The sequence below is a fragment of the Bidens hawaiensis genome, unplaced genomic scaffold (assembly GCF_021521415.1).
Source record: "Bidens hawaiensis isolate Kalapana, Puna unplaced genomic scaffold, B.hawaiensis_p1.1 tig00002123_1, whole genome shotgun sequence".
Classification (NCBI taxonomy): Eukaryota; Viridiplantae; Streptophyta; class Magnoliopsida; order Asterales; family Asteraceae; genus Bidens; species Bidens hawaiensis.
The window spans coordinates 932544-1067645 of NW_027491112.1; the positions used below are offsets into that span (position 1 = coordinate 932544).

A 135102-nucleotide genomic window follows, 5' to 3' on the forward strand; every position below is an offset into this window, starting at 1 on the left:
AATATTGGTTTCGATTCTATATTGAGATCTATTTATGTTTTTGTAACTAAGATTTATATGGAACTATCATGGCTACCATCTCTTCGAAAGACCATTTACTCTTACCTTGACTTGACCACCTCCATTGCTTGCTTCAATAACCGTACTAGGTTGTTATTATTAGTAACTAGAATTTTGACCCGCCGCAGCAATGGTTACTGAAGCTCAAATCTTGGTGACCAAGAACCAATCGATCAACATAGTTTCGAAAAATGACATGTTTACCTAAAAGCTCTGCATACACTTTATGATAAAACGTATTCATGAACATGAATACGGTCCTGACCAAAAGCCAATTTTGTTTGCATTCCCGTATAAAAGTTAACGATTCTTGTCATGTTACACGACCTAACCTTTATATTTTTTATGTCAATGATAAACATCCTACAGCAAGCCTTTAAGTACACCTATATGTAATTCACTTCCTAAAATTTCTTGAGCTATGATGAACCGATTTCTTCTCTTCTAGTTGTGGTCAAAGGATTTTGACTCCCAAGACCTAAAATAACCAATATTACATGACATAAATTGCAGAAAGTGTTAAAAGAGACTTATTCACTCACTGGTGACCATAGAGGGTTTATAATCTTTCAACTTTGGAACAGATTTTTAATGCTTAATGCTAGTCAATATTTTCCTCATTCTTCCAAAGCAGGTGACTACATAGAAGAATTTTGATCAACATCAATCAATCAATCAATCATGCCCAGTAAAATCCCACCGACAGCAAAGCTATAAGTAGGGTCTGGGGAGGGTGGGATGTAGGCACACCGTACCTCTATTCAAAGGAATAAAGAGGTGGCTTCCAGAGAGACCCTCGACTCTAAGTACACGTGTATGAAGCAAAATAAAGGAAATCAAAGTTTAACAGTTATATAAAAACTACTATTAACTATAATAATATTAATAATAAGATCACAGTTTAACAGCTATATAAAAGCTAATAATAATTATAATAATAATAATAATATATGTAAGGGAAATACCATTATGGTATGTGACCTAAATAAGTTAAGTCTAAGCCCTAAGGTATTCAATTCTCTCTAAAAATCCTTAACTTTAATTCTACTTCTCCACGAATTCCTATCCTCAACCATGTCCTCAGAGAGGTTTAGGTCTATCAAATCATGCATAATCCTCTCATCCCAAGTCAATTTCGGTCGTCCTCTACCCCTCCTCCCCTCTATAGTAATGTTTTCTACGGATCTAACAGGATTCGGTACCTGATGTCTTTACACCTCTGCCCTTTTTGACATGGTTTTTGCATTATTTTAGAATACAATTTTTACACCACTTTATTTTGGCCCTCTGTGCCATACTCGTTTTCATGCTCCAAATCTCCAGTTGCCATTCATTCTACAGAGTTCTAAGTCAAACAATTAAACAATAGAAATATATTTGCCTTTTAAATTAGTCACCTAAAATCATTTGAATCCACAAAATATACAAACAAAAAACTGTAACGAACAAAAGCAACAAAAAAGGAGAAATGTCACGATTAACCTCAAGGAGGAACAAATTCCCGCTTGGATTAAGAGTTGCTATATGCATCAGCATTCAATTGTTTCATCCCTTCGAGCACATTCATACAATAAAGCACGACTTCAACAACGATTGAGACCAAGAACATGTAGTATATTAATCCATATCAATGTAATTCTTATTAATTGCAGCCATTATTAGCTTATCACATTGAGGCCCCATCCACGTCTTCACGAAGAACGCCAGTATCACCTTCGGATTCCTGTCTAACATCAACTCGCCGTTGATTATCTGATACGCACCCTCCTTCGAGATCGAATTTCCGGAATCTTAAACCTGCAATCACTGTAAACTGTTTTACAACATCTAAATTTTTTATGCGCTTCAGGGCACTTCAAGCCAATAACTGAAAGTAATAAATTTTGCATTTTTACAATATCACATCCCTACATTGTTTCTCACTGACCCGTTATAACATCAACATAAAGTGCAGGTTCCTCTTAGGTTCATTCCATGTTGCTGCATATGAAAATGCAAATGCAAATAATCGAGTGCCTCTTTGTGTTTAGCCTACGCTTTGACTTTGAAGCTTATGTAAGTTTATCGCAAAAATTATTGTACACAAACTAACAGTAATGAACAATGGTGAACTCAGAATTTCTATTATGAAGTAAGAAACACATAAAATCGTATAACCTAATTCAATAATAACGATTTAAACAGTTAAGATTTATACCTGCTCGATCGATTGACGCGAATCATCGTAAGGCACCGGCGATGAAGATGGAAGATGACAGTGGCAGCACATCACCGTCGAACCTCCATCACCACCGTCACCTAGGGTTCCCAAATAGAATAAGATATCAGTCAATCGGAGCCACGAACGTAACCACCGTCCTAGGGCTCCGGCAACAGTTAATCGGAGCCAGACGACATCAAACAGTCATCAGTGGGAGAGCAACATAGCAGTGGTGGCGAGACGTGGTGCTGGGAGGTGGTGGTGGTGGTGGCGGCCAAATTTTAAATAATCCCAACTATGCGTCATTGGCAAATAACAGTCCAAACTTCACACTTGGCTGGTGGCAGTTTCACCTAAAGGTGTATTTGTTTATAACGGTCCGCAACTAACAAACTACTAACTCCGTTAGTTTGATGATGATGTGGCGTGCATACATGTCAAAAACATGATTATATGGCAAATACGTTGTAAGATCAAGCTTATGTGGCATTTTACACACCCACACCGCTCTCAAAAGTCTAAACACACTTTCTCTTCTCCTCCCTCTCTCTCTCTCTCCACCACCACCGGTCTTCCACCACGATCCGCCGCTTCCAGTACCACTACTATGTCAGCACCTACCGTCACATTCATTAAACCCTAATCCTATTCCCCTTCATCATCCACTTCTTTTTCTTGGGTTATGGTTTATATAGCTCGAGAATTAGGGATCAGGCTTGATTATTTCGCGACATAGATAACGGTAAAGGATAAGGGGGACAAAGATATACGTTGTGGCGGTGAGGGGATATGCGAGTGTTATGGATTGACGAAATAGTGTATGATGACACGAAATAGTGTACTGCTGCATACATTGCGACGGTGAGGGGAAATATCCACTGCCGGGGGATATGTGGACTATGTGTAGACTGTAGATGCGGTGAAGGATGGGGTGGAGGAATCTTGTTCAAGGTCGTCGGAGAAAGGTCGTCTCCGGCGATTGTGTTGTTAAAATTCTAGGCTTTGTGATGAAATTGCTGATGGATCGTGGAACTTTTTTGAGGAGTAGAAGATGTGGGGGTCTTGATAGAGCCTATGTGAGGGCTTATGTTCAATATTTGGGGAAGAAAAAGAAATGGCAAAATGAATATGAAGATGATGAAAATGTGTACCAATTAGGATGAAGAAGAAGACGTTGGTGGTGGTGGTGAGAGGTGGGTGGTGGGATTAAAAGAGGTGGAGATGAAACTTTTCTTTGAATAATGCATCAAATATCTTGATTAAGAGTCCAGCGCCACGTAATCGTGCCACGTAAGACTTTTTTTGACAGCTGGGATGGCCACATCATCATCAGACTAACGAAGTTAGTAATCCGTTAGTTACGAATCGTTATCAACAAATACACCTTTAGGTGAGACTGCCACCAGCCAAGTGTGAAGTTGGGACTGCTATTTGCCAATAGCGCATAGTTGGGATTATTTAAAACCAATTTTCCTATTATAAATAACCTAAATCTTTATCAACTATCATTTACTTTTCTTGCTTCTTTTTCTTCACCCAATAAGTAAGTTTGTTTCCGCTTTTCTTATTTAATTTCTAAATTTTATTAGTAACTTATATTTTTTATTTAACTTGTATAATACACGGTTTTTAGCCTAGTTTAGTGATACATAAATTGTACTTTATATTTTTCTACTTTACAAGCACAGGTAACTAGAGATGCACAAAAAACTGAACTCGGAACCGGACTTGTAAAAAAATACTCGGAACCGGTTTTTATTATACCCGGGGTTTTTAATACCTGACCCTACCCGCAGGGTACGGATAGGGTATGCATTTCAGTACCAAAACTCATACCCGGAACCAGGCCCGATTTATACCCGATAATACCCGAAAACCGAAAACGGGTTTTTTAAATACCTGAATTATACCCGAAATTACGCGAAAAATACCCGAAAATACCCCAAAAAGTGCAACCCCTTAAAATAAATCCAATATATACCCAAAAACCCGAAAATGGGTTTTTCAATACCTAGAAATAGGGTATTCATATACCCGGTTCTATACACGACCCCAACCTGATGCAGGGTATGGTTTTTAGAGGCATTACCCGGCTCGACCCAGGTTTTTCCGATACCCTATTTTCTAATACTAATACCCGATCATACTCGAACCCGGTTCTATATCCAGAACCGGGTATTTGAAAAACCTGATTTGTGCCTCTCTACATGTAACATTCATATGATTTTTATACTTTGATCATGAATGATAAAAAACTTGGGTCCTCATCACTGGGCTCAGCCCATCAGTTCCCAAGTGGAAAGGAGGCCACAATTTCTACCCTTGTTGGACCCCCACAGTCCCACACAGCCACATGAAACGGAAAATTGTGCATCATCTTTTTCTTGATTGAGAACTTCAATATTTAAGACTTTATAGAGATAAATTTTGTTTGTTTCATACCGATAACGTGTTATGAAACTAACCTTAAAACAAAGTAGGATAAGAATGTATAAAAAGAGAGATTGTCTATGTAACTGATTAAGTGTGAAAGACATCAAAGTATCAAAACAATATATATTATAAGAAGAATAAAGTGTATCTATACACTTGTTACAATCAAATATATATTTAACATATATGAATTAGTTGTTGGACATGTGGTAGGCTAGTTGATAGGAAACCGGTTATTCAGCAAAAATAAGAGTAGTGGAGCAGTTTAATAACTGTTAGTTAGGATTAGTATTTATAACATATTCTGCATTTATTTTGGGATGTCGATGTTTATGTTAATTAAAATTAGGGTTTGTTAACCTTGTAAACTGGAGATCACCCATCACGAATCGGCCACTATCCATTTTAATTTCAGTATTCAAGTTCTTAATTTTGAGGTTCTATCACTAGTCCACTTCCTACCAATGGTCTAGATGTTGCTGATGGGTCGTTATTAGCAGTCTCTTGCACCTGATGGTTGCAACTAACAGACAGTCGTGATGGTTCGTAACTTGGCATATGGTTCATGCAGAGTTAAATAATTGTAATGGTTCGAGTGACAGTTAACTTTATTGGTGCATATTCGAAGGGGTTCCATGCGAAAAGCACACCTATTTGAAAGGGTGCTTAGTACAAGACTTTGTTGGCTGATATAAAAGCAAAGAATTTATATCCATAATTATGTACAAGACTTGTTAACTTTTTATACTTTTGGCCGTTTGGGTATTTTCAAATGGTCAAAAATCTTAGAATAAGGGTAACGATCAATAACTATGGCGCGATGTGAAAGCTCGAGTCACAGTGTCGCCCTCCCGCTTGGGATATAAGTGGCGGGGCCACTGGCAATGGCATAGTGTTCCCGCTTAGGGTCGCATGTCATGAGCATCCCGCTCGTTCTACTACATGTATAATTTATTTATGTAGCTAAACATTTTCAATATGTAATAATTACGAAAACCCGTCTACATGCATGGCTTATGTCATAATTTTTTTTCGAGTAAACTGCGGTTTTCGTCCATTGGGTTTGTCTAAATCTGCGGTTTAGTCTAATAGTTTCAAATATATGTTTTTTGTCTCCGTGGTTTCATTTCACTTACAATTAAACCCGACTACACTACCATGTTAAGCCTTGTCGTTAAACCTTTCAGCGTGCCTATCACTTGAGGGGCAGTTTTGCCTTTTTTCTTAAATAATCCCCAGTCCTAATTCGCAAGCCCACTCACGTGAGGGGTTGGGATGTATTTGAGGGGAAAAAGTGACAAAATTGTCTCTAATACGAGAGACACGATAATGGGTTTAAAGAAGACTTACAAAAATATACTCCACGACCAAAATAAAAGTGTGTTAAATTAAATCAATATTTGTGATAATATATTAGTTTATATCAAAATGTCAAAGAAGTTGAATAAAATATTATATTTAAATTCCTTAAGAGAAAAATAAATAAACATATACATTTTTTCTTGTAATTAACACCCTTACAAAGATTCGGCTAACGGTGAAAGATTGTCGTCAAGCTATTTAACGGTGAAACGCCAATCACGTGTGACGGTGTGAGATAAACGTTATCAATGTTTGGTTTTCTACATAAATACCCCCTATACTATATAGATAAGACTATGTTCTCACTATATAAGACAAACGAATCTGAACCCGACACGCAAACTCAAACTCGAAACATTAGGAATGTGTATTCGAGTATGAGATAGATTTATAAAAGTTTGAGTGTATGGGCATTGTATTAGGCGATGCCCGGCCATGTTACTCGAAACATGCCCGTATACATTTTTTCTTATTATATAAAATTTAGAGTAGTAAGCAATATATTTAGAATTCCTTCGGTATTTTTAACAAACTAATATGTATATTTAATAATCAGATACGCGCTCGATGGGAATTAGACTGAAGATGATACACAGTTTACAATCAGATAAAGAAATGAGAGTAACAACTTGTCCCGTTCTCATCGTTGTTCACTTGTACTACATATCTAAAATAGAGATTTATCACTCTTTTCAGTACTATAATCAAATAAACTGATTAATAAGTAATGAAAAGGTTATACAGAAAATACATAATAGAACCTGATATCATCAAGCATGAAGCATCTACTAAAATATGTGTAATTTATTTCGAACCAGTTCACTATTCAAGTAACTTGTAAGTTTAAAGTTTAAACTTAAAAAGTCGCTAGAATTTCTGCTACTTATTTTTGTATTAAGTTCATGTGCGGAGGCCATGGTTGAGGAATAGCCGGTGCTACCCCTTAACTTTATTGACAAAGTATAATTTTAGTGTGAATTCTTTTCTTCTTTGTTTTACGAACCAGTAACCTGTGAATAAAATTTGTTTAGCACACACTACCCTCATATTTGATTATATAATAGAGATCCGCCATTGATTAAGTTATTGGTTGTTTATCCGTTTAAGTTTGTTTGGTTTAATGTTCTAATACAGTTTATCAAAGTATGTAAAGAATGGTGGTTTATTCAGTGAAGTATAAGTATTAAAGTATTTTTGTTGAAATAAATAAAAATAGGTTTGATTAATTAAAAAACACGATGGATTGAAACAGATGAATATAAGCAATTATATTACAAACTACGTCGTAAAGAACATATATTTTTTTGGGTCAATAATACTCACTCCATACATCTTTTAAGTGTCATGGTTTAAAAAACACAAAAACTTCACACATTAAATGATTGTTTTTTTTTGCTTATCAAATGACAACAATGCCATTGAAATTGGGTTCATGAATATTGTTTATTAGACCATGAGTAGTGGTAGAGGGAGAATGAAGGGAAAATGTGTCACAGGACGCCCAATTAACAAGAAGATAAATTATATTTTAGGGTGTAGTGGTGTGAGAGAGATTGAAAGGTGAGGTATCATAGTTTTAGTGGGTATACAAATAAAAACAATAATAAAATTGAGTGGGCCCACATGTTTTAGACGAGAAATATTTCTCGGGGGGGGGGGGTGTTCCCTCCCAATCTCACTCTCTTCTCGGCCCCCATTCGCCACCACTACGGGTGGTGGCCATAATGCTAGTTGTGTGTGTTTAAGGGTAAATTTGGATATTGGCTAATAAATTTTGAAAATGGACATTTGTAATGAGACAAATAAAAAAAATATGAACACTTTTAATGAGACTGATGAAGTATAATTTTTTTTTTCAAAGGTTAATAAAATTAAGAAACTATACTAACTTCATATTATTTCTTGAAGAAATAAACATGTTCTCAAAGTTAGTATGAAGATGAAGATAATGTTGTCTCAAAGTTAGCCCAAAATAACACCAACAATTGCACCAAGGCCAATGAGTTGAAATAGATAAGTTCTCAAAGCAAACCAAAAACCAAATAGGGTTAAACATTTGCACAAATATTATACTTACTAAATATATAGTTGAATAGTTAAGAGTGACTTTACATAAGAAAACAATTAATGACTTTAGTTAAACATTTAAAAACTTTTGGTTATGACTTTAGTTAAGAGTGACTTTACATAAGAAAACAATTAATGACTTTAGTTAAACATTTAAAAACTTTTGGTTATGACTTTAGTTAAGAGTGACTTTACATAAGAAAACAATTAATGACTTTAGTTAAACATTTAAAAACTTTTAGTTTATCTAAATCCCTAAAGTGACTATAAATGTAACTGATTGCTAAATTATGGCTTTCGACACAAGACATCGTGGACTTCTTGTGTCTGAAAAGCCTTCGAGCAAATGAGAACATACCCGCATGGTGTTCTAGAGAACACGTCAAGGTGTTCTAAGTTCTAACGATAGTAAAAGATACGAGAATTTGACATGATAAAGGATATTACTTCAAAGTTCAAACTGATTTTAATATGGCATGTTCTTTAAAATTCATAAACTAGTGTATAATGAGTAGTATACGGATAAATGCTAACCCATTTTAGCATGCATTGAAGATACTTAAGATTTATATTTAATATAATCTATTCAAGGTGATAATTGTGTAAATCAAATAAAAGTTATTCCTTATAAAATGGGATGAAACACATACATCCGGTCACATCTAAGTTTCATAATATTTATATATAAAAGGGAAGCCTCTCAGTTCCAACCCGAATGCCACTCCCAGGAGGAAATCCATTATATGTGAGAAAACTCATTGGCACAACTTGAAACACCTATTTTGTCATATGTGGGACTTAAACATAAGACATTCTCCTTTTAAAATGAATATTTGGGTGTCATATCTTAACCACTATAACGAGAATTATTGCGATAAATATGCTATATTGATAATGTAATTAACAAACTATTGGCATAACTAGTTGAGTAATTAAATGTATGAGTGTAAGATCCTGATCCAAAAGAGAGACTAGTTTGGTACATAAATAATTAAATATATCTAAAATGTGGCAATTTAGTAATCATTCATTTTCTTATAGACACTAGTTTTTGATAAATTATTGCAAAACCATCTCATGAGAATAAAAAATAAACATAAAGTCCTCTATTAGTTGAAATTATCAAACTTTTCAGAATATAATTACCATGTCAATTTATTTTAAATAAAGTTAGCAAAAGAAAAATAAACAAATATGTACGTCATTATTTATAGCATTATCCCTGATATATAATAAAAAAAATTATTTTATAAAAAGACTTAACATGTTTATTCACACATGTGACTCGAATCATCTAGTCAGATCATGTCACGTACATCTCAAATCATTTGTTCGTTTCTTATTTTAAGATTATAAATGCAAAATCATGGTGTCACAAATATCGCATTTCATGAAATATATATTCTCTGCATTTTAAAAAATGGACTTTATTAATCTTCTCCTTATGAGGAGGTTGGCCGATATAATTTCATCTTAAAAAATGTTGCTAGCGGTTCATTGAACCCCGTTAATAAGTTTTTTTTTATGAATTTCAAATCGATATTTCAGGACTTTGAATTGGAAAATAAGATGTGAGTTGATTGATGTAAAACTTATCGTAAAATAATGCTTCAAACGACTTGATTTTCACTAATTAAAAGTTTAAATATATGAATGAAAGCATGTTTCGAGGTAAGTTAAAAACACTAATTTGATAATTTAACACCAAACCACCTTATATGAGAAAAAAATATATACATAAATCCGCTATAAGTTAGTAGTCATCAAACTTGTTATAATATAACAAAAATTTAAAAATCAATAACTACACAAAAATATATCAACAATCTTAATGTTTAAAATAGGAAAATTAGATTTAAAATAATCATAACTGTTTATTATTGGAAATAACAATCCAAACTAATGAATGTCTACTGATAGTCCCACCTTTAACATATTTTTCACCAACGGACACTGACTAACAGAATCTTAACACCGTTAGTCGCCGTAAAACTCCTTTTTGGTGGGAAAACTCACATTTTCGTCCAAAACCTCTTTGTAACCTAAGATCAGACCTTTATGAACCCTTTTTTTATTATTAAAAGTCTAGTTATTAAGGTCGTCAAAATACTACAAGTCTACAACCACTATCGGAGTTAGTTGGTAATGCTCAAGTGGCGGAGGTTAGTCAATTGGTGGTGGGGGTCAGCGGTGGGTGTCAACAACAATGGTGGGGGTCAGAGGTGGGGTGTACAAATGGTGATGGTTGGTTAGTGGTGGCCATCAATGGTGCTCAAGTGGTGGTGGTGGTGGTTGGCTGATGGTGAAGTTCAGGTAATTGTTAGCAACAACAGTGGTTTTCAGGTGGTGGTTGTCAACGCCTGTGTTCAAGTGGTGATTGTAGTGTTCAGGTTGAGTTTTCCTACGAATGTTGAGTTTTTTAAAATAAAACTTCCAGCGACTAACGGTGTTAGGATTCTGTTAGTGATGGTCGTTGGTGGAAAATATGTTAAAAGGTAGAAGTGTTAGCAAACATTTCATTAGTTGGAAATGTTATTTGTCAATATTTAATAGTTGAGATTATTAAATCCAATTTTCCTCTAAAATATTTGTTGTTACCTCTTTATTACCTTTTTATAAAATATATATCAAACTTGTATTTTTTAACGGGTTTGGAACTACCTCCAATTAGGGGTAAACATAAACCGGGTAAGACATGTGAGATCCGACTCGAAACATGTCTGGTTATTTTCAATATGGTAGGTTTTTAGGTCCTAAGAATGCCATTAAATGGGTTAGGGTTGGGTCTCGCGGGTCTGAACATTTTCTCTTGACAGAATCAGGTAAGACCCGAACCGACCTGACTCGGTTATTTACAATGCGGTCGGACCCCGAGTATTAAGAATACCACTAAACCGGTCTGGGTCGGTTCTTGATCTCACAAGTCTAACTTGTTTGCACACTCCTACCCCCAATACACTAGTTAGATTCAATGAGACTGGATGTTAACCGTCCATGCTGATTTTGACACTGTAAACAAGACTTATTCATGAACAGCATCAATGAAGAAACCCACTACGATAGAAAAATCTCATTTCGTCAGGTTTAAATTTAAGACCTTAAGATTTCAAATATTAACCATCGTTATATCATTAGGCTAAAGACTATTAAATCAAATAATTGGTTTGCATCTAGAAGGGAAAGGAAGAGATGTGAATGACAATATAATAAAAAATATTAAGTCTAACCTTTAATGTCAATATCTTTAAAATAATTGTCAAACGTGAAATGGATGGTGTGAATTGTGAAATAGCAAGTTGTTGGCTTCCAGTTATTATAGTGCATACTACTAAGTCAATTTATTTTAAAATAAAGTTAACAAAATAAACCGTCACACATTTTACTCACATATTTTACTCGAATCATCAGTCGCATCACCTCAAGTACATCTCATATCATGTGTTCATTCCGTAATTTAAAACTGTAAAAAAAATTATCTTATCACAAATATATATGATATTTCATAAAATTGTAATAATATATGTTTTAACAAAGTTTTAATAACATTTATGAAAACAATAATCAAAAACTCTAAGCCACTACTTTTGACTTAAAAATTAAAACCGAATGTTCTGTTCTAAAAGGGTAGAATGAGCTCAATAACACGCAACACACGTCTAACTAGGTTCCGATAAAACTTAGGTGAAAGATGAGGATGCGAGAATGAAGTAAACACAAAGAAGAAAATAAAGAAGTTTATCAAGAGGGAACATCCACACCGTCCAGCCTAGGTCATGTTTAAATTTCAAATTTTGTTTTATAACATTTACTTGTGTTACCAACCTTCAAACACTCGACGAATACCAAAATCATATTCAATTTGACTACTTCAGCAGCTTTTGTTTTTTAGTCACACGTTAACAGGATATTAACAAGTCCCATAAATATAAATTCACACATGATCTTCATCATTAGTCCACTTCATTAACAAGTTCTCACGGTTATAAACAATATTAATATAAATATATATATATATATATATATATATATATATATATATATATATATTACATAACTCAAAACCTGCACTTGGACAGATAATCAACCACACGAGCATGTACCTATCTCCTTGGACCATAATATCATAAATCCTACCCAATAATTCAATTTCTCTACGCCAATTTAATCACCAAAAATCACCATTCATTCATCAACTTCATATAACCAACTCTCTCCAACTCTTCTATTGTCACCAAAAAAAAAAAAAAAAAAACAGCATTATAGAAAGCAAACAGTCAACAAGTTACGCCGCTAATATTTTAAATGATGATATTATCATCATCTATTTTCAAACCCAAAATTTCACTCCCTCTATTCCTAATCATAATCTCCACCGCAACCGCTGACACCGCGACATGTAGCGACATCCATAGCCAGACATCGCGGTGCGCTTACGTCAAGTCGAACCCGGGTTGTGACCCAAAAGGATACATAAATTACCTCCAACTATATTATTGTAACTTTTCATCATTTCCTCAATTGGGGTTTATTCTTTTGCTAGCATGGCTCGTTATACTTTTTTACGTGTTAAGTAACACGGCATCCGAATACTTTTGTCCGGCTGTCGAACACTTGTCGAAATCGCTTAACTTGTCGCCCGCGATAGCCGGGACAACTTTGCTTCCATTAGGGAACGGTTCGACCGATGTTTTCTCGAGCGTGATCGCGTTCACTAGCACCGACGACGGCGGTGATATCGGATTGAATAGCGTGTTAGGCGGTTCGATTTTTATTTCCACCGTCGTCGTCGGTGTTTTAAGCTTGTTAATCGCTTACCGACGACAAATTGTCGTTATCGATAAACCGAATTTTATTCGGGACGTCGTGTTTCTTCTCGTAACGCTCACGAATGTGCTCGTGATCGTGGTAATTGGAGAGATTGGGTTGTTAGCGTCGATTGCTTTTGTTTCGACGTACGTGGTTTATATTATGTTAGCCTGTTACATGCATTTCGTCACTATGAAGAAACACAAGGCAATGCTTGGTTTATATGGAGATGAGCATGTCATAACAGTACCATTGCTGTATTCATTTAATGATGAACACAACATTGATAGTGGTACTGTTGTACATCCTTCAGAAAAGGACGTACAAGTACAAGTTGTACCGTATGACAAGAAAAGGCGTGTCATCAACTTTGTTTGTTATGTTATGAATTTACCGGTCTACTTACCTAGAAGGGTGACAATACCGGTAGTAATAAAGGAAAGATGGTCAAAACCCTATTTGGTAATTTCAATGGTGTTGGCACCAATCATGGTGGCTATAGTTTGGAACACACAAGGGGGTAATCTTGGGTTGGAGGCTACCTTGGTGACATACTTTGTGATGGGTTCAATTGGGTTTGCTTTAGGGACTTGTACATATGCTTTCACAAGTAGTACCATGCCACCACAAAAGTGTTTGGTTTTTTGGTATGCATGTGGGTTTCTAATGAGTGTTGTTTGGACATATGTTGCTTGTAATGAGTTGGTTTCTTTGTTAGAGTCACTAGGAAACATTATAGGAATGAACCCTGCAATCATAGGGCTCACTATTCTAGCTTGGGGTAACTCAATTGGAGACCTTGTAGCCAATGTGGCTTTGGCAATTTACGGTGGGGCCGACGGGGCTCAGATCGCGATGTCAGGGTGTTACGCTGGACCTTTGTTTAATGTTCTTATCGGTTTAGGGTTTTCGTTCGTGTTCGTGTCGTGGTCGAAATATCCTGCTACGTATGTCATTCCAGAAGACCCTGATTTGTGTGAAACTATAGGGTTTCTGATGGTCGGATTGCTCTGGGCACTTGTGATTTTGACGAAAAGAGAGATGCGACTCGATCACACACTCGGAGGTGGACTTTTGGTGATTTATTTGTGCTTCTTGTTCATAAAACTCGCGAGAGCTATTGGATTGATAGGTTAAATCATTTGTATTTGTAAGTAATTAGTAGCTAGCGTTAATGTTTTTAAGAAATTTAATTGTAATATAGTCGCTCTCTGTAACGCATCATTCAACAATTGAAACGTCATTAAAGTTTAGTAGCAACTGTTTTCGGAAGTATATGACATGACATGACATTTTCTAACTTGATAATAACCGTAAAACATCCAGAACTTTCAAATTATTAAACCCGTGTAGAAGATTAATTAATTAGGTATTTTAATTATTTTCTTTTTATATTTTTTGTATTAAAAATGAGTGAATGAATCTAGTAAACTGATTCTACACGTTAACTAAGATGGCAGAATCAGAATGTTTGGTATCAAATTGTCCATCTTCTGTCAATTAGTTAGGCAATGAAGTTGTCTTTGATTTATACATGTTGAACATTGAGCCAAATCAATTATGGGTAATGTCAAAAGATGTGTCCATATCAATAATACCAAATTTAATTGTCCATTGGCTTTGATACATGATAAGTAGTGGAGTGTTCTAACAAATTATTATTAGGTCATGGGGTTGTTCATACCACACACTTGTTCATTTTTTTTATTTGTTTTATGATAATAATATACAAAAGAGGCAATGCTTTGTTGTTTTTCTTTTCAATTGTGTATGTATTTTTTTTACCACCTAAAGAGTAAATATATATTAATAAAACACGGATTAAAAAGATATTAAATGGGGCAAAAGAAAATTAAGTAATAAGAAGCTGGTTTTCCAATTACTCGGTCCAACTAATTTAAAATTTAACGTTTCTACTCGAATCCCATAGAAGCACAAAAGCCTTAATATAATGACCAATAGGCTCGTTTTTATTAAAAATACACCTCATTTCTTTTCTTTTAAATGAACCCCCATGCCGCGAATATATTCGTTTCTTCTAAGTATTTCTTCTCTTTATTTAATAATAAAGAATCCACATAAGAAGAAATCTCCTTATGTGCTTTAGAAATCGGTAGAATATCTCCAACCTCCGCCCGGTCGAACTCCAAATCTAACTGTTTGAGCTTTATTATTATTATTATTATTATTATTATTATTATTATACGTACGTTAGATAATTATCATTCTTGTTACTATGTAATAAAAAATACTTAATAGTTTTTATTTCTCATTGTCCTTCAAATATGACAAAACATACCTCTTTCACTTCTACTAAACTCCAACCAATGTTACCCACGTGATAGTGTGTTTCAAAAGACACGTCTTACATTATAATTTTGACGAGACAACAACGGAAGTAGTTATATTTTTGGTGTCGTGCCTCAAATTATAGAAAAATCATCCACAGTAATTTGATGTAGGACTTCACAACCGTGTGTTTAATCTTGATTGCATGTCACAATTATTGTTCTCATCTATAATATATCTGGGGAGAACATCCACAAAACATATCCATTTATGCTTATATACATTAGCTAATGAAGTTACTTTAAGCAGTTACAACTTACAACTTTGCATTTTGATAAAATTATTTTTGATGCATCATCATCATCCATGTGACTTTTGGCAATTTAAATGGTTTTACGGTTTTTACACTATTGTTCGTTCATCTTTACCTACACATATTATTAATTCCGTTCTTGAACCAACAATAGACGAACATGTTACACCCTTCAAACGTGTTGTTGCAATATGCTTATTCTTGTCGACATTTTGATAAAAGTTTTAATCAAGATCTAGGTGTGATTGTAATGTATCAGTTATTCATGCATCAATTCCTTAAAATAGCGTTTTTTGATTTAGTTCAAATATATTTTATTTTTAACAGAAAAACAGTGAGAACCAGTTTGTTGTTATTACTAGGTTTATTTTTATAGGTGTTTGCTGCTATTTTTTGTTCGTATTTGCCAATTTTCGATTATGAGACGTTATAAGTATTTGCTGATTTATATTTTGTTGTTATTGTTAGATTTTTTTCTTTGCTGTTATAAGTATTTGTTGGTATTTGCTGTTATTATTTTGTTCTTTATTTTGATTCTTTTGTTGTAATTTTTAGGTTTTTTTCTTGGTTATTACAAATCATTGTTTATGTATATTGGTATTGTTTTTCATGTTCTCATTTTTTTTATAAATTGGTATTATTTTCTACGTTCTCATGTTAAAATTAAAATATACATAAACTTTGTTGGAAACTAAATTTTGTCAAACCAAACCACAATAAACCAATTACCAATCAAACCAGATTATTTTTTAATAACCAGTTTCTAATTCAAAACGGTTTAAGACGGTCTGGTTTTTACTTTCTTTGGCTTGATTTAAACCACTTTAAAACCGTTCCGATTTAACCTAAAAACCAATTCTCTAAACTTCTAGATCTATATATGTAGATAAAAAAACACATTTTGTAGACACGTATGTTTCCATTAGATAATTATTTATACCGTCACAAATATAATTTGGAAACAAAAAATGAACGATCATTATATATTTATATTATTAAATTATTTAAAAATGTTAGTCAAGTAGACTATTCTTACGATTTTGATTGCCAAATGATAATGGGTCATGTTCGGTCTATTCTATTTTGGCAATATCTGTTATATGTCTATCTTCACTCAACAAAGTTCCGACACAAGGAAAGAAATATGTTGATTGTACTAACTAAGGGGTTTGGATTTACATATTTTTCTTATTTTTTAAATACTATTTATAAATGATAACTTTAATTTTATATATATACACATGTTTTAAATCGATCCCAATAGTAACAATTAAATGGTTGTATAATATATGAATACTTTGTTTTTAAATTTATTAGAGCTAGCAGGTAGCAACCAACATTTAAAATTTATACAAGGGGTGTCACCTTAGGTAATGGGCAATTGAGCATCATATTTATTTCATTAATATGACCATCTTCATAAGTAACATTGAAGTTTTATCATATATATATATAGGGATGGGTTATATTAAAAATAAGTAGTTTCATAGGAAGACTAGGAATAAATTATAGCCATTGGATCATGTTATTCAATGGTTGAGATTTAAAATTACCAAAAACCGACATAGTTTTCTATAATTACTCTTTCACCACTATAACCGACATAGTTTCTTAGAATTGTTCTTTCACCATATGTTGTAATGCCACTTGTCAAGAATCTATTGGTTCTTATCATTCTTAGGAAACTCTTTCTTTTTATTTGAACCCTTATATATATATATATATATATATATATATATATATATATATATATATATATATATATATATATATATATATATATATATATATATATACAGGGTTTGGATCGAATATAAATAAAATTAATATGCTAAACGTGAGAATCAAGTAGAGTAATTATATATACAAATAGAGTAATTATGTAATTATATCATAGAGTATTTATATAATTATTCTACTTGATTTTCACGTTTAGCACGTTAATTTCATTTGTACGTTAACTTTCTCTTATATATATATTTGTGTGTGCGCGCGCGCTATCTATATTTGAATTCGTTATTAAAAACGTTTCTACCATTTAGCGTTAGCTTTAAATATTTAGACTGGAGGTTTTAAGGTCTCTAATTTGAATTCAATCTCAATCGGGTTTTACCGTAGTGGGCCTTTAGGCGGCGGGTTTTCCTTGAAACATGAGATGATGAGTTTAGACTACTCAACGCGTGTTAGCGATCATAGGCTTATTGGGCTGCCTTTTTTCATTAGGTTACCCCAAATAACCAGACTTTATTAAAAAAAATGAAAAACGATCTTAAAAATGTTTTATGGCTTTAAAGCAAGGGGGATTTAACCTTTTTAAATGCCTAATTTTAAAAAGTGACATTTCCATACAATGAATATTACTTGATTAACCCTTATTTATTCTTCATAAGATGAAGTACGACAGGTAAATCGCTTTTGTAGTTAATAACACGATACACATATATTTTTTTTGAAGAGTTAATTTTTTCTACCTGTTTCGCTCAATGTCTCAGGTGAGACTAGAAACCACAATCATTTAGTTGTAAAGCGTACACATTTACCACTAAATCAAGCTAATGATTGTTATAACACGATACATATAACACGTAAAACTTTAATTAACAACAAAATGCATTTAGCGGGTTCGTTGACGTCAGAATACTTTAAACACCTAACCAAGATGTAGAAACAACACACTATATTAGTTGATTCTTGCAAGATACTCCTATAAGTATAAACTCAAGTTTGGGTATTGTTATAAAGCTGTATGCTAGTTCTAAATGCATCTCGTATTTGGCATTAGACATGAGAAGTTGTGATCATTTGTGTTAGGTTTGAAGGAAGATTGATTATTATATGTATATCGATATAATATATTATCCTCAAATTTATTAGAGCCCAATGACGCAACCGCTAAAATTTATGTAAGGGATACCACCATAAGCAATGAACATCATATTTATTCCACTGAAAAATACACGACCATGGCTAATAATTCAGATGTTATATTATAAAATAAGTTATACATATATGATATATTAATTTGTCAGAGACACCCAGTTAAGAACGACTGTAAACTAGTTTTTATGAATGTTATAAGAGTATAAGACTATAAGATGTGTATGTCATGGCTTCAAGCTAAGGCAATTGGACATTTTTAAATGTCTACTTTAAACAGATGTCATTTTTCATAATATGATTATTACTTAATGTAGATATTTTATAATAGAATAATTGTTCATAATTTCAATTTTTTTGGTGAGACTCAATTACTCCTAGAGCAAACTAGTTTTTATAAATATAAGATGTGGTATGTCAACATATGTCAATCAGTTTTGAAGTTAACAAACGATACATCCTGTAACATTGTAACTAACACCCAACACATATAGGTTCGTTGACATCAGATCGTTTTAACACTTAACAATGGCGTAGTAACAACACTCTGCGTAGATAATGGCACACGTAAAAAGTTACACTTATTAGGTGATTGATGATTAATGCAATAGATTTTTGGTAATTTTACGAAGCTCTACTTTTGGTTGGAGACATAATGCTAATCTTAAACGCATTTCGTATTGGCAATAAACTTAAGATCATGTGTGTTAGTCTTAAAGCCAGACAGTTGATTCTATTTGCTTATAAAATATTTTGATACGTTATCCCCAAATTTATTAGACCACAACGACTACTTTCTCAAATTTATACAAAGGGATACCACCGTTGGCAATGTACATCATATTTATTCCACTGAAAAATACATCACGATTTTGGTTAATAATTTAGATGTTTTATTATTAAAAAAAGATATTCGAAATTCAATTTGTTGGTTGGACGTAGTTACTCCTTGCGAAAACATCCATACTGATTTTGATGAACGTTTTATGATGTGGTACGCGCTAGTTACAATCCAATGGTGACAAGACATTTCTAAACGTTTTCTTTAAAAAAATTGTGGCACTATTATAAAATGATTATTAGTTTATATATCAACACTTATCTACTCTCGTAAGATGAAGTACTTTTGTAGTTACCAACACGACATATATAACACGTACAACTTTAGCTAACAACACAACACATATTGTAGGTTTGTTCACATCAGCAAAGTTTAACACCCCAATCATGAGGCTATGTGTATTGATGGACTATAAAATGGGACGTTTTGCGTCATGTGGCTCACAGTCAGTAAATGATAGGCTTTTGTTTTTTGGTTGTAATGGTGTTGTAGCATAATATATGCACACACACACACATATACACACATACATATATACATACCACACACAAACAATTATAATAATAAAAACAAAAGGAAGCTGGGCTGTCACCCCCCTCCCCCCTTTCGCCCCCTTTGGGGGGGGGGGGTTTGAATGCAAAATCGCCCCATTTTGCCCCATTTTCTTGTCCACTACGGGCAGTCTGATGTAGCAACAACACACTACATATAGAGCATATAAAACTCTTGCATAATTTTTTATTGGATGATTCTTGCAATAGTCATTAAACACAAGTTTTAATAATTTTACAAAGCACCACATCTAGTTTTGAGACATAATGTTAGTCCTAATTAAATGCATCTAATATTGGCATTAGGCTTTGAGATAATTTGTGCTAGGCTTGAAGGCATACTAATATATTATTCATATAATATATTTGTATAATATTTTAATACTTTATTTCCAAATTTATTAGATCCCGACTATCACCTCTTAAATTTGTGCCAGGTATACCACCGTATACAATGGGTATCGTATATACTCCACTGAAATATACGTGGACAAATTGATTTATAATTTTGATGTTTTATTATAAACTAAATTCATCATGTTTCAATTTGTTGGCGTCTTGGTGAGATGTAATCACACGTATATAAAAAAATCCAAACTGATTTTGATAAGTGTTTTAAGATGTCGTATGGCATGGCTTCAAGCCTGGGATGACATGACATTTTTAAAGATATTCTTTTTAAAATGTGGCATTTTTTATAAAATAGTTTTTAGAAGTTTATTAGCACTTATTTATTATTGTAAGCTGAAGTATGATGTGTTAATTGCTTTTATAGTTAACGAAGCAATACAATAATACACTATATAGCATGTAAAACTTTAGCTACTAATTAACACAACACATATAACAAGTTGATTGACATAAAAAAAAACTATAGCACCTAAACATGGTGAGGTAAATTTTAGACATGTTGGAATGTTGGGTGATCGGCTATTAGATGTTTCTTGCAAAGTCGAGCATTCGCAATTAGGGTTTTTTTCTCTATTGTCTTTCTAAGAAGTTCTTCATCAAGAACTAGAAAAAATGAGTTGGAATGGACCCGTTGATGGTGGGGCCTGACTCCAATTCTAGTGTTTTCCACTTTATAATAGTATTTCTTAATACAATTACTAAACAAACAACATACTAAAATATAAATAAAATACACACCAATTTTCCACATTTATAGAATTAAAGGGTTCCTTGAAATCCTCTCCATGTTAAAAAGTTGGGAGACATATTTATACTAGAGTGGGGATTGGTCAGTGAATAAAATAATAATTATAATAATATTTTTAAAGATAAAAAACGGTGATAATGTAACAATGTTTGTAGGATTCTTATTGGATGAGTTTTGAGTACTTTTAAATATTGTGTTTTTATGATATGAATGTTTAATTTTGGGTGTTCTTGTGCATCCTTATTGTTGATGCTCTTAACTCAAGTTTTGTTATTTCTACAAAACACACTCTAGTTTCAAGAAATAATACTGGTCATAATAGCATCTCGTATTGGCATTAGACTTGAGATCATTTGTGCTAGGCTTGAATACATATTGTTGGATTATGTATGCTTATATAATAATTCACGAGTTATTCCTAAATATTTTGGAGCCTAGAGACTAACATCTAAACTTTATGCAAGAGATACCACCGTAAGCAATGGGCGTCATATGTATACCGCTAACTCGCTAAGATATATATATATATATATATATATATATATATATATATGGCTATACAACACATATAACTGGTGTAGTAACAACACACTTCATAGGGTATATAAAGCTTTACACTTCCGAGTAATTGGCTATTAGTTGATTGCAATAACATGTCATTAAACTCAAGTTAATTTGAGTAATATTACAAAGTAGCGATTCTAGTTTATGGTATAATGGTCATGCCACCGTAGGCAATGAACATTATATTTATCACTGAAAATTGAAAATTACATGATCAATTTGGTTATAGATTCAGATGTTTCAATATAAGTAATTTATTTAAATCTCAAGTTAAATTTACGCTTTAAGATGTGTTATGGCATGGCTTCAAGCCAGATGCGAAAAATGAATCTTTTTTTTTGATCGACCAACTAAATAAATTTGTTATGAGGAAAACATATTTACAAGCAAGATACTCGCAATAACATATTTACAAACCACCGCCCAATGACATACACTACTACCATCTACCTCCGAATACAATGGGTAGCTGGGTACACACCCCACCCCACCCAGTTACATAATAAAGGAGAAACCACACCACCTCTCTCACGACGTTAAAGACGGATTCTTGCCACGGTTTCTAACCCTAACGGTAGCTTAGGGTCTTGATTTCTCCTATCATATTGTTTAATTAAACAAGTCGGCTTACCCTCAAACACCACCAAATTTCTTGCCCTCCATAGACTTCAAATCATGTGACATGTTAAAAAAAATATTATTAATTTATTTATCATCCCGTATAGTAGTCTATATATGTATATTTAAACGTAAACGTGTAACTAGTGTTAAATTGTGTATGGACATACGACCCTACCTCCATACGTTTCTCCTTTGTATTCATTCTCTACTCTCTTCGCCCATAACTGTAACTACAAGCAATTAAAACAAGCTAGGAACAACTTCTCCCACACTTTTAATCTTCAGATTTTAATGATTTATACTCATTTTTATTATTTTAATATAAGTAAAAATTTATTTATTGAAGGTTATAAATATAGCATATATTTTAATTTGTTTAGCAAAACATTAATTAGCAAACGTTATTGTAAAACTCTTATCCACCAATCCAATTTATACGAATAGAAAACCAGTACATCTAGTTTTATGCACACTTGGATAACTTCTAGACAAATATTGTTTACATATTTGATTATTATTTATTAGAATCTTTCATAATCTTAATTTAAAGTCTAAAACTCTAAATCAAATACATTAGTCACACATTTTACTATGTTTCCGAAATATATATCCAACAATCTCAAATCTTTAAATAACTCATCACACAAGCTTAATTTGACCTTTTCAAGTTAACATGTCTAAGATTAAAAAAACCACTCTGCCACTTGATCTTTTGTAATTATAATACTTAACCATTTTGACCCTGTGGACTAATTTAAGGTAACCCAATTTAATTCGTTGTCTAATTTATGGTGGCATATTTAACCCGTTAGATAATTTAAAGTGACGCAAATAAAACCATATACAACATAGCTTTTCAAATTAACCCAGGGTCATGGTTGCCACCGAATGTTGCTTTGTTGTATCAACTTACCCTTTACCCAACATGTCCATCCTTTCGCTTTATTAACTTCACGACTCTTAGGCGTTGCATCCTACTAATATGACCTTAAATATTTATTAAGTTTAATATATATAAATTAAGTTTATCTGTACTCAGTAATCCTTATTATATTATATTTAAGTTTTCTTATTGTTTATGTTTTCCTATTTTATATTTTAGTTTTTACTATAAATTGTAATATTTATTTGGGAAAAAGAATAAAAAAAAACACTCATAACATTGTTCTAACTTCGTTTTCTCTTCTATTCTCTTGCTACGAACCTAACACACTCTATGGGTTGATTGGAGATTGACAGTCTCGAATCGATTTCTATCACCTACACACCTCTATCTTTAACAAATTTTCTAAAAGTCATGCTTCCCATACTTAGCTTTATACGTTTGTACATGTCCTTAAGACTATGACTAAAATGACAATAAATGAAAACAACTTATTGTTTTAGGATACTCGAAACCTAGATTTTATTTTTAATTTTTTATTTTATAAAAATGCATGAATGAATCGTGTCTTACCTTATAAATAAATATGATCCATTGATAACTTGATACGTACATACAGAGGTGGCAAAAAAAACCCGGTTCAAGACCTGACCCAGAACCGGTTCCTACCCAATTCGATCCGTGGGTTCGAATCGAGTTTCCGTACCCACTAAAAATCATACCAGGACCCGACCCAAACCTGTCGGAACTGGTTCCACCTCTACCCAATCAAAACCCGGACTCACTCCGGACCGAAACCCGATAAAAACCGACCATAATCGGAATTGGTTTTTACCTAACCCGATACTTGAATTTTGTTGACTATAAGCGGAACCATTTCCTACCGGGTCCTGAAAATACCTTATTTGTGCTTCTCTAATTACATATCTATCACATTAAGCCCAATTGGAGTGTGCAACTGCCGAAATTAAAGCCCGATAGACCCACCTTTCTTGCTTAACACACTTACACAAACTCAAAGGCCCATTTATAAAAAACAAAGCCCAATTGTGTGTGATTTGTTTCGTTAAATTTAGTGTTTTGACCGTTAAGAATCTCATATTCTCATAACAGAAGTTGATTTTAGAATAATTAGGCTTTACTTGATGTGGATTTGTTAGCATTTTGGTTAAGTTAACTTTGATTAAATGATCAAGTACTATGCTTTTAACGTTTTAATCACAAAACATTAAACATGTAATAATGTAGTGCGGATTTTTGGTTGTTAAAACATGAAAGATCATCACTTGCTATGGCAATAGAGCGGGGGAACCGACTCTTGTTTACCGAAACTTATTTTACTCATAACTCATCATGACCCAAACCCATGACTCCACCAGCCATGCTTAGATGTTCAAGTTTATGAATTCTAAAAGTTCAAACATGATAGTAATTAGGAAATATAACTAACGAGGATATACGTTACAAATTATTTTATTGTCCATTTAGATTTTCGTAAATTACGTAAATTACATCAATACGCACAGAACGACTCGCTAGCAGTAACTGTATGCAACAATTTTCAAAAGTTCTGGAACCAACTCTGTGTACCTGAACTGGAACCAACCCTACCTAAATTTTCTGTACATATCGGTTCCAGTTCAACAAAGAAATCAGAACCGGTCCCATCTTTACCCGGTCAAATTCGCAACCTACAAAATTTGTTAAAAATTTCGGTCTAAGTGGTCAAAACCCAAACCCTACCTGGAACTGGTTCTTACTCGAATCATTCTCTTACGCAACATCAGTTTCTCAAATGGTTTAATTGTTTTGATTCAATTTTTTTTATTATAGTTTAGTTTTCGGTTTCTCTGATCACCTCTATTACAATCACTAGCAAACGAAGCTTGAAAAGAGTTGGATGGTCATCAAGTGATATTTCTAGACATAATAAAACAATTATCAAAATAACAACAGTTAGATAACACGGACATGAAAAAATAAGGTGAAAGTTGAGAGTGGATAACATTTATTTAGTTGGAAGTATTTAAATCCAACAACCTTAATATAAAATGTTAATTACATAAAAAGTAAATTTATTTATCTCCGGTTACATCTTTAGAGTGTAACTTTAAAAAGTTGCATTATTTATCATGTTAATGTTATAATTATGTAGCATTTTTAGACTTTAATACTAGCTTTTGTTTAATAACATGTTACGTTTATTCAAATTGACTGTTTTTATCATTTTGGCAAACAACAAAAACTGATTATGTAGGTTACTAAGAAATAACTAAAAACTTGAAAAAACTTTTATGAAGAAACGTCACCAAAGAGAAACCATGATAGATGATATTAAACATTTTTCGTTGTTTTTATGGTTTAGTAGTCACTAGTCATTATTGAAAATGTAAAAATTGTGCATCAAAAGTCCCTTTCGGCTTTCGTACATGTAATTGTTTTTCCTTTCTGGCTCTAGCTTCTTGCTAAAAGTTTCGTGTTTTTTGTTTTAGTGAAATCTACCGTTCCCCCAAATTTAAAAAAAAACGTTTGATGGTCGTGAAGTGTAATTCAAATTATTTTTCAGCCATTAAATATTATTATAAATATATGTAATAACTTGCTTAACATAAAACATAATGTAACACCATGTAATAGAATGCCATGTTAAAAAAAAATATCATAAAAATAAATGTAGCAAAAAGTTGGTACTAGACTATTAATAAGGGAATAAATTCTAAGTCGTTTGTTAGGTATTAACGTTCGTAAACCGTATGTAGGTTTCGGAATTCGTAGGCCTTGGATATCGCTACAGAGTATTGATAAAATCGTCATCAGATTAAAGTATTTCGATTCTACTAGAAGCTATAAATGTCGTCAGTTCTTCGGTTCCACAAATAAGTTATTTTAAGTAGAATTTTTATGTGAATGACCTCAATTACCACTAATAATAATTCTCGTTTAACTTTTTATCATCCATCTAAATTCAAAACGTCTGATGGTATGTTATATCATAAGCTTGTTTAAAAACACAAGTTTAATCGTGTGATCATGCCATGGTAATTTTTTGAAGAAAAAAACACTCAGATTATAGAATGGTCAACTCAACATAAGTTAAGTTTTTAATCGTGTGAATATATTTATACTGTTTTATCTGTTTTATGCGATTATATAAATTTATAATTAAAGTTGTTCAAAACATATGATATACATGAACAAATGGCATCGAATACCGGTACTGAACTGATACGATTTAGTACTTGTATTGATCTAATATCTAGCTACGGTATCAAATTGAGTATTTTCAGTATCAGTCCGTAACAAGCTTTTAAAAAATTCAGAATCTATATCGGTTGAAATGTCACATACTCTTCTAAGTGATCAAAATAATCTATATTGCATCTACATCAACAAAATATAGTTTATACTTCATATAGACCAACACATATGTAATAAATGTGCTAGTGATCAATGTTTATCATTGGTTTCATCATGTATACATATAACTATTTTCTTTTACATTTTATCTCGTTAAAGACAGCCATATGCTTATATAATAACTAATTTTTTTATTATTTTAATTATTAATTATTATTTTGAACGGCGAAATTTTATAAAGCACCGACCAGTCAGAAGCTAGACAAGCAAAGAAAAAAAAAGCATGAGATTTTTTATCCACTCTGTCCAATAAACCTTACAGGCTTACACCTAATGTTTCTACTCAAGAACCAATAGAAAGAAAAATAAATAACATCATCAAACAACCACACGTTTTTTAATCGACTCTTCAAGAAGACCAAATCATTCCGAAGCTTCCAAATAGTCCACCAAGTCACATATATAATCGAACCTACAAATTCTTTCTTAGCCACACCTAACAAAGAGTTGTCTACCAAATCCATCAAATTTGAAGGAAATCTTAAAATTGGCAAATTCACATCAAGCCACCTTTCAACCAAAATCTAAATGTTCTTTACCGCGTTGCAATCCCCAAACACATGAAGAACAAATTTTATTTTACACAAGGGGCATAAAATAGACGGAACCTCAATACCTTTAGCCACTAAATTTGACCGAGTTGGGATACGATTACACAAAACTCGCCAATGGCGGAGCCAGGAATTCCTTTCTATGGGTTCGAGATTTTTTGGCGCAATAATTTTTTTTTCTGGCGTCAAAGTTTTTGGGCCCGGGTAGGCTAGGTCAGATAAATAGAATGCAATCACTTTCATAACAAAAGTGCGTTTTAAACATCCAATAAAATGCAAGTCATGTTCCCTATGCGTTTTCATATTTTAAAACAATTATTTACATTTTCAATCGCGACTCTTAAAAAGAACTCATTTTCAATATAACAAATTCAAGCGTCCTTCATATAATCATCACCCATCAAACAAAAACTAATTTTTTTTTTATTTCTCATATAGGATTTGGTTATTTGAAAATCAAAACTAAAGAAAGATGGATGGATGTAGTGATAGAACTTAAACGTTTAAGGTTGGGAAGCCGAAAGTATATACTAGATTTGGGCTTTTGGATTAGAAGGAATACTATCAAATAGAACTAATGTTACTCAAACCTAATGCACTAATACTTAACAATTAACATAATCAATGGTTGAATTAAAAAATTTTAAACAACGGTCACAAGTTTTCTTTTAGAATTCATTATTGTATAAAATTTTTGTTTACCAAACATAAGAAAAGTTCAAATAAAAGAATATAGTTCTTTTAAAAGTGTAGATTACTCACTAAATTAAACGAAAATAATAAAGCAAATATAAAACATAATAAATAATCAAAGTGGATGTGTAAAAAAGGTTTAAACTTAAAAGTGTTACGTTGGACTTATGAATAGCCCAAAACATAATTAACCCTAATTAAAGATGCTGAAATGAGATCACACGTGTTTCGTCTTCTTTTTCACACACCTGTAAATCCAAAACACAACAGGTATTCCTTTTCCCCTTACTTCCTTCTCCTTTTCTATCGGGTTCGTTTGTCGAAAACAAATGGGTTCGCTCGTTAATTCAATACTATAGACTATATATAAAGCGGAAAAAAGACCGGGTTCAGACGAACCCGGTGTCCAAGCCGTGCCTCCGCCACTGAAACTCACCACCCACAAATATTAATCTTCCTAGGTAGACAAGAGAACCAAATAGTTTTCCTAACCGTTTGAGAGCATGTGATTATCTATATGTTCTCGGACACCCTTGACCATAAAATCATTCATCCCTTGCATTGACCAAACCCATCGATTATCTATCTATATGTTCTCGGATACCCTTGACCACAAAATCATTCATCCCTTGCACACACAAATATTATTATTTTAATTATATATATATATTTTTTTTCAGTTTATTAAAGCGCTAGCAACCAACCACTATATTTTAAATGCAAGGGATACCACCTTCGGCCATAAGCAATTAAAACAAGAACTAGAATTAAATGTTTCTCTTATTTCTTTTTACTATTTATAATAAATAACAGCTTAATTAAGAAAGGTTATAAATAATAAAACCAACATATGTTATAACTTGTTTGTATATTAAAATGTCACAAATAAACATAGCTATAATAACCGATCTTAAATAAAGTATTTGGGTTAGCGGGTATGTGGTTTCGCATAATCCAGTTGATTATCACCTAATTTCATGCACGTCCTATACTTGCAAAAACTTTTAAATGCAATCCAATATCCGATCCAATACCCATTGGGTTTCAGGTATACATGTCGCGCCCGAGCTTTTATGCCATCCCCATTCTGTTTTATTGATCTGCCAATTTGATGGTTCGATTATGATACATAAATTATAATACGTATGCATAACTACATATTCCGATAAAATGAATAAAATATATAAATAATAAACGATAAACGCACGACTCATTTTACACGCTCACTTCCAACTTTCAAACTAGACCGGACTATTAAACTGTCAAACTACTAAAACGAAATAACTTGAAATCTCAATTCACTTAGGTGTTGTTTGTTTTTCTAAAAAATGTATGTGCATACTCTTTTGTCTGCGCCATGGAGACCACGCGCGGACATTGCCATCTGCAAAGTGTGTGTTTTTTTCCGAAGACTTTTCATTAAAAAACGTCTACGCGAACTCTTCTTTGTACAGACTTGGCTCATCCACTTCTAAGATCTTTTAAGTTTGAAGAAGGTTAAACACCACCACCTACCAACACTCACTGTCCACCACTACCACCTACCAACACTCACTGTCCACCACCACCACCCATCGTCCGCCACCACCACCCTCCGTCGGCCATCACCACATGCCACCACCACCACCCACCGTCTTCCACCCCTACCATCCACCACCACCACCCTCCACCGTCTGTCACCACCACCACCACCGTTGTCCACCTACCACCACCGTCTACCACCATCGCCCACCACCACCACCGTCCACTATCACTATCACCGTCCACCACCACCCACTACCACATTTTGTACACTACCACCAATTTGTTTTAGCAGTGTACAAACGTTGAAAAACAAACATTCTTTTTAATGTCTGCAAATCTGGTTCGCAAATTACAGACATTTTACCTCTAAAAAAACAAACAACACCTTAGCCTCCCTACCTGCATGTAGACACTCATTAAAATGGAAAATAATAATAATAATAGTAATAATAATAATAATGGCTCTCATAAATGTACCAGTTCTCAAATCCTAGCTTTTATATTTCTGTTCACAACACTCTTTATCAACTGTACATTCAGTTATCCAAGTTGTGCTAGCTCTCATAACTTTCATGCACATATAATAATAAACTAGTCCGATCAAACTAGTCGAAAATGGGGATCGTTTCGTTGGTTACTGGATGGCCAGGCCCTAGTGGCTTCGGGTCAGCCACCACTGCCGAACAAGTGACCGAAGGAATCTATGCATCTGATCTGACTGTAGTCATTACAGGTTCACATACATTCATCATTTATACATTTAACAACTTATAAAAACACAAGTTATTTTTTTGTTTGCTTTGTTGTGTTTTTATATATTTATTATTTAGTATTAACATTAATGTTAACACTATTATTGTTAGTATCATTAATAATGAGTTAATGATGGTAAACTAATAAAGAAAACATTGATTTAATGTTTTTTTTTTGTTAATAGTTTTTTAATTATAATTATTGTTATCATCATTATTAGTTTTATCATTATACATTAAATAAACTTTTGGAATAAATAAACATAACATTACAATACTTGCTAAATAAAATATAAAACTTGCTAAAAAATTTATTAAAATAATATATAAAAACTTGCTAAAATAATTACTTTTTTATCAAACTCGAAAAATACTTGATTAATATCATACCATTAACATTACAATTAGATGAAGTTAATCTATAACTGGAATTCATTATATGAATTATTTTGATTGGATCGGGATTAATCCTAACTCAAGAAATGTTTACAGACAATCCCAACTTTGAACATATTTCCCTCGTAACTCTCACTTGCTGACCGGGAACATTTAAGTATTACATGAAAACTTTATAAATACTTGTGTTAAAATATTAGTTATAAATCATTTATACTAAGGGTGTGCAAGAAACAGAAAAAACCGATCCGAAACCGAAACAAAAAACCGTTGGTTTGGTTTTATGTTTATATAAAAACTGAACTAACGGTGATTTTGCATGTAATAAAAACCGGAAAAACCTAACATAACTGAATTCCTAAATTTGTATTTTTTGTTTTAACTAATTTATAAGATTTTAATAAATATCTAACTCAAATGTTTTTGGTCAAATGCATAATAGTCTATCAGTTAACAATTAACAAAATTATTTATACTTAAATTCATTATTTTCGGCCAACTTTTTTTTCGGTCTAAAATTCTCAAGCTCAAATGGAAAAAACGAAAACTGAAACCGAACGGTTGCAAACTGCACAATGCGCACCCCTAATTTATACATTAGGTAATATTAGAATTTATGATATGTTCATTTTGAGAGTTGACCCGAAAAGTCAAAAAAGTCAAAAGTTGATTAACACTTTACAGGAGGAGCTAGTGGGATTGGATTAGAGACATCAAGAGTACTTGCACTAAGAGGAGCACATGTTATAATGGCAGCAAGAAACATGGAGGCTGCAAATGAAGCAAAACAAAACATCATTAAAAGCAACAAAAATGCTAAGGTTGACTTTCTTCAGCTTGACCTTTCTTCTCTCAAGTCAGTCAAAGCTTTTGCAAATGACTTTTTAGCCCTTAACCTTCCCCTCAACATCTTGATGTGAGTCCTTAATTTTTTTTTTTATTTTTATTTCTTTTAGTAAACTGTGGTTTTCGTCCCTGTGGTTTGTTCAAATATGCGGTTTTAGTCTAATAATTTCAAATTTGCGATTTTCGTCCCTGTTGTTTCATTTCACTTGCAATTAAACCCGACCCCACTAACCCTATTAAATGTAGTTGTCAAACCAATCAACGTGCCCCTCACGTGAAGGGTAATTTTGTCATTTTTCTTCCCAAATAAACCCCGTCCTAATTCACTGATTCGTAAGCCCCCTCACATGAGGGGTTGGGATGTATTTGGGGGAAAAAGGAACAAAATTGCCCTTCACATGAGGGGCACGCTGATGGGTTTAACGACTAGACTTAGTGTGGTTAGTGGGGTCGGGTTTAACTGCAAGTGAAATGAAACCACAAGGACGAAAATCGCAAATTTGAAACTATTTGACTGAAACCGTAGATTTAGACAAACCACAATGACAAAAACTGCAGTTCACTCTTTTTTTTTTTACATTTTCGTTTTTAACCGATTATCGGATTATTGTTAGAAACAACGCCGGTGTTATGTTTTGTCCTTACGAACTTTCGCAAGATGGTATCGAGATGCAGTTCGCAACAAATCATTTAGGTACATTGGTACATCACACTTTCCTTTCTTAAATAATTTCATGATATATTTATTAACATTTCATTGTCTTGATCATTATGAAATGACCATTTAAGGTCATTTTTACTTGACAAACCTACTTCTTGACAAGATGAAGTACACTGCTTCAGTTACCGGTATCGAGGGTAGAATCGTCAATTTGTCTTCTGTAGCTCATCTCCACACTTATAAAGAAGGGATCAAATTTGATACCATTAATGATAAAAACAGGTAACATGCTTATAACTTTATAAAAAAAATTTATAAATCTTATATTTCTATATGCTTATAAATATAAAAAATTTGTATAACTTTAAAAAGATGCAACAAATGTTGATTGAACCAGTTATTCGGACAAATTGGCGTACGGGCAGTCGAAACTGGCAAATTTATTGCACGCGAACGAGCTTTCCCGAATCTTAAAGGTGGTTTTTGGTTTCTTTTTTCTTTTTTTTTTTTTGTTTTTTTTGGGATGTTTTATAATTTATATCTTGTTGATTACTTGAGTGGAAATGCAGGAAGAGGGTGCAAATGTTATGGTGAACTCGGTTCACCCGGGGCTGATTATGACTAATCTTATGAAACATTCTTTAAATCTCATGACTCATGAGTAAGTGTGTATACATGTGTGCGTACGCGTGTGAATATGATCATATATAAATGTGACATGTACATGTAGAAGAATAATGTGTAGGGCTTTAAGCAGACTGAACTAAACCTGACGAGACCTTGTCCATGTTCGTCTGTTAAGCTTTAGTCGGACAAACGGACAGTTCACGAACACCCTACTGAACGAAATTCGTGTCCGTTTCCATTCATTAATGAATTGAGTTTGTCCATGTCCATTTGTGTTCATTCGTTAGTATTGTAAACGGACGCTAACAGACACTAGCAGACACTAATGGACAAACAAATTAACACCAGTGGACAGAAATGAACGTTAGCGGACAAACAGACATAAATATATCAAAATACTTAACATAAACACTAATGAACATTACACCACATGATATCCAAAATACTTAACACTTTCCATAGTAACCAAACACAGAATCATATCAAAATAATGTTTTGGTGTTCAAAATCCACAAACTTCTAGTGTTTCACGAGAAATCAGCTTCAAATTCTTCATTATTCAAGGAATTTCAACATACACAACTCTATTAAACGGACGTTACCAGACGTAAGTGGACGGACGTTACTGGACGTTCAGGAACACGTGGCCTTTGTCCGTGTTCGTTCGTGAAGCTTACCAAACAATTTTTTTTGTCCGTGTTCTGTTCGTTTATTAAACGGATGAACATAAACGAACTTCCCACCGAACGGACAGTCAGACGTCTGGTTCGCTTACAGTCCTAATAATGTGTTTTATGTATGATTTCTTGCAGGAGTTATGAACTTGCTCACTTATGTTCTATGGAAAAATGTTCCACAGGTACTCTCTTTGATATCAGCACAGAATTTTTTCATAAAAACTCCATTTTCACAATTTCAAATTATTGAATGTGATGTGTTCAAGTGACAAAAGGTGAAAAATGTCATTTCTTATACCTTTAAATCCAAGTATATTTTTTATATACATGAACTTAAAGGTTTATAACACCAAAATATAATTTTTTGTCAATTTTTACATGTCATTGAAAACTCGCGGTCCCGTCAATACCCTACTAACAACACAGCTTAGTCGCCTTCAAGGGGTTAAGACGACACTTTTTTGTCATTTTATGCAAATAATAATAATAATAATAATAATAATAATAATAATAATAAAACAAAAATTAAGCTTTACATTGTATGCAACATACTTTCAGTTTTTTTTTCCTTAATTTTTTTATTTTACAAAAGTATAAAAACGTAAAAGGTTTACTTACATACAAAATGATTGAAAGTAACATAAAATGTGAAAACAAAGCATACTTTCTCAGAAACAATGACAAAAAGGTTAAGGTAAGTTACATTTCGGGGTAATTAACGCGAACAAATGTTGATAAAATAGGGGGCAGCAACAACATGCTATGTAGCGGTGCATCCGTATATGAAAGGCATGAGCGGAAAGTATCTTTCGGACTGCAATGAATGGCCTGCAAGTGATTATGCAAGAGACCCTATGTTGGCTAAGAAGCTTTGGGACTACAGTAACAAACTGCTTCAATCTGCTCTTCAAACACATTACTAATAATATACAATGTTTAACAATGCATAAGTTTGTATTCAATCTCATTATAACTTGAATATTATCTTAACTAAAATAAAAAATAAATAAAAGTGCAACACTTGTGTTTAAAGTTTAATCTTTTAATGATGAATATTATTGAGCCTCAACTTCATCCACTTCCCACAAACCAAAAGCTCGAACCAAGCACGCCGAGGCTGCCACAACGATGGCTGCGAAGACAGGCGGCACGATCAAGTCCATTTTCGACTTTTTAAACATTTCGGCGGGTAGACAAAAGATATCAGACGGGACGTCGAAAGGAACATGCACAAAGCCTTCTCTTTGGTCTTGACATATCCGAGAGAATGAAGACGACGGGGCTATGGCCCACACGAATGCAAATTCTGGCGCGAATGAGGTTATTGCTACTGTAACGGTTAGAATGGTTGTCCAGGTGGTGGCGTAGACCAGTAATGGCCATCGCCTGGACAACCGGTCTATAAATGAATTGAAACAAGAGGAAAGTATCATATTTTTTTTTACTTTCAATGATTTCTAGGATTAAGAATATGTGTACACAACTGCACATTTATATGTATACATATGTATATGTATTTGGTTTAGGATAAGCTGATGAACCAATCCAACAACTTATGAAATGTGTATTGGTTGTGTGGTGAGTTGAGGAGAAAGTGGACTAACTACTCTTGCAAACTGCATATGATTGGTCAAAATATTAGTTGGGATATTTAGTGTTGACTTTGATTATCTTTTATTTTAATTTTTAATATATAAGTATAATAACGAACTTTTTATTAAATGTGTGAGTCACTAAACATAATATTAACAAACTTTTTAATTTCAACATATTAATTAGTATCTTAATGGACAATGATACACCTGTTAAAGTCAACATCCTATCCTAATGGACAATAAATGAGTACTTAATTTCCTAAGTACTCAAGGTTAAAAAGAAATATTAAATTATAGATGTCAATCATGTCGGGTTGATCGGACAAAAACAACCAAGACTCGTGTTTTTATTCTTGTCAAAAGAACGGATCCTAACTCGCGCACTTACAATCGAGTAACCTGAACAACGCATATTGAGCTCATTCATCTTAAGTTATGAGCGTGTTAGCTAGATTGACATGTTGTAAAAAACGGGTTAAAGCTAGGGGTGAGCAGAAAACCGAATTAACCGAACCGAAACCGAATAAAAAAACCTTAACCGACGGTTAATTTTTTGTTTTTTTTGAAAAACCGAATTTCAGTTTCGATTCAATTATCCATTTTAAAAAAACCGAAAAAACCAAACCGAACCGATTGATGGTGATAAAGATCATTAAGATGATGAGGAATTGACTAAACTTTAAAGATAAATAAGATGATGAATGAGAATTGGGACTAAACTTATAATGTTTTTTAATTAAGAACTTTGTTGAATTTTAAACTCTATTTAGCAACTTTGTATTCGTATAGTTCCAAGTAACACAAGTCTATTTTTGTTTTTTGAACTCAATATATATGTGGTACTCTAATACATTCTTATACAAGCTTAAAATATTCATTTTCATTTTTTATTTTATTTTGCAATGTCTACACATAATTGAAATTAAAACCCCGAAAATAACCGGAAAACCTAACAGTTTGTATACTCAAATAACCGATTACTTCGGTTTCAGTTTCGCCTAATAACCGAACCGAATTGTGCTCAGCCCTATTCCTTCCCCTACATTGGATACAAATTGCTACAAATTAACTAATAAACAATGTCCAGATTACAAAACAAACAGTAAATACTTGGAATCAAAAGTGGTTAAATAAGAAAAGAAACAATGCCATAACAGATCAAAATTTCAGGCAACCAAGTAGTCTAGGCCTTTAGCAATAACAGAAGCACATAACAAATTAAGAATGACATACTAGATTAATGTTTTCTTCACTCGGGAATCATCTGCTCGTTGTCAGCATCCCCTTCGGTCTCAATAGTAGGTTTCGATGGTTGGTTAGATCCAGGAGCTTGCCTCTTTTTGATTCCACTCACGATATCATCGATTCTTAGAAGCATACAAGCAGCCTCAATGGCTGTCTTAAATGTCTGCGCCTTGACGTTATATGCGTCCCAAATCTACAAACCAAAAAAGGTTAATATTGAACATTCATAAAAACTTTTGTTAAGCTTTAATTTCTTTAAAACATAATTAATGTATTCACTATGGTTACAAAAACAAATTCATCAAAATCTCTCACCTTTAGTTCTTTCATATCAGCAATTTCACCTGTATTCCCGTCTATTCCAGTCCACGCATTCTCGCCATTTGCATGCTGTAAACAAATAACAAGTAAAATCGTTCAAAAAACATGTTTCTAAAAAGGCAAAACATACAATACATTATACGAAACTTTATAATTTAAGAAGATTATCGGCAACAGATTTCGACTGAAAACTGACACGAATAATAATAATAATAATAATAATAATAATAATAATAATAAATAAATAAATAAATAAGCAAATACTTCTCTGTATAAAGAGAGGGCATTTATAGATAAACTTGCCTTCCCCTGAAGAGCAGTCATGGTTCTAATGACATTAACACCACAGTTTTGAGCCAATGTTCGTGGAATAGCCTCGAATGCTACAGCTGCAGCTTCATAAGGCCACTGTTTCAATCACAAAAAAGATAAATGTCAAAACAGTATATATAATTATATACACATATATGTATATGCATATAAGCAAAGAACTTGCCTTCTCAATGCCTTCTATTGATGAACTCTTCTGCTTAAGTGTAGCAGAAACAGTTAACTCAGTTGCACCACCACCAGGAACAAGTTTTGGATGCTTTAGAATGTTCCGAGCAACCGACATTGCATCCTATAGTAAACAATAAAACGTTATACATTAAATGTACTTCAGTTGTAAAAAACTAAAAACACTAACTTTAAAGAAAACAGGTCAATAGGATACAAACTCAGTTCAAATATACCTGCAAGTTGCGTTCGACTTCATTCAAAAGATCCTTGCTGGCGCCTCGAAGCAGAACCGTGCACGCTTTAGGGTCTTTACAATCGACAATAAACGCAAAAAACTCATCACTAATCTTTTTAACCTCAAAAAGCCCAGCCCCGGTCCCAACATCCGATTCTTGAAGTTCATCTGGCCGGTTCACAATAACCGCACCGCATGCTTTAGCAATTCTATTATTATCTGTTTTCCTCAACCTCCTAATAGCACTAACTCCAGCTTTACTAAAATAATGGCACGCCAAATCACTAAGCCCCTTTTCGGTTATTACCAAATCGGGCTTGAATTTAAGTATTTGTGCACAAAGGTTTTCAATGTATTCTTCTTCCATTTTTAAAAGAACAGCCCAATCTTCTTCTCTAACTAACTCGGCATTTGTTTGATTCTCGCCCTTTTTGTACTCCAAAGGGCAATCTAGTAAAATGATTCGCGGGTTTGTGATTTTTCTTTTCATTTTCCCAGGGACGACAACGTCTTTGTTAAACATAACACCTTTGAGGACTTTGGAATCTTCTAACTGGCCACCTGGAATTTTCTCAACTTTGATGTATTTTTTAATATCCACTTCTTTTATTCCTTGGCCCAAGTCCACGCCAACTGTAGTCGTTGCATCAAGCGCTAGATCCTAGAACGTGACACAAATTACGGTCGGTAACAAAACAAAACTAAATTAATATCATAGAGATCTACAAAATGTACCTTGTGTCTACTTATCAAAGTAGCACTAAGTAGGCAAATGTAAAATGAACATTAAAACATATTACCAAATTATAAAGAAGAGTTAAGTGCCATTTTAGTACATGTGGTTTGGCCAACTACGCAACTTTAGTACCTATTCTTTATTTTGTGCAAATGGCTACCTCAGTTTCAAAAAATTTGCATTTTTAGTACTTTTTTTCTAACCCCGTCTATATCATCCGTTAAGTTAGGGATAATTTGGTAACTTCGTTATTTTCTTTGTTTTTTTTCTTTTCTTCTAAACACTTATATCTTGTAAACACGAAATCCACAAATCATAACATCAAAATCCAAATCCTAAATCCCCAAACCCTTTCTCCATATCATCATAGAGTTTGAATTTTAACGATATTTGGGGATTTAGAATTTGGATTTTGATGTTATGATTTGGGGATTTAGGGTTTTACAAGATATAAGCGTTAAAAACAAAAGAAAATAACGAAGTTATCAAATTATCTCTAACTTAACGGAAAAAATAGACGGGGTTAGAAAAAAAGTACTAAAAATGCAAGTTTTTTAAAATTGAGGTAGCCATTTGCACAAAATAAAGAATAGGTACTAAAGTTGCGTAGTTGGCCAAACTACAGGTACTAAAATGGCACTTAACTCTATAAAGAAATATAAAAATGTGTCGGTTTTAGAAACAAAGAACGAATAAAATACTTACTGCAATCAGATTCCCAAATTGACTGGTAAATTTTGTGCCAATACAACTCTTAACCAAGCCCAGCATCATTGAGCCTGCAATGCAAGAATCTCAATATTCGAAAGTAAAAACAAATTTAAACATTATTTATCTGTAATTGTCTAATTTATCATATATTTTATATCAGTGTGGTTCTTATAGACAAAAATTTGAGTTTAGGGAGTGCACATAACATTTATGAAACGTGAAAAAAGAGCTTACGGTCATTCACGTCAATAGACATGGAGATTTTGTCCAACACAGCAAGAGCATCTTCAAGAGCCTTGTTGTAAGCTGCAAATATATAATGCCTTACTTGTAACTTGTAATTTTTGCAGGGTTTAAGATATAAATTTGGACATTAAACATAAGATACCTCGGCAAATAACTGTAGGATGATATTTCTTGTCAATGAAAGCTTCTGCAACATGAAGCATCTCACCAGCTACAAATTTCCAATTTTAACAATTAGGAACTTGAAGTAGAATAAATGAAACCTATGTTGTTTAAACTTTGAAAAAATATAAAAATTTAAGAGGAAACAGTTACCAAGAACAATGACCGATGTAGTTCCATCACCAACTTCCTCATCCTGTGTGCGGCTTAGTTCAATCATGGACTAAAAGAACAAGAAGAAAAAACATATGATTAAGAAACACAGTAAAACAAGTGACGATTCAATAATAAATATTTAAGTTATATAATATATTCCACAAGCATATATACCTTTGCAGCTGGGTGAGCAATATCCAACTCGCGCAAAATGGCATTTCCGTCATTAGTGACCACAATTCCTATTTAAAATACACATTTAATAATGATCAAAAGTTCAAAGTCATGATGAAAAAACATGACCAATGTGTTGATAGATTATAAAAGTTAAGCACCTCCTTGAGCGTCGAGAAGCATCTTTAACATCGACCTTGGACCCAAAGTGGTGCGAACGATATCAGCCACGGTCTATAAATAAGAAAGAAAACGAAATTATAGTTCTAACATGGACTTGAAAGTTACAAGTTATAAGTGTACTTAGCAAGAAAACTCGTTAGTAATAATCTTCTTGTCCTATTTAAAGTATGTTTTACTACATTCATCTAAAATATACAATGATACCAGTTGCCAATCAAATGTAAAGGTTAATGAAATATGGTGGATTCTAAAATGAGACCATCCACATCCATTTGCTTGTGAGTCAAAACAACATTACAAAAATCATTTTGAAAAACAAAAATTGAATTTGTGTTACAGATAGTTGTAACCTCTTTAGATATTAGATTTCCTAAGAATCGGAAAAGATTTTACAAAAATATTAGGTTGGCCATCTAAATCCAGACATACTACAGAGAGCATCAAACGATGTAGCATATCAAGTCGTGCAACAGTTGATACGTATATGTGGTTTATGTAAAGGCTATATAATTAGTAACATTGATTTATGGAAGATAATCAGATACTTTGATGAACGTCCTAGTTGTAACACATGACTTTGACAAGAAGGTAATGAAATTTTATAAAACAAAATTATCCTATTTCGAATAATAAATAAATTAGTGCTGTCAAATGAATTCGAAATTAATGTATGAATCAGCCAAAACCCGATTTTTCCGATCCGGCGGTTCGATCTATGATTTATCATTCATGGACGTTGATAAGATTCTGTGAATAACTTCAGATTTTCTTTACATGGACAAACAAATAGTTTAATAGAAGCAACTTCTAGAAGAACATAAATGACAACAGTTTTACGAAAGTGAATTTGTGCACACCTTTGAAGCTTGGATATTTGCATGATGCACCTTGCTTCCAGATTCACGAGTGAGAGAGTCCTCTGCCAAATTTAAATATTATACAAATATGAGTTGACATTTCAATGTAAGCTTCTAATATGTTTTGCCCAAGCATTTTCAATGCAACATATACATGTTTTAGCGATGTTCTTGTGTTACAATAATTTCCCGTAACACCAAGGTTCAACCTCTCGTGAAGCATTCTTAGATGCACTTATTCCCTTTTAGTGCTGTGTTTATATTTACAGTATCTCTATGTATGAAATCTGTAATGAACCTAACTGCTACAAACTCTTATGTACATGATCAATGCTAATTGATGCACAGTGTGTAATACGTGGGACTCGCAAAGCTCACTATAGATGCACACTGTGTGATATGTGGGAGTGGGACTCGCAAAGCTCACTATGACTCATATCCAAATCATTATTATATTTTGTACTCTTTTAGTTTTAATCCAAATAAGAATCTTTTTTAAAAAAGATAGCACCCAATTTCTGCCTCACATAAACTTACAGCCTTAAGCTTTCATAACTGAAGTAATATATAAAGCGAGTGTAATGTAGTTATTTCAGAAACAGGGTTCAAAAAACACCCCGGCAAAGAAACAGTAAATCGTGTAGTTCCACAAAAACGTGTTCCTTACGGAAAAAAACAAAAGAAAGAGATGAACTTAGCTTTCGTAAAATAAGCTAGTAGCTTTTCAATCAATGATAGTTAAGAATTTCAAACTTATAGTTGATATTTGACAACCACATCAAACTGATTCGCGAGTGCTTAAACATATAATGTTAACAATAAAATTAAAGAATCAATTTTTCCATTTAAAAGTCAGTAACACTTATTTTTAGAGACAGTCAATGCATAAATATTTTCTGGACCACATGTGAAATGTAATTACAGACTTCAAATCCGGATTCCATTGAAACACACCTAACCGTGTAATTAAAATCTTTAAAGAAAACCCATACAGCATGTACTCATATATTCATGGTATTTAAAATCAAACTAAGCAGTTAATGCGGAAAAATATCGGTTATCGCGGTGGTATATCCGTAATTTTAATATCCTGTAAATTTCATATAAATAGCAATATAACACTAATCGTTTAGTATACTCTCCGGTTATTAACAAATTAACCTTTTGCACCTTGCCAAACACTAACAATCGTAACAAGTAGGAACTGGTTAAGACTTAAAACACTGATATCGAAAATATCGGTGATATATCCGTCAAATATTGGTCAATATTACCGATATTATCGGTACCGATATTTTGCTAAGAAACCGATAACGGTGATATCGACTACATATTCGAAATCTAAACTTATCATTTCACTAAAAACTAGGGCTGGCAAAACAGGTCTTATCGTGTCCGCCGTCCGCGTTAAAAATGCATGCAATTAAGACAGTACGAAACATGAATAGGACTCGATTAACTACTTTATATCTCATGTCTATAACACAGTTTTATGTTTCATGTACCAATAGAAAAATGATGGAGACTAGCAAACTAATTTTAATTATATAAAAATATAATTACAGTTCTGGAAATGATAAACCTAATTAATTAACAAGATCTAAAATAATGTGAAATCAACGTAAGGTACGAATAAGTAACAGTAACATTATGATGAAATAAACGTAGCAAATAATAATAAAACTTACTGAGAACGAAAACCGGTGATTGCATAGCTGAATATGATGACTGAACCCTAGGGTTTGCTTTTGTTACTTTGATTTGATTTTGAAACTGAGAATATGAGACGAAGTGGTTGCAGCAGTTTGCAGTGGTGGTGTGTTTTGGGCTGTAAATTCACTCGAAAGCTAAATGGGCTATTATAATATTATAGCCCATGGGCTTGTATGGATGGAAATTTAGACATGCACAAACCGATTATTCAAAAACCGGTTAATGGTCAACGGTCAACTAATCGATTAGACCGGTTAATCGGGTCGGTTACTACCCAGTTTTCAAGAACATTAACCCTAACCGGTTTCGAGTATACCCGAACCGGGTAACCGGGAAAAAACCGGTTTTACAAAAAAAGTAATTAAAAAACCTAAAACCGGGTTCGGCTAACCGGTTTTTTAACCTTTTATTCAATGTTATAAAAGTAGGATTACAAGGCCGGGTACTCTCCTATTACTCGTTATAATGTATGTCGCCGATGCGAGTTTCTGTAAATCCGCCTAGTTATTAAGAATCGATCAAAGGTGGTTAACCTTGGCCAAAATCACGTCTTATCAGTTAACTTGTGTCGATTTTGACTCAAAAAAATAAAATATAATTCGTATTTCAATAATATTAAAGAAAAAATATTATTTTTTAATTAATGAATAGCAATTTTCAAAATATTGTATTATTTAAAAATATAATTTTTTTATTTATATTAATATTCACCTATTTTCTTATAAATATTAGTAAAATTATAATCTTTGACATATATGTAATATCCAAAAACTAATTTTCTTTATATATACCATGTCTGAGTACTCCGAATACACCCAATTTCTCAGTCAGCCGCCTAAGGTCAGCCTAGCGACTTTTGCAACATTGCTTTTGTTAACCAGTTTGGGGGCCGAAATGAAAAACCGGTTACTAATTGACGTTTTTTTTCGGGTGTAAACCGGTTAGAGAGTTACCAATTACATAATCTGGTACTAACATTTTAGTGAGTCTTTTATGGAAAGAAATTTCTCTATCCTCATGGATAGATAAAGTTTCTACATCCCACCATCCCCAGACCCTACCAGTAAATGATATAATGACAAAACGAGGGCCCGATAACTTGTTTGGTGAGATGGCGTTTTGTGAAGTGAACTCCATAACTAAGGAAGTGAATGAATCGAAGAGTGCAAATATTTGGAGTAAGACAACTTATAAACTTGTCCCGAGTTAAATTTAAACGAGTAACTTCAGTTAAAAAAGTACGGAAAATTTGAAATCTAAAAGGGTGTAAATAATAAACTACGTAAGTCGAGGGTGGAAAATGTTAAAAGTTTTAACAAAAACAAACCCTAACCAGCAGCCCGTATTCAATCACTCGAAGATCCGATTTGAATAATCGAAAATGGCTTCTTCATCATCGTTATCATCCATTCGAAAGCTTATTAATGGATCGTCTTCTTTGATCACGTCACGGATTATCTCATCACAGATGAGATCCAAACACTCCCTCAGCCGTAAGTGTTTCATTTCCAACTTATTATTATTATTAGTGTAGTAGACACATTTGTGTTATTTGTTTATTCATTTAATAAGGTATTAAGGCGGTGATGATATTAGGATTGTAGTTTTAGATTATCAGTTGAGATTGAAAATTAATTTGTAAAATTGTCTTAGGATTAGCTTTTAGATATTAAGGGTTTGGATCAAATACAAATTAAATTAACGTGCTAACTGTGAGAATCAAATAGTGTGATTATATATACAACGTAGTGTAATTATAGTGTAGTGTAATTACACTACGATGTAATTACATAATTACACTATGTTGTATATATAATCACACTACTTGATTCTCACAATTAGCACGTTAATTGAATTTGTAAGTTAACTTTCCCCTAGGTTTTAGATGTTATATTGTGTATTTTTTTTAATTGACATTTTGTTGTGTTTTTAAGAAAATTAAGTGTTTACCCGTATTAGTATTGGCTTTTGATTTTACAATGAGCTAATGAAAGAACTAGATCCGACTGTAGTTGTCAAAGGTGCAAGGCACGAAGGGTGATTCGTGGGCCCAGGTGCAAGGCGTTTAAAACACGAGGGTCCATGATAAGCAAGACACATAGCTTAAATATACCATTATTGGGGTTTTAGAATTTAGACGTAATTCAGGTTTGGTTAGGGCTAGTTGCAGGCCATTTTTTTTATCAAAAGGCGGTATTTAATTCTGTAGTTACTAAAAGCCCTTGTTTCTTGCGCCTAGGCCCATTTTTCAGGTGAGGCTTCACAAATGTGCTTCTAGCTTCTAGGGGAGCGCTACATTTTATTATTTAAGTTTTGGAATTACATTTGAATCTTGACTATTTTAAAACTTTTGGTACCAATTAGATGATATTTAATCTTATATGATAGCTTTTTTTTTCAAGAATAGTATTATTTTTTCATATACATAATATTTTTTTTATTTAAGTGCGCTTATTTTCCCTCAAGCACTTTTTTTTTGCACCTTGCACCTAGGCCTCAGGCGAGGCCTACGCGCCTTGAGTGTGCCTAACATATTTGATAACTATGTTTTATTCGCAAAACGGGCAAGCAACAACTAGCCCCGGAAAGCAAAAGTTTTTAACTTACAAGCTTAAAACATCGATTACATCATCTAATCAAATCTACTTCAATTCTTTTTTATCTCACAACCATCGATAGGAAGCTTAGGATTTTTATATTCTCCACGATTTGAGCAGGACACATGTTAGCGTCATTCAAAATCTTATCGTTTCCTGCTTCCATTAGTGATATTAATTGAACTAAGTAAAGCATGACAAACCTGAAGTTCACACCTTTCTGTTGGATTGTTTGTAAGTCTAGCCCATCTTCAGTCCCACACTAACGTATCTCCCACCCGTCTGTATCAATCAATGTTCTTGCAATACTTCTGTCGGACAATGGCAAATAAAGATGGAAACTTTGTTTTTAGCGGGACTGAGTCAATCCAACATCGATCCAGAACCGGATATTTCCCCCATTTCCAACTACAACCTTTATGAGACGGTGAACCAATTTACCTGGATGGTTCAGACCAGTTCGCCTCGAATTTGTAGAATTTTGCCAGAAGTTTCAGGATTTTGCATGAATCTCACTGAAATCCAACCACTGGAATCTATTGCTCGCCCCCCCCCCCCCCCCCAACGAAGTGTCGCTTGAGGCGATACTCAAGTTCATTCTACCTTTGCCCGTTTTCTATAATCGATTTGATCAGTTCAAGACCTACAGGCGGGGCGCTTCGGTGCGCTACGGGATGGCCTAGATTGCAGTAAGGCACTTTTTCTGCGTCTTACCTTGCCTGAGGACCTAGGGTCCCACCTGAAGGGCTTTTGACAACATAGATGTGTGCACTATGGAACTGTATAATTGATTATTTGCATCAACTGTTTATGTTTAACACAAATCATATTGGCAATTTGTAGTTGTCCAACCAATTTGCAGTTTTCTACCAATATGCAGCTTTTTTTTTCACCATTTCGTTACCAATTTGTAGTTTCGTATCACCATTTTGTCGCTAGTTTAATCACATAGAAACAAATGCTTATGATAGTTTAATGCATCACGTAATTACAGATTATAGAATATGAACATGTAGTTGGTTTTTAAAATTATTTTAAGTGAAATTTTACTTGTGCTAACAATTTATATTTCTACAGGTGCTCATGGTGTCAGCACTGAGAGACCACTCAGACAATTTGTCAAGGGTAAATTAAAATCTGCTGGTAGAAACTCTGCGGGTCGTATAACAATTTACCACCGAGGTGGTGGAGCAAAAAGATTACAAAGAACAGTTGATCTAAAAAGAAACACTTTATCTATCGGTGTTGTTGAACGGATCGAATACGACCCAAATCGCACTTCTCGTATTGCAGTAGTCAGATGGGTGGAGGGTGCAGATGTTGACCGCCACACAAAAGTCAACACCATTGAAAATCCTGCACCACTCACCCGTAAACTCTCACCTACCATGCCAGTTACAGGCCAATTTTCATCCTCTTCATTACCCAGTATGCAAGAAGAAAGAAAGGTGGTACCTATTGGGTCTAAAACTGATCATGTACTAGTTGGGCTCCCTAATGGGTCAAAAAACTCGTTTACTAGCAAACCCGTAGGAACCCAGTTGACAAACGTAAAGGATGTTTCGAATATGTTAAAACTTAGTTGTGATGATCTTTATGGATTAAAGATGAATCTTGTTTTCATATTTTGTAGTTCTTTAGCATTGTATGTTTTTTTATTTTTCTGAAATATTTTGGGTAAGCCAAGTTAGGTATAATGCACAACAATGATGTTATCTGTTGGCAAAATCTTTGTTGAACTGTTTTTTGGGTTATATAAAGGACTTACTCATATTTTGTTTTGTTGAATTGCCATTGATAATACTTTATAAGTATGCATTTTGTTGAACTCTAAAAGTTGTTATATTAAAATTTAAGCTGAAAATTCTAATCAAAGTATAATACTTTATTAGTTAAGTAGTCGCCTAGTTGACAATAAAACCGAGTGTAGTAGGGATGTGGTGAGGCGTCACTCCGTGTCACCTCACCACTCTATTCATGCTAAGTGTTAAAGCATTACACCATATAAAGAAGTGGTCTCCAAGGGCAAAAGAGTTGGAGCCACTCACTTTTTAACCAACCAAATTCACTATTTCTTATTTTGATATAAATAATAAAATAATAGTTTCGCTTTCGGTTAAAGAATTACACATTTTTGAGTGATATTTAGTGAGTGCCCAATGCCAACGTGACGGGTGTTATTTACTTTTCGTTAAATCACTTCATATAGTGTGTGTAGCCTCAATTACCTAACTAAGATTTCAGAAGTGGCAAATAGCCTCTGACTTCAATACAAATAGATTTTTGGGTATTAATCAGTTTGAGGATCCAATAGTGAAGAATGGTTCCTCGGAATTGGTCAATAATGGTGACGACAATCCAATTTGTTATAATAATTTGCTTGCATGCAATAAACACTTTTTGAGCATTTTCACTGTTAACATGGTTTCCAGGAAATCTATATTTTTAATACTATTTGGACGTTAACATGTGGTTTGTGACCCTTTAGGTAAATATCAAATCATTCTCTTTATGTCTTATAAAAGGAATACTAGATCATAAGAAACATTTGTCATCAAATAATATAAACACGTTTTCAACATTTGTGAAAATAAGGTTTACCAAAACCGGTGATTGGGACACATAGGTAAGCTAAACATCATTCACTTACCAATATATATATATATATATATATATATATATATATATATAGGATGGTTCAAGAGAGAAATGATATTATTGCAAGAAATGTAACAAAATGAATATGGATCACTAGTTTTGTTTTAAGTTTTAAATGCTTAAAGCTAAATAAAGAAACTATTAATTATTCTATTTCTTCAATTAATATAACTAATAAACCATAATACTATTTATTTAATTAATATAACTAATTAAATTATTATAATTAGAAAATATTAATAACTCATTTATTTTTATAACTTACTTTTTGTTTCTTGATTTTTTATCCTACACAAGTATAATTTATTCATACATTAAAATTTCTTTTTATCCAAAACTAATTTATTTGAACTCAATATATTAATATCCATCAACACATACTTACATTATGATGAATAATACCTTACATTTGTTCTAAGAATAAGACAACATATAACCTACACACGAAAAAGATTTAACCTACACACAAAATTCATCATCAATAAATACACACGCACACGAAAACATATAACCTACACACAAAAAACATATAACCTACACACGAAAATTTTATCTTACATAAATACAATTTATTCATACATTAAATTCTTTTAAAAACCAATTTCTTCAAATTCAACATATCAATATCCATCAACACGTGGTTACATTGTGATAAATAATACAAAAAACTATCTTACACATTGTTGCATTAAATGTCAATAAAAAATATACAACCTACACAAAAACATATAACCTACACTTGTTCTAAGAATAAGAAAACATACAGCTTACATACGAAAAACATATGACCTACGCATGTGTAGGGTATGTGTATCTTTGTGTAGTTTATATAATTGTTGATGTCGAATTACATATGTAAGTTATATGCTTTTTGTATGTTGTACGTTTTTATTGCTCAAAACAAGTGTAGTTTATATAAGTTTGTGTAGGTTGTATATTTATTGAACTTAAATACGTTGATATATGCTAATATATTGAGTGAAATTATTTTTTTAATATAAAGAAATAGTATTGTATGAATAAATTGTATTTATGTTGAATAAAATGAAGAATGTGTAAATAAAAAATAAAACTAAAGTAGTGTTTTTATCTTTTTAATTATTATAGTTAAATTAGTTAAATATATTAATTAGAAATATTTATTATGGTTATATTAGTTGTATTAATTGGAGAGAGAGTGCATTTATTGTTGCATTTACATCTTTTTTATTTATTTTTAAATAATTAAAACCTAAAATAAAACTAATGGCTCATATTCATTTCTCTAATTTCTTGCAATAATTTGATTTCTTTCTTGAACTTAAACATATATATATATATATATATATATATATATATATATATATATCTAAACATATCTTGAGCATTTAGAAATAAAGAAGGTTTAACACATTTCAAAGTTCAATACTCAAGATTCAAAAATTGGTGATATCAAGTTTTTCGTTACAAAATAAATAGAATACTGTTTTGAGTCGTTTTCAAAATATCTCAAAGTTTGGTACACTTTTAACATGAATCCCAACCCATTAATATACGAAACAAATACTATATCAAGACATTTGACATCAACTTCGACTATAGACTATATTTTTTTAACAATCTAAAAGTTTAAAACAATAAAACGATTGAGCTTTCCTAACATGTGGTGGAAATAGAGATGTTCAACGAAACCGGTTCCTGGAACCGAACCGGTGGACCCGAACCGGTTCCTACCCGTTTTTTGTAGGAACCGGACCCTATCTGATTCAACCCGATGATCCGTGACCGGTTCTTGCATTTCTGAGTGGGGGCGGGTAGGAACCGGAACAGAACCGGAACCAGTTCTGGAACCGAACCATCCGGAACCGGTTCCTAACTGGTTCTAGCCGTTGGATCGAATATAGCCGTTGGAAATCGTTTTTTGGCCGTTTTTTGACCGTTGGGGTCAAAAATAGCCGTTTTTTGGCTCCCCCAAGCACCCCACTACTAGTATAAATAGGTATTTGGTGTCATGGGTTCATCACAACACTCAAAACGCAAACCCGAACGCAAAAAAATACAAAAAACGCTATTACAACGTTTTGAGTTCTCTAATCTCTTGTTTTCTCTTCTTCTATATTCATATTTGTTGTTATGGCTGCCTCACAATCATCGGTTGGTCAAGGTTCCAACGCCGAACCAAGTTTCGTTCGTATTGTACCTCATAATCGTAATCAAGAGATTTGGTGCAATTGGGATTTGGTTGAATTGAGTGATGACCATTCATTGAAGGCTCGGTGCAAGTTTTGTGGGATTTATTTAAACCCACTTTCGAATTCAAATTTGAAGAAACACATCGAAAAACCGTATTGCAAGGCGTTGAAAAAGAACGTCGATTCGCAACAAACGCAAATGGATAGTGAAGGCGGAATATTTACATACCAAATTGATCGAGTTCAAGATCGTATGGCGAAGTTTGTGATTCAAGAAGCTTTGCCGTTTAGCCACTTCGACAACCCTCGCTTAACCGCCATGATTCGAGATACGCTTCAACCACAATACACTCACGTAAGTCGTCATACTCTTAAACGTTATTGTTTAAAATTGTGGAAGAAGGCCAAAGAGGTACTAATTGCATATTTTGAAAATATAAATACGGGAATAAACTTAACTAGTGATGTTTGGTCGGCTCCACATGGTCTACCCGAATCTTATCTTTGTGTCACCGCTCATTGGGTAGACCCGTCATCGTGGGAAATGATAAAACGCACCATTGCTTTCGAACTCTTTGAGTATCCACATACGGGAGATAATTTGTTTGAAATTTTAGATTATGTTATAAAAACTTATAAACTAGAAAATAAAATATTTTCAATGGCATTTGATAACGCGTCGAATAATACATCGGCGGTTGATAAATTAAAATTAAAATATACGCCGATTTGCAATGGTGTATTTTTTCACTCAATGTGTGTTGCACATATCATTAATTTAATCGTGCAAGACGGACTTGCTTCGGATGAGGTTACATCGGTTATAAACGAATTTAGACTAATGATACATGAAGTTTTTAAGAAAAGTAAAAAAAGACAAATGGAATATAGAAAATTTTGTAAAGATACGGGAAGAAAAGCTTTGGGAGCTAATTGGGATGTACCTCATCGATGGAATTCCACTTGCATAATGTTTCAAAGTGCTTTGAAACAAAGAGAAACTTTACAAATGTTTCATTCTAGTCTTGCCGAGAATGATTTGGCAATCCCCTTTTCAAATGAGAAATGGGAAATTATCAATGACTTATCGACTTTTCTTGAAGTTTTTAAAACATCAACTACGAAACTTTCGGGAACGTATTATCCGACAAGTCCCTTGGTTCTTTCGGAGTTATTTTTAATCGTTAACAATCTTAAAGAATTTGAAAATAAAAGTCCAATGTTTTCAAACATCATATTACCAATGAAGTTTAAATTAAAAAAATACTTTCTTGAATTGCCACCGGTTTTTACTTGCGCCGCCACTTTAAACCCAATGTTAAATGTTACGGGGGTTGAATGTGTGATAGACGAAATTTTTTCAGCCTTAGATATGCATGAAGTTGACCCAAACTTTTCAACAGAGGCAAAAAATGATTTTAACTTTAATTTTAAATTTATGTATGACTTTTATTTAAATAAATATGGGTCAAACATACACATGCCTATGCCGGGGGGTCTTCATCAAGTTCAAGTGCTACTAGAGTACGAGATCCCATGATTAGCCTTATGAACACCGTTCGCAACGTAACGGCTAAAAAACAAAGGGGTAACACCCCTTCAAGCGAACTAGGAAGGTATAGTGCAAATGATTACTCTACCGGTTTATCCGAAGAGGAATATGACACTTTTGATGTTTTGGCTTGGTGGAAGGTAAAGGAAACCGAGTTTCCGATTCTTGCCACCATGGCCCGTGATTTACTAACCGTCCAAGCTTCTACGGTAGCTTCGGAATCCGCTTTTCTCTTAGTGGCAGGGTAATATCGGTGAGAAGAACAAGACTAAATTCGGAGTCGGTGGAGATGTGCATTTGCTTAAAAGATCACTTGGACTCAATCGATCGTATTCAACACGTAACCACTCTCGAAGATGAAACACCACTTGATGTTCGAGTGCACGGCGAACAAGAAGGCATTTCTACAAGTAATTCCGAGGAAGAAGTCGCCGCTCAATAATTACGACGTACAAGAAGGCTTTTCTAGAAATAATATGTCACAACTTTATATTTATAAGTTTAATGTTTTGTTAGTTTGTTTTTGAAGATTTTAAAACATGTAACCTTTTTTTTTGAACTTCTTAAAGTAAATAAAATGAATTTTATGTTAATTGTTTTGTTTATTTTTCATGCTATACAAATACGAATCGTAGTTTAGAATCCAAATCGCAAACGAAAAACGAAAAAAAAAAACTAAATGCACTTGTATTGCAAATCCAATGAACAAGTTTACATTGTACAATGGTTACATATTTAACTGATGATGTTCCGACTGATGAAACTCTGCAACTGATGTGTCACTGATTCATATTTTGCATCAGTGACAACAAACTCTGCAACTGATGAATGTTCCCACTGATGAGTATTCCTCATCAGTGGCAACCTTCAGTAGTTGTCATCAGTGGCAGCTTTCCCACTGATTCAACTGATGACTGTTCCCACTGATGAGTATTCCTCATCAGTGGCAGCTTTCCCACTGATGAGTATTCCTCATCAGTGGCAGTCTTCAGTGGTTGTGATCAGTGGCAACCTTCAGTAGTTGTCATCAGTGGCTCTTCAGTAGTTATCATCAGTGGCAACCTTCAGTAGTTGTCTTCAGTGGCAACCTTCAGTAGTTGTCTTCAGTGGCAAACATCTTCAGTAGTTGTCTTTTCTTCATCAGTTAATTGTTTATTTTTATGTTAATTGTTTTTTTTATTTTTCATGTTATACAAATACGAATCGTAGTTTAGAATCCAAATCGCAAACGAAAAACGAAAAAAAAAATAAATTTTTACACTGTAACCGGTTGGAACCGGTTACGGTACAGGAACCGGGTTAGGAACCGGTAAGAACCGGTTAGATAGGTTAGGGGTCCGAGGGTGGGAGAACCGGTTCGATTCCCTAACCGGTTCGAGCCTGAAACCGATTTAAAAGGGGGTTTTGAATATAGGAACCGGTTAGGAACCGGTTCCGGTTCCTAAGTCCCAAACCGTTTTGAACATGCCTAGGTGGAAACACTTGAGCGAATACTAAATCACAAGACATATGTGACATCAAATCTAAGAGATTCCCCAACATAAGAGTAAATCTTGGTTTATTCGATTAGAAACATCCCCAACGTCAAATCAGATAAATCACAATTTGTTCATTTACAAACGAAATAAAATAATGTCATGTGACTATGTGAGACGTGTGACATAAATGTGTTTGGAACTCTTAAAACTTTTAAGTAAATCGCAAGTTATTCATTATATACTTAACATCGAATACTATAAATGAAAGTATAGGAGCAATGCGAGAGAGTGATTCGTGACTCATCCGGTTTAAATTCATTTGACTAAACCATATTTAAACATTAAAAACAAGCAATGTAACACACATAGAATTAATATCAAACAAATTTCATTCCATAAAAGATAAATTCCTTTAAACCATACTTAACTTTCAACAAAACCAAATCAGTTTACAATCATTCTATCCCTCCCTAAACTACACATCCACTACATAATCTTCATCTAAGCCTTCTTCGGCGATTTCGTCGCTTTTGCTGGCGACTTCGGCTCCTTGGCAGCCTTATCACCCGTCCTCTTCGGTAACAAAACTGCGTTAATATTCGGGAGCACACCACCATGAGCAATTGTCACACCAGACAAAAGCTTTCCAAGCTCTTCATCATTTCGTATCGCCAACAACAAATGCCTTGGGATTATTCTACTCTTCTTATTATCTCTTGCTGCATTTCCCGCCAACTCCAAAACCTAAAATGTTAGAAATTTCAAACTTAATATTATTAGGGGTGTGAAAAAAACAGAAAAACACCGATCCAAAAACAAAAAAAAAAGAACAAACCAAAACAAAAACAGACAATTGGTGTTATATTTGTGTAAAAAAACAAACTTATGGTTCAGTTTTGGTTTCTCACGTAATAAAAACCAAAAAAAACCAAACCAAACCGGATTTCTAGATTTTTATTTTTTATTTTAAGTAATTACAAGAATTTAATAAATTTATAACTCAAATATTTTTGGTCAAATTTATAACAATCACTTAATTAATAATCAAAAAAATTATTTATACCTTTATTCATTAGTTTCAATTTAACTTTTTTTCTAACATAAAATTTCAAGCTCAAATGGCAAAATCAAACCAGAAACAAAACAAAAACTGAACAGTTTCAAACATTCAAAAACCGCCAAAACCGCATCAAACTATGCCACGCATAATTTTGAAATAAAATAAAATTAAATACCTCAGCAGCAAGGTATTCTAAAACTGCAGCAAGGTAAACAGGAGCTCCAGTTCCAACACGCTTGGCATATCGACCGACTTTGAGGTACCGGCCGATCCTACCTACGGGGAACTGGAGGCCAGCCTTGACAGAGCGGGTGGTTGGTGGTTTTTTGGGACCACCCGCTTTCCGTCCTGCGGCTCCTTTCTTCAACTTTCCACCGGCTTCCATTGCAATGTGTGAATGTTTTTGTTTTGTTTGTGTGAGAGTGAGTGTGTGTGGGATTGTGGTTAATGAGTGTGGGTTTATATGGGTTTGGTTTGGGTTGGTGATCCGAGTGGGTTTTGTGTTGGTGGTGTTTTGGACGTTGGATTGGGTTTTAGGATGGACGGTGGAGATTGTGATCCTTGTGAGTGGGTTTTAGCCAATAGGAGGATTGGGTTATAGATTTTGAAGTGAAATAACCTTTTTCATCCAACATGATTCTATTCTCCTTGCACATGTTAAAATTTATGTTACTATTTTACTTAGTAATGAGAAAAATATAGAATAGAAAATCCTAGCATTTGTTTTTCTTCTTCTTTGTCAATCCTCCATTCTCATTTTGTTGTGAACCAGATGTTATATGACTAGTTTGACGTCCGTGTATTACACGGGTAGTTCTTGAAAATACAATATTTAAAAAATAATCAGTATACAAGAAACAATAAACCCGTTAAACACTATTAATACAGTCGTTGTACAATAGTCTTTAAAACAATTTCAAAGTCAAAGATAATTATAAATATCAAATGTTTCCCTCGTAACTCTCACTTGCTGACCGGGATTTAAGTATTACATGAAAACTTTATAAATACTTGTGTTAAAATATTAGTTATAAATCATTTATACTAAGGGTGTGCAAGAAACAGAAAAAACCGATCCGAAACCGAAACAAAAAACCGTTGGTTTGGTTTTATGTTTTTATAAAAACTGAACTAACGGTTCGGTTTTGATTTTGCATGTAATAAAAACCGGAAAAACCTAACATAACCGGATTCCTAAATTTGTATTTTTTGTTTTAACTAATTTATAAGATTTTAATATATATCTAACTCAAATGTTTTTGGTCAAATGCATAATAGTTTATCAGTTAACAATTAACAAAATTATTTATACTTAAATTCATTATTTTCGGCCAACTTTTTTTTCGGTCTAAAATTCTCAAGCTCAAATGGAAAAAACGAAAACTAAAACCGAACGGTTGCAAACTATCCAAAAACCGAAGTTTTGGGTTGAGCCCAAAACTGCACAATGCGCACCCCTAATTTATACATTAGGTAATATTAGAATTTATGATATGTTCATTTTGAGAGTTGACCCGAAAAGTCAAAAAAGTTAAAAGTTGATTAACACTTTACAGGAGGAGCTAGTGGGATTGGATTAGAGACATCAAGAGTACTTGCACTAAGAGGAGCACATGTTATAATAGCAGCAAGAAACATGGAGGCTGCAAATGAAGCAAAACAAAACATCATTAAAAGCAACAAAAATGCTAAGGTTGACTTTCTTCAGCTTGACCTTTCTTCTCTCAAGTCAGTCAAAGCTTTTGCAAAACAAATGACCTTTTGAAAAAAAATATGAAGTAAATATTAAATTAATAAATTTTGAAACATAAATTTTTAAAATGGTAACTATTATACATTTTTTTAAAAAGTGAGGTTTAATGTAAAAGTGACAACTAACAACACTTATAGCATTTTATTAAAATGTATAAATTTTAGTACTTCATTAACGCGCTCTTTAATTACTTCACCTCACCTGGATTTTCTAGTCTACAAATGTTCATTTTATCTTCCTTTTGACTTTTAAAAGATTTGAGATCTATCTAAGAAAATATACGTCCAAAAAAAATGAAAGGTCTTTTACTGTATCACAAACCCACGATCACATACCGTAAGTTGTAGTAAAAAAGAGAAATATAAAGATATTCGTCACAAGGTAACGTGAAATTTAACATCATTTGGTGGAAAATAACAAATTGTGTTAACAAAACATTGAACATAAAGAATGAATAATGTAATTGATAAAGTTAAAGGACCAAACATATAATTTTTATATGCTTAATGGGTGTAAAATGTAAGTTATTCTTGCAATGGCTAACGAGTGAAGTTTGGTGATCAGGATCAATAAACACAAAAAACGAAATTTAGATCATAAGTTCGATCTTTGCAATTTTCATTAGCTTGAAAATTATAATGCATAAACTCTTAATGATATAACCCACAAGCTCGGGTATATATACTAATTTAGATTTCAAAACCCAACTAGACTAGAATACAAATACCATAATTATATTCAAATACTAATTGGTAAAAACAAATCTAAATAATAATTAATAAATAAATTCCTTGTTGTCCAAGTCATTGGCTCGACTTATTCACCAAGTAATTTATTCCATGTAAACCAAGTCATATGCTCAACTTGATAAACAAGACACGAACTCATCATAGGCTCGATGAGTCGGCCAAACCCGTCTCATTGACTCGAGGACAAAAATTAAGTCCAACAACAAGTCCTCCTGATGTAATACTGGTTAGATTCACCCAGTAGATTCACCACATCTATATACACTCGCCTTTCGATTTGGAAAAAAAATGTCACCTAAGGCTAATGCATGTGAACACTTGCCCGAATGCACAACTATGTGGAGAGATGAAACCTAATCACTTGGTCTCTCATAAACACCGTGTTCCCGAGTTTCATTTAAAACAGGAAATGAAAAGAAAATCAGGGATGAAAATGATATGTTGTGTTCCCGAGTTTCATTTAAGGAAAGAAAAATAAAAATGGCATTCCCGAGTTTCATTAAAAGAAAAATAAAAAAAGAGGGGAAATGAGAGAAAATGATAATATAAGGGAATTTGTATCTTTTCAAAATTGAAAGATTTAAAATGAATGAAAATTGAAGAGAAAGAGAAGATGCTAAAAGAAAAAAGAAAACTTTCTTTTCCCTGCTTTTCTTTTTCATAAATGAACTCGGAAAACACTAACATCGGTTTCTACAAGAACACCGACAGAACCCGACATAAAAGGTTACGCCCTTAAGAAGAAACCAAGTCACAAAAATTATCGTTATTCTTTTATTTTTAGAACGACCAACTAAGTAACGTCGAGTATTCCGTACACAGCCTCCATTAACTAAAGATAGCCCGAGCCGACCACCGGTCCGGAACGAGATAAAGTGAATAATAATTATATGGATTCGTTTTACTACCGAAAAAAGAAAGAAATATAAAATATTGCTTCCGTGGCACCTTACGTACACAAATATCTTGTTCCATTCGTACACCTTATCCGTTCTTTATTCACAAATATCTTGTTCTCCATGTTCCAAGTCAAGATATTATAATAATAATAATAATTATTATTATTATATGGATTCGTTATAGCTCTTGATATTATAATTAATTAGTTAGTTTCTTCTTCGTTGTTATTATTTTGAGACCTTTGGATACAAGTAATTGTTTGATTGTTTGTTATTATATCTTTTTTACTTTAGATTCATTGTTCATTATTTCATATGTGAAAGTTATGTGTGTAAACGAGCTAAACCGAGCCCGAATTTGACTTGTTTTGACTTACGAGAGCTTGAGTTCGATTCGTGAGTTGCTTTTTTAAGCTCGAGCTCGCCTCGTTAATTATATTTTATTAATTTTTTTCGTATACATATTTATTTAATTTTATATATTTTTGAGAAAAATCTTAAACGTGCCTATGCTAGGTTCAGGGGCGAAGGTTAGTGAGGGCCGAAATTTACCTATTTTTGTGTAATGTGAATTTACATGTTTTTGTCAGAAAATTTTCATACGTAATGTAAATTTAGCCGTTTTCGACCGAAAATTTCAGCTGGCCCCCTCCGTTTTTGAAATTCTTTATACATTTTGAGGCCCCCCAGGTGTCTTAGTCCAAGCTTCGCCACTGGCTAGGTTCGCCTTACATGGGCCAAAGCTCGGTTGTGTAGTGTGAAATTAATACATAGAAGTCCAGAAGAGGTAAAACTTGAAACTACATAGAGCTCGTTAAGGCTCTAAGAGCCTAAACGAGCTTCCCATACAAGGCTCGGTGACTAAACGAGCAGCTCGAAAAGGCTCGGCTATTTTCGAGCTTTTTATTGATCCGATCTCGAGTAGCTCAAGAGCGGTTTGCCTTGTTGCACCTCTAAATTCAAGCACATGTATACTCGTTATATAACCGATCTCTTAACAAGCTGTTGTTTAGTGGATTCATTTCATCTTTTGAATGGTTTTGATCATATTGTTGACTTAGTTATTAATCTCATTTGATCTTTTAAAGATCAAACTATTTTCCTACAATGGATTCATAGTTATTAACTTATTACATATATTTATTTGCAGTTCCTTTTGATGCAAATGGATGTTTTCTCTCGCATTGGTTTCCCGGTTCATGATGTTAACAGCCTTCGTGTGTTCAGTACGGATTCGCTGAGTTCCAGTTATCGATGCATGGGTGATTTTTTAGTGGATGAACTTGCGTATGGAGCTACCAAACTTTTGAATATCCAAGTTGATGTAGAACAGGTTTCGGTTTCAATACCGCTCCATAAGAAAGATGAAAAACAGATCAAAAACGAGTGTTTAGAGTCTCATCAGAGTGATATAATCACTGTAAGATTTTTTTTTTTTTTTGCGTATTATAGAGTTGTAATGATAATTTTAAATCATATTTAACACACTAACTATATAAGAAGCTGATGGCCTCTGCCCAACCTGTCATAACCGGGATTTACTGTTGGATTTTGTTGTGAATCTAAATATATATATTTATGTTTTTTTTGTAATAAATCGTTGCAGGAACGTTTGAAGCCTGTATCTGCCATGAAAGGCAGCCGTGAGAAGCATGGATTAAGCCCGGCTAAACAGCTGACCGTGAAGTGGGCCGCAGACGTCTATGATCCAGTCCCAGCTTCATCATTACACATAGTATTCAACAGGCCGAATAAGCATGGTAGAAAGAAGTCGAAGAGCAAACAGAAAAACAAGAGTAAGTCACGAGGAAGTAAAGGTAAAGACAAAAAACAAGCCGGTTAACACATGGGTTTCGAGTTGTGAGCGCAGCCTGTGGTCAGGTATCGTCGTCCTTCTAGGAGGGTAGTTTTGTCAATTCACATGGATCGACTTGCATATCAGTTACCTAGTTATCTGCAGTCACAATAGGTTTTGTTTATATTCCATAAGATCATAAATAAACATTAAACGATATCGTAGTGTTGTATCTAGTAAGTTTTTAGATCGTTTATCCAGAACAACTTATTTCGTTTTTAAATAATCGCACACTCTTGAAATAACTTTTTGTTGCATCGGAACATCCAAGCCAGTAAATCTAATAGTTAATGTTTTTTTCCTGAAAGTTGTTACTTATTTTGGATTTAATGAATGCTTATGATATGAAAAGACTGTTACAGTTTAGTAGTCATTGAAGCACGGGCCAAACATCGCATAACATTCGTTAAAAGGAGTCGTATAGCGATATCGTAATTTGCCTGGGACTAAAATAGCAATTCTTGAGGTGCACAAATCCAGCTTTTATTTTTCTTTTGAAAACTGGTTCCGGTTCTGGTCAACGAATCAGTAGCCCGTTGTTTTTCTCCTGAAGGATTATTAGCGGTGAATATGGTTTTGCTAAAAGCCAGTAAATCTAATAGTTAATTTTTCTCCTGAAGGTTGTTGTTATTTTGGATTTGATGAATGCTTATGATACAAGAAGACTGTTACAGTTTCGTAGTCGTTGAAGCACGGGCCAAACATCGCATATTGGTTAAAAGGAGTCGTATAGCGATTTCGTAATGTGTCTGGGTCTAAAATAGCAATTCTTGAGGTGCATAAATCCAGCTTTTATTTTTCTTTTGAAAACTGGTTCCGGTTCTGGTCAACGAGTCAGTAGCCCATTGTTTGTGAAACCGGTTTTGGAGAGGGAAGTGAGTTTTTTAGCGCGCTTCTAAATCCAATGAGAATCCGAGTTTTTTAATGCACCTCTAAATCCAATGAGAAAAATTTAAGATCCAACTGAATAGTGCACACACACGCCACTAGTTAAAAATACTAAAGGCTGCTCTCAAGCGGGCGAATTGCCTTATGAGCACTTACGATTGATTGATGCATCCACCGACACTTATAAATTCTAATCGTTGTGCATGATGTCCTAACTGAAAGACCAAGTCTTGAGTCGCGGATCTTTGTAACAGTGATTCCAAACATAATCCACACATAAATACTGGTAATTCGGTTCATGTCTGGTATGAGACCAAACAGGTTCTAACTTTAATAAAGAGCCATTTCAACAAGGGTGGATTAAATATTTAACAAAGCTTCCATTTACAAAAAACGAAAACAAAGATCATTCCTTTTAGCATATTATCTGTAAAAACTAGTCTATCAACATACGAAAATACTAACACAGTATAGAAGTATCAAAATCTTTATCTTGAGCTAAGAATCTACTTGCTGATGGTCTCCACATAGACGGGGCTTCATGTTCCATTTTTTATACAAACGAGCCGTCTAGACGCTGCCAAGCATAAAAAAAAGTGAGTATGCAAGCGGAAGAATATTAACTTTTTCCATGAATGATAATATAGCACAAATGAAAGGCGACATTTTTCAGACACTTACAAGATGAAGCAAACAATTCTTTTTGATGTTTCTGCTGCATTTATTATTTATTATGCCAAAATACGCATGTACAATCAAATGATATCATTTCTTGTTTTGTGGGGTGTCACGTCAAAACTACCGTAACTCTTTTCTTGGAAAGATTCGAATCAGATGTATATTTTCATCATCATAACTACAATTTACAAATAACTTTATGATACTAATTTATTTGTCTTGGTCTGTAAGGCTATATGCAGTGGAGAGGTTACAAATTGGGCGAATAGCGACACGTAGCGCCCAGTCAGCAAAGGGTAGGAAATTGTTTTTGGGGTGTAATGGTGTTGTAGCCCAATACACACACACACACACACACACATATATATATATACATACACCACACACAGTCCATTATAATAATAATAAAATCAAAAGGGAAGAACGGCAACAAATACCTCCCCCCCTATCTCCCCACAATTCGCCAGAAGGGGGGGGGGTGTTCTCGCCGGAGTTCACCCCAAGACCACGCCCACTACGGGTGGCCTAAATTCCTTTATGTACTCATAGTTATAGAACACACGAAATATCATTTACAAGTCATAAAATATTGGCAAGATTTCTACGGCTCTACCTAATACATCCATATAGTTCTATAACCCTACAAAACGCATGTAAAAATATAATATTGCATCTAAAATCTCAATCAAGATCCACTGATCTGGCAATCCCTATGTTTTCTTGCCATATTTTGCTACTTTGGCTTTATCATTGGCTAACAAAGCATTATATAAATACCATATTTAGTACACGATAGTTAAATATAGCAATCTCATGCATACACAATTAATATTACTAGATCATATATTCACAGAAAAACTTCAAACACATACAAATCTTAGATAGACATATAAGAGTATCGACTACCAAAAATAGAGCCTAAAAACTGAGGAAACATCATCATCATCATCATCATCGTACTCAGTATATCCCACCAATAGCAATGCTATGGTAGGGTCTGAGGAGGGTAAGATGTAGACAGCCTTACCTCTATCCCATAGGGATAGAGAGGCTGCTTCCGGTGAGACCCCCGGCTCGATAGTAGTTTTGCATCAAGCCTTGGACATAAGGCACATAGCACTCAATCATCGGGACACCGGCTGATTGGTGCATGTGCCCTTGTCTTTCGGCTATCAACGCCACCACATGATGCCTGATTAACCTTCCGCCACTTTTAACGTTATTTTCACGAGATTAGTAAAATAACGTCAAAATTAGTGCAATTTTACTTTTGCCCACCCGAGGGTTCACACATATATACATTATATGCGCGCACCGCAAGCAGGGCGTCAAAAACTGAGGAAACGCATACTCTAATTACCATCCAAGCTAAAAACAATATACGAATCTAATCACAATTAAAAAAACAACATAAACAAAACACATAGCTTTTAGCTACTAACTAACTCCCAAAAAACACAACAATTTGCACAAAAATGTGATCATATAACATAAACAAAACCATTTGCAATGTTAATAACCTATTTCACAATATTTAACAATATCATATTTAGCAAACAATACTTATATACAGCAATCTCATGCATAATTGCATTATGCATATGCAATTAATATTACTAGAAAAAATATTCATAAGAAAACCTAAACGCGTACGAATCTTAGAAATACAGGCGTATCTACTACTGCAATTGGAACCTAAAAATAGAAAAAGTTCATAGTCTAATTACCAGTGACGCATATTTGTGGACGAAATTCCTCGTATCCTAACAAACATGAAACGCTAAACGACCTTCTAAGAAATAAACACACACCATTTAACTACAAAGTACAAATCAACTCGTAAAAAAGAACAATTTGCACAAAATGTGATTGCAAAACATAAACAAAACCATAACACTAATCATGTTTTGCCCAAATCGCGAATTCAACCATTTATTTACAATATTTAACACCTTCGACAACAACCAATAATTCGTTAGCAACATAAATCCAAACAAAAATCCACTCAACCGAAAAACCAGGGTCGTTAAACAAACCTCGGCGACGAACCGACATTCATACTCCTCCGAAGCACCCGACCCGACACCCTCACTCGACCGAATCAACTCCTTCAACCCACAATTCACAACCTTTTCCACCTTCACCCTCTCGAAATAATTCCCGTAAACATATTCGGGATCATACCCGGTCTCCTCATCAAACACCATCACATGCCCATGCCACTCCCAAACCCGATACTCCGAACCCGCCTCCGAATAACACCCGACACACACATAATGCTCCCCGATCGCCACCGCCTGGCCCGAATTAGCCTTCAACTTTTCCTCACCGTTTCCACTCGTAATTATATTAATCAACTCTTTCTCCAGCTTCAATTCTTCAACGGCGAGATGGGTTTTGATGGGTTCGGTGGTAAAGTCATCGTCTTGATGGTCTAATTCGTCTAATTCTAGGGTTTGGATTAAATTGGGGGTTAATTGAGGGTTAATTGGGTTGATTTGGAGCTTGTTGATTAGGGTTTGGAGAAGATGGGTGTCGAAATTGGGTGAATTCATGTTCAATTTTGAGTTTTCAGGTGTTGATTTGATGGTTGTGTGTTGGGAATTAGGGTTTTTGATTTTGTTTTGTTTTAATCACGGTATTGTAACATACGTGATGGAAACCGACCGGTTTCGTGTAAAGTGTAAACTCACATCGTTTTGTTTTAGTTCTAGTACCGTAACGAAATTCAACCAAATGCTGATTTTTTTAGTTATGTTATCGTAACGAACGTGACGGAAACCGACCGAGTTCGTGTAGACTGACTGTCTCAACGCCTGGGATCGATAACGGTTGGGTTTTACCAACTATCATGTTTTACTGACCGACTGCAGCCCATTGATCTATCTCAAGATTATTTTTTTTTGTTTTAGTTCCAGTACAATAACACACGTAACCGAAACCGATCGTATTCGTGTCAACTTACCGTCTAAACGCTTGGGTTTTACCACCTCCCAAAGTTTATAAACCTGTCCCGGCACTAGTTATTTTATTAACTAGATTTTCAGCCAGGGGCAGTTGATAACGATGAAACTCGGGTGTTGGTAAAACCCGAGCGTTCGGTCGGTGAGGTAATGCGAATTCAGTTAGTCTCATTAACGCTCATTATGGTATAGACCATTAGTAAAACTTTAGCGTCCAAAAAATATATTCGTCAAATTAACATTTAAAAAGTTAAATTATTTAAAACGACGTTTGTTTGGTTTGTAAACCCGAGCATTGGTAAAACCTAAGCGCTATCGGTCCCGAACATTAAGGTTGTAATTGGACACAAATTCGGTCGGTTTCGGCTACATTTGTTATGATACCAGAGCTAAAAAAAGGGAAACAACTAATTGGGTTGAACAAGTTAGGACTTTGTTTGAGTCAATCAAATCCAAATTCCAAATTAATTCGATTTGACCCAGGAAAAAATAAGTGTTTTTTTTAATATGTATTCGAGTGAACCAGCAAACGAGTTGATATCATTCCAAGCTTGTATTCAAGGTGAGACAATTAGCTCAAGCGTATTTCAAGGGAACTTTTAGGCGTGGTGGAATCAAGGTGTTGAATAAGGCTTCGTCTTTTCAAGTGTTGATGGATCAAATAACATGGACGGTAAAACTATAAGAAATCCGTTAAAAAAAATAAAATTCAAACAAATTCGCGAGCTACGAACTTGAACAACCCTATTCGGGTTTTCATATAAAATAGGAAAATTAGATTTAAATAATCCCACCTTGAATGCATTGGCCAATAATAATCCCACATTCGGTATTTTCCGCTGGCAGTCCCACCTTTTCAATGTTTTTTGTTTTATAATCCCCCGTTAAAATAAATTAACGGGGTTAAGTTTTTGATTATGTGGCGAGTGACATGGCATTTTTAATATCCACTTGGCTTTTCCCTTTATAGTCCCCCCCTCCCATTACTTATGTGTAATACTCCCCCCCAAAATTAACCACTGAGCCCTAATTAGCTTTTCCCTTTGAATCCGATTGAATCCTTAGACCAAAAATTGTCGATTGGATCCCAAAATGAGTTCGTCCTCTTCTTATCGCGCACTAAACCCTAAGCTTTTTAGGATTGACACCAACGGGAAGGTCTATTGTAAGCACGACCTGGTTGCGACACTCGGAGTAGCCGGAAAACGAAGTTCCAGGCCAGGTCAAGAGTTTTATGGCTGTTCGTTATGTCCTGTAAATTTGTTACTTTCAAATTTTGTGTTGTTAGATGTCTTTTTTTTTTCTAACCGATTGCAATTTATGGGTGTTTATTGTTAGAGATCCGATTGCAATTTCTTTATTTGGAAAGAAGATGTTGATGCTCTAAAAACAAATCGGTGCAACTGCACCATGCTTGAGATGAATGTTCAAAGGCTAGAGTTAGAGAAGAAGTTGCTAGTAGAGGAGAACAAGAGCTTGAAAAAAACAGAAGGTGGAATGCCAATCATACCATATGTTTGTGCATTTGTTTGTGGTGTATTGTTTGCAATGTACTTCTTATTTTGACCCATGTGGGAAAGATTAGTTAGCTTGGCTTTTTGTAAGACTATGAATGTAAGACTAGTCAGCTTCTCTTGGCTTTTGTAGTAGAATGTATGTAAGACTAGTTTGATAGGCTATTGTAGAACTATGATATGTATTTGCAATTTTTGATGCAAGGTGAATGCCAAAATATAGCTTATGTTTAAGTATTTGTTTGTGTATTGTTTGCAATGTTCTTGTTATTTTCAGCCCAACTTTAGTATTGGTTACCATGAATCTATTGTACTGACCAAATTGACACTAAACACATTGCATTGCATTGTTCAAATTGAGCACAATATGATTACACATGTATTGACATTGACAAAATTGACACTAAACACATTGCATTGGCATATAGCATAATTAACACATCATTATCCAAAAACCATTAGTACCAAGTACATAGAGCACATGTTTAGAACAAAAGCATAACATAACAAAAGGCAAATAACACATAACAAGTTCATAGATATTAAGTTAGAAACATAACACAACATCTAGACTTCATTCTGGTCCATCTTTGGTCTTGGCAACCTTTTTTGGCCTTCCTCTCTTAGCTTGGCCTTGAGAAGATTGTTGTGTAGCCTGAGAAGGTTGAGATTGTGATGCTGCTGATTTTGGTGCCTTCCCCTTTGACCTTTTAGATGGCTGAGATTGTTGAGTGGCTTGAGAAGCTTGTTGACTGGCCCTAGAAGGTTGTGGATTACCTTGTGTTGCTGCCACTGACTTTTTTGGCCTACCCCTCTTTCTTGAAACTTGAGAACTTTGAGGTGCATTTTTAGAACAAGATGACTTGTTATGGCCTTTTTCATTGCAGTTCTTGCAAGTCATTAACAAATCATGCCTACTTAGCTTCCCAGGTTTCTTGGTCTAATGAGGATCTTTCTTTCTGTTTTTTTTTAGGTCTGCCAGGACCAATCTTGATGGGTGAAGGGTTTAATGGTAATTCAACACATGGCCAATATTTTTGTGAAGGCAATGGTGGAATAGTGTGTTCATATGACTTGAGATACATCTCCTTTGTGTAACTACTGTCAACAAAATCCTCAGCATTCCTTTTCATAAATCCTGCAACTGCACATACATGATGACATGGGATACCAGTTAAGTCCCATTTTTTGCATGTACATGTTCTATTCTTGATGTCTACAGATGCATCATCATAGGACTTAACTTGAAACACTGTGTTGCTTGATAGGTACACAGTACACATATAAGCTTTGTCCTTCTCTCTATCCAGTTTTCTTTTTTGAACTCTAGGGCATACCACAACCTTTTTAGCAGACATTTCATTTTTGTTGGTAATTAATCTTGTCATTATTGCCAACCTTCTATCCTCTAACATATCAATTATATGCTTTGACCTAGGCTTGATGATATAACCGTTAAATGTCTCTGCCATATTGCTAACAATAACATCAGATTTAGTATGAGTTTGAAGATAACACCTGCAGAAGCATTTTGGATTTTGGTTAATGAATACTTCATATGCTTCAAGTTTCACTTGCTTCATATCTTCAAGTGCAATTTTGTGATCAGCCTCATTATATGCTCTTGCAGCCCTCCAATATAACTCCTTTAATTCATCACCCTTGAACTTTTTATGCCAATTTGCATATATGTGCCTAGCACAATTCCTATGCTCAGCATTACTCCAAACAGAGGCAACACCATTCAGTAATCCCTGAAAGAACATATAGTTGAAGGGAATAAGAAATTGATATAAACTATAAGATAAAACCATTAAATATACCTTTTGCTGGTCAGATACAAGTGTCCAACCCTTCCCTTCATCAGTTACATCCAAGCACTTCTTCAACTCAGTCATGAACCAATCCCAACAATCATTGTTCTCACCTTCTACTATAGCCCAAGCTACTGGATATATCTGATCATTAGCATCTCTACCAATTGCAGCCAATAACATTCCACCAAGAAATGTCTTTAGAAAGCAACCATCAAGACATAAAAGTTTTCTGCATCCTGCTAGAAAACCTTGTTTGACTGGATCAAAACAAACAAATAACCTAAAAAAAACCTCCACACCATCAACTCCATAATACTCTGATGAGACAGTCACAAGTTTAAAGGTAGATGTTGAATTTACTTGCTTCAAGACTATTAAATATGACCCCAACTTACAATAATGATCTTTCATTGAACCATGCAATTTCCTTTGAGCACTTGTCTTACTCTTATAAGCCATCCAGTTAGTAATTAGAACATTAAACTTCTCCTTAACTGCATCCTGTATATCCTTTGCAGGCCAATGTGGTTTAGCTTTGAAAATTGGTAGGAACTGGTCAGCTATAAAGCCAGCAGTAAGTTGTCTATTCTTCAACATATTTCTCTGACAAGTGTGTTCATTAATTGCAGTTTTGATCAAGAAACAACCCTTCCTAGGATGAAAGATGCATACACCTTGAATGGACAATCCTTAACACAACAAAAACCTAATCTTCCATGCCTGTTCTTGTCACTTACCGTAACTCTAAGATTTCTCCCATTACAAACTGCATAATTTCTAACAGCATTTCTAATAGCTTCCCTTGTTGGGAACCTTGTACCAACTACCCACTCCCACTTTGACCAATCTGTATACTCAGTTACAACAAAAACTTTTACCTTGTGCTTCTTTCCCTTTATATCATCATCCTCACTCTCTCCGGGTGAGTTGACATCCCCCTCAGAATCTTCATAGCTGCTACAATCATTATGTGCTTCTTCAACTTGAATTTCACTATGGAAGTTTTTTAATAACCTTTCAACCAACTGCTTTTCTGCCAATTTACTTTCTTTTATTGCAGCAACAGATTCCCTCCACTCATCATCATCATCATCATTTGTCCAAACTTCATCATCACCTAGATTCAACTCTTCTTCAATTTCTAACTCTGATCCATCATCAGATCCATATGCCTCTCCTTCAAATGCAGATCCATTGTTAACTTGTATCTCACTTTGGAAGTTTTGATTGGTGATTGGTTTGGGAAGGGTACAACTAGTGGCGCCTAAGAGTAGTTTGGTAGGAGTTAAGATTCTGTTGGCAGTAGCTTTAGTAAACCCTTTCACAGGTTGGTTTTCTGGATGGGCTTTGGTGTTAATGGGTTGGGCTTTGGTGTTAATGGATTGGGCTTCAATTTGGGCTTTGGTGTTACCTTGTGCATAGAGATGGAGGATATGCTTGACATCTTTGTCCCCCAAATTGACCACCATGTCCATGACATCTTTGTCATTTTTAATCTCCCTAAGTACTCCATCAAACTTCTTTCCAGGCATCAAATAATACAACTCAAAGTCCCTAGTTGAATAAGACTTAGTCTCAATCAAATAATCCATCAGCTCAAAATAAGACATCTTATTTACTTCCACCTCAAACATATAACTATCACCTCCTTCATAGTGCAATTTCGGATTTGGTTGTAGCTTCCCACCATGCCATGCTTTAACTTTGATTTTGTCATCTATTCTAATCATTTTAGAAGTGGAATAAGGATTAAAGCAAATAAATAACTTTATTTTGGATAATAAGGATTTACACATTTCAAGAACATACCTTATTGCAAGCTCTGTGGATCGTCTTCGTCGAATTAGGGTTCCAATGGACAACAATTAGGGCTCTGATAATATTTTCCTTCGAATTGGGGATTTTGAAGACTTTGTTCTTCGAATTAGGGTTCTGTTCTAGGAAATGATTTGGGATTTTGATTAAGTATTTACGGTTGTAAAAAAATAAGAGAAAGTGGGGAGTATTACACGTAAGTAATGGGAGGGGGGGAATATAAAGGGAAAAGCCAGGTGGATATTAAAAATGCCATGTCACTCGCCACATAAGCAAAAACTTAACCCCGTTAATTTTTTTAACGGAGGATTATAAAACAAAAAACATTAAAAATGTGGGACTGACAGCGGGTAATACCGAAGGTGGAATTATTATTGGCCAATGCATTAAAGGTGGGATTATTTAAATCCAATTTTCCTATTAAATAATATCAAATAAACTGAAAATAGATCAAAAACAATTTTAATAAATTTCAAAACACATAGATTCTTTCCTTACATATAGCCAATACATCAAATGAAAAAAAAATGAAAAAATATGTAACAATAAAACCATTTCTTCAGTACTATGAACTCATATATCATGAGTACTTTTTTCAATAGTCGTCGTTATCATTATATAGGCAGAAAACTATAGGCGAGGTACACGTTTATATGGCAACATCAGTTATATTGGAACCGAACATCATTCCCTATCTCCTCAAGCTCTCGACGATGTAATCAGCATACAGATCCCTTCAAGTTACAAACCAGAGTCAACGTCACAAACACAAGAATATATATATATATATATATATATATATATATATATATATATATATATATATACTTACACACATACGAATGTATATAATTACAAAACATGGTGGATGTCATGAAACCAGTGTTAAGTACAGAATTGCAATAATCACGTAAACACTTGTACACGCTGGATAGAAGATTATGTAGTGGGATATGCAGGTAAAAACTGTCTTACGTATGCGGTTCTAGCAGTTCTCTACTTAAAACTCGTGTTTGTATTGAACATTCCTCTTAACACATGCACACACACGCACATATCCAGTTTCCACGCATCATGGGGTACGATCTCACAACGGTTAAAGAGTCGACCTTGGACATAGCCCCAAGTAGGATAAGTTTATACACGAGATTCCCTGCCGTTAAAACACACACACACATACACACACTTAACCAAACGAAAACATATACATCTTATATAAGGTTGTAGGCGAACCCTAGACGACCGACTGAGACTTTGGTGTACTCGGAATACTTTACCCAGAAATGGTAAATATAAAAAAAAAAATTAAATTTTGGATATTATATATTTGTCGTTGCATGTATACTAATATTTAAAACAATATAAATGAATATCAATTTAAATAAGAATATTACATTTTTAAATACTAAATTACTCTAAAATTTGTTAACTATTAACTAAAAAAAGTTGATATTTTTATTAATATTATATTATAGAAATATGGATTACATTATATTTTTAAGTCATAATTGGCTCAAGTTAGATATGAATTAACCATCTTTAATTAATTTTAAATGATCAGACGAAGTTAAATAAACTATCTTCGATGCCATTCCCATTTAAGTAATTCCAACATGGTCTTGTATTTATTTTAAAATTTAAAATAAAAGAGAATAAAAAACCAGTTTCAACGGCCGACCGGTGCTGACGTATCAGAGACGCTTCTCATATTTGTTTCAGATCTCTCTCTCTCTCTGTGTCTCTCTGATCCATCTGGTTAGTAAATCTATACATACAACCCTAACGTATATATACATATATATACATACATTTATTTCGATTTCCGTTTTTATTTAATTTTCCCCTAATTTTATATAGTTACCAGCTCGCCTAGGGTTTCCTTTTGATTAATATCAATATTAATCAATGGCTGCTCCAGCTAGAGGTCGATCCGATCACGATTACCTAATCAAACTCCTCTTAATCGGCGACAGCGGTACGTAATTGTAATTGTAATTCAATTCATTGTTTGAATCTCGATTTAGGGTTAATATACGTACTATAATTATGTAATGATCGTCCTTTTGCGTTAATTGTTTGTTATGCGTATTGAAGATGTTTTGTTTTGTTGATAGAATGATAGATAATAGTAGTAATAGAAGCTGTTTGATTATTCTATGCATGCAAACTGTTTGTTATATGTTTTGATTAGAATGATGAAACAGAAGTGGAACATTTGGAGTTAAACTACTCGAGATCGGCTCGCAAAAAAAGCTCGGATCGAGCCGAGCTTAATCGAGCTCGATCCGGAGCTCGAGCCTATAAATAAGCTTGTATAATAGCTCGAGCTGGCTTGTGAGCTTAAACGAGCCCATGGTTAATATAATTTTTGTTTATTATGTTTAATACATATTTATTTAAATGTTATTGTTATATATAAAGTTATGATGATAATAATTAAATAATATATATTATGTTATGTACAGATTTGTAAAAAAATATAATTAAAAATAATTGTAAATATATATAACTAATTAATAAATAATTAACGAGTCGAGCTTTTGAAATAAAACGAGCCTAGCTTGAGCTCCAGCTCTCTGTAAGTTAAACAAACCGAGCTCGAGCTCAAATTGTCAATGGCGCTCATAACGCTCAATATTGAATTTAGCATAGTGTATCGTCATCTTCCCGCTAAATTCATGTAGCGACCTACTAGCGCAAGAAACAGTGGTTTCTGTTTTCTTTTTAGGTAAATATGGATAGCGATTGAGAGGAAGATTTTTTAGGGTTTTTTGTTTCAGGATTGAAAATGAACTGTATTTCTTTTATCCATATGTACCGGATTTTGATAAAATATATATGTAAAATATTTTTAAAATTTTCTTCTAATGTATCGCTAAACTCGAAATAGCGCCCGCTATTCCATCGCTATCGCTGTGTAGCATATAGGTAGGTTGACGCTATTTGCTATTGACTACCATGCTCAGCTCAGTTTGGCTAGTTTGCACCCCTAACAATAACATATAGAATTCATAGGACTTTATTCATATCCGCTTAGGAAAAGATTAAGGTTGAATACTTTCAGCTAAGAATCCAAAAATGGAAGTGGCAGCTTTCTTTTTAATGGAAGGGACCGATTGGATGTTCCATACACCGATTGTGTTTCCCATTTTGATTATATTTTGCTACCAAAATATCATAGTTTTTCTGATATCTTCTTTTAGATTAAAAATCTAGATATACTGATAGTATTATATCACTCAGACGTTAATGATTATATTTTGTTCACTACTGCAGGTGTTGGTAAGAGTTGTCTTCTGTTACGTTTCTCGGATGGTTCCTTCACCACTAGTTTCATCACAACCATAGGGTTCGTATGTTTACATTTTTAGTTGTAAATTGTCTCAGGTAATACTGACGGTTAATACTTTGGTCTTCATGTATATAGTATTGATTTTAAGATAAGGACCATTGAGCTTGATGGGAAACGAATCAAACTGCAAATCTGGGACACTGCTGGTCAGGAGCGATTCAGGACAATCACAACTGGTAAGAGCATCTCCAATCATGTATCCACTTTCTCATTTAGTCTAGGTGGCAAATGACATGGATGAGAGATGAGAGAGAAATAGATGAGAGAGGGTGTTTCATGTTCACAAAAGTGAACAAGTGTGGATGAGTTATGTGAGTGGGGAGTTGGTGAAAAGTTAGAGAGATGAAAGAGAAAAGTAGAGAGATGAGAGAGAAGTGGATAACTAGATCATCCACTTTGTTTTGCATTGTGGATGCTCCAAGTATTTAAGAAAATATTTTTTTCTACAAATATTTCTTTTAATGAGGTGTTTGTTATAAATGATGTCAAATTCTTTTAATTATGTAGTATTTAATCCTATTACCCATCTAGAAGAACATTTGATTGTTAATATGTATTCTGTTTCACAATGTTAAGTCAGCTTAATGTCATAGAGCACATTTTAGTACATGTTTAAGCATTTGAATGCAGAATCTGATAAGGTTTGATATATGTGAAGATTGTGATAGATAGAGTGAAGACCGGATAATAGGGATAGGATGGAAGAACGATTGTATTAATGAAAACGTAAAGGTTACAAGTTCCGGGCCTAGCCCTATCTCACTGCATAAGCAGGAGCCATGGCAATGCCATATTCAACATAAGCATACCCCCCCTCCCTATTAGCTATTAATACCTATTAATAGAAATATAAATTGCACTTAACCCTTCCCCAAAATAGACAAATGATATTTAGACTAGAACTAGATCATGATTCCTATCAGAATCTGGCTGCGTGATAAGAATTTACAGATTCTTTCAAGTATGTAATATTTAAACCTACAGATATAAAGTAGGTCACTGGCATTTTATATAATCTTTCGGATACTAATCTTGGTGTTTTGCAGCATATTACCGTGGAGCCATGGGTATTCTGCTGGTGTATGACGTAACTGATGAATCATCCTTCAACAGTAATTGCTTATACCTCTTACCTTTAATTAGTTACTTTTCATAATATTTTTTTCTTTTAAGTGGTCTTATTACGATGATTTATATGTTTAGACATCAAGAATTGGATTCGTAACATTGAACAACATGCATCTGATAATGTGAACAAGATACTTGTTGGGAACAAGGCTGACATGGATGAAAGCAAAAGGGTATGCTCTTTTAATACATACGACCTCTTAAATCATTTTATTAAAAGAATTAGATTATGATTCAGAAAATATAATCTTTCTTATATCATTATCAATTTATCATCATCATTCATGCTGACTTGTGTAGGCTGTTCCTACCTCAAAAGGCCAGGCACTTGCAAATGAATATGGAATGAAGTTCTTTGAAACTGTAAGTCAAACATGTATGGATAGTCAAACATCATCAGTACATGCCTAAATTGCTACTTATATTAATATTTAAACAGAGTGCAAAAACAAATATGAATGTGGAGGATGTCTTCTTCTCTATAGCTACGGATATAAAACAAAGACTTTCTGAAACGGACACAAAACCTGAGGTATGCATATTACAGTTATCTTTGTATTATCTATAACCAATGATTTAAAATGAGAGCCATACGTAAACTTAAATAATCTAACATATTATGGGTCGATTTGGGTTGTTTGAAATAAAACATGTAGCTATAAGTGCACGAGTTTAGTGAGTCAAACAGGTTTAAAGTTGGCCTGTATCATTTTATTCAAAGAATTAGATTATTTTTGCTGTTTTGTTAGGTGAACATCTTAATTAGGCACAAATGTTTTTTTGAAATGAACAAAATGTGTTCGCTGGTCAACCAACCATGTGGTTCGTTTCAACTAGGGGTGTAGATGAGTCGATTCGAGCCCGAACTTGACTATTGAGCTCGGCTCGTTTTGAGCCTATTTCTAAAGCTTGAGCTCGGCTCATGAGTTGTTTTTAAGCTCAAGCTTGGCTCATTTTGAGCTCTATTTATAAAGCTCGAGCTTGGCTTGTCACTTGTGAGTAGTTTTTCAAACTCGGGCTTGGCTTTTTTTTTTTTTTTTTGTAATTAATTAATTAATTTAGATACAGTTAAGTATGTGTGTGTGTGTGTGTGTGTATTGATATTTTAGTTATATCTATCTAGAATATAATATATACCATTTAGTTTTTTTTTACCATAATATTTATATAAACGTATATATTTAAGATATCAAATAAAAGTTTTATATATAAAAGGCTTGTTTTTAGGCTCGAGTTCAGGCTAGGCTCATTTTTAGGCTAGAGCTCGATTAAGCTTGGCGCAATTCGAACTTGTCGATCTCGAGTAGCTCACGAGCTCCTATGCTCGTTTATGTCTTTATCATTCTTATTCTAAAATCTTGTTATGTTTTTACCCTTTTGGTATTTCTAATTACAGCCTCAGACAATTAAGATCAACCAACCGGATCAGGCAGCCGGAGGTTCACAAGCTGGCCAGAAATCATCAACATGCTGTGGATAAAACACATGAGTTGCATTGAAATAGTGCATTTATGACGCGATTATTAAGGTTTTCTTATAATTCTAAAGCTAAAGTTGTTCTTCTCATGATTGATTAATTTAACATATCTGTCACTTTGTCGCGTCTGATCCATCGTGATATCCTGTAGACTTCCTTCTAAAGAAACGGAATCTTGACTTGATTAATCTTTTGGAAAAGCAGGCTTGGAAAGAATATGAAATTGCGAAAAGATGGTCAAAGTTACTATCAATAATTGTGAGATGAAAAGACATCAATAATTTTTTAAATAATTTCGGAGCAACAAGTTTGGAGGTGGGAATATTTTCTGCTTCATGCTCTCACTTTGTAGCTTGTAATTCTTTTAGGAATGATTTAAGTTTCGCACAATTTTCAGCATGTTGTTTACTTCGGCCGATAGTAGTAAAGTCGAGGGAGGGAGTGTTGGCTGTGTTGACCCGAAACACTTTGTCACAAAATTTGTTTTGTTTCTATAAATAATTATCGTGTCATATATACAATGTGTGATTTATGCAAGTCCTGTAGTTCTAATTTTTGTTTTTGGTGCAATGTGCGACACCACTGAGGTGTTTGGGGCGTGCTTCGAGTCTTGCAGCACACTAGTTATGCATCAAACCATGTTTGTACAATACAGATGGTTGAACTTTATATTGGTTAGTTGAGTTTTTGAAACCAGTGTCATGTATACATGGATGTTGTATGTATAGTCAATCCGAGTCTTTGCGAGTAGTTATAGAGATATGCATGTATTGTCGAGGGATTCAAGATTTGTGACGTTTGGATAATCTGAGTGTCGTGAAACACTTTTATATCGAAATAATTTGGTGCTTTTCCTGAACCTTAAACTGGATAAACTCAACTTCTGACACAAACGAGCACGTGTGTTTATGAATTTCGTGAACCGGTGTGCTCAAGCGATTACCAAATGACGTCTTATATAGGGGTTTAGTTGGCGGTTTATAAAATCACCAAGTTTACAATTGGTAGTTTTAGAACCAAGTAAACCACCATAAACCCCCTTGGCAGTTATATAAGTGCCATAACTACCGATAGTGGTTAAACCTCTATAATTACCGGTGATGTTGTCTCGTACTCCGTTTTCAGATTTTAGAACAATTTTGATCAAGTGTGCACTCCACATCTCCTAAGTGAATTCTTATTACCCAAAATGGTCTGATGACACTAAAATCACCAACACGTACATAAAATATTTTGTTTATAACGAGTAAATTAACACACTGGATACAACTAAAACTTTCACAAGACTACAAATTTTGATGACACTAGACATTTATAAGTGCATTTAGCTTTAAAGAGATCACTTATGAGTTAGGTCTTTGTGAGTGTGATGGCCATCTTTATATCACCAATGAAAAGAGGGTCAAAACACATAAGTGATGCTTGTTTTTGACAAGTTTTGCACTAATTTTTTCTAACATTTTTTAATTTATTGCATAAACTATCATACATCAAATGCTAAAATTGTAAAAGTTGCTACTTTATTGGTTGCATGGAAACATAATTGTGTGTTATACACACTTAACTACAACTCTTTTATGTGTTTTTTACGTGTGACCAAGTTGGTTTTTAGAGATAAAAAGGATTTAATAAATGAGTTGGAGTCATGAAAGAGACTAGCTTGTTAGGAAAATTACTGGTCTAATGACACGAGGGTGATGGCTGGAAACCTGACTCAAGGGTTTTCTCACATTGGTGAGTTTCCTCCTTAATGGTGTTCTCGGGTGATTCAAACCTAAAATGTCAAAATTAGTCTGGACGGTTGACATTATGTTTTAGGAAGACTCACTCGGGTATTAAGGGTATATCCAAACGTTGTTAGAATAAAATTATGTTAAAAGTCATGGTGTCCATACTAATTTTGATTCATAATCTTTTCTTTAACTTTGTATTATTGCAAGGGACATTGTTAAAGAAGCAAGTCACATTCGTATATTTTTATCTACTTTGCTTATGTTGCAACAATGATTGGCTTTGTTTTTTTAAAGGTAGACTTTGTATGAGAATATGTATTTATGTATTGGGTGACCCAATGGGTAGTAAGATATAAGGAAAGATGTACAAAATGGTCAAGTTAACCAACTTTCTTTTTAAAATAGTATATTGGGTTTTCAAGCGAACCCAAAAAGGTTTAATGAGAGCTTGACAAGTAAGCTCGTTTGGCATACAAGGCACCCTTGTAGTCGTCACGTATTAACACAAAAAACCAGGGGGTCAACCAACATCTCGCACATGATATTACCCAGCTACAAGAGAGCTGGAAAATACATGTCTTTGGCCTTCGCAAAAGTGGTGTCGGGTGGAGAAATTAGACAAACCTAACTAAAGTGGTGTCGCGTGGGAAATGAGACAAGCTCAACTATAGTGGTGCCAAATCATATATAAGTTGACCACAGAGGTACCGGGAACCCGACACCTCTACAGCTGAGTTATACATGATTTGGCACCACTATAGCCGGGTAAGTGACTGATAGAAACCGAAAATTTGGTTTATTAAAATAGACAAGAACAATGATAGTTAGCTCGATTCTAGATGAACTATTTTCCAATTAATTCGATTCGAGAAGGATTAGATATCCAATTACAAGGATTTTCACCAAGTGAATTGATAAACATAAACATCGATGATCCATAGACTAAAACATAAACACATAAACAGATCTAATAGTATTAATGCTCTCCACGGGTTGGATATGTATCAATACGTGGGAGTGATATGTCGTGATCATGCCCTAAAATTCTCGTAAAGTACTTGTTCCTTTACTTTGTCATACTTTGTCAAAGTTTTGCCCATCTCAATATTTGCTTGTTGTTGCTTCCAAAATTTGAGCTCTAAAATTTTGTTTTTATTAGCTTAAAGGGCATGTAACGTTCTCAAATTCTCCATGTATGTTCCTATCTATAAAAGTTTAATACATCTTTTTTTTTCTTTTTCTTTTCTTCCTTCTTTACCATTACTAGAAATACATACTTTCAATTTCAAAAGAATCACCAACTAAAGAATTAGGTAGGTGACGAAAGCCAATAAACCAATCATAATATCAAAAAGTTAAAGTTAAATTATTATTATTATTATTATTATTATTATTATTATTTTTATTATTTATTTTATTAAGATCATTGTGATCACACACTACTTAGGGAGTTTGTTTACCCAACTCGATAAATTAATTATTATTATATTGTTGCATGCAATCAATGTTGTAAAAGTAGGTCTATAAGGTCGGGTATTACTCGAGTAATTGTTACAAGGTATGGTGTCGAGACAACATACTTTAACTTCGCCTATTACTAATAATCAATCAAATGTGGTCAAACTAAGCCAGCATCGGATCTAGTCGATCAGCTTGAGTCGAATTTAAATTTAAAAAATAAAACATAATTCATTTTCAATAATATTAAAGAACGAATATCATTTTTTAAATTAATGATTAGCAATTTTTAGAATAACTTAGCATTTACAAATATATTTATCTTATTTATATTGGTGGTGAACCGGTGAATTCCATGTATGCTGTCGTAGTGTGAAATAAAATGTCACGTGCAGGTTGCTAGAATTGGTGGTATTAGAATTAAAATCAGTTACATACGTATCTGAACATTGATCGATTAATGTTGTAAATGGTGGACTCGAAATTTTAAATCAGCTATATCATTATCCGCATTGATGAATTTGGTCAATTGGAGGTTGATCATACCATATTTTAAGAAATACGGACCAACTAAATGTTTAAATCAATTGTCACATTTGTATTTGTATTTCATTTTAGTTATAAAATTGATCATATTTGTTTGTAATATTTGTATTTATGATTTTTTTTATATACTTTTTGTATTAAACCGGTGTCAAACACAAAGATTACATGTTTTTTACGTGTGACCAACTTGGTTTTTAGAGATAAAAAGGATTTAATAAATGAGTTGGAGTCATGAAAGAGACTAGCTTGTTAGGAAAATTACTGGTCTAATGACACGAGGGTGATGGCTGGAAACCTGACTCAAGGGTTTTCTCACATTGGTGAGTTTCCTCCTTAATGGTGTTCTCGGGTGATTCAAACCTAAAATGTCAAAATTAGTCTGGACGGTTGACATTATGTTTTAGGAAGACTCACTCGGGTATTAAGGGTATATCCAAACGTTGTTAGAATAAAATTATGTTAAAAGTCATGGTGTCCATACTAATTTTGATTCATAATCTTTTCTTTAACTTTGTATTATTGCAAGGGACATTGTTAAAGAAGCAAGTCACATTCGTATATTTTTATCTACTTTGCTTATGTTGCAACAATGATTGGCTTTGTTTTTTTAAAGGTAGACTTTGTATGAGAATATGTATTTATGTATTGGGTGACCCAATGGGTAGTAAGATATAAGGAAAGATGTTCAAAATGGTCAAGTTAACCAACTTTCTTTTTAAAATAGTATATTGGGTTTTCAAGCGAACCCAAAAAGGTTTAATGAGAGCTTGACAAGTAAGCTCGTTTGGCATACAAGGCACCCTTGTAGTCATCACGTATTAACACAAAAAACCAGGGGGTCAACCAACATCTCGCACATGATATTACCCAGCTACAAGAGAGCTGGAAAATACATGTCTTTGGCCTTCGCAAAAGTGGTGTCGGGTGGAGAAATTAGACAAACCTAACTAAAGTGGTGTCGCGTGGGAAATGAGACAAGCTCAACTATAGTGGTGCCAAATCATATATAAGTTGACCACAGAGGTACCGGGAACCCGACACCTCTACAGCTGAGTTATACATGATTTGGCACCACTATAGCCGGGTAAGTGACTGATAGAAACCGAAAATTTGGTTTATTAAAATAGACAAGAACAATGATAGTTAGCTCGATTCTAGATGAACTATTTTCCAATTAATTCGATTCGAGAAGGATTAGATATCCAATTACAAGGATTTTCACCAAGTGAATTGATAAACATAAACATCGATGATCCATAGACTAAAACATAAACACATAAACAGATCTAATAGTATTAATGCTCTCCACGGGTTGGATATGTATCAATACGTGGGAGTGATATGTCGTGATCATGCCCTAAAATTCTCGTAAAGTACTTGTTCCTTTACTTTGTCATACTTTGTCAAAGTTTTGCCCATCTCTATATTTGCTTGTTGTTGCTTCCAAAATTTGAGCTCTAAAATTTTCTTTTTATTAGCTTAAAGGGCATGTAACGTTCTCAAATTCTCCATGTATGTTCCTATCTATAAAAGTTTAATACATCTTTTTTTTTCTTTTTCTTTTCTTCCTTCTTTACCATTACTAGAAATACATACTTTCAATTTCAAAAGAATCACCAACTAAAGAATTAGGTAGGTGACGAAAGCCAATAAACCAATCATAATATCAAAAAGTTAAAGTTAAATTATTATTATTATTATTATTATTATTATTATTATTTTTATTATTTATTTTATTAAGATCATTGTGATCACACACTACTTAGGGAGTTTGTTTACCCAACTCGATAAATTAATTATTATTATATTGTTGCATGCAATCAATGTTGTAAAAGTAGGTCTATAAGGTCGGGTATTACTCGAGTAATTGTTACAAGGTATGGTGTCGAGACAACATACTTTAACTTCGCCTATTACTAATAATCAATCAAATGTGGTCAAACTAAGCCAGCATCGGATCTAGTCGATCAGCTTGAGTCGAATTTAAATTTAAAAAATAAAACATAATTCATTTTCAATAATATTAAAGAACGAATATCATTTTTTAAATTAATGATTAGCAATTTTTAGAATAACTTAGCATTTACAAATATATTTATCTTATTTATATTGGTGGTGAACCGGTGAATTCCATGTATGCTGTCGTAGTGTGAAATAAAATGTCACGTGCAGGTTGCTAGAATTGGTGGTATTAGAATTAAAATCAGTTACATACGTATCTGAACATTGATCGATTAATGTTGTAAATGGTGGACTCGAAATTTTAAATCAGCTATATCATTATCCGCATTGATGAATTTGGTCAATTGGAGGTTGATCATACCATATTTTAAGAAATACGGACCAACTAAATGTTTAAATCAATTGTCACGTTTGTATTTGTATTTCATTTTAGTTATAAAATTGATCATATTTGTTTGTAATATTTGTATTTATGATTTTTTTTATATACTTTTTGTATTAAACCGGTGTCAAACACAAAGATTACATGTTTTTTACGTGTGACCAACTTGGTTTTTAGAGATAAAAAGGATTTAATAAATGAGTTGGAGTCATGAAAGAGACTAGCTTGTTAGGAAAATTACTGGTCTAATGACACGAGGGTGATGGCTGGAAACCTGACTCAAGGGTTTTCTCACATTGGTGAGTTTCCTCCTTAATGGTGTTCTCGGGTGATTCAAACCTAAAATGTCAAAATTAGTCTGGACGGTTGACATTATGTTTTAGGAAGACTCGCTCGGGTATTAAGGGTATATCCAAACGTTGTTAGAATAAAATTATGTTAAAAGTCATGGTGTCCATACTAATTTTGATTCATAATCTTTTCTTTAACTTTGTATTATTGCAAGGGACATTGTTAAAGAAGCAAGTCACATTCGTATATTTTTATCTACTTTGCTTATGTTGCAACAATGTTTGGCTTTGTTTTTTTAAAGGTAGACTTTGTATGAGAATATGTATTTATGTATTGGGTGACCCAATGGGTAGTAAGATATAAGGAAAGATGTTCAAAATGGTCAAGTTAACCAACTTTCTTTTTAAAATAGTATATTGGGTTTTCAAGCGAACCCAAAAAGGTTTAATGAGAGCTTGACAAGTAAGCTCGTTTGGCATACAAGGCACCCTTGTAGTCGTCACGTATTAACACAAAAAACCAGGGGGTCAACCAACATCTCGCACATGATATTACCCAGCTACAAGAGAGCTGGAAAATACATGTCTTTGGCCTTCGCAAAAGTGGTGTCGGGTGGAGAAATTAGACAAACCTAACTAAAGTGGTGTCGCGTGGGAAATGAGACAAGCTCAACTATAGTGGTGCCAAATCATATATAAGTTGACCACAGAGGTACCGGGAACCCGACACCTCTACAGCTGAGTTATACATGATTTGGCACCACTATAGCCGGGTAAGTGACTGATAGAAACCGAAAATTTGGTTTATTAAAATAGACAAGAACAATGATAGTTAGCTCGATTCTAGATGAACTATTTTCCAATTAATTCGATTCGAGAAGGATTAGATATCCAATTACAAGGATTTTCACCAAGTGAATTGATAAACATAAACATCGATGATCCATAGACTAAAACATAAACACATAAACAGATCTAATAGTATTAATGCTCTCCACGGGTTGGATATGTATCAATACGTGGGAGTGATATGTCGTGATCATGCCCTAAAATTCTCGTAAAGTACTTGTTCCTTTACTTTGTCATACTTTGTCAAAGTTTTGCCCATCTCTATATTTGCTTGTTGTTGCTTCCAAAATTTGAGCTCTAAAATTTTCTTTTTATTAGCTTAAAGGGCATGTAACGTTCTCAAATTCTCCATGTATGTTCCTATCTATAAAAGTTTAATACATCTTTTTTTTTCTTTTTCTTTTCTTCCTTCTTTACCATTACTAGAAATACATACTTTCAATTTCAAAAGAATCACCAACTAAAGAATTAGGTAGGTGACGAAAGCCAATAAACCAATCATAATATCAAAAAGTTAAAGTTAAATTATTATTATTATTATTATTATTATTATTATTATTATTATTATTATTATTTTTTATTAAGATCATTGTGATCACACACTACTTAGGGAGTTTGTTTACCCAACTCGATAAATTAATTATTATTATATTGTTGCATGCAATCAATGTTGTAAAAGTAGGTCTACAAGGTCGGGTATTACTCGAGTAATTGTTACAAGGTATGGTATCGAGACAACATACTTTAACTTTGCCTATTACTAATAATCAATCAAATGTGGTCAAACTAAGCCAGCATCGGATCTAGTCGATCAGCTTGAGTCGAATTTAAATTTAAAAAATAAAACATAATTCATTTTCAATAATATTAAAGAACGAATATCATTTTTTAAATTAATGATTAGCAATTTTTAGAATAACTTAGCATTTACAAATATATTTATCTTATTTATATTGGTGATGAACCGGTGAATTCCATGTATGCTGTCGTAGTGTGAAATAAAAATGTCACGTGCAGGTTGCTAGAATTGGTGGTATTAGAATTAAAATCAGTTACATACGTATCTGAACATTGATCGATTAATGTTGTAAATGGTGGACTCGAAATTTTAAATCAGCTATATCATTATCCGCATCGATGAATTTGGTCAATTGGAGGTTGATCATACCATATTTTAAGAAATACGGACCAACTAAATGTTTAAATCAATTGTCACGTTTGTATTTGTATTTCATTTTAGTTATAAAATTGATCATATTTGTTTGTAATATTTGTATTTAAGATTTTTTTTATATACTTTTTGTATTAAACCGGTGTCAAACACAAAGATTACATGTTACATGTGGTGTTAATTTCTAAACTGACTCTATGTAAGCTAATATGACTTGTTAGCTCAATATGTGTACTTTTCATTAATCTAATTGGACCTAACACTAATTAACAATGGTTAGTACTAACCGACACATCAAAATTTAAACTTTTTCTCAAAAACCCCACTTTTTTCTACAACAACAAACCTCTACAAACCCATTAAAAACTATTAAAACTATATATATAATGTACATATATATATATATGTGTGTGTGTGTGTGTGTATGAGAGAGGGATGAGACATTGGGACCCACTTTGGTTGTTTGTTACAAGTTTGTAGCCAAGAACTACAACTTAGCAAACTTCCTCTACAATAGTAAAGTTTGTGATGAGGCTTGTCCAATGAATGCCACATAGATTCAAACCTAGGGACATAAAGCCCATTGTGGGTGACATGTCGTAATTAGGGATCCCTCGTTGAAGGATTAAGTCATGATCTGTTGTTGAAGTCAGCGTCAATGATCTGTCAGTGATGATATAGTCGACGAACTATTGGAGTAGGTTTCTACTGGTGAAGATAAGTCTTTTGGTGATCCTTCAGTAAAGTCCTTACCCACAACCTGATTTCCAATAAACTATGATCAGTGACGGATTACCCACGTACAAACAATTCACCGACGAATTCAGGACAAGTTTTTATATTTGAAAAGAAAACGTATAATGAAAAGAACAAGCTGGGACGTAACGCAATGTACAAAACTTTTACAAGTTTATATACATACATTATGATTTGATGACATTAGACATTTAGAAGTGCATGCATGACATACCTTTGAAAAAAGATCACTTAGCCCAAGCTAGTGACATGCATCTTTATATCCAAAACCCTAGAAGCATGTAGAGTCTCACATCATGCAAAAATACAAGAAAGTATTAAAAGAGACGTTTGTTTGTGACAAATTTTGCTTGAATATGATAACCACTTGTTAATATTGTCAAATATAAACCAAATTATTACGTAAACGAGTTGGTTCGGAGATAAAGTTGAGAAATGATAAAGTTATTACATTTCTTTATGCTTTATTGAAACGGATTGGTTGTACGTAGAGGTGTTAATTTACTACGCGATAAGGACTTAACACGAATGATGAAACTTGCGGATTTGGATTTAGTCTGAATTGGGGTCGAGTCGATTTTGGGTGGCACTCGTGAATACATTTAAAATGGATTATGTTTGGGTTGACCTGACAGGTTTGAGGGCTGATTAATTTAATTTTTGGTTTTTTTTCTTGTTAAATTGTGTTTTTATGTAATTGTTTGAAATGGCTTGAGGGCATTTGGGTATCAACTTTTGAAAACTAGACATGGATATGGTTAATTTATCACTCTCTTCTATTTGATGTTGTGGAAAAAAAAGGTTTATTTTTTTTAGCAATTTAGACGGTTTTCAAAGACTAGAATAGGTTTTCTATATTGGATGAAAAACCCAATATTAGTGATGTAATGATAGTGTGATTGCCCATTTAGCCTTTTGTTAATGGATGGTTTTTTTTTCCTTAATGGAGTTAAGCTGTTTAAGAAAAGAAAAAAATCAACAATTTATGAGAATTATTTTGAAGTGATGCAATTGACCTTTTTGTTTTTTTTGTCTAATGACATGCTATAGACAGTTAGGGGTGCAAACGAGCCGAGTTGCTCGTGGGCTATTCGAGATCGGCTCGTTAAAAAGCTCGATCAAGTCGAGCTTAATCGATCCTGAGCCCGAGCTTGAGCTTAAAAGTAAGCTTGTTTAATAAACGAGCCCGAGCTTTACTTATCGAGCTCGAGCTAACTCGCGAGCCTAAATGAGCCTGCCATTTATATAATTTTTTTAAAATATATATTCAATAATTATTAAGTAATATGTATAATGTTATGAAAAAAAATATAAATAACTAAATAATATATATTATTTTATACATAAATTATAATAGAAAAAATATATTAAAATAATTATAATTAACTAAAAATTAATTGATAAATAATAAACGAGCCGAGCCCGAGTCGAGCTCGAGCTTGAAAACCTGCTCATGAGCCAAGCTCGAGCTTTGAAAATAGAGCTCGAAACAATCCGAGCTCGAACTCTGTGTAAGTTAAACGAGCCTAGCTCTATCCTAATCGAGCTCGAGCTCGGCTTGGCTCGCTGCACCCCTAATAACAGTTAAGGTTTGAGATCTTAAGGTCTATGGCATAAAACCTGAATTAGGGATTTTTTTTTCATAGTTATGAGTTTCCTCCTTGATGGTGTGTTTGGTTGAGTCTGATCTAAAGCATCAAAGTCAGTATAAACATCGATATCCCATTTCAAGAAAATTTACCCGGATATTAGGGTAGTTCCAAACGTTACTGAAGAGGTATGTACCCGCCTCAACACCGAGCAAGGCGGGTCAACCCACAAGATAAAGACATTATGAAGGCACAAAGCCAAAACTTATGCGCATGGCGCATACAAAACATGCTCAGGCATCATATGCCCAGGCACACATATGCTTGCGCATCACATATGCGCGCGGCGCATCAGCGCGCGGCGCACATCACATGCTCGTGCATATCACATCTGCGCATGAAATATCTGCGCGTGAGAATAAAGAGAAGACCTCGCGCATCTTCAGGATTGGCGCATATCACACATGCACATAATCGACCTCGTCCTTATCCAAATCAGGATTAGGGCAACCTTGATTGTGCACGTCAGACAACCTTCTAGAAGGTATCTTTTTAAGGAGTAAGAATATGCTGATGTTGACAGCTGCCAAATGAAAGGTCGACAACTCAGCATGACACATGTGCTACCACGTGATTACAACCAACGAGAAAGCGCCAGGTGTCCCAGAGGACACATGGCGCAGTGCGATTGGAGGAGGCCAACGAGGCTGAGCCCAATCAGTGGAAACCCTAGTACTATAAATACAGCATCAACTCCACTTTGATGGAGACATTCATACTCAATCATTGACAGTTACAGGCAGTGATATCACATTCAATCATATTGAATTACATTCACTCACAGTCAGTTACATACAAACACACAGTCACACAATCATACAGTATTGAGCTATTAAGCAATACTCTTGAGATTCCCTTACTCACATATTATTATCTTCTCCTACACATACTTATTCTCATGCCGGAGGGTTACCCCAAAGAGGACCCCTCTGTCCCTTTCTGAGGGGTAAGTTAACGGCGTTGTTCATTTTGTAGGTGGAAGAACACAGATCCAGAAGAACCATCGGTGAAATAGTACAATCAAAACCCGAGGAAAGTAGATCTGCTACCAGTTAGGAGATCCACGTTTCTTCAGTTACTAAAAGAAATTGAAAGTGATTATTAATGCTGGTTACTATGATAGTATGATATATTGATATCAAGTCAAAAGTTTCGCCTAGATCTGACTACTATCTTCATCAATAGGTCTGTCGGTATAGTGTCATTAAAATAATTCACCAATGCTAGAATACGAAAAAAAGTAAAATATTATTAAAAGTTTAAAACTAATGTTATAATAATATAGTTAAAACCAAAAGGGCCGACATATATCAAGTAAATTGTTACAGACCAATTTTCCACCTTAAAAACATTAAAGGGCAAAAGGATATATCATTTTGGACATACAATATTTTTTTCCATAATAGCTTTAAAGCAATGGCTTTTTGACTAAAAGTATATTCAGTGCAATCCCATTCAACAAATCACCATGTATAATTCACTAAATCAATAAAAAAAAATGAACCAACACTTGTATTGTGTCATCTTTACTCTTTGACGGGCGGGAGTGTGTCCGTCCATATGATTCACGTTTACAACAGTTACGATTGATATGTTTACGACACCATAGGAGTGGTGAAATGATATGTGAATCAACAAAATCAGACAATTAGAGGGACAAAAGTGGTTTTGGATTAGAAAGATGGTTATAATGGTGGGTTGCCTATAAGGAAAGCACAAGTAGTCACTAATGGAGCCAAATGACCTTTCGACTCTGGCAAGCGTCAATCATGTGTATGTTTTGTCTGTTGGCGGGTCAGACTGGTTTGATACGAGTTTAAATGGACCACGTTGGGATGTAGGCTTGTGGCAAAAACCCTTTTTGTTCATTTTCTTAATGTTTAATGAAGACTTAATCGCCAATAAAAAAAAACTTGCAGAGGTACTATGCATTAAAATTGGAATTTAACTACCTCCAACCCGTTTGATCCATTTCCTTGTAACTTTTTTCTCTTTAAATACAAACCATATGGATCTCTTTGAATCGTGTAAAGATCACTTCAAGATTTAAATATTGTGTTGTTACTTATAAATATCAATCACGTGATTCAATGAGAAATACAAGAACAAATATGCAAGTTGTGTTTTGAGAAAATGTAACATAACTAGGCGAAAGACATTCGTTATTTATGTGGGGAGCTATCACAACGATTTGTTGACGCATTGCAACTCTATGTGAAAGAATGTAACTCTTGAAGATCATGTTACATGCAACTTTTCATCAGTCATGCAACGTCAAAGCATCTTCTGTGTCTAAGGCTTTGGCCCTTGGACCCCGATGGGGGCACCACCCCCTTTGGAACTCCATGCTCTTAGGTGCTTGAAAACATAATAGATTTTACCAAAGTGTACTTCAAACCCTAAACCCCGGCTTTCCATTAAGCTTCGCCAATGTTAAAAGACTACCAAATATCTCCAGACATCCCATAAGCTTTTAATTTTACAGTTAAGATCCACCAAATGTGGGCTCCATCAAGTCATAAGATGAAAGCTTTATTTAGGGTGCTGCTAAACGTACCCCCCTTACTCCATTTTTACTAAATATACCCCCCCTGAACTTATTACATAAATTACAATTAGCTCTTGATATTATTTATATACATATTAGTCCCTACAACATTACTTTCATTTGATAACCTCCACTACATATATCAAACTAAAAACTATCAAGTATTACTATTAATTTATTTTTTTAATATTAATATTTTTAATATTAAATAAATATTTATAATATTTTTTTTAAATTTAATAGTATATATATTTATAATATCCTTATTTTACCACTTTATCTTTTACAAAATAAACCAAAAACCCAAAACCCTAAACCCGAAACCCTAAACCCTAAACTCGAAACCAAACCCTAAACCCGAAACCCGAAACCGAACCCTAAACCCGAAACCGAACCCTAAACCCTAAAACCGAAACCCGAAACCGAACCCTTAACCCTAAACCCGAACCCTAAACCCTAAAACCGAAACCCTAAACCCGAAACCCGAAACCGAACCCTAAACCCGAACCCTAAACCCTAAAACCGAAACCCTAAACTCGAAATCATAAAAGAAAACGCAACTTGTAAAAAAATAATATTAAATCCTTACTTTTGTGCTAATTTGGTAATTATATGATTTCAAGGGTTAATATGAAAGTTGGTTTTTCCAAGTGGGGGGGGGTATGACAAGCAACCAGGGGGGGTACATTTAGCCTAACCCTTTATTTATTTAACAAAAAGTAACAATATGTATTATGTGCGTTAAACAATACTTAATTGAATGCACGAATGAAACTTATGTATTATGCATTAACCAATTGGTTAAGCTTTAAATTATTAATTACATAATTTTGACTAGTAGTAAAGTTATCCATAAGTCATGTAATAGATGTTTGTCAAATATATACATAAAAGCTACGTTTCTGAGTGCACGTGCATGTTTTGATAAAAAAGTTATATTATTTTTTTTTAGAAAAAAACTTGATGGTTAGAGCGTCAAAATCAGTAAGACCATGTGTTATGTGACATTCTTCTCATTTTTCATCAATTGTCACGTTTGTATCATCTTAGACTCTTAGTGCCACTCAGCTTTTCCACTACCATTCAACCTCACCACTCAATCCATATTATAACCCATTTCATTCATTCTCCATCATTTCTTTTTTATTTAATAAAAAAAGGAAACAAAAAGAATAGAAAAAAACGAAAAGTTTGATTGGCTCCCACTTCCACTGTCCTTCAAAGGATGTGCATAACCGTAGTCATTTGGGTCATTCCCTGCATGAGGGAGATGGGGGTGGCGTGGTATTCAAATAGCTCATTTGCATGACCATCGTGTCACGCAAGAACCTTGAAGGGTCTTAAATGAACCATACTCCATAATCAAACATTATGGAGGTTTAGTTTGTTTATATTCCTTTGCACGTCCTTCCACTTTGACTTTGTTTGGTGAATAGCTCCCACTTGTTTGAAACGTTTACAAAACCAGCCCTCTAAACTCTAAAGTCATCTGATATTTATCAAGTTTCAGTTATCCGGATTTAGATATGCGGACCCAAGCTTTCACTAACGCCGTTTCTTTGGTGTGATTCTATGGCCTTGGCTTCTTCTCAGTAGAACCGATCATGGGGAGTTCGGTTGTTGGAGTGGAGCCGGCAAAAATGACATCACTAACTTCCTTGGGTGGGTCTCGGTACTCAAAATCTGGATTTTGGGTTTCTGGTTGGTTTACTACAATTTTTTTAAAAGACCAAACGAAAGATAAAAATACAACTTACAAGACACAAAAGCCCTATAACTGTGATAGTTGTAACTCCGTGTACTTTTATTGAAACAAATTATTTTTTATATTGTTGTGGTGAAAAGATGGGCATTTGGCAATTTGAATTGATCAAATTGTGAGTTGTGAACTAGACTGTGTCTATACTCTATACCATGTCTCCCATGAATATGAAGATAAGGCTGAGGGGTGTGGGGGGCGCGAGAGGGGGCGCGAGTGGGGGCTCCAGCCAATAATATTGTGACGTGTGGCAGAGAGAGAAACTTGATAAGATGGGTGTTGGTTGTGGTGCTCGCGCCCCGGGACATGGTGTGGAGGGGCGCGAGAGGGGGCGCGAGCGGTTTTTTTTTATTTATTTATAAATGTATTAAAAAAACGTATTATTAAAAAAATCATAAATTATTTAAAAAAACACACATTAATTAAAATAACACATTAATATCTAAAAAAACACACATTATACAAACAAAGTCTTAACATAACACATAGTCCAAAATCACATCCTGCTATATATCTCACTCACTTCTTGTCTCTACCTTTGAACAAATATCTCTTCTGTCTGTCTCCAGTCTTCCTTCAATGGACTTCCATCATCACCATTCTTCTTCTTCTAGACAGTCTCCATCACTTGCTCTACCTCTTTTTCCCTCTGAAATCACATCTTCTTCCTCTACCAAAAGTATATATATATAACTCTATCTCTCTCTCTCTCTCTCTCTCTATATATATATATATATAACTAGTTTATTAAAATTTTTTTTTTTAATAAACTTAAAGAGCCAACGGCTCAATTTATAAAGCCCCAACGGTCATGCACGCATTCCGAAGACCCCTTCACGCCCATTCCCAGCCGCTACTGGCCTTGCGCCTGCCTCTTTTTCCGCGCTCGCGCCCCTCTCGCGCCCCTCTCGCGCCTCGGTGGTGTGGTGCTCGCGCCCCGGGGCGCGAGCGGATGGGCTCACGCGCCCCCTCTAGCGCTCCACACCCCTCAGCCTAATATTACTTCCTATGAGTTAAAAGGGTTGAGTAATCAAGATATATAGACCCATCACTAGCTAACACGTCATCTTTTGAATGAATGATAGGAAGGCCATGCATAAGATGTTTCCATAACACAAGGAAAGTCTGATTAATGATTTTTGGTACAATCATTGCTACAATGCTACCCTACTTAGACTTGAGTGTTTTCATGACTAATAAAGGTTAAAGATCATGTAAAATTTCACTTTTATATTTATAGGACCAAGGGATTAGAGAATTTAATTAGGTCATGGTTATTGGATAGTCTCACTTTTCAAAATGCAAGTGTGCTTAATTTGAAAACATAAGGGTGAAGAGAGTGTCTACGGGTTGGTACCGATGGGAACACCATCCAGTTTATTTCATTATCGAGAAAAAATGTCCTTGCTTAGGTCGTGAAAGAAGAACATCCTGATAGCTGTAAAATGGATAGTTTTTTTTTAAAAAAAAAAAAAATTAAACCTATAAATAAAGACACCATTTAACACTTTTACACAAACATTTCATCAAAATAACTCCTTTCTTTTTTACAAAACTTATTCGACCTATGGATTGTTCTCGCAAAATCAAGGGTTGAAAAAAAAGGGAAAGTCAGTAGTTCTTGTAATCACAAGCTTAATGTTCAAATCCCACAAAACCAAATGTCGATGTCGTCCTAAATGCCATCCTGTTTCCAAAACTCACGTCACAATACGACTCGTATTTGCATTTGTCCTGGACCTAAATTTCCCACAACAATCTCAAATACCAACCACACCCTCTCCATTCCCAAACCAATTTTCGGGATTTGTCCACCTTTTGCATGAGCCGATGCCGATGCTTGTCCCATATAATTACTCCCAACCCCGTAACAATCTCAAAACCTTAACTACACCAACGCAAGAGTCTGAAGATTTGGACACCAATGAACAAAACAACCCATCTAATGAACAATCCTACGAATCACCAGATCCGGCTCCACATAAAGAAAACAAAAACACTAGGAAAAATAAGGCAACACCATAAAACGATCAAGAATAGGTGGATTTAGCCAAAGTGTGGGTCTCGATAGAAGGACCCGAAAAATGGAATCAACAAAAAACACAACTTGTTTTGGAAAGCAATCCTTGATCACTTCATTAATTAATAGAATATTATTTAAATTTGATATTATGTTATATTAATTTAAGAAATTTGAACTTAATTTGTTTATTTGTGAAAAGAAAATTAAAATATAAAATGGGTGAAATTTGATTGAGATGGAACGAGACCATATCACCACTTGAAAGATGGTTAGGGATGAATTTGTGGAAATCTTATGTGGCAACTACGTAGATAAGTGAATGGTGAAAGATGAAGATAACCGCTCCCTCCACACTTAGACCATGTGTGGCTGGATAACGTCCAAATCACTACCCACCACCACATCAGAGCCACATCCACTAATCATCGCCAGGGGGCACCCTATGCGCCCTATCAACGTTAATAAATGTCCCTTCAGGTTATCACTTGGTGTCGTGTTGGATTGTTAATGCCCTTGAGGTGGTACTCTGATACACTTAGGGCTATTTGGTAGCCTCTTAATGGTCATTAAGAGACTACCTCTTAATGATTTAATGACCAGTAAGAGACTACCTCTTAATGGTTAATAGGTAACCTTAAGTCTGAATGATTAAGAGGTAACGAACTATTAAGATGCAACAATTAAGAGGCTACCAAACAATGGTGAAAATTGTCAAAATATTAAGTTAATTCTGGATTTTCGGGTTAAGTTTGAGGAAGCTTGAGATACAATCTTTTAAACGTTACATAATCCTACTTTTAGATACTTCTATAAATCATCTACATGTGCAACTTACAAGGTTTAAGTCCTCCACCTCTAAAATAGAGTAAATAAACCTTTCGGCACGCCATATCCCCTGAATACAAGAAGTGTGAGATAGGAGTATTCAAAATCGGATATCCGAATTTCATATATCCGGAATTTTCTTATAGTTGCTATCATTATTCGAATCCTTATCCAAAGTTTTGGATTCGGATATCCAAACATATATCCAAGTTTTAAAAGATATTTATTAATTAATAATTTCAGTATATATCATATATTGAATAAGTGAACTATCCAAAATATTAGAAATTTTCTAAAATTACTATTCGAATCCGAATCCGAATCCAAAAATTTAGAAAACTGAATTTTTAGATATTTTGGATTCAGATAATTCGGGTTTGTTCGGTTTCAAATATGGATGTTTACACACCCCTAGCTTGACATATTAATTTTGGTAGCCATTACAAAATTTTCTAATCAAACAATATTTAGACCATTGTGTAGTTTTACAAACCCGGACTCTGTTTCTCTTGTACTAGATTACTAGATAATTATGTTTGCTACAAAACATGATTTCTAACAATTTGATATCTTTGAAAACTCGGTAATTTATAATGTAACCGATTTGACGCAAGCGCAAAAACATCATTTGCCGATGAGGAGCTTATCCAAAAGTTGACACACAAATAACAATTGAACAAGGAGAAGTAGAGCAAAAAATACCCGAACTTCAAATGGGCATAACTCATACTACAATCAGAGTTACGGGGCCAATTATCAGTCGGAGGAAAACTCTTTATGAGCCGGATTATGTGACAACCCGCCATAGGCAAATTGGCCGCTGTTAGATCCAAATTCCTTGATTTAAAATCCCAATTTCACCAATCAAAATTTTTTCCCAAATTTTGCAACCTTCAAACGACTTCATATTTAGCAGAAACGTGACTGATGAGCGTAATGAGCGTGATTTACGTCTTTATTTATAGGTTTAATTTCAATATTTATAAGTTAATTTGTAATTTCGAAATTTTGTCATGCTAAATTCTAATAATCCCTATACAAGTGCTCCTTGTGTATTATGTGACACATGCATTAAAACTTAATCTAAAAAAAACTTATATCTAAAAATATGAGAATTATTATCTCTGTTTATTTATGCTTTCTGTGTCATTATCAATTTCTTTAACCATTATCTTGAGCCCGTTATAAATTTCATCAAACAATCATGTACAAAAGGTGTTTTATCATAAAGTGGTCGGCAATACTTATTGCTACAAAGCTTGTTTTGACTGGCACACAAGTGTAGTATATAAACACATGAAGCAAGCAATTTCTAAACAACCAAATACAAGTGTTTTGAAACAAAAAACTTTAGTTTCAAACACACATTAATCAATCAAAAAATGACTAAGTTTCATGAGTGCATGAGTGAGTTCTTTAAAAATGGGAAGCCATTTTTCGCTGTCATCTTTATACAATTCGGGTTTGCTGGAATGGACATATTATCAAAAGCGGCTTTGAATGAAGGCATAAGCAATTATGTATTCGTTGTTTATCGCCATGCCGTTGCCACCATTCTCATGGCTCCTTTTGCTATTATTTTTGACAGGTATATATATGTAGGGGAAAGTTGACGTACAAACTAAAAAATTGTACATAACATGCGAATCAAATAGTGTAATTATATAATTACATCGTAATGTAATTACAACATAGTTGTAATTACACTATAATTACACGATGTTGTATATATAATAATTATACTACATAATTCTCACAGTTAGCACGTTATTTAATTTGTATTTGATTCAAACCAATTAATTTTATTATAAATTTGTGTGCACTTGTGTTATATATTACATTATTTTGAAACTAGGAAAATAAGGCCAAAGATGACACGCTCGGTTTTCATCAAGATTATGTTTCTCGCGCTACTAGAGTAAGTTTTGCAATTATAAATAAACCGATGTTTGCTAGACATGTCTGATTTGTTAGATGTTTGAATGACGGGTTTATGTATATATCGTGCAGGCCGGTTATTGATCAGAACTTGTTTTTTATGGGAATGAAAGCTACAACAGCAACATTTACAGCTGCAATGACAAATATTCTTCCTGCTATAACTTTTGTCATGGCATGCATTCTAAGGTGAGAAGTCATTAACATGCACAAGGATGCATGCATGAATTTATGTTAAACAAACAAACGTATCATTTATAATCCCACTCACAGCATTAGCTATTGATAAGGTCTATGACGAGAACAGACCTTAACCTTATCACAAAAAGGATAGAGAGTCTGCTCCTCTAAGACTGGGTTCATTTTTTTTATTTTTTATTTTTTTCTATTACGTTTATAAATTTAGAGTGTAGTCATTCATCTAACATAATATGTAGCTAGTAAAAATATGAGAAAACAACCATAGCCTAACATAACGATGATAAGTAAACTCTTACATATTTATTTACTAATTATTAATTAACTAATATTAAACAAGACCTCAACCAAGTTATATGTTAGTACCAAATTTGGCGGCTAAGCCATCTTTTCTTATTTTGCAAAAAATAGTTGACAGCTTAAAATATAAATTGTGGAAAAGATTATTTTTAAAATAAACTTATATAATGTCTTTTTAAAGCACAAAATGATCACCTTTCACTTACTTTTTATTAATTGTTAATTGTCTTAAAATTAGATTGGTTGCTAAAATCTATAAGAAATCATAAGTCGGTTTCTTTTTTGCACGTAACTTAAAGTTGATAGTAATTATTAAAAGCAAGAAAAAGTGTGTGCTTATTAAAGTTGAAATATTTTATAATTTTATGCACACAACCACTTAAATAAAATAACTTAAATAAAATAATATGATATGAAGATTACCTTTGTTATTGACTTATAATTGTAAAAGACAATCATTAGCTAGGTTTGAATATTACCATTAGAGAAATTATTATTATTATTATTATTATTATTATTATTATTATTATTATTATTATTATTATTATTATTATTATTTCAATTCAATAGTTTAAATTTCCGAATATGGTTAAAATTATTATTATTTCAGTAAAATAGTTTAAAATTTCCGAATTGTTATTCTTTCAGACTTGAGAAGCTAAACATGAAGGGCATACGAAGCCAGGCGAAGGTAGTTGGGACGGTTACAACGGTTGCAGGAGCAATGGTGATGACACTGATGAAAGGCCCGATTATTGAGCTATTTTGGACAAAAGAAAGGACTTTTCATGAGGTTGCAAACCACGTAGATCTTCGTCATTCTTTAAAGGGTGCGATTATGATTGCGGTTGGATGCTTCAGTTGGTCCGGTTTTATGGTTCTACAAGTGAGAATTGCCTACATCTTTATATAACATAATATATATTATTTAGTCGTTTTATCATAATTTTTTATTTAGTAATGCTTAATATTTTATATTAAATAAACTGTATAAATAACAGTCTTGTTTAGGCTCACGGGCCTACAAACGAATCATTTCAACCCGGCCCATTTTGACCACTTATCTAACGCGCTTGACAAGCCCGTATGGCAAGAACTAAAGGCCAGATTACTAACTTTTTTTCTGGTGTACATGTAGGCAATCACACTAAAGTCTTATCCTGCTGAGCTATCACTAACGGCGTGGATATGCGTGATGGGAACTATTGAGGGAGCAATAGTTGCACTAATAATGGAAAGAGGAAACACTGCAGTATGGGCTCTAAAATGGGATACATCACTAGTTGCAGTTGTATACACCGTAAGTAATTTCGGCCCGTTTACTTTCAAACGCGTCATAGTTTGACTAAATCCGCCCAAACTCCATTTTTGATGTATAAAGCCTCCTAAATCGTTTTATTCCAAGATTTAAATTATTGTGGATCAACCAGGCCCGGCCCGTTTACTTTCAAACGCGTCACAATTTGAGTAAATCCGCCCAAAGTCCATTTTTGATGCATACAGCCTCTCCTTTTATTCCAAGATTTAAATTATTGTGGATCAACCGGGCCCGGCACAACATGGCCCGGCCCGTTTACTTTCAAACGCGTCACAATTTGAGTAAATCCGCCCAAAGTCCATTTTTGATGCATACAGCCTCCTAAATCCTTTTATTCCAAGATTTAAATTATTGTGGATCAACCGGGCCCGGCCCGTATACTTTCAAACGCGTCATAATTTGAGTAAATCTGCCCAAAGTCCATTTTTGATGTATACAGCCTCCTAAATCGTTTTATTCCAAGATTTAAATTATTGTGGATCAACCCTGCCCGCCCCGGCCCGTTTACTTTCAAACGCGTCATAATTTGAGTAAATCCGCCCAAAGTCCATATTTGATGTATGCGGCCTCCTATATCGTTTTATTCAAAGATTTAAAATATTGTAAATCAACCCGACCCGGCCCGTTTACTTTCAATCGCGTCATAATTTGAATAAGGTGCCCAAACTCCATTGCTAATGTATATAGCCTCCTAAATCGTTTTATTCAAAGATTTAGATTAATGTAGACCAACCCGGCTCGGCCCGTTTCAAAAGTTATTGACTATGTGTTGTGTGTATGCAGGGTGTAGTATGTTCGGCTCTAGCGTACTACATTCAAGGAATAGTAATGAAAATGAGAGGTCCCGTGTTTGTGACTGCATTTAGCCCGTTAAGCATGGTAATTGTGGCAGTGATGGGATCGATTATTCTAGCCGAGCAAATGTACCTTGGAAGAGTTATGGGAGCCATTGTGATAGTTGCAGGGTTGTATCTTGTTGTGTGGGGTAAAAGCAAGGATCAAGAAGTCGAGTCTCTTCCGGTTAGCGAAGAACTCAAAGAAAGTTGCAATGATAAGATCACCACCGGCAAAGGATCAGATGAAGCTTCGGATAATCATAACCGGTTGAATGGTTTAGCTTAATGATGTAGTAAAATGTTCAAAATGTTGTCGCGCTTTAATAAGTGTGTTTCGGTTTTATTTATGAATTAAAGGAACCCTAAGCTGTGTTGTACTGGTTTGTGCAAGCACATTTTCTGTATGCATTCTGTTTAAAAACGAATATCGAGTGCGCAATCAGAAACTTTCAATTTTCGGGTCGAATGTTATTCTTTTTACATGTTTCAAGTATTATGTTTATATTAAGTTATGAATATTTTTTAAATTTCATAAACTTATGTTAAACAAAATTAAATTTTATTAATTGGCATGGACTGGTGTCAACTGCAAACAACTAGAGCATATTGGATGAGCATTTTATCTTCTTCGATCTTGAACCCGAAAAACTTCACTATTTTCAAATGCTTAACTTGAAAACTGTTCAAATCATCGGTCCAAATTCGTGACCAAGATTTGAAACAAGATTTCGTTCGGGATGTCGCTGGTTGATTGATAAAATTTATGTCGGTGCGCAGACAAAAAAAAGCAGGTCTCAAATGTGTATTCACTATTTAGATTTTAGTAAAATCATATATTTTAAAAGTTATAAAAGAAAACTAATTGTGAGTAAAATTAAACATAATAATATAATATTAAGAAAAATATCAAAATTTTCTTAACAAAACTCGTCCAAACTATTTTTTACCTAAAATAGTCGTCCTGACAAGTTTAGTGTTTTAAAATACCCGTCCCCGAAATTTTCTTTACCAAAAATAGTCGTCACAACTAGTTTTGTAAACTACTTGTTAAAACTAATAAAATCTAGACGTCACGAGTCACGACTAGTTTAAAGTAATTATTTCTGGATTTTTTGCAAATGATACCTAAAACTAGAAACTTATTTTTAAAAATACTTATTTTGAGAATTTTCCCTTTTATGCGGCCGGGAGTGAGCCGAATAAATGGTTGGACTCGATTTAATAAAAGTCGCCGTTTAATAAAAAACTAGCAAAAGTGCCCGCGCGGTGCTGCGGGTTCGCGTAAATTATCCCCTCGTATTGGTTTATGTTGTTTTGTGTGGTGTGTAATGGGTTATCAGTGTGACCGCATTGCCGGAACTGCATATGGTTTGTTATATTTTTTTGTGTGGGGTGCGTACTAAAATATTGACGTATGTATATATATTGGATGCATTGTGTTTTGTGAAATATTTATTAATAAAGTAGGTTTATGGGTTTTGTGATTTTTAATCAACATAAATGATTGAATATGTGTTAATTGGTGAGTAGTTAGAATTGAAATCTAATCAGGACATGAAAGCAATGCTCAAATTAAAGCCACAAAGTTGTCTGTCAACGAATTGTAAAAATGGTAAAGTTGTGGGCATACGTGATTTGACTGTGCACATGCATACTGTCGTATGCATATATTGGGTAGATGGTATTATAAAGTGATTGGTACTTAACTTAGAGAAACAAAAGGTTTTTATTTATGGCATTACAAACTGACAAGTTAGAATGCGACAAGAATTAAGAAAACCATAAGACAGACATACTTAAATAGCGGGAGAGACAAGGGTCTCAGTGAAGACTACCCTTTTTTGTTGGTAAACCAATTCATGTGAAAGACACGTCCCAACGGTTTGGTGAGGACACAAATCTCATATACTATTGTTGTGTCGGCCATAGCAAACATGTTTCTGTTTGTAATGTAACGGGAAATGAGGATCCACCAGTGCAAGGATATTGGGGGGATTGCGGGGGTTGTGAACATGAGGATCCACTTATCTTGAAACAGAGACCATAGGTTGTATGATATGTTGCGGGTTCTATGAGTTAGTAGCATGTGTAGCAAGTTTTCAATGTTTCCCAAATGGGTACTAAATCAAAACGCTTCAATGCATGTGACACGCGTCATAACACAATGTTAAACGAAAAGTATGTTAGTTTCAAAATGTCAACGGGATTACGGTCCGAATTGTTAGACTGATAAAAAAAGACTAAAAAGAAGATAAATATTGTTTAAAAGGAAATAAAAGAAAACTAAGGATGTGATTTGAAATCGGTAACATAAATTATTGTTTAAACGGAAAAATTATCTGATGTATGATAACTTTATTGAAATTAAGGGGTAGAAACGTTAGTTGGTTAAAAAACGAAAATAAAAAACAAATGAAAGCCTAGTTTACATTTTACTAATATGGTATATAAATACAACTAATATGCGCAATAGTGTATTACATATGAACTAATTCCTGGTTCTACACATTTTATCTTGTCCATCCCAAAATAGGCGTAGTAGTGTGTATCGAGTGTATCAGTGTAAGTCTAATACGTTAATTTCATCAATTTATTGGGCCCCCACGTCAACTGTATATGATTTAATCGGTATGAGGCTGACAATTTCATTATATAAATACACAAATTGTGTATATGGAAAGAAATCAAAAATCTCAGAAAGACCAAATCACTCTAGTAGGAAACCTGTGAGATGTTGCAACATGGACAATTTACATCGCATTACTCCTTGTTAGTGCAAGCCTTATGGACTCGATCAACACCCAAAAACGAACACAAATTGCCTCTCATTTTTCATCGGTTCCGATGTACTTGCGCATTCAATAGGATATCCTTCACGAAGAATATAATTAATGTGTAGGGTCAAGTTATTCTACAAAGGCGGACAAAAATGAGAACGATTAGAAGGATTTGTAGAAAAAAAAACCTCTAAAAAATAATGAAAATTAATAAAAAAATCATTACTAAAATTTTAATAAAAAAACAAAAAATGTAAAAACACAAAAATGATTCCACCATCTTCCTCATTCTAAAAAAAACTTGAAAAAGACACAATGTTGAGTGTAAAAGATTATTGTGTCTTTTTATTTATCATTGTGTTTTGTCTTTATTTTCGTCATTAATTGTGTCTTTTTCTTGATATTGTGTTATATTACTCAACATTGTGTTATATTAGTCTAGCGTTGCGTTATATTTTGCGATTTATTATGTCTTTTTTTGTTTATCATTGTGTTGTTTGTTCATTTCGGCATTGTGTATTTTTTCTCGCATTGTGTCTTTTCGCCGTTTTTTTGTGAACGAGAATGACAGGGGAAACATTTTGGTTTTTAAATTTTTTTCGTTTTTATTTATATATATTGAGTTATGATTTTAAGGGTTTTTTTTTGTGTGAACACAAATCCTTCTCACGCTTTTCATTTTTATCTCACTTTGTATTTTAACTTACCCTAAATTTGTATACTTATAACTCTTTAGGACATAAACTTGTGATTCATCATTTAGTCATCTACAAACTCTCAATAAAATAATAAATTAAACATAGTTTGTTATGGTAACATTATTAGGGGAAATTTTCAACCCACTTTCATACAATTGGTCAGCATGGGTTTTACTTTTTATTTGACGAATTGATTACGTTATGGTAAAATATTTATTCAAAAGAGAATAAGTCATTTGGTTTTATGGGTTGCAACATGAAAATGAACAAAACTATGGTTACCATGAGATAACTTGGACAACAAAGAATCTTGATAATAAACATTGAGCTATAAAACACTAATTCAATAAAATTAAGAGTATGTGTGTTTGTAGCTTGACGGTAGCTCAACTTACCTTTTTAATCAATAACGTGGGTGTGATGTACCATCTTTATAACTTATGCATCAAAACACATTGTCAATGAATAAGTAATATCATGTAATTGTTCACCTCTTGAATCATAAGGTAAGAAACTATAAACATCTAACTCTATAACTGCTTATAACCAATAATCATAATGAGGTATTGCGACAATGGATTTTAATAAGTTTCTAGCTAATGTGTTGTAACATTTGATGGGTCAACCCCGATTGACTTGTAATATTCTTTATCAGCATCTAATAGGTTGGTGCCACAAACGGTGCCAGGTGAGAAGTAAAAGGCGCGTTTTGCATATTCAGGATTGGTGTCAAAAGGGATGTTTCGCCAACTTTGCGAGTTGTTGGAGTACACATTGGCTTTAACAGCAGCTGGTGTTTGTGTTATATGAAGAACATTTTAGTCATTTGCGGGACCTTTGTATAACCCCATCGCACTTGTAGCGTCTGAGTAATACTCGTGGCCGGCATCTGTGGACAGAAGGGTGTTCGCATTAGTCGTTGGGTTCCAGAGGACCATCTCACTGGTTTCGTTGAAGCAAACACACAATAGACCATCCAATTGTGCTAGTATTTCTACACCCGTGAGGCCATTTTGGAAGGGGAATGAATTATTGTCTCTGGACCATAAGTGTTGTGTTTCAGGTTCATCGAGTAAGTTGAATAGGTGAAGTCATGTATTAAAATAGTTCTTTGCTTTGTTGCAATACGCGAGCGGGAGTAGTGAGCGGCCACAAACTTCGGTGTTGATATCATGTCACGCCATTGCCTGCACACAGACCTACATTTAACAACTTCGATGGCATCCAAGCGTGTTAGTATGTAGAACATTATGATGTCGAGAGGTAAGTAGGTCATGTCCGTAGATTTTGTAAAGATAATAACTTATATAGTGTAGATTTTGTAACTCAATTGCCATTTAATTGACAATTGAAATGTTGAAGTTAAATGCATACATAAATAGGTGTTAATTGGTAAATTAATGGAGTATGAGTTTTATTTCATGAATATAAAATGATGAGTTATTTAGTTTAATATGACTTTAAAGCATGAACTTAAATGTATCTATTTTCCCATGAAATAATTAAAGGAAAAAAGGTGTCTTAATATGTTACTAAAAACTTATATATTTAAATAAAATCGTAGTCAAATGCTTATGATTTGCTACAAGATTTGTATTTTAAACAAACAACGTTGTTTTGTCTAAAATTAAAATGAAATTAAAATGTTTCCCTTTTAAAAGTAAAAAATGATGGAAAGTAACATATACTTAGGGGTGTTCAAGAAATCCGAAATCCTCAAAAAACCGAAATCCGAACCGAAACCGAAACCCAAATAAACTGATCCGAATTCTTATTCAGATCGGATCAATCCGAATATCCGAATAAATAATTCGGATTCGGATATTAAATTTTAAAAAATTCGGATTTTTCGGATTATTCAGATATCCATTTAATCCGAATAAAAAACATGTTTTAGTGTTATTTTCCGGTTTGGTATATTTATTAGACTATTATTTGAAGTTTGAATTTTAAATTTGTGTGAAGAGTAATTCTTATTTTTCGGGTTGTATGTTTATTGTGATTTTAAACTATTAAATGTTATGAACAAAAAAATAGGAAATTTTTTAGGTTTGTTTCGGATTATTCGGATAATTTCGGATTATTCGGATATTATCCGAATCCGATCCGAATTGAATTCGGATAGATTCGGATCGGATAGGAATATTCCTAATTTGGATCGAATTGGATTTCGGATAGCGTCCAAAAATTTTCAAATCCGAGTAACCCGAACCGACTAAACCGAATAATTCGTTATCCGATTCGATGAACACCTATATATTGTTAAATCCAAGGTAAACAGAATCTACTCAGGAATTGGAAGGTGTAATATACAAACTTTGAAGTATTTTCTTATATTCAAATCATTGTGTTTTTATTTTATTTGTTTATTAATGCAGAATAATATATTAGAGGTAATAGAAATGAATATATATTTAATATAAATGGTTATCTAGTATTTTATTTTATTTTAGAATTATTGTATTGAGATGAAAAATAGAGAAGTGGTAAATATAAATGGAAAGATAAAGAATATACCAATAGGAAAATGTCATGCTGACACAAACTCTATTGTTTTAATAGTATATGTAGATTACAAAGAAGATGTTTTAATATAACCTTTTAACAATATTAGAATTTTCAGTAGTACTCGTGTTTAAAATATATGATAAATAATTAACTAATTACTTCCAAATCTTAATTTAGAATTTTATATTTGTCTTACACTGATTTCGTTTATTTTCAAATATTAGTTTTTCAATAAATTTTGATAGTTTCGTATCAAAATTCATACTCTCCTACATTTTTAGAGTAAATTAAAAATTGCGTACTTATTCATTAAACGGATTTCAGGCTCTATTTTTTTAGCTAACATATTTATATTTTATTTTTTAATCGATTTTTGTCCTTATGCCCAGTGACAGATCCAGAAAATTTTTCATGAGGGTGCACTGGTTTTATATGCTCCAATTTCATGGAATCAAAGATAAAAAAGTTGGGTCGGTTTGATGGTTCGTTTTTGGTAAGGTTCATCACATAATAAAACTACGAATGCATCCAATTTGATTCTGAATTTTTTTAACCGACAAATCCTTCAGAAACCTAAATAAAGTTTGAATCTTTTTAAACTTGGACTAAACTAACAAATAGAACCATTATGTTAAAGAAACATCATAGTTTAAACAAAACCTATTAACTATTAATACCCACAACTAATTAGAAAAGTGTTTCCATTAACTTTGTTACCCTATATATAGTGGCGTCTTGTGCTTGTATTAGATATACATACATATATAGCAATGAATAATAACCTCTCTTAACGGATCTCTAATCACTACCTCATACATTGGTCAACTTAGACTTCTTCCACACACATGTCCTGTTAAATATTTGATGGTATCACATATACCCACCGATGACTCGAAATGAAGTTGACTATCTGACCTTGTGACCCGATAAGATGTCGATCCGTGACCCGTAAACAAACCGATTACATTTAACCCAACATTATAACATTAAGAAATTTGGAAAACAAAACATGGGAGTTAAGAACGTGGATAGTCACCGTAATAATAATAATAATAATAATAATAATAATAATAATTACATATTTAAACCATAACCTTTTGTTTTTTACTAATTTAGACATTTATTTATTATAGAAATCTGAATTTTATATTAATAATCATAATTATTAACTCTTCAATCCTTAGGGATGCAATAGATTTTTAGCTACATTAAGTACATATAATAATGCACAATTAATTAAATTACATTATGTTCACATAATAAAGCATTGTTAATTATGATAATATATAATAATTGCATTGCTCTTGGTTTCCTAGACCGCTACCTTCTTTATGCATTTCATGCGGTTTCATCGCTAAACCCTATTAACTATTTATAGTCTTCCTCTTCTCCACTCCTCAAAACAATACTCTCAAATCATTTGATGTGATGCATAAAGTTTAAAACTTGTGGCTTCATTGTTAATTTAACATTGTATATAGTTCATGTTTAAATTACATGATTATGGTTTTATGTTTACATTTAACCCAACATTATAACATTCAGAAATTTGGAAAACAAAATATGAGAGTTAAGAACATGAATAGTCACCATAATAATAATTACATATTTAAACCATAACCTTTTGTTTATTAATTTATATTTAGACTCTTTATTTCTTATAGAAATCTGAATTTTATATGAGTAATTATAATTACTAAAACTATATAAAACTAATGATTTAAATGTGGTAAAAAACAAAGTTTTATAACGTTGAGGCTAAATAAGAAGTTTCATACAAAATTGTAATACATTGAAACTTGAACTGTTTATTATGGTTAAAAATCAACAATAATGCAAAGAGAGGACATATATTGTTGCCCACATTCCGTTGCCAACATCTCATCAAGCAACAATCCAGCACCACAATTTTCATCGTCACACATTCCAAACAATCCTACTCAACCTTCGGTTACAACCCCGCGTCGCCGTCTTCGCAGTAATAAACGACACAAACTGTTCATGACGTCAATCTCATCGTTACGGCATTGCCACAACGCCGTCGACCAGGACGTCCGCAAAGGTTCAATGACCTAAGCATACAAAATCGTACTAACCACGTAGGAATGTTAGACCCATCGTTTCAACAACATAAACAATCCACCGAACTCACCATTGGGTTAACGACAAATCGAGGAGGTTAGTATTAAGTAAAATGCAATAGCGCATGGTAACTTCTCATTCCATATTTCACGGCTTCATAACATCTTCTTTTATAGGTTATTATGTTCAACGTATTGTGGCTTCATCAGGTGGCGTCCCAAATGTGAGTGATAGGTATGACCAAAGTTTGCAATCATACGTTAGCTATGACGATCCGTTAAGAGAGATTGTTATTCATTGGCATGTATGTATGCATATCTAATACAAGCACATGAATCCACTATATATAGGCTAACAAGTTAATAGAAACATAATGAAACATGAGAGTTAAGAATGTGGATAGTCACCATAATAATAACATATTTAAACCATAACCTTTTGTTTTAGTCACTATAATAATAACATATTTACACAATAACCTTTTGTTTTCTAAAGGATTGAAGAGTAATCTCACTAAAAGTGAAGCTTTATAATGTTGTACTAAAAGCTTAAAGAATTGATGGTTACATTGTCAAATTACTTTTCTTGTCCTATTATGAAATGTCGGTTTTGTCCTTCGCATGTAATTATGAAAAGACGCTTGTGCCCATCACTCCTCCTTTATATATAACTAGCAAACGTGCCCGCGCGTTGCTGCGGGTTCGAGTAACTTATCTCCTTGTATTGGTTTATAGTGTTTGGCGTGGTGTGTAATGTGTTATCAGTGCGATCACATTTTTGCATTTGCACTTGTTTGTGTGTGTGTGAGCGCGTGAGGAGGGGGGAGGGGGTTGCGCACTAAAATATTAATGCATGCATATATATTGGATACACCATGTTTTGTGAAACATTTGTTAATATTCTTGCTTGTCAGTTTGTAAGGCACCAAATAGAAACTTTTTGTTTATGCAAGTTAGTACCAGTTACTTTATAACATCATCGATTCAATATATATGCATACACCAGTATGAATGTACACAACCAACTCACGTATGCCCACCTTTTTGCCCATTCTATCATTCGTGAACAGACAACTTAATTGACATTAGTTTGAGTATCTCTTTCATCTCTAACTATTCACCAATTAATACACATTCAATCCTTTATGTTTAATAAAAATTTCAAAACCTCTATTAACAATGATTTTACCTGCTTAAATTAAGGACATTTATTACCTGCTTAAATAAAAAGAATAATGATATCAAACATTACAATCCCTCAAAGTGGTAAGGTATAGCCGTCCTAGAAGACATGGCAATTCTTTTCATCTCTTTAACTTTCCAACTTTCCTAGGGTTTGTGAGAAAAGTAGAAAAAGCACTATAAACAATACCATATGCAATCTCCATGAAGATATTAGTGGACTCAAAGGGTAGTTCACATAAATTGAGAATAAGGTTTTGGTTCATAAGATAAATATTAAAAATACCAGTAACAAACATAAGATAAAAGTGAAACAATCCAAGTAGTTAGTAAGATAGCAAGACATTAATAGAACCTCAACGAACGGTATTATTTTAAAATAATGTTACGCCTGACATGTCATCTTCAGATACGGTAAGTGTTGTCGTTGGTAGAAACATGTTTTTCCTTGGTGTTCCCCGATAGCTATCTCAACATCAATCATGTTACACTTGAACTTGAACGCTTTGCATATTAGCCTTGTTCCCTTAATTTTGATATTGGTCACTTGATAAAGTGTCAGTTAATTTCTTATTTATATAATATGAATATAAACTAATGAGTTATAATTATAATTTGTATGTGTGTAAGAGTTATTAATAGTCCACAAAGAGAACTTGGCATGCAACCGTGTTATAACACATTTACTTGGAATTAATGTTCATAACTCCATGCAGATTAGAAAGAATATATATTTGACCATTCCTAACCCAATCCACCCAAATGGCCCATCCATGTTCACCCATGGACAATCACAATTCGAGTTTTACTCACACACATGCTACATCACCAAAAATTAAAATTTACTGTGTCACCATATTCATGATAGTCTTATCATATTTAGTTAGAAAAATAGTCAAATTTTATTATTGATATTTCTAAGACAATTTAGTTAGTGTAAAATAGTTAGTGTAAAGTGATGTAATGATGTGATTTAGAAAATATACTGCTTTTTTTTATATTCGATTAAATCTACACAACATTAACAATAAGGTTTTGATTCATAAATTAAATATTAAAAATATCAATAACATAAGATATAAGTGAAACAATCTAGGTAGTTAGTAAAATAGCAATACTGAAATAATTTTATAATAACCTCAGCAAACGGTATTATTTCAAAAGCAATGTTACGCCTGACATGTCGTCTGCAAATACGGTGAGTGTGATACTTTAGTAGAAACACTCTTTTTCGTTGGTGTTCCCGATAGCTATCTTAGTGTCAATCGCGTTACGCTTGAATGCCTTGCATATAGCCTTGTTCCCTTGTCTATGACGTTTTATGGGGTAATGTTTCTTAGCAACATGATAGGACATTCGATTTTTAACCATAGTTTAGTTGTGTTTGAAGTGGGTGTGGGTGTTGCTAACAACCAACAATGTTATTTTCGTTAATAAAAACAAACTGTATAAATTGTAGTTTAATCCTATGAGTAATGAAATATGTTATGAGTGTACCGGGGTCTAGTACTTTTGGACATTTTGATAATGAATCCTTTCTTGAAGCAGAACTCATGTTAGTGTTGCTTAGTGGTGTATGAGTTTTACTTTTGTCATGGGGCATTCTTGGTGCGGGTTTTCTCATTTCATTAGTATCTTATCAAATATGTGTATCAAAATGGTGTATATACATATTTAAGATGTAACGGGAGAATGGTCACTCATGGGTATTACTCATGCATCAGTCAATCATGTATTGTCACGTCATTTCTACTCTTAATTACCCATAAACCACAAAATTACCGGCAACACCTACCCGCAAGTACCCTAAAACTTTATTAATTCATTTTAATTCTTCAATGGCCAACAATGAATCAATTTTGTGTGGCAAACATTTTCCATGAATGAAGTCACGCACCTCACCCTCATTGGGTGAGGTGGTGTTGCCATGTGATTTGAAACCCATTCACTTTATCTATATGGGTGCCCCGTCCTCTCTAATAGCACATTTACTTGCAATTAATGTTCATGACTCCATGAAGATTAGAAATAATATATATTTGATCATTCCTACCCCAATCCTATCAAAATTCGAGTTCTATTCACACACATACTGGTCTATTCACACACATACTGGACAAATCGGTTAGTGTTAGAGAATGATTATATCAAGGTGCAATTTCATATATACCCTTACAAATATTAAAAATATCATATATACCCATGCAAAACTAAAAATATCGTATACGCCCTTACATAGTTATTAATATATCAGTTCATTAAAAAATTAAAAAAATGACCATAGTACTCTTATTTGATTAGAAGTGATAACATGTTTTATAGTGTAGACCATTTGATGCGATAAATCTTCGAATGGTTTGCAATTTTGAAGTAGTGACGAGAGACGATTTGGTTGTCGTTAAAGGTGAGAAACGTCAATTAAAATTAAAATAATAACATATGGTATAAACACATTATCTAATAGAAAGGGGTATAATGTTATATTCGTTAAAATTGGCATAAATAAAAGTTAAATTTTTAAAAAAAATAGCGGTAAAAATGGTCATTTATTAAATTATTATTAACTAACAGAGGTATATATGATACTTTAATTATGTTTATAAGGGCATATATGATATTTTAGTTACTTTGTAAGTTTGATATATTAAGTTTTGCTTGGGCATATATGATATTTGTAATGTTTGTAAGGGTATATATGAAATTAATCCTTATATTAACTACCGTCTAAATTTGTTGCGTAAAACTAAGATTTTACCCACCATACTCGGTATTCACATATAATGCTAAAAATATTGAATAGGGTGGCCCGAATAGTGGTACTTGTGCCTGTTGTATTTGTGAAGTGCGCGAGAGGCAATGTTTCTTTCTAACATTTTGAAAGTGTTGATGGAATTAACAATGTGCATACTTGTTGTGAGCAGAGTGGTAGATGGAATGTTGACTGCAAAAAGTGGCTAGGAATAATATGGGAGTTAACTTGAAATAAGGCTAGTGATGGTGTTTGTGAAATCGAAAGTGTCATTGAATGGATGCATCAATGGGTATTAATTGGTGAGTTGATGGAAAGTGGGTTTCATTTCGTGAATATACTAATATAAGTTGATGAGTTATTAATTAATATTGGTTTAAATTGATGAGTTATTAGGTTGCATCTGTAAATATCAAGTACTTGAAGTAAAATTTTACATAACGTAGTAGTTTTTTTTAGGAACATTACAAGTCTGTATGATCATGTCTTAATTTATTATAATGCTTGTTTGGTGTTCTTGATTAACTTTTGTGATTATATGTTTCATATCTGGAAAAATTAAAACAATGACACATATATGGTTTAAGACAATTTAGCCATATGGTTTTATTGGACTCTGTTTTATAGCACCTACTAAAAATGATGTGACAACTAATAAAAAGTTAAAAACACACTAAATCTCATCATCTAGACAACAATAGATTCCAATTTTACAAATTTATCCAACCTCGTCTAGAAAACATAAACAGACAATGACATTCTTCAAGCCATACACTCTCGGTATAATTTAATACAATAAATGTTCTATATTAAATTTAACTTTCTAGAATGTTGTAATACACAAAACATGCATCTAAGTAACCTTTCCCGCTCCATCACTTCATAGTCACACCAAACCATCACCTACACATTATATTAATGCTATTATCAGCATCTGCATGTATTTCAGATAACACAACTTTTTTATTTTATCATACCCCAATAAACTCTTGCTCCTACTACGACTCTTGCTTTTGTTAATTGAGAGGTATATATGAAGTTGCCCCATTCTTGAATAAACACTTTTTAGGTGGCAGTTTTAGGTAAATAAATCATTCTTGTTATCCAAAACTAATGACTTGACACCTAAATAATCATATAATTAACCAAAAACACAAAAAACTAATCATACCCAAAAGTGCATTAATTAGAAAAATTTGCTTAATTATGATAAAAAAAATGTAAAGAAAGAACAATACATGCTTGAGTTAACACATGAATAATCATATAATTAACCAAAAACATAAAAAAAAACTAATCATACTCATTTTAAGTCGCATTAATCAAAATAATTTTTTTAAATTATGATAAAAAAAATGTATAGAAAATAACAATACATGTAGTTTGTTTTTCTTCTTAAATAAAGGGAACATCAAACAACCTTCCGGAATCTAAATAACAACAAGAAAAGCACCTCTACCGTGCAATGCATATAACATTGATAGGAATTCTTCAAAAGTACACACATATATAAAAAATGATGCTACATAAGTAACTAATCCTAACATCATGAGACTTTAAGATGATAATATTGTAGATAATAACTTATAATAATTATAATTACTTGAATGGCAATTGAAATGTTTAAGTTCAATGCATACATAAATAGGTATTAATTGGTAACTTCATGGAGTGAGAGTTTCATTGCATGAATATAAAATGATAGGTTATTTAATTTAATTTAATATGACTTTAAGGATGGGTGATCTTGATATGGCTAATATCTTTTATATGTTAATAATTAAAAAAAGTAGTAAAGCAAATGATAAAAGAGAACCATGTCTCAATTATAAGTACACCGAGTTAATACATGTAGCAGAAGTAGGCACACGGCTGATAATAAGAGTGGTGTTGCGGTGGTCTTCATTTAATGTGAGCAGGTTGCCCGTGATTAGAATTTTCATTAACAAATAGGGGAAACTATATTTTTTGACCTAGTGGATCATGATAACATACCTAGTTTCCTTATCCAAAAGCAGATATCTTCTTTTCAAGGTATTATCACTGACCAACTTTGTTATTTATAAATTATTTTATAGCTTTGTTATTTATAAATTATTTTATTTTTCATTTTCATAGATTTTATTTTATCAAGCTCCATATGTTACTTTTCCAGCAGGAAGTAGCCAAAGAATTGGGTATACCAGTACAACATCAACGTTTCTGGCTTTGGGCAAAACGCCAAAATCATACTTACCGTCCAAATCGTCCATTGACTCTTTTAGAAGAAGCTCAATCTGTATGTACCTTTAATATTTTTAATTGGTTGGTGATCCTTAATATTGCTGAATCTTTTTTTTTATTTTAATTTATGTTTAGGTTGGACATTTGAGAGAGGTATCAAATAAGGATAACAATGCTGAGGTTAAGTTGTTTTTGGAGGTAGAAGGACAGGTATCATTTATTGATATGGATTCATATGTAAATTATACACCTTCACCTCTTTATTATATGGTAATATTAAAAACAATATTTTATTAATTTCACTGATTATTTTATTGATGTAGGATTCACAGCCAGTTTCCCCACCTGCGAAAACTAAGGAGGAGATCATAGTTTTCTTTAAGCTTTATGACCCTTTAAAGAAGGAGCTTCGGTAACTCTCTCTCTCTCTCTCTCTCTCTCTCTCTCTCGTATACACACACATGTATATATGACACTTATAAGTAAAACTATTTGATTTCTAATTTTTGTTACATTACTCTTTAACATAAAACATTATTATCACTTTCATCAACCATATACATCAAGTACAAGTTTGATTTAAAGTAGCATAAACATTAAACATTCTAATTTCTACACTGCATTCCCCAAAATGAGAACCAACAACGATTAGTCCACCCTTCTAAATCCAAAACGGGCCTTGCTTTACGTTAGTTGTCGTTGTCGCTGTCGTTTTGAATTGTGTATAGAGAGCATAATAAGTAGAGAAAAGAGAGTTTGTTCTTCATTGGTATGTATGCATGTACACACAAGAACCCACTATATATAGGCTAACAAAGTTAATAGACACATAATGACACATGAGAGTTAAGAATGTGAATAGTCACCATAATAATAATAATAATAACATATTTAAACCATAACCTTTTATTTTCTAAAGGATTGAAAAGTAATGTCACAAAACGTGTAGCTTCATGATGTTGTACCAAAAGCTTTAAGAATTGATGTATACATTGACAAATTACTTTTCTTGCCCTATTATGAAATGTCGAGTTTACTCTTGCCATGCAATTATGAAATTACTTTTGTACCCATCACTCATCCTTTATATATAATATAGATATAGATAATTATAATTATTATATAGAGATAAATTTGTCTAGCCAAAATAGTTCAAGGACTATATAGTAAAATTACTTTTTTTTCAAAATTAATATATTTTTAGTTACCAAATAGCAAAAGTAAAAACAACATTTTTTTCACATTATTCATGAGAACTATAATATTATGTAAACAATCTTACAAATCAATTAGACAAATTCATAATCTTGTTAACACAAATCCAACTAACACCCAAAACCCTGATCAAAATGCAACCAAAACACCAGTTCCAGCCTCTAAAAACTGTCCGATTTTATTCGCACATAAGTTGTTCGATGAAATGCCTCAATGGGATGTTGTATCAATAACAACTTTGATCAGCCAGTTAACCCGACAAAACCGACGTGTCGAATCATTCCATATCTTCTCCCGGATGCTTGAGCTGGAAATCAAACCGACCGAATACACATTAGCATCGCTTATTCACGCGTCCACGGTTTTGAAGAATATTAATTTAGGAAAACAGTTACATGGTTTCTCAGTCAAGAACAGTTTGAACTCAAATGTGTTTGTGGGTAGTGCTGTTGTAAATCTTTATGCTAAAATAAACACAGTCGAAGAAGCCCGAATGGCGTTTGAAGATACCCGTAATCCGAATGTGGTTTCTTACACGTCTTTAATACACGGGTACCTCAAAAAACAAAGATTTAACGAGGCGCTAAATATCTTTAATACAATGCCCGAAAAAAACGTTGTGACTTGGAACGCGATGATTGGCGGGTACAGCCAAACGGGTCAGAACGAGGAAGCGGTGAATCTTTTTATTCAAATGTTGAGAGAAAGCCTCGTACCGACACAAAACACGTTCCCGTGTGTGTTTTCTTCAGCTGGAAATATAGCAGCGCTTAATATGGGGAAAAGTTTGCACGCTTCGGCTGTTAAAACTTTGGTTGATATCGGTGTGTACGTTGGTAACTCGTTGATTACGTTTTACGCAAAATGTGGTAGCATGGAAGATAGTTTATTGGTGTTTAACAAACTTCATGATAAAAATATTGTTTCTTGGAACGCGATTATTAACGGGTACGCGCAAAACGGAAGGAGTAAAGAAGCGGTTGAGTTTTATCGTGTTATGCAAGAAAACGGGGTGAAACCGAACTCGGTGACACTACTTGGGATATTGTTTGCTTGTAACCATGAAGGTCTTGTAGACGATGGTTATGCGTTTTTTAACGAGGCTAAACTCAAGAACCCGGGTTTGCTTGAACCGGCTCATTATGCGTGCATGGTTGACTTGTTGGCTCGGTCAGGGCGGTTCATGGAAGCCGAGAGGTTTATTGAAGATTTGCCATTTGACCCGGGGATTGGGTTTTGGAAGGCGTTGCTTGGTGGGTGTCGGATTCATATGAATAACGAGTTGGGTGAGTTTGCGGTTAAGAAGATATTGGAGCTGGACCCAAGTGATGTGTCGAGTTATGTTATGGTGTCGAATTGTTATTCGGGTGGTGGGAGATGGGAGAATGTTGCGAGTGTGAGGCGGGAGATGAAGGAGAAGAAGATGAAGCGGGTGCCCGGGTGTAGTTGGATTGAAGTCGGGTGTGAGGTTCGGGTTTTTGTTAATGGCGATCGAAGGTCGGGTCAAATGGATGAGATTTATGGGGTTTTGAGGTGTTTGTTTGATCATGAAGCAGAGTGTGGTTCAAGTTTAAACTTACTATGATTCGGTTGGAACACGATTTGACAAGTGATCGATACGACAAGTTCGGCCCGTTTGTTTTCGAACCGGTAATCTCACATGTTAAAGAGGTTGAAGCTGCCAAAACATAAATTGTAATGTAATTTTGTCAAAAAAAATGTTCAACTCGATCATACAACGTCCAATTCTTAATTACGAACTCTATGGTTTAACATCGGACTAAAATTAGCGAAAAATATACAAAGCTTGGGCTCAATAACTAAACGAGCTTTATTTGAGACACGAGCTCGGCTTGAGCTCAAAAAACCTCTGCTTGTTCAGAGCTTTTAATCATCCAAGCTCAAGCAGCTCGTGAATGGCTCGGCTTGTCATATCTAAAACAATGAATTTTTAAATACAAATTTGTTGAAAAAGATTATTTACAAACTCTAGTAAACTGATCCATCCCAATCCACCTTATAGTCAAACTTAGAGGTGCACAAAATACCGGGTTATGGACATGACACATAATGACAGAACCAGTTTCTACCTGTACCTAACAAGTGGTTACAGCCTAATATTGGGTTTTTCCCCAAACCTACACCCAAACCCGCCAAAACCAATTTCACATTTACCCAGTCAAAACCCAACCCGTCTCGACCCAAAAACAAAACCCATAGAACTCTGTCAAAACCCAATCAAATACCCGACTATACCCAGACCGGTCTCTACCCAACCAAGTTCATACTCATTTCCGATTCCTAAAAATACCAGTTTGTGACTAGGGATAAGCTTGTGATAGTACTGATACAGATCCCAAAATTCAGAAATATTTGGTACTGTTACCAAAATTATCAGTTTGGTACCAATACGATACCTATATTTCAAGCAAAATTCAAAAACTATCGGTGCCATACTGATACTGAGAACTCAAAATTTAGTAACAATTTATAACGTACCATAACAAATTCATCAACCTAGAGATTAAACATATTCAAGTTTCCATTCAAATATTCAATACAACCAGATAACATCATAATATCATAACACAAACACACTCAACCTCTAAAAACAAACCCTAAGCTCTCTCACCCCTAATCCTCCTAGCAAGCTGCATATCCTTCGGCATTATCGTAACTCTCTTCGCGTGAATCGCACACAAATTCGTATCCTCAAACAACCCCACCAAGTACGCCTCCGCCGCCTCCTGGAGCGCCGCAACCGCCGAGCTCTGGAACCGCAAATCCGTCTTAAAATCCTGCGCGATTTCCCTCACGAGCCGCTGAAACGGAAGCTTTCGGATCAACAGCTCAGTACTCTTCTGGTACTTCCTGATCTCCCTCAATGCCACGGTTCCTGGCCTGAATCTGTGCGGCTTTTTCACTCCGCCGGTTGCCGGGGCCGATTTTCAGGCTGCTTTGGTGGCTAATTGCTTCCTCGGGGCCTTTCCGCCGGTGGATTTGCGAGCGGTTTGCTTGGTACGAGCCATTTGCTTGTGGATTCAGAAGGCTTGAGAGTTTATTGTGTGATTTGGGGGTTTAGGGTTTTGAGGGTTTATTTATAAAGTGTGGAATTGGGAATTGGCGGGAATGGTTTTAATTTTTGAATAAATTGAAAATGGGTTTTTTTGAATTTAGCGGGTAAAGTATGTACACGTTGGCAATCCGTGTGGTTTAGTGGTGATTTGGGCCGTTGGATGGTTGTTCTTGATACAATGATATTTTGTTTGGTGTTTTTGTATTGTTTTTATTTTTATTTTGTTTTTCATCACATTTTAAGAAATAATAAGTATTATAATAAAGTACACAAACAAATACATAATGTATTAAACAGCAATAAAAACTGGTTATGATTTAGAGTCTAAATAATAATAAACCAAAAAAGAAAAAACATTTTCATAGATCCATACTTTTGACGTTATTTTACTAATCTCGTGAAAATAACGTTAAAAGTGACGGACGGTTAATCAGGCATCATGTAGTGGCGTTGATAGCTGAAAGATAAGGGTACATGCACCGATCAGTTGGTGTCCTGATGATTGAGTGCTATGTGCCTTATGTCCAAGGCTTGATGCAAAACTACTATCGAGCCGGGGGTCTCACCGGAAGCAGCCTCTCTATCTCTATGGGGTAGAGGTAAGGCTGCCTACATCTTACCCTCCTCAGACCCTACCATAGCTTTGCTATTGGTGGGATATACTGAGTACGATGATGATGAGGTGCATAAGCAAGATTATACTTAGGTTGTGTGTTGTTGGCTTACTAGAAGATGCTAGTTTAGCGTTGTATAATTGCCACGTAGGTGGTGAGTTTTAATATACTCATCATTTAATAAGCAAGTTATGATTAACTAAATATTAAAAAAAAATAGTGATTGATTGAAATGGGGTGGATCAGAACTTTTTAAGCCCTCTTGGGCGTTAAGTGGATGGCGCCTGGAGTAATTGGCCTTGGCACCTCTTGTTTACTTTTGATGTTGAGATTTCGTGACGGGTTGGTGGAAAATGTGGCTATTGACGTCCTTATACCACCTTTACAACACAAAGTCTTACAGTGAACAAGGAGAAGCAAGATGATAAATTTGTTCAACAAAATGAGGTCCACCACATAATGTCTAATTAACTCAAATCTAAGATTATTTAAATGATGACACACAATAGCCACCGGTAAACAAATTATCAATCACAATAACCTCATCACATCTTGCCATCAACTTATCCACCAAATGACCCCACAAAGCCCGACCCACCCGTCACCACCCTCCGCTAGTCAATTGCCACCAGAAAGGTGGCACCTCCTCCGGTGCAGCTGACTGGAGGTCTAAGATATCGGTTTTAAATGCAACTACACGCATTGAGGGGATGCATACATAATATTTTGCCTAAAAAGGAACTAGCATTTTAGTATTTTTGAAATAAGTGACTAGGCATATTATATATATGCGTGTGTAGGTGATGTGTGTAGGGACTGTAGCATAGAAGGGGGTATATGATAACTATGCATTATCTCAATTCCTTATCATCTATAAATCTGTAACTAATGGTTATTTATATAAATATATATATATATATATATGCCACCAGAAAAATAGAAAATATAAATCTTGGATCAAAGAACTTTAAACCAACCAAGGTTTTCACAGAAATACTCACAAATAAGTCACTCCATGTACTTCAAACTATTTCATCTGTAAGCAGCACGCATACAAATAATCACACGCGACTGTTTACATGCCAGGGGGGCGAGGAACATTCTGCCACCCTGTATAACGCTGTAGAAGATCTTTGAGCTCTTTCGTTGCAGGTGCAACCGTCCATGTCTGGTAGTGTTGGCTCGGGTGAAACAACTCACTTGTTGCAGTCGGTCCCATTAGCCCCGGTTGAGTACCACTCATAAATAGGTCACCCTGAGATATAATGCAGCCCGTACTTGTCTCATCTTTGTCAGGTGCCTGCACGACACACATTAATGTTATGGTAATTAATGATTTAATTCTAAGTAGCGTTGTGATTTACCTTCTCGGTGAGATATTTAAACGCCACTTTCTTCTGTCCCGCTTCATATATATTGCATTGTGAAAATATCTAAACATAACAACCAACAAGTTCTACATTAGTCATACTTGTGATTAAATAATATATAAAAAAATAACCGAGTTTGTTTAGAAACTAAACCTGCGATTCAACGCTGGCACAAACAGCATAAATCCCCCAGTTTCTGGTGTAATTGTTATACAGATGCACTTTCGCATACCTAACGCGTGGATGCCTCTGGCGGGTCCCATCAAAGAAACAATGGTGTATCGTAATACACATACATCTGTCGCCATGGTGCGAAGCATCCGCTCCAATAAGCATTGTTTTATCATGGTTTGAAAAGTGGCACCTGCATGCACAAAATACCATATCAAATAATCATTTTCAAGATTCATTTATAAAAGTATAAAATTAACGAGCAATTAATTACCGGGAAATGGTAATATGTGTGCTCTGACGAGTAATATCGATCAACCCATCGTCATAATCCTTGAGGCTACACCAATCGATCCAAATGTGCTTTGAATTGGGTTTGATTTGAATGCCATCAACATCATGACCTCTACCGCCTTCAAATTCCAAATTGCATATGATTACATGTTCGCATTCTTTAAGCCTGAGCCCTTTTCCTGTGAGCTTAATCCTTTGTCCCCGACCATCGATGGTCTTGTAAGACGATACATTCAAATAAGACGATAATTCAATGGTACCCGAAACTTCAAATACAATCCACAGAGGTTCTTTTACTCGACATCCGGCTCGGAGTGATCCCGGCCCGTCATCTACAACAAAATTCAAAACTTTTCACAAAGATTATACATTTCAAAACGTGAACAGTTGTAAATCATGAGTGGGCCGGCCACGTGAACTTTAATAATTCTTTTCTTTAAACGATTTACGTTTCTACCTCTGACCTTTAATAAAGTTATCATACGGCCCTTGAAATTTAAAAAATCTTTTTCTTTAAACGATTTACGTTTTGACCTGAACTTTATTTCGAGTTCTCAATTTAGTAATTTTTTTTTTCTTTTGTTAACAAATAATATTCTTTTATCTTTTTCTTATACGTTTTTTTTTTGTTAATTTGCTTATTATAATTTAACCGTGTGTCTTGCTTATTTTTACCATTGTTTAGTTAAAGCCTACATGGTCTATTATCAATCAATATACCACGTAACGTAAACACCATTGCCAGCACCCTCCTACGACCCCATTGCGAAGAGCAGGCTCTAGGCCTGTAAACGAACCAAACGAACACGAGCAAGAGCATGTTCGTGTTCGTTCATTTAACTTTAAACAAACAGGAACAAATATTTGTGTTCATGTTCATTCGTAATGAACATGCTCGTGTTGGTTTATGTTCGTTCGTTAAAAATCTAAATGATCAGTTCACGAACATAAACAAACATATATGAACAAACATAAACCAACACAAACAAAAATAAATGGGCATAAATGAACACAAACAAACAAATATCAAACATAACGAACGTAAACAAAATACAAATAACATTTAATTATTTTTTATTAATATTTAAACGAGCGTAAACGAACTAACATTAACGAACGTAAATGAACGTTCGCAGACATAAATGAAGTAATGACAAACGAAACATGTGTTCATGTCCGTTCGTTTATTAAATAAACGAACTTCCCGCTAAACTGTTCATGTCCTTTCGTTTATTAAACAAAATGAAACACGCAAATTCATATAAAACAACAATCATCTCAAAAACCCTAATTACTCAACAAACCCCTTAATAATCTAAATTAACCTGATAACGTGGTAACATGATATAATGCACCGTGAAGTCCACCAACGGCGAATCGACCGAACCCCTCGGCTTGACCGGCTAAGGCTCGTAAGCTGTGATCGACGTGAGAGTACGGAACTGATGGTGATGACATGTGGGTAATTGGGTGGTGATAATATTGAGGGGGTTGTACGCCTGGTGGTGGAGTAGGGTTTGGTAGGCTGTGGTGGTGGTGTCGGCCGGAGTTGTGGTGGTTACCCATTGATGAAGGTGTTGTGATCGTGAGGATGTGGTTTCTGACTAACCGACAGAATGAGTTGACTAAGTTTATGACAATTATAAATTATATTCTTTTCTTCAAAATTTGGTTACGAGGGATGAGGAGATGGTACTGGTATCGGTATTGAAGCGAACATTTTAGTATTACTATTAAAAGATGGTCAAAAGAATCGGTTAACTGAATTGACCAGAATATTAAAACGAAACTAAAACGGTTTGAAACCGTTATGTAAAAACCGGTTTAGAATCAGTTGAAATCGTAGATTCGGAACCGAAACCAGCCAAAATCAGACAAAAACCCGAGTCGAAACCAGTTTCAACCCGGACCGAAACTGATAAGTTGATTTTGACTTTTGTTGACCAAATCGAACCGGTTTGTACACCTCTAAGTATCGGTACCAAGTTATTCGAAAATTGATATCGATACCGGTACTTACAATATTTTTCCGAATGAACATTTTCAGTATATGTACCGAGTTCATACTTAGTAATGAAGTAATCTGGATTTAGCGATCAATGAGCTTTAGATCATCTGGTATTGGCTATGATGTGAAGATTTGGCCTATAGGTCGTAAGGTTTCAGGATTGAATCTGATTTTAATCTGGGTTTAACGTAGTGGGGTTTCAAACGGAGGGATTATCCATAATAGAAGATGGTGGGCTTGGGATACTTGAGATTACGAGCGCATGGTGTTGCCTTTGCCAATGGATTCCCCGCACAACTGATCTTCTATTCGTAGGTAGTAAAAACTAAAATAGGTCTGGTGGGCTCGAGACCAATTGGTATGATTTTTTTTTAATTTTTTTGAGAGGTTGCGAGTTAAAGTCTTGTCTGAAGCAATTTATTTCGGGTTGAGCTTTATACGGAGAATTCTCAGTTATGGACAGGCCTATGAACGAAATGAAGGAACACAAATAAAGGAATATCATATTTGTGCATTTAATTTTAAACGAACCCGAGCATAAACGCCTTTTTTTTCGTCTCAGAAGTCCATGCTAATAAAGATAACTAATTTGTTCCATTTTCACTTTTTGCAATTTTTTAATTAAAATGTTTATTTCTGACATAAAGAGACACATAGGTAAATATCACTAGCTACAAGGGGTTGGTCCACTTATGATTTAATGGTAGGAAGACTTGGGTTTTCGAGTGTAGACTTAAGTTCGAGCACACTTGTGTCACTTTGGTTGATATGACAATAAATTATTTGATCTAGGTCTTGAATGGTTGCAGTTTGAATCCCCAGTTTACCCGGGTTTTATTCTTACAATGTGTTACACTAAGTTCTGCTTTTGTGGTGATACAACGACTCTTAGTGACAGTTAACGGTCTGGTTTTCAAGAAAATGTTCAAGTCAAACTTTGAATTCAGCGTGAGCCTAGTTAACTCATAAGAAAGTCCTCATTATTAATTAGATAATAATAATAATAATAATAATAATAAAATTACGAACCTCGTGACAAAAGTCCGAAACCTTTAAATAACCTACGGAAGTACGGAGTCTTCTTGTCGTGTAAACCGACCGCACATGCAAAACTTAACTACGAGCTCTTGTTTATGGAAACACGTCAGCATCATCTCATCGCCATCGCCGGAAATTTATTTCTTCCCGTCGTCGCCGGAAGCCTTTGCATTCATATAATAAACCCTAATAATAATAATAATAATAATAATAATATCACCTACTGTATTCCTATTCCACACACACAATGATCTCATATTATAACAATAATAATAATATTAATATCCACTGAAACAATGAACACCGTCTTCGAAGGTAACCCTAATTAATTATTTTCCACATTTTCCTTCATATATAATCCTTTACGTTATTATTAATCACACACACACATCCATACGTGTCAGTTATTATTATTATTATTATTCATGTTTGCATGTAATATTAACTGTTATACATTTCGACATAGGAGTTGAAACTGCAATGCTAATGTGAAACTTGCATAATTTGGTTTTACTTTAATGCACATGAATGTAATGACTGAAATTGTAGTTAATATTGTGGAACTTAGAATTATTACATGTCAGACACGATAAGAAACGATTACTTGTGGTGCTAGATGTGAACACGCCACCACAATAACTAATTGTTTTTCTTTCTTTTTCTTTTTTTTTTTCAAATATGAACTTGTGTTTATAAATAGGTTATCATAAAACGACTGCTTAGGGACATGATAAATAATACATATGTATAGAGGTCTTAATTAATACATAGTTACATACATAATCTTTTTAACATAATAATCCTTAACATATTTGAAACAAAATCCATAAAAGTTTTCATAAGTACGTTATACATAACATACTTTAATAGTAATCAAATCATAACATTCAGTAAAAACAACTCTGAAGTCTAGGAGGTAAGGCTGTAAGGGAATGCGGCGTCGGATTTTCACATTTGTAACTAGGGAAGGGGTACACTGGGTAGTACCGCGTATACTTTTTTCATATTATGTAGCACATATTTATATTTTTAATAAAAAAACGTAAACATGTTAATAACAGGTTACTAACAAACCTTCCACCTTTGGTGGAGTGGTTATGCAAATGATGGATAAGTGTCTACCCTCTTTGAGGGGCCAGGTTCGAATCTTGAAGCCCCCCGAGTTTTCTATTACAGTGTATTTACTCCAGAGAGGCTTCTCTTGTGGAGGGTACAACATCTGTCATGTGGCAGGTGGCTGGAAATTTTCTCGGGGAACGCCAAGCCAAACTCGGATGCCAGCGTGAGCCCGGTTAAGACAACATAGTCTAGCCTGAGTTGGGTGGTGGGCTCCTCTTTAAGGAGTTGCGATCTAACTTAACTGTGAAAATTCGCCGTTAAAAAAAACAGGTTACTAACAGGATAACATGTGTTTAAAGTAGTAAACAGTACACGGATACAAACAGGTCTTATAAAGGTCGACCTGTTTAAGACAGAAAACCTATAAAGCCCAGATCCAAACCTGTTAATATCACTGTTGTGTCATGTTAACAGGTCCATGTCAGAAATTACCAGCCAGTTTGGTAGGATTTTGTAAGATTTGGTATTTAAAATCTGTTGCAATTACTGATATTCATTTTTGTTCATGCTTAATGTTAATGAAGAAGATGAGGAGGATCCGGAGAGGGTGTCGGATTCAGGCCCGAATCCAGTTCACCTTCGCTCGCCCTCTCCATCTCAAAGGACAGGTGACTTCTACCCTGCACCTTCTCCCAGGGCGCCTGCATTGGTGGTATCAAATTCTGGTAAGTTTTTCAGACTACCATCAAATGCTGGTAAAATGTTCGGTGCTTCAAGTTCCAGCAGCCTGTTAAACGCCTCGCCTTCATGCAAATCGTTCTCATATTCCAGTTCCAATTCGGGAAAGTCGTTACTAGGATCATGTTCAGGGAAATCATTGATGAGTCAAGGTGCGAAAACGAAGTATGTGCAGCAGTTGACAGGTAAACATAAGGACACCGAGCTTCACCTGGCTGCACAACGCGGTGATGTGATGGCGGTTAGAGATATTCTTAATGAAATCAATGAGCAGATGCTGAAAACCATGGCGGGAGCTGAGTTTGATGACGAGGTGACTGAAATAAGGGATTCGGTTGTGAATGAAGTGAACGAATTAGGAGAAACTGCGTTGTTTAAAGCTGCAGAAAAAGGGTTTATTGATGTTGTTAAAGAATTATTACCATATGCAAATAAAGAAGGACTTGCTTTGAAGAACCGGTCCGGGCTTGACCCGTTGCATATTGCAGCCCGAGAAGGTCACCAAGGTAATAGTAATAATATTATTGGGTTCGGATCAAATACAAATTAAATTAAGGTCATAGTTATTAAAAGCCCTCGCTTCTTGCACCTAGGCCCATTTTCCAGGCTAGGCCCAATATCTGCGCTTCTAGTTCCTAGGCCCGCGCTTCTTGAAGGTGACAACACCTCTACTGGCATTGATGACGGATCAAGAACAATAATCATTTGAACCTTTACTATTTATTACTTTTTGACTTTTTGGTTTTTATGTTTTGAACATTTTGGTACTTTGCTTTGAACATTTTGTTAATCAAGTTTTGGAATTGCATTTAAATCTGGACTCTTTTAGAGCTTTTGGTACTAACTAGATTATATTAAATGTTATATAATAGCTTTTGTTTATTATATATGAAGAATAGTATTATTTTTTTAGGGTTGAGATACTGTACAATAATGCCTTAACGTACGATAGGTACGCGAGACGCTCAAGGGCAAAAACAAAGGCAAAACCTAAAAACGCTCAACCAAAAACCTAAAACGCTCAGCCAAAACCTAAAACGCTCAAAAAAGGTTTTCGTGAAAAAAAGTAAAAAATTGATCGATTAACGATCCAAAACTGTTTTTTTCGGTGAACCAATGATTAATTGGATATGTATTGACGATTCCGAGATGTTGGGATGTGATTTCATGGATCAATTTCGTGAAAAAGGGGATTCGCGTACCTTTTGTACGATAGACTATTATTGTATTGGATCTTTTCCCTATTTTTCTAATACATAATATATGTTATATATTTTTTATTTGAGTGTGCTTCTTTTGTCTTAGGCCCTCACTTTTTTTGCGCATCGCGCCTAGGCCCCAGGCGAGGCCTATGCGCCTTAAGTGCGCCTAGCTCCTTTGATAACTATGATTAAGGTACTAACTGTGAGAATCAAGTAGTGTAATTATATATACAACATAGTGTAATTACACTACTTGCAAATATAATTACACTACTTGATTCTCACAGTTAGCACGTCAATTTAATTTGTACATTAACTTTCCCCTAATATTATTATTGTCATGACTGTTTTGCACTTTGTGAACTTTGTGTTAGTTAACTTTACGATATGCAGAGATTGTGAAGATCTTGTTGGACCATGATCCCGGGCTTATCAAAACAGTTGGTCAATCAAATTCAACCCCGTTAGCAACTGCAGCTGCAAGGGGTCATTCATCAGTAGTTGATGAATTGTTATCGCGTGATTCTAGTTTAGTAAGTGTGACAAGATCAAATGGTAAAAATGCATTGCATTTGGCTGTAAGACAAGGCCATGTGGACATAGTTAATGCATTGCTGACAAAAGATCCACAGTTGGCTAGAAGGACTGATAAGAAAGGTCAAACGGCTTTGCATATGGCGGTTAAAGGGGTTTGTTGTGAAGTTGTGAGGCTGCTTCTTCATACTGATCCGTCTATTGTCAATCTTACTGATAAGTTTAGTAACACGGCTTTGCATGTAGCCACACGAAAGAAACGGGTTGAGGTAATTATTAGATTTTAGTAAACTGGTCGGTTTTAAAAGTAACAACATAGTGGCTGGCTTTCTTTTTTAGTTAACCAATTCTGCTTGTGATTATCTTAAATAATATGTATTAGTCTTTTAGATATATTGTGGTTAGGGGTGCAAATGAGCGGAGCCAAGCCCAATCTAGTCTAGTTTCGGCTTGGCTCTTCTAGCTTAAGGGAGCTTGAGTTTGGCCCGTTTTGAGCTCTGTTTCTAGAGTTTGAGTTTGACTTGTGAGTAGTTTACAAACTCATGCTCGAGCTCGGCCCGTTTTGAGCTCTGTTTCTAAAGTTTGAGTTTGACTTGTGAGTAGTTTACAAACTCATGCTCGAGCTCGGCCCGTTTTCAGCTCTGTTTCTAGAGTTTGAGTTCCGCTCGTGAGTGGTTTTTCAAACTCATGCTTGTGCTCGACCGGTCTCGATTTCTGTTTATAAAGTTCGAGTTTGGCTCATGAGTGGTATTTCAAGCACAAGCTCGAGCTCGGCTCGTTTAGAGCTCTATTTCTGACGTTTGTGTTTGGCTCTTGTGTGGGTTCAAACTCATGCTCGAGCCCATCTCATTTATTATTTTTTAATTATTATATTTACATACATTTAAATTAAATAATTATGATTTTTCCATATAACATAATATATATCATTTAGTTATTTCCATCATAATTTTATATTTAATAATAATAATGAAGTAAATATATTCATATATTAAATAAAAGTTATACAAAATAACAGACTCGTTTAGGTTCACAAGTCTAGTTTAAGCTTGACTTGATTCAAGCTTTTAACATGTCGATTTCGAGTATCTTACTAGCAGTTTGGCTTGTTTACGACACTAATAAGTTTAAAATAGCTGACTATCTAAGAGTAATATAAGTTGCCTGTTATTAATTTATTACCTGACTGCAGATAGTGAATGAGTTATTACTTCTTCGTGACACAAACGTGAATGCCTTAACAAGAGACCAAAAAACCCCTCTAGACATCGTGGACGGGCTCCCATTATCCGAAGAAGCCACAGAAATCCGAGAAATCCTAGCCCGTTATGGAGCCCGCGAAGCAAACGACTTAAACCAGCCACGAGATGAGCTTAAAGAAACAGTCACAGAGATACGAAACAACGTCCACAACCAAGTGGAACAAGCCCGGAAAACAAACCGAAACATGAGTGGAATCGCAAAGGAGCTGCGTAAACTCCACCACGAAGGAATCAACAATGCAACCAACTCGGTAACAGTAGTAGCTGTTCTTTTTGCCACAGTTGCATTTGCAGCCATTTTCACGGTCCCGGGTGGGGACAATGATAATGGGACCGCGGTTATGGCCCACAGCGTGTCGTTCCAGGTGTTTTTTATATTCAACGCTATCGCGTTGTTTACGTCGTTAGCTGTTGTTGTGGTGCAGATAACAGTTGTAAGAGGGGAAATAAGGTCCGAGAGACGGGTGGTTGGGGTGATTAATAAGTTAATGTGGCTAGCGTCGGTTTGTACAACGGTTGCGTTTATTTCGTCGTCGTATATTGTGATGGGGAGGCATCATCGATGGGCTGCGATTTTGGTGACGGTTTTCGGGGGTGTGACAATGGCTGGAGTATTGGGGGTTATGACTTATTATGTGGTCAAGTCTAAGAAGCTGAGGAGAGTGAAGAGGAAGTCGAAAGGGTGTCGAAATGCGGAGCTTTCGGACGCAGATGTTCACCCGATTTATGCTATTTGATTGTGTTGTTGTTGTTGTATAGAGATTGAAAGTTTTATATTTGAAATAAGTTTGGTTATACTTAGATTAATGTTTTGTTAAAAAAAATTAAATAGTTTAGTGTCTGATAGACTGATACAATGTTGCATAGAAACAGTGAAACACATACCAGACTTTGAAGTTGTTTATGCAGCTGATAACTGAGATGAATGGTTAATAAATAAATTCTAATGAAAAGTTATAATTTTTTAATATAGAAAGTAGAGTTAATTGCAATTTTGTTGATGACCGAAACCTTGTACGACTATGTTTTGGGCTAACTAACAAACTCTAAAAGAAAAACAGGGGGTGGACCCCAGTTGATTTGGTATTCATGGGCGCTAATGTGTTAACGGGGAAGGGATAAAAGGATCCCTCCTTTAACACCTCATTTTAACAAGCATGACGTGGTGTTTGGGGGCGTTAAGAGACTAATGTGGCCAATGTTTAATGCCCCATGTGAACCCACAATGCATAGTTTAATGGCATGTGTAACAAGTGATCAAGAAATTATTATACTGAGATGTTGAACTTATCAAAATTGACATCTGGTGTTAGGCTTCACGCTATGGGGTGCGGAAGGGAGCTCCCCCTGCACACCGTCGAGGGGAGCTCAAGGGTGGTGTGCGAGAGGGGGGGGAGCCACTTAGTTGTGTACTACTGTACTCTATAGCACACATGGTGAACCACAATGGAGTAGATGGTTAAACTAGCTCATATTATGCGTAAGATTCTCGGCAGCTCACATATCTTTATCGCTATAATTAAACTAAAAATCATAACATTTTCTCTCATATACAATTAAATAATATTTTTTTACATCTTTATCATTATCTTTTCTCTCTCATCCATTCACAACCACTTTCAAATATATTAAAAAATAAATAGAGAGTGAACAATGTTTCTTCAAATTTACTCATCTATTAAAAATTCTATCTTTCCTCCATTCACAACCTATTACAATTTACAACCCTCTTAAAAATTATAGAGATCTCTCTCACAATATTTTAGAGGAGCTATTGTGAATGCTCTAAATGTAGTAAGCTAGACCAACACATTTGTTTACTTTATGCGCACTAATGTTACATGTATGATGTATGAGCCTACACCTCGACACATGACCTGGCATAATTGAGTCGATAGTTGTAGCTGGCTCAATTGTGCACTCCCTAGAACACCTAGAACAACCTTATTGAAGGAGATGACTGAAACCTCATATACGTTGATAAGTTGGTCTGACATACAGGGCCGTCTAAGACGGGAAGGCAGGGAGGTCGACCTCTTTAAGCTCGATCATCTTAGAGGCACGGAATTATAATATATATTATAAAAATACTGTTATTAGGTCCAATAAAAAGTTTTATTTAAAAATACCCAATAAGTCATGCCCAAAATCCAAAACATATACAATACTCAATTACTTTTTAAATATGAGTTATCGAATTTATATTTTACTCAAGGCCCGAATTTATACTCGCCTTCGACCCAAAAATATTTTTACAATTCTCGGAGATGAAACCGCTGACATATTTGTTTAAATTGTATCCGCTAATGGTATTGGTTCTATATTTCAACATATTAAAGTAACTTCTTTGGACATTTATTTGTTCAAACTTTCTTTTTGTTAAATTTTATTAGCCAACTTGCTAAATATTATTTGTCAACATGTTTAATCGGGTGGTTTTCATAATTACTTATACATTGTTGAAGTATATTGTATTTAATTATTTATTCAGAAAAACACAAGGAGCACATAACATGTGAAAGATATATGTATAAAAAGAGCACCTTATATACGCTAATAATACCTTTAAATTGGGCATCTTTTGGTCATGGTGATTACTTACGCGTAAATAAACCTTTATGCTTCAAAAAGTTGCTACGAACCCACTTTCATGGTTTCACGTGCCCCTAAAGCCACCACAAGCTCTAACCTTATAAGTCCCATCATTGACAATTTATCAATAGTTCAATACTATTAAAAGGCTTGAAAAATACCTTTTGTAGGATTTAAATATTTATTTAAGCATAGCATATTTTTATTTATAGAATTATAGGTAGCCACAACTTTACATTGGAAGTAGGCAATGTTGCTTACGAAAAATAAATACTAATTTGTGTTAACACTATTGAAGAGATAGGGTATTAAACCTATCCGTATACTCGATTATACCATAATAATGGTTCGGGGTACCTCTCATCGGTCACCCATATCACCTGCAGGCAAAAGACTTGTCACCCGTCTAGGAGACAAACAAAATATGACGGTTAATCTTTAAGCTAATCACAATCCAAGATTCTCTTGAAACCACGATCACACGATGGACCAATCAAAGGATGCATAGTGTTGTACCCGCATGTGACCGCCGCCACCATCCACCAGCTGTCATGTCCAACAAGAAATCTTGAACGTGCTCCTCCACAAGAATAGAAGGTTCTACTGATGGTGACAGCTGACTCATTTCTTCTCTACCTCTCAGACTATAAATATCTCATCCAGACGAACGGTTAAAGGATCCTCGTTCTCTCACTCTTACGATTATTATCTAAGAACTTATACTAATTGACACATCGGGGGTGGCTATGAGAATGACCCACCTAGTCTCCTTCTCATAACAAGTAGGGGTGCAAACGAGCTGAGCCTGAGCTCGGCTGGTTTAACTTACACAGAGCTCGAGCTCAGATCGTTTCGAGCTTTATTTCCAAAGCTCGAGCTCGTGAGTAGATTTTCAAGCTCGAGTTCGGCTCGGGCTTGGTTCATTTACCATTTATTAGTTATTTTTAAAAAATATAATTATTTATATATATTTTTTTACTATAATTTTCTGTATAAATAATATATATTATTTAGTTATTTTTATTTATTTTTTTAACATTATACATATAGTAATTAATAATTATTAAATATATATTTTAAAAAATTATATAAATGGCAGACTCGTTTAGGCTCGCAAGCCGGCTCGAGCTCGACAAGTGAAGCTCGGGCTCTGGCTCGTGTATTAAACGAGCTTACTTTTAGGCTTGAGCTCGGGCTCAGGCTCGATAAAGCTCGGCTCGTTCGAGCTTTTTAACGAGCCGATCTCGAGTAGCTTGCGAGCAGCTCGGCTAGTTGCACCCCTAATAACAAGCTCACGGTGTTCTATTTTGCAAGCGTATAAGATTTGGGCTCGTTGAGATCTTATACGTCCATAACCCCTGGTCGAAATATTGACTTAACCTATCTGGATTGAAGTAGTGTTTTTTCAATGATTAAATTCAGATTACCTGATAGTAAATAGATAAGTCATGAGTCATGGAATATAAATTTACTAGTTTGAGGCCCGTGTACTACACGAGTAGTTCTTGAAAATACAATGTTTAATAAATAATCAGTATACAAGAAACAATAAACCCGTTAAACACTATTAACACAGTCGTTGTACAATAGTTTTTAAAACAATTTTCAAGTAAAAAATAATTATAAATATCAAATGTTTGAAAAAATAGGTAGTAAATATTAAATTAACAAATTTTGAAGCAAAAATTCTAAGAATGGTAACCATTATTTTATTAATATAAATTTGTTAAAAATGGTGGGGTTTAATGTAGGAGTGATAAGTGGCAAAAATTGTAGGCTTTTATTAGAAGGAATAGATTATGACATGGGCTCCGTAAATTGAAGAATAACATGGACGTCTTAATTAATACAATAGCATAAGTTTAATACCGAGTATTCTAGGCAAAATTGTTAAAAGTTATGTAATTAGGGGTGTGCATAGTTGATTTATTTCAATTATTAGCCTCAAACGAATTAACCAATCGGTTTTTTGTTTATTCTTTAGTTTTTCGGTTTTTGGTTCAGTTAATTTTGGTTAGTAACCAAAATCAAACTTCGGCTAAAAAATTTCACTTAAAAATACATATGGATGCATAAATACAAAGCATGTTGATCTAAATACATAACATCGAGACATATATACAAAAAAATGATGGTATAAGACATGAAATTGAGACATAAAAATTAGATATATGAAAATATGAATTGTTCGGTTCGGCTAATTCAGTTAACTAAGGGTATAAACAATAACCGATAACCGTTTTTCGGTTAGTTAGGTTTATCGATTAATTTCAGTTCGGTTTCATCAGTTTTTGGTCCGGTTTAATTGCTTGCAATATTGTAAGTATATGTATAATTCAAGAGATGTTTGGGAAAAAATAGAATCAAAATTCCATTGTTAACAGTTACAAATATACCTTTGAAAAACCGACAATATACGATAATGATATCCACAACTGAATAAAATTGATTAGGCACAAAAATATCAAACACAAAGAGTGGCTTGTTTGTGGGCCAAGGCGGCTATACTCGAGTCAACTATATGTCATTTTCGAAAGTTACCATACACAACTAGTGGGGCCACCACCTCAACAACAACCATCAAACAAAACTTCTAGTTGTGATTGACAAAGTTACTTGGTTTCATGGCTTGAAAACAGTTACTTGTAACATGTTCTAGAAACTTGGTTGTCATTATATACTCTCCATTGCCAATTTGACATGTCTTGCAAAGCAATATGCTTTAAGGTTTCACGTCATTAAAGTTACCAAATTAATCTTCAAAATCCTAGTTTCTACTTAAGAACAAAAATTGAGAGGAAACTAAGTTAACCAACCCATAACCAAATTAACCGATAAAAAATGATAATAATGGGTTGGTTACGGTTAACAAGGTTTTCATATCTGTCAAAATTCAAACCTATTATATATGTTTTTTTTATAATATAAATTATTTGTATATCTTTAATGTTTTTTGATATAATAATATTTTATATAAATGTGTATAACAATTTATTTAATGTCAATACATTTCAAGCTCAAACTTTAAAGCCCAAATAATACTTAATTATGTTGTTTTGCTCTATTTTTAGTTAAATTCAAATTCACGATTAACTGGCCCGCTATAACTTTCAATATCAATTAACCGGAACTGCTATAACTCATCGGTTATGGACCTATGGTTATGGTTATAGCTATGGTCACCAACTAACTGACATCTCGGTTATAGATTATGGTTTTAGGCCACAATCGTCCCAAACTGACCCAGACACACGCATACATTTTATTAATGTGACTTTTAAAGGCAAATGAAGATTTGAAGTATAAATAGCGATATCAAACGATACCGTTGAACTTTATATTATACAAACGATAAGAGTGCCATTGATTTACCGAATATTTTAAAAATTATACTAGTTAAAAAAAATATTAATCTCTCATTTATTTTATGGTTTTTTTTGTTTATTATTTCATATGCTTAAAAATAGAGGGAAAGGTAGTTATTTTTGTCTTTAGTACAATCTAGAAGAAGCAGCAGTAGCAGCACGTCATAATAGAAAAAACTTATGCTAATTAAATGGTAGTATGAAACAAATCATTTATATATATAGTATCCAATCAATCAATCAATCAATCAATCAATCATACCCAGTAAAATCCCACCGACAGCAGAGCTATAGGTAGGGTCTGGGGAGGGTGGGATGTAGGCACACCGTACCTCTATCCAAAGGAATGAAGAGGTGGCTTCCAGAGAGACCCTCGGCTCTAAGAACATGTGTATGAAGCAAAAAAGGAAATCAAAGTTTAACAGTTATATAAAAAACTACTACTAATTATAATAATATTAATAAAAAGGTCACAGTTTAACCGCAATATAAAAGCTAATAATAATAATAATAATAAAGTATGTAAGGGAAATACCATTATGGTATGTGACCTAAATAAGTTAAGTCTAAGCCCTAAGGTATTCAATTCTCTCTAAAAATCCTTAACTTTAATTCTACTTCTCCACGAATTCCTATCCTCAACCATGTCCTCAGAGAGGTTTAGGTCTATCAAATCATGCCTAATCCTCTCATCCCAAGTCAATTTCGGTCGTCCTCTACCCCTCCTCCCCTCTATAGTAATGTTTTCTACGGATCTAACAGGATTCGTCGTCTGTCTTCTCTTTACATGTCCAAACCATCTCAATCTCCACTCTCTTATCTTGTCTGCTATGTTCGCCACCCCTAATCTCTCGCGAAGCACAACGTTTCTTATTCTGTCTAGCCTTGTGTGCCCACACATCCAACGTAGCATTCTCATTTCTGCTACCTCCATCTTCCGCACTTGTGCCTTCTTGATGGCCCAACAATCTGTTCCATATAGCATTGCAGGTCTAACTGCCACCCTATAGAATTTTCCCTTCAGATTAGTCGGGAAACTCTTGTCGCATAATATACCTGTGGCTGCTTTCCATCTACACCATCCTACCTGAACTCGGTGGGTCACATCACTGTCTAATTCCCCATAGCTCTGTACAAATGATCCTAAATACTTGAACTTCGTTACCTGCGGGACCACCTGCCCTTATATATAGTATCCATTTTGTCATATTATTTGTAATGATCAATTTTATAGTCTTTATTTAATTGATTTTATAACCATAGTTATTAATATTGTTTGTTTACAACAAACAAGTTTTAGGTCATGCTTGGTTGCTATAGATTTATTATTTTAAGCAAAGAGTCATATAAAATTATCAAAATATCGTTCAATATTCAAAGAACTTATAGTAAACAGAAGCCACACAGTAAATGGATCATCCATCAAAGATCTGCTAGAAATGCACAAAGTAAATAAAGCAAGTAAGCAACACATAGTCAATGTTACGGTTGGATTGTACATCGATCTGAAGCAAAGCAAATGGCATGCAGTTGATGTTGTGGTCTGATCGTCCAACCACTAGATACGTTTCTTAACAACGAATCAACCATAGGATTCACAATCATAATGGTTGAATCGAGATCCACAAATATTAAATATAACATATCAAGTGACAAAGTGCAAGATTGGCAAACGCTAAAAAGTATATGATGAAATCACTTGAGGAAGTCTTATAAACGTTAAACAACATTTTATAAAAACAATGCATCACAGACCGAAAAACTATGACATAGAGGACCTACGCCGACGTGAAAGAAAAAGGGTGAGTGGATATGTAAAGACGATGGATACAATGGAAGATGAAAGAGAAGGTAGACTTGTTCCGCAATCGCTTTACGCTTTTACACTTTAATTTTTTTTTTAAATAGTGATCTCATAATAGTGAGAACACATTTTATGTATTCACATTTATCCAGAAAGGAAAGAAAAAACCAAACTATTTTTGGAAACTTAAAACATTTTCCAATATATAAATCTGAGACAAAATATAAACACCATTTTGTACAAAATCATGTTTTACATGCTACTGAGTACTGAATCCATTGTCAAAGATCATTCAATAACTATTAATTAATCTCTATAATATTATAAAATACTAACTAAATAATATATATATATATATATATATATATATATATATATATATATATAGGTTTAAATTCATGAGAGAAATGATTTTAATGTGAGAAATGAAAGAAGTCATTTCAACCAATCATATAATTTTCATTTTATTTTCTGTTTAATTAATTAGATAGGCATGTTAGTAAATGTCCATGCTTTGTATTTTTGGTTAGTAATGAATATGCTATGAAGCTTTTAATCATAACTCTTTAAATTATTTATATTAGATTGATCTTAATTTAATTTATTTTCTTTTTTGTCGTTGATATATGACTTGATTTATTATCAACCTACATCATTTTTCGCAACTTCCAGTTGGTTTTTTTTCTTTGGACGATGTATAAAATATATTTAAATAAACTTAAAATAAAAGGTCAAATTCAATTATGTTATTTTTATTAAATGGTAATAAAAACTAAACCTATACAAATATTTTGTGTCTTTCATACCTTACAACTTTTAATTAATATTCAAAGAATATATACATTTGTTGTAATGCAATTATAATTCGCAAAACCTTACAGCGTAAATTTTTTTTTAAAATTCATTTTTTCAAAACAATATAAAATTTATAAAAGCCTAAACAATAAAACAATTTTCCTAAAAAAATAAATTATATATATCGACACAAAAATACATGGTGACTACATATATAATCAAAATTAAATATTATATAACAAACATGATATTTTATAGCATACACATAAACATAAAATCCTACATAAAGTAAAACACAATAGCTGCATATATACATAACGAAAAGTGCCTACACAGATAACAAACGTAATATCCTACACAGCAAAACAAGAAATCTTATTCAAAATACAAATATATCTACATCCGTACACAATAATCAAGTTCCCTACACAACATAAACATACCATACACATTATATAGATCATAAACGGTTTCCTACACCATACATAACATAATAAACATATTATACCATACGTGATAAATAAATTATATCGTACACAACCCAAAAGTTCCATACACAATACATGAAAATATTAACCTACACCACTAATATATGTCCTACACAACATAATAGTTACACATAATTAATAAGATACCAAGTGTCTTTAACCTACACTAAAAAGTTTTATTTAGTGTATACACTAAATTAGTTGTGTATTTGAATATAAAGTATTCCTACAACGGGTAATTGTTATATTGTAGGCATTGTATTTCAGCGTAGGGTTATTCAACAATATATATTTTACTATGTACACATT

General features: G+C 34.0%; 8 protein-coding genes and 4 pseudogenes across 11 annotated transcripts; 7 read left to right on the forward strand and 5 right to left on the reverse strand.

Moving 5' to 3' along the window:
* The first annotated feature begins 12370 nt into the window (after positions 1-12370).
* Positions 12371-14138, forward strand: LOC143606822 (cation/calcium exchanger 1 pseudogene; annotated as a pseudogene).
* A 15575-nt stretch (positions 14139-29713) lies between these two features.
* LOC143605267 (short-chain dehydrogenase TIC 32 B, chloroplastic-like) lies at positions 29714-34141 on the forward strand (annotated as a pseudogene). Its single transcript, XR_013148485.1, has 8 exons — positions 29714-29944; positions 31044-31275; positions 31820-31899; positions 31995-32148; positions 32264-32342; positions 32436-32535; positions 33306-33352; positions 33914-34141. The product of XR_013148485.1 is annotated as a short-chain dehydrogenase TIC 32 B, chloroplastic-like (transcript).
* Positions 34142-35813: 1672 nt separating this feature from the next.
* Positions 35814-42089, reverse strand: LOC143606832 (T-complex protein 1 subunit gamma-like). The gene is made up of 13 exons (XM_077082472.1): positions 41981-42089; positions 40293-40354; positions 39414-39486; positions 39253-39320; positions 39076-39145; positions 38903-38971; positions 38749-38820; positions 38509-38582; positions 37066-37728; positions 36828-36953; positions 36635-36739; positions 36326-36400; positions 35814-36203 (listed from the first exon to the last, which is right to left on the reverse strand). Exons 1-13 carry the CDS (start codon positions 42003-42005, stop codon positions 36015-36017), a joined length of 1671 nt encoding a protein of 556 aa, XP_076938587.1. The 5' UTR covers positions 42006-42089; the 3' UTR covers positions 35814-36014.
* Positions 42090-43319: 1230 nt separating this feature from the next.
* LOC143606083 (large ribosomal subunit protein uL2mz, N-terminal part-like) lies at positions 43320-46269 on the forward strand. The gene is made up of 2 exons (XM_077081970.1): positions 43320-43498; positions 45680-46269. The coding sequence occupies exons 1-2, from the start codon at positions 43387-43389 to the stop codon at positions 46267-46269; spliced, it is 702 nt and encodes a 233-aa protein (XP_076938085.1). The 5' UTR covers positions 43320-43386.
* Positions 46270-52838: 6569 nt separating this feature from the next.
* LOC143605279 (histone H2A-like) lies at positions 52839-54097 on the reverse strand. Its single transcript, XM_077081450.1, has 2 exons — positions 53697-54097; positions 52839-53205 (listed from the first exon to the last, which is right to left on the reverse strand). The coding sequence occupies exons 1-2, from the start codon at positions 53904-53906 to the stop codon at positions 52963-52965; spliced, it is 453 nt and encodes a 150-aa protein (XP_076937565.1). The 5' UTR covers positions 53907-54097; the 3' UTR covers positions 52839-52962.
* Positions 54098-59603: 5506 nt separating this feature from the next.
* LOC143605290 (uncharacterized) lies at positions 59604-62964 on the reverse strand. Its single transcript, XM_077081455.1, has 2 exons — positions 62380-62964; positions 59604-60242 (listed from the first exon to the last, which is right to left on the reverse strand). Exons 1-2 carry the CDS (start codon positions 62896-62898, stop codon positions 60219-60221), a joined length of 543 nt encoding a protein of 180 aa, XP_076937570.1. The 5' UTR covers positions 62899-62964; the 3' UTR covers positions 59604-60218.
* Positions 62965-70169: 7205 nt separating this feature from the next.
* Positions 70170-75095, forward strand: LOC143606842 (ras-related protein RABE1a-like). 3 transcript variants are annotated; one of them, XM_077082481.1, is made up of 10 exons: positions 70170-70211; positions 70326-70427; positions 71729-71801; positions 71880-71980; positions 72851-72916; positions 73008-73105; positions 73233-73295; positions 73372-73464; positions 74329-74460; positions 74561-75094. In XM_077082481.1, the coding sequence occupies exons 2-9, from the start codon at positions 70358-70360 to the stop codon at positions 74410-74412; spliced, it is 648 nt and encodes a 215-aa protein (XP_076938596.1). In that variant the 5' UTR covers positions 70170-70211; positions 70326-70357; the 3' UTR covers positions 74413-74460; positions 74561-75094. The 3 variants fall into 3 exon arrangements, with proteins under 3 accessions (XP_076938596.1, XP_076938602.1, XP_076938593.1); XM_077082487.1 differs by lacking the exon at positions 70170-70211 and having other exon boundaries at positions 70257-70427; positions 74614-75095; XM_077082478.1 differs by lacking the exon at positions 70170-70211 and having other exon boundaries at positions 70257-70427; positions 74561-75093.
* An 18578-nt stretch (positions 75096-93673) lies between these two features.
* Positions 93674-97378, forward strand: LOC143606865 (WAT1-related protein At2g37460-like). The gene is made up of 6 exons (XM_077082495.1): positions 93674-93948; positions 94216-94278; positions 94371-94487; positions 95445-95682; positions 95935-96096; positions 96898-97378. Exons 1-6 carry the CDS (start codon positions 93743-93745, stop codon positions 97234-97236), a joined length of 1125 nt encoding a protein of 374 aa, XP_076938610.1. The 5' UTR covers positions 93674-93742; the 3' UTR covers positions 97237-97378.
* Positions 97379-112417: 15039 nt separating this feature from the next.
* Positions 112418-114038, forward strand: LOC143605300 (pentatricopeptide repeat-containing protein At5g42450, mitochondrial-like). Its single transcript, XM_077081464.1, has one exon. The coding sequence runs from the start codon at positions 112418-112420 to the stop codon at positions 113966-113968; it is 1551 nt and encodes a 516-aa protein (XP_076937579.1). The 3' UTR covers positions 113969-114038.
* Positions 114039-114911: 873 nt separating this feature from the next.
* On the reverse strand, positions 114912-115446 carry LOC143606896 (histone H3.2-like; annotated as a pseudogene).
* Positions 115447-116991: 1545 nt separating this feature from the next.
* On the reverse strand, positions 116992-119495 carry LOC143606886 (putative pectate lyase 4). The gene is made up of 5 exons (XM_077082510.1): positions 119234-119495; positions 117889-118240; positions 117597-117807; positions 117438-117506; positions 116992-117373 (listed from the first exon to the last, which is right to left on the reverse strand). Exons 1-5 carry the CDS (start codon positions 119472-119474, stop codon positions 117149-117151), a joined length of 1098 nt encoding a protein of 365 aa, XP_076938625.1. The 5' UTR covers positions 119475-119495; the 3' UTR covers positions 116992-117148.
* Positions 119496-122578: 3083 nt separating this feature from the next.
* LOC143606093 (ankyrin repeat-containing protein ITN1 pseudogene) lies at positions 122579-126547 on the forward strand (annotated as a pseudogene).
* Positions 126548-135102: the final 8555 nt, after the last annotated feature.

What these genes read in the sequence shown, in the direction of transcription:
- LOC143605290 (XM_077081455.1), bottom strand. Translation starts at nt 62,898, where the DNA reads ATGAATTCACCCAATTTCGACACCCATCTTCTCCAAACCCTAATCAAC. An exon ending in AATGTCGGTTCGTCGCCGAG is followed by an intron (nt 60,243 to 62,379) that starts GTTTGTTTAACG and finishes TATGCTTGGCAG; the next exon opens with CGTCTAGACGGCTCGTTTGT.
- LOC143605279 (XM_077081450.1), bottom strand. Translation starts at nt 53,906, where the DNA reads ATGGAAGCCGGTGGAAAGTTGAAGAAAGGAGCCGCAGGACGGAAAGCG. An exon ending in TAGAATACCTTGCTGCTGAG is followed by an intron (nt 53,206 to 53,696) that starts GTATTTAATTTT and finishes CTAACATTTTAG; the next exon opens with GTTTTGGAGTTGGCGGGAAA.
- LOC143606886 (XM_077082510.1), bottom strand. Translation starts at nt 119,474, where the DNA reads ATGGGTAACCACCACAACTCCGGCCGACACCACCACCACAGCCTACCA. An exon ending in ACACATATTACCATTTCCCG is followed by an intron (nt 117,808 to 117,888) that starts GTAATTAATTGC and finishes TTGTGCATGCAG; the next exon opens with GTGCCACTTTTCAAACCATG. An exon ending in GTGCCAGCGTTGAATCGCAG is followed by an intron (nt 117,507 to 117,596) that starts GTTTAGTTTCTA and finishes TGTTATGTTTAG; the next exon opens with ATATTTTCACAATGCAATAT.
- LOC143606865 (XM_077082495.1), top strand. Translation starts at nt 93,743, where the DNA reads ATGACTAAGTTTCATGAGTGCATGAGTGAGTTCTTTAAAAATGGGAAG. An exon ending in GTCATGGCATGCATTCTAAG is followed by an intron (nt 94,488 to 95,444) that starts GTGAGAAGTCAT and finishes TTATTCTTTCAG; the next exon opens with ACTTGAGAAGCTAAACATGA. An exon ending in TAGTTGCAGTTGTATACACC is followed by an intron (nt 96,097 to 96,897) that starts GTAAGTAATTTC and finishes GTGTGTATGCAG; the next exon opens with GGTGTAGTATGTTCGGCTCT.
- LOC143605300 (XM_077081464.1), top strand. Translation starts at nt 112,418, where the DNA reads ATGAGAACTATAATATTATGTAAACAATCTTACAAATCAATTAGACAA.
- LOC143606842 (XM_077082481.1), top strand. Translation starts at nt 70,358, where the DNA reads ATGGCTGCTCCAGCTAGAGGTCGATCCGATCACGATTACCTAATCAAA. An exon ending in ACATGGATGAAAGCAAAAGG is followed by an intron (nt 73,106 to 73,232) that starts GTATGCTCTTTT and finishes TGACTTGTGTAG; the next exon opens with GCTGTTCCTACCTCAAAAGG. An exon ending in GAATGAAGTTCTTTGAAACT is followed by an intron (nt 73,296 to 73,371) that starts GTAAGTCAAACA and finishes ATATTTAAACAG; the next exon opens with AGTGCAAAAACAAATATGAA.
- LOC143606832 (XM_077082472.1), bottom strand. Translation starts at nt 42,005, where the DNA reads ATGCAATCACCGGTTTTCGTTCTCA. An exon ending in TTGCTCACCCAGCTGCAAAG is followed by an intron (nt 39,146 to 39,252) that starts GTATATATGCTT and finishes TTGTTCTTTTAG; the next exon opens with TCCATGATTGAACTAAGCCG. An exon ending in TGACTGCTCTTCAGGGGAAG is followed by an intron (nt 36,401 to 36,634) that starts GCAAGTTTATCT and finishes ATTTGTTTACAG; the next exon opens with CATGCAAATGGCGAGAATGC.
- LOC143606083 (XM_077081970.1), top strand. Translation starts at nt 43,387, where the DNA reads ATGGCTTCTTCATCATCGTTATCATCCATTCGAAAGCTTATTAATGGA. An exon ending in ATCCAAACACTCCCTCAGCC is followed by an intron (nt 43,499 to 45,679) that starts GTAAGTGTTTCA and finishes ATATTTCTACAG; the next exon opens with GTGCTCATGGTGTCAGCACT.